This window comes from Tachypleus tridentatus, chromosome 2, assembly GCF_004210375.1.
Source record: "Tachypleus tridentatus isolate NWPU-2018 chromosome 2, ASM421037v1, whole genome shotgun sequence".
NCBI classification, from domain to species: domain Eukaryota; kingdom Metazoa; phylum Arthropoda; class Merostomata; order Xiphosura; family Limulidae; genus Tachypleus; species Tachypleus tridentatus.
In genome coordinates, this window is record NC_134826.1 from 52,727,286 (window position 1) to 52,850,868 (window position 123,583).

Here is a 123,583-nt window from a genome sequence, read left to right on the forward strand (position 1 = left end):
TCTCTTTAGAGCCAGCAACACCCAAGACCTTAATATCATCTGTAAATGTAGGTAACTTATTGACCATTCTTCGTCATGTCATTGATGTGAATCAAAAAAGAGCAAAAGTCCTAAGACTGAGCCCTGAGGTGCCACACCTATAGAGATAATGTTTTTAATGTTTTTTGAGCCTTTTATGTGGCACTTTGTCAAATACTTTTGAAAACCCATATACAACAAATCTATACCTTTGCCCTCATCTACATAAGCAGTAACATTTTCAAAGAATGTCAAAATATTTGAAAGGTAAGACTTTCTTTTTATAGTGTTCTAGAGCACTGGGGGGTTATCACATGGTTATAACCCTGTAAGAGATGAGCCAAAAGATAGATGGCACCGACCCACTTTCATCCAATGTCGTTAATTAAAAGAAACCCTTTGCATCATTGAGTATGCTCAAACGTTTTTGATTTAACCCTCAAATTACCGAATTATTAACATACTGTTTATTACGTGTAAACTCTATATATGGTACCGCATAATATTACTAAAATAATTTTCCAGTTTTGCTTATTAAAACGCCCCCAGTGACTCAGCGGTATGTCTGCAGACTTACACGCTCAAATCCGGGTTTCGATACCCGTGGTGGGCAGAGTACAGATAGCCCATTGTGTATCTTTGTGCTTAATTCAAAAACAACAAAACAAAAACAGCCTATTAAAAACTCAATGTAACAAATGGTCAATACATATAATTTAATGCAATTGGTTATGAGGAACATAAGGAACCTTAACCAATAATAGATAAGGTTGATTGAAATTTTAATGCTATTTCTCTAAACATTTATGTATTTCATTCAGAGTTCTGTAACTAAGCAGTTTGGGTCACAAATAGCCCAGAACAATTGGTTTAAAATGCCCTATGGATAACTGCGAATTTCAATTTTTAAATTATGATTATAAACACAAAATTTCGGTTTTGACAAATTCAAACAGTGCACCTGATAATAACTGACGTAAAGTAAAAGGCATGTTGTACAGCTTTGATCTAAAGAAGGGACATTGTCTGAAACTGATTCTTCCATTATTTTATATAGCAATGGTTTTTGATCTAAAGGAGGGACATTGTCTGAAACTGATTCCTCCATTATTTTATATAAGAATGGTTTTTGATCTAAAGGAGGGACATTGTCTGAAACTGATTCTTCCATTATTTTATATAGGAATGGTTTTTGATCTAAAGGAGGGACATTGTCTGAAACTGATTCCTCCATTAGTTTATATAGCAATGGTTTTTGATCTAAAGGAGGGACATTGTCTGAAACTGATTCCTCCATTATTTTATATAAGAATGGTTTTTGATCTAAAGGAGGGACATTGTCTGAAACTGATTCCTCCATTATTTTATATAAGAATGGTTTTTGATCTAAAGGAGGGACATTGTCTGAAAGTGATTCTTCCATTATTTTATATAGGAATGGTTTTTCAAGTTCTAGTCATAGAAAGACCGTGGTTTTAATTTTTCGGTAACAAACTTACAATTTTCAGTATTTTAGGTCTAGATGTCAATATCCTCCTTCTGTCTCCATCTGTTCCCGATTTTTGACCGTTTTTACAAAACCCCAATATGTTACTGTTGTAACGAAAGAAGTTATCTTTACCAGAAATTTGATCTTTGACTTTCATTCGTGAAAAAGTTAAAATGAGATTAGTCCGTGGTGGATACTGAACGTTTGTACCGAATTTTATAACAATAATATGAAATATTTTTCAATTATACGTTTTACACACAGACACACATGCAGAACTGAAAACAACACACTATATTCTCCAGTAGCACAACTGTATGTCTATACTTGAACAATAAACGACTTTCCATTTCCTAATTTTATCATTCTCTCTGAAGATATACACTAAGAAGTGGGAACATTCTGAGTTTGCTGTAATATTACACTTCTATTAAAATCTCACTTTGAACATATAAAAATGCTCCCCCAGTGGCACAGCGGAATGTCTGTGGACTCACACTACCAGAAACCGAGTTTAGATAGCCGTGGTGGACAAAGCACAAATAGCTCATTGTGTAGCTTTGTGCTTAATTTCAAACAAGCAAAATAACCTCAAAAACATTGGTTAATTAATTCTAGGTATTGACCAAAGATTCAGTTACTATATCGGTGGACGCTGTCGTCTACTATCGAGTCCAGAATGCCTCCGTATCCGTGGCCAATGTGGAGAATGCTCACCACAGCACTCGCTTGCTTGCTCAGACTACGCTCAGAAACATTCTTGGAACCCATAATCTGCACGAGATACTAGCGGAACGAGAACACATCTCCAACTCCATGCAGGTAACGCAACTGGAAAGGGGAACATTTACAAATTTAACTCAGAATCAAACATTTTATTTCGAAGTGTCTTTTTTAAATTTAATGCCACATCTTGATCTTTTACGATTTTATTACATATTTCACAGTTAGTTACTTTAATGCATTTCTATCTCGTAATCTAGTTTCATAAACCTTTGAGTTGTATTATAGTCCAATCTTACAGTGTAATATAACCTTAATGTTGCCCAGTAGTTCTATCTTGCAGTGTATTTCAGCTGTTTATTATTGTGATGTAATTCAAATTTTCGGCTGTAGTTTCATAATATTTTACAGTAGCTCTATTTTGTAGTGGGATTCCCTAACTTTAGTAATGGTTAATCAGTATATAGAGAGGTGTTAAATACATTACATAAAAAGAAATACTAAGCTTCACCACGTCATTAAAATGTATGTCGTCAGGTCAGGTTGGGCCATGCTCTATCTAACAGCCAAAATGTTCCATTTCTCATTGTATCATTCCTTCGGCTCATCTAATGTAAGAGAAAGGTGGTTTCCCAATAGTCTAATCGCAAAGAAGTACATGCATCTGACAAACTAACTGGTATTTCTTGATATAAAATAGCGTGAATGCCCTTTTCATTATACAGTTGCTTCAGGTATGTGACAGTTGAACGAATACGTCGTGAAAATATCTTGTATACATGTGAATTGTATGGTTCTTGATTATGCTACACTGACCTTTATATTCATGTATTTTCACATTTTGCAAGACGCTGTACTTAGCTAACCAAAGCTGAAGTATGACTTGTTGTAGGTCCCTTTCTGGATGGTTTAGACACCCCGTGTTGATACATATTCTTTTGTAATGTATATTAATAATTACAAAATATATCCCCTCTTACACATTCTAAATCTCTAATTTAAAGACATCTTTAAAAGTAGAAATATTTTGCGTGGGGAAGGGAAGAGAGTTGTTACATACCCTTCCATCTCCTTCCCAGAAAAGAAGATGAATTTTTAGTGGCCTTTCATTGCTTACAAAACGTCAATCAATATAAAAATGTAGTTTTGATACACACTATGCCATATCGGGTGTGTTTGTCACGTGACTTGCTCATTTGTATATTCAGAATAATTTTAATAGAACGTAATAAACCATCTAAAACAAAGTATTGTTGATACGTTGCTTGTTTTGTTTCTTTCAGAGTGTTCTCGATGAATGTACTGACGCATGGGGAATAAAGGTAGAAAGAGTGGAGATGTAAGTACCAATATATTTGTTGAATAAACATATCTAGCGTATTGTATACGTTGTGAAAACAACAAAACATTAACGGAAATACGTACTTTAAGAGAAGTAGAGACAAATATTTACGGATGTACTTACTTTATTGGAAGTAAGGACATACATTAACGGAAGTGCTTACTTTCAGAAAGTAAAGACAAACATGTACGGAAGTACTTACTTTGAAAAGTAAAGACAAACATTTAGGGATGTACTTACTTTAAGGGAAGTGAGGACACACATTAAAGGAAGTACTTACTTTAAGGGAAGTAAGGACAAATATAAACAGAAGTACTTATTTTAAGGAAGTAAAGACAAACATTTACGGAAGTACTTACTTTAAGGGAAGGACAAACATTAACGGAAGTGCTTACTTTAAAAAAAGTTCAACTGCTTACTTTATTTGATACTTTCAGTTAATAAATCTGAAACGTAAGTAACATTCTATTTAAAAAAACAGTTTTTTCATACCCTTTCCTACTTTCTTCGTTTTTCTTTACTAGCACATAATAAGCAAGAGAGTTTGTTTATTTGTTATTAAGCACAAAGCTACACAATGCGTTATCTGTTCTTTGCTCACCACAGGTATCAAAACCCGATTTTTAGCGTTGTAAGTCCGCAGACATTCCGCTGTGCCACTAAGGAGCGAGCAGGCGATATTATCCTAGGTTTTAAAAACATCTCAAATTTTACTTTCGTTTACTTGAACAAAAAACGACCTTTCATTTACTAGTCTTGTCATTGTCTCTGAAGATATACAGATTTCTAATAAGTGGGAAAATGTTGAGCTTGCTGTAAAATTATACGTTTGTTAAAATATCATGTTAAGCATATGAAATATCTCTCAGTAGCACAGATACATCTGCGGATTTATATTGCTGAAAAGTGTATTTCGATAGCTTTGTGCTTAATGACAAACAACAAGAGTGTATAAAGATAATACGTTGTGTAGAGAGGACAAACAGAAATGTTTAAGATTCCTGTACTATACTCTAAGAGAAGCCCGGTTAAGTCAAGAATTTTGAAATAAGTTTTGTTGAGCTATGGTGTCAGTTGGAGGTTTGAACATATCAACCAATCATAGCTTTATATAAAGTTAAATCTCTACCAGTCAAGAACTCACAAAAATCTGCGATTTAATAGAACACGCATCTCCTAAACACTGTTTCTTATACTTGTACGTTAAAATAACTTAGCATTTCCTATTTACACAACAGGTTTACCATAACCAGTTATTTGCACTACTGTCTTACTAAAACAAGATATTTACACTACTGTCTTACTAAAACAAGATATCTACACTACTGTCTTACCATTACAAAGATATTTAACTATACTATAACAAAGTTTGTAAGATAGATTAGAAAGCTTACGTACCAAGTATAATCATATTAACAAATATACATAATAAAAACAACAGTTTTACTTGATTTGAGTGATGGTTTCAACACTAGCCAATAAACTTATGCCTAATTATTCTGAAAGAAATATTACTGGAAATGAATTTAATTACTGTAATTTGTCAGAACCATACAACACAGAACTAGAGGACGCTACGATCATTAGAGTGTGTGTGTGTTTTCTTATAGCAAAGCCACTTTGGGCAATCTGCTGAGTCAAGTTTATTAGATACAGCTTATAATTATATCCATGACTTTTTATCACACAAAAATAATTTTGTTACGTACAAATGAGAGTCATATTGAGAATTTATTACATAAAAAGTTAAAGTTACTCACAGTTCAAATCACTGACATTAAAACTCGAAGACGGACAAAGTTATTCAAAACGCCACTTCCTGGCATATTTAACCCATCACAAGAATATTTTATTGTAATAAGAACACTGTTATGTAGTTAAAGAAAAACTGATTGTCGTAAAACAAAATCATTAAACGATAAATTTGAAATCAAAACTGAACCTCTCTGTTGGTGACACAAGACATAGCCTGCTAAAATATTCCAGTCGTTTATCTTGTCCACAAACAACATAAATGAACTATTTAGTATTAGTCTCGTGCATGGAAGAATGTCACCGCTGAGAAACCCTAAAACTGTATACACTTTCGGCCAACCATACTCAACATAAACAATGACAATTCACATATTTTTACGGAATATATAATAAGTTGTAAAAGGCTCTCATTTGCATATAAATTAATTTATGTATACCATGTTTTATCAGCTGCTAAAATTGAAAATGTTTGTATTTGGTCCCTGTAGTCAACTTTGTGTTACAAAGGTGTTTATCCCTGGCGGGAGATTAGTGCTCTAATATTATGCTAGACTTGGCAGAAATATACTATCCAATCGATAGATGGCGATACTTTACAGTTACACTCGCGACATTTCATTGGACACAAACAGTTTTTTTAATTACAAATCAGAACCAGAGTAACGATATTTTTTATATACAATTCTGCGGTCATATCCACGATATCTTTTTGTATAAACTCCGAGTCATATGTGCGAATTTATTACCCAAAGGGTTAAAAGTTACTTACAGTTTTAAAGACCGAAAACTGGTTGTAAGTTATATGAGCTGACGGAAAACGCTATCCCGAAACGTAATCCTTTTAAATAAACTTTTTTTAAAAGCATGGCTATTCTTTAATTTCGATTCACTATATATATATTTATTGTTCTAAAAGAAACACAAGTTCATTTCACAACAAGCTTTAATTTCCTAAATGTACGTAATTTTTGTTATTTCTTTTCAACTGTTATTCATTTACACGAATCTTACAGCAAGGACGTAAGATTGCCAGTTCAGCTGCAACGTGCCATGGCAGCTGAAGCAGAAGCTACGAGAGAAGCTCGTGCGAAAGTGAGTTTTGTTTTTGTATCATTAATTTGTTTGCTTTATGAATTTCGCGCAAAGCTACACGAGGACTGTCTGTATTTGGTATCACTTGAAGTTGTATTCAAACTGACACCATGGAAAGAAAACAACGTTTATAACTTAATTCTGCCAGTTTCTATACACTGCTATCTCTTCCATGTCTTGTCTTATCTGACTAGTTGTTTTTAACTAATTCCAAAACTAAATTTTCTTTGTCTCAACTCAGACATGTGTGATTTTTAGGATAATCCCAAAGACATCAAGTAACACTTAACCCGATTATTTAAACATTTTAGTAAAAAAAAAACAACCATTCAATGGTTCTAATCCCTTTAATGAGTATTGTAACTAACATATAGATAGAGTCGAAAAATGTATGAGAAAATGTTATTTGTTTTCAGTGGAAGACGTCACTTTAAACGGATATTATAACCAAGGCATAACATTCTCAATAAGTTTTTAATTTTAAACAGTCTGTTTATTACAGCTTCATACTATTAATATAATATTATTATATTATAATATTAATATAATTCTCATTTTTTAATATAATATTCTTATTTCAGTCACCGATTAAATCGCTTTCTTTGTGTCTCACAACCACAAAAGATACGATCTCCAAACATTCACGAAATGAAACATAAACAAATACACAGAAAATAATTTTGCTGCCTCGTGAAATGTTATTTTACAAATAATAATATTTAATCAATTATTTGTTAAAACGGAAAGCACTCAGCACCACTGACCAAAGTCAAAATTGGATCAAACATACGTGATTCGTGATGACGAGAAACCCACTTGAAGAAAAAATGTATCTCAAGACGGCTGGTATGGGTATTAAAACATTTATTAAAATAAAGTAGATAAAAACGTTTTGACCTTCTTAGATCATCCTCGGGTTAACAAAGAGGAAATTGGATCGAACGTAACAATGTACTTTTGCCGGAGACTGGCACCTTATGAATAAAAGCACCTCACTAAACACTTCTGCTAAATTTAGAACACATACTGTGACTACAGTAAGTATGTTATAATATTGAGAAGAAGATAGATTAGACACTAATTCTGTGGGTTGATACTGGTCTTCCTTTGGATCTCTTGTCACTCAGGTCATCGCAGCTGAAGGTGAACAAAAGGCATCCAGGGCTCTGAAAGAAGCTGCTGACGTCATCGCCGAGTCCCCTGCCGCTCTGCAGCTGCGATACTTACAAACCCTCAACTCCATCTCTGCAGAAAAGAACTCAACTATCATATTTCCTCTTCCAGTGGACATCATTGGAGGCTTGTTGAAGAAGGAAGAATGAGTCAAACTCAGATGAGAGGAATATTTAATGTGTTGTTTGTCTAACGTGTAAGCTCAACTAGTGACATCTGTTATCAGCATTTGATGAACATTTAACCTACAAAGTTAATTCTGTTAGTATTCAGTACACTGTTTTATGAAGAAGCGATCACATGATATAACATCAGAAATGCTCCATCGTACAGTTCTTCAGGCATAGCTTAAAACTAAGCATAACAGTAATTTTTAACCTACTATCAGTTTTATTCAAAGAAACAAAAGAACTCCGTAAGTGTTTATTTAATCTGTTGTTCATAACGTATTAGGAAACTATGATATTTAAAAATTCTATACATAAGACTCTGATTGGCTCTTGTATGTTTAACACTGTAAGAAGAGCCATTGGCTATAGGGTAATGTTTTAGTTAGAAAAGTGTCACCAATAAACCAAACACCATGATACAAGAAACGATAACACTATGTAACACAAATTTTATTCCTGGATAGTATGCGTTATTTCTTAATTGTTTATGTTGTAAAAGTACAGAAAATGGTCATTATTCCCTTCAAACTTTGCTTTTGTGACCTTGATAATGAAATTTAGAAATTAATCTATTTTCTATGTAAAAATTGGCAAATTTGCACATTTTCATTTACATAAGGTCTGAATAAAACAACATACGAATCAAGATTTACATGTGTTTATACTAAAGTTTTAAACATTTTTGTATAACTGAATAGTTTTTCGAGATTTGCGACTGTAATGTATATCACTTTCACGTATCAGCCCCCAAATATAGTCTCCCCATGCTTTCGTTATACACTCCTTGGTAGCGGCGTTCAAAGTACGGTATATCTTGGTGGAAGCGCTCGCCTTGCTCCTCTGAGTGTGCTACCACTTTTTCCTTGAATTTATCAAGATGAGCGTCAAGGATATGGACTTTCAGGGACATACTGCAGCCCATTTTGCTGTAGATCTTCACCAGAAGTCCCGAACCACTGCGACAAAGCTTCCCCAAGCTTTTTTTTCCTTCCTACTGAGCTTCTTGGGGAATTCTGTGCACTCCAGGATCTTCTTTATTTGTGGTCCAACGAAGACACCAGCTTTGACCTTTGCCTCAGACAACTTAGGGAAGAAGTCTCGAAGGTGCTTGAAGGCTGCAGACTCCTTATCAAGAGCTGTGACAATTGTTTCATAAAAACCAAATTTTATGTGCATTGATGGGAACAACACCTTCTGGAGGTTCACTTGTGGCTCACATTTCACATTTTGCCTGCCCACAGAGACCTAGGTCCGTTGTAGCCAGTGCTTCCTTGTAGCTTCACACATTTTATCAGATGTTGTCACAGAGCTCGTCTCCGTTCTTGTCTTGATAAATTGACCACGCACATAGCAAACTGTGTCTGGAGAATGCTTGCAGCTTCTTGAAGCCATCTCTGATAAAATCAGATAGATCTATGTGTCACCTAGGTAGCTAGAACTAAACTGAAGCTGTGAGTGGTCAGCCCCTGTATATAAAGTACCATGGAAAGTTCTAAAAAATTCTAAAAAGTTCGTGACAATTATCGTAAGTTCTACAACATTCTGGAAAGTTCTTGAATTCTTGTAAGTTTGAGAAAATTCTCTATCAGCTACTCAACATTGAATCTACCTGGAATGTTCTGGAAAATGGGTAAATTTGAAAATTTCATTATCCAGGTTACAAAAGCAATGTTTGCAGAGAAAAATAGGTCTTTTCCATTTACTTTCGACATAAGAAATTAGGATATAACACTTTCTGCCCAGGAACAAGAAAAAGTAAATATTTTGTTACATAATGTTATTCAAACCTGGTGGTGCTTTGAGTATATTACATACAAACATTAATATTTTTATTTGTTTAATTACATACAAAAGCGACGTATAACGTCGCTAGACTCTCTGTTCAACCAACTCCACGTATAACGTTGCTAGGCTCTCTACTGAACCAATGCTCCGTATCACATTGCTAGGCTCTCGGGTCAACCAATGCCACGAGTCAAGTTGCTAAGCTTTAGGATCAACTAACGCTACGTATCACACTGCTTGGCTCCCGGGCCAACCAATGCCACTTATCACATTGCTAGACTTTCAGTTCAACCAACGCCACGTATAACGTTGCTTGGTTCTCGGTTAAACCAACGCCACATATCACGTTGCTAGGCTTTCGGTTCAACCAACGCCATGTATTTTTCCGCTAGGATCTCGGATCCACCAAAAGTCACGTACAACGTTGTTAGGTTCTCGATTCAACCAAACGCCACGTATCATTTCACTGTTTTCATGATACATTAACTCTCAAGAAATATTAAATTACTTCATTAGATTGCGTATTATCTGCCAGTTAACTCTTTCCATAATGAAACGACTTCTCTTCTGTTACACAACCAAAACAAATTTAAAAACACAAAGAGAAAAAAAAACGTGTATTCTTGCAAGAAATTAGATCTTTTGCCAGTTTTATCTTGCATCTCTTCTGGGTTCTTTATTTAGTATTCTCTGGTTAGAACTGCTAACTTGAAACGTTTCCAGGTAACTTGTTTCCTAACCTTTGTGCTTTAAGCTTTTTTAGTATTTGTTATATAGTTGTGGAAAGCTTCGCTCTTAAGAAGGAAAAAATCGCTCTTTTGAACACAAATAGAAAGCTAATGTCCTTTAGTCAAAACAGATAGATTCATGTGATTTAGATTGCTTTATCACAACATCTGTGCGAACAGTTGAGAAACATAGATAAACAAATAAACAATAAAATATAAAACAAAGATCTCTTTAAGTATAACCAAACAATAAACAAAGGACATTAACAAAGTTATCTGTAATTAGGATATAATCAAATAAGAGATGATAAAATTTGGTGAAACAACCGAAACGCTTTTGTAAAATGCTTTAATAGAAACGATCAGAAATACGGTACGTGTAAAAAACAAATCTTTTAAATCAACAACATTTTTCAAGACAATCGTGTCATTAAAGAAGGTTGTCCTGGATACATTCTTTAAAAATTAGTCCAAGGTCGTTTTTATAATAAACGCCAAGAACAAACTAGAAGATGAAATAAAATATAATTATTTTGGTAAGATATATTACATTTATAACAAAGTTACTTCAGCAGAGACGTTTCGTAAATTTATAGTCAAACATAATAAACAAACAGCATTAAATTGGTTTATTCACTTATGGAGTTTTGGAAAAGTGTTTGTATAGCTTCGAACGAGTCACGGGTTTCGATTCGTGCGATGACGTAATTCGAAATATATGTACATTGTTTTATTTAAAAAAAAATTGATTTCGAAAAGAGTGAAAAGTGGACCTTCCACAGAAACTTTCATTGGAATTTGTTGTCCTAGTCTATAAATAATTGAAGTTACTTACCACTTTCGTTTTCTTTCTGTGTGTATATATAGCGTTGTCCAGTTAACAAGATGTATTAGAGATATGAATACTTTTGTAACTTATACAAAAGAACGTTCTTAGTAAACATGTAGATTATTGCGTGGTCAATTGCGCATGCTCAGTCGGAATAAAATTCATGTACCTTTTATCGCATTTTATGTGGATCGAATGTTTTAATTTGTCATATATATATACACACACACATACATACATAACCACCAGATACCAGCTAATTTTATTTCTATCTATTCATACCTGTAAACATACTCACCTTTCTATATGTGTTATTCCTTCGTTTCAATATTTACATACATAACAACTTAATTTTTGTTCGTGTGTTTTGTTTGGAATTTTGCGAAAAGCTACACGAGAGCTATTTGCGTTAGCTATCTCTATTTTAGCTGTGTAAGACAAGAGGGAAGGCAGCTGGACATCACCACCCACCAACACCTCTTGGGCTACTCTTTTACCAACGAATAATGGTATTCACAGTCATATTATAACACCTTCACGGCTGAAAGGGCGAGCATGTTTGGTGTGAGGGGGATTCAAACCCGCGACCCTCAAATTATAACACCCCCACGTCTGAAAGGGCGAGCATGTTTGGTATGAGGGAAATTCGAATCCACAACCCTCAAATTACGAGTTCAACGCCTTGACCATCTGGCCATGTCGGACCTACGTAACCTTTCAAGTGTCTTGACCTTGTGTTATGGAAGACATTTACCTGACGAAAAAACAAATTATAGCAAAGGAACTTATAAATTCAGGTTTCAATGGATGTTTCACATTAAGATTCGTTAGAGGTATGTTACAGAAAGTTCTAATTTTTCCTTTCTTTAAATTGCTTTGATTTAATTTGACTGTAACTATTAAAGGTACAGAAAAAACAAATACTACATTTTAATAAAACGTGTCACACTGTAATTTAAGTAACCTTTTGTTCTGGGATCGGTACAGCAGTTAAGTCCCCAGTGCTACGTATGCGGAATTACAACGCTAGAAACCGGGTTTCGATACTCGTGGTGAATACAGCAGAGATAACCCATTGTGCAGCTTTGTGCTTATCTACAAAGAAATAAACCTCAATGATATTTCGGTTAAATCTTTATTGTCTGATGTGTATGTGTGTGTGTACTAATTTCTTTGTTTTATTCGGAACAACTGTTTTTCATTTATAATTTTATCGATTTTTATTTATAGTATAAATATCTAGTATCATATATCATAAACAATTTGTTCTCTTTAGTATTTCGCTCTTTATTTGTTGAACTATTTGTTACTTAGTATTGTGTGAAAAATAACTCATATTTTTAATTGAATCAATACGTGTATTAATTATTGCTGAAAGGGTTGAATTAAACAATACACAGCAGGCATATTTAAATATCTCTGAAAGGCTTGAATTAAACAATACACAGCAGGCATACTTAAATATCTCTGAAAGGCTTGAATTAAACAATACACAGCAGGTATATTTAAATATATCTGAAAGGCTTGAATTAAACAATACACAGCAGGCATATTTAAATATCTCTGAAAGGTTTGAATTAAACAATACACAGCAGGCATATTTAAATATCTCTGAAAGGTTTGAATTAAACAATACACAGCAGGTATATTTAAATATCTCTGAAAGGCTTGAATTAAACAATACACAGCAGGTATATTTAAATATCTCTGAAAGGCTTGAATTAAACAATACACAGCAGGCATATTTAAATATCTCTGAAAGGTTTGAATTAAACAATACACAGCAGGCATATTTAAATATCTCTGAAAGGTTTGAATTAAACAATACACAGCAGGTATATTTAAATATCTCTGAAAGGTTTGAATTAAACAATACACAGCAAGTATATTTAAATATCTCTGCTGATAGACAAGTGGATTCTTACTTTAATCTTTACACTGACCAGAGGTTATTATTATCATTATATGCTAAGAATTGCGACCGTTATCTAGAAAATAACATATATGAATAACAATTTGTCGTCACATAAAGAGGTTTTATACCGTATTAGCTGGAAGTGTGATTGGATAACAAGATTGGAGATACTTTGTACTGATCGGATCACACGGGGATGGAGATACTTTACACTGATCGGATCACACGGGGATGGAGATGTTTTACACTGATCGGATCACACGGGGATGGAGATGCTTTACACTGATCAGATCACACGGGGATGGAGATACTTTATACTCATCGGATCACACGGGGATGGAGATACTTTATACTGATCGGATCACACGGGGATGGAGATACTTTACACTGATCGAATCACACGGGGATGGAGATACTTTACACTGATCGAATCACACGGGGATGGAGATACTTTATACTGATCAAATTACACGGGGATGGAGATACTTTATACTGATCGAATCACACGGGGATGGAGATACTTTATACTGATTGAGATAATCTATGATTTTAATTACAATCTTAATTACTTAATTCTATATATAAATATGAAATAATTGTATCTTTAAATTATTAAACCAACTTAAATTCATGAAACATTATTGTTAGATTACGCTACCAATAGAAATTCATCACACATTATCTTGCACCAATAGGAATTCACTACACCCTATTGTCATGTCTTTCTGCCAATGGGAATTCATCAAACGTTAGTGCTAAATTCTGCTACCAATAGGAGTTCTCAAATCTTTGTTGGAAAATAAAATATCACTGTTATATAGAATAACACTGTCAAATCACATTGAAAGTAAGTTTTAACTAATATTGAAATAAATATCAGATTTTAAGTTTTGAGCCCCCCAAAAAACGCCAAGTTTTTTATTAGAATTAGAAACACAGTGGTATCACTGACCAATTAAAACTGTATGTAAATATCAGAAAATACCTAAAGAATGCAAGTCGTTTAATATATTTGCTTTTAAAGATCCTATTTCTATATTTACTGCTGCGATTTGTCGCTACAAATTGTCATTTCTTACTTCATTTATGTGGAGCACATGTCATGTGAAGGTATTCTAACCTAGGACCAAGAGAAAGATTCCAAAGTATCTTATTTGCCAAAACTGCACAAGGACTACAATATGTTCTATAGGTTATATCATGGTGACCTCTCATGAAGTTACAGATAATCTCGTGCAACAAATGCTATACTTCAGTTATTAAAGTCAAGAGTTTGGTATTTTATGTAATGAGACTCCAACCAAATATGCCAAGTCAAAGGGAAAGATTCATTTACCCCTGGGCCAGGTGGTTAAAGCACTCTATTCGTAATCTGAGGGTCGCAGGTTCGAATTTCCGTCAGACCAAACATGCTCGCCCTTTCAGCCGTGGTGACGTGATAATGTGACGGTCAATCCCTACTCTTCGTTGGTAAAAGAGTAGCCCAAGAGTTGGCGGTGGGTGGTGATGACTAGCTCTCTTCCCTCTGGTCATACCCTGCTAAATTAGGGACGGCTAGTGCAGATAGCCCTCGTGTAGCTTTGCGCGAAATTCAGAAACATACAATCATTTATCCCCATCGGCGCCATTCTTTCTTGGCACCCTGAAGAACACAAATTAACAAAGTTTCAGGAAAAATTAATAATAAGTTCTGAAACAGGACACCTTGTGAATATTTAGTGCTAATTTACTAAACGTATTGAGAAGTGTTAAAAGCAGAATACGTTATTTCACTGATACAGTGAAGGTAATTTCGTTACCATACTGAAAAACTCCCTTATAATAAAGGCAGTGGTCATTGTCAGCGTGAAAGTTGGGTTTAACAACAAAGGTCAAAGTTAAAGGCAGTTACTTCAATATCGAGAACATGCCATTCGTGATAATGAAAACAAAAATATACTCACGTGTTAGAGAACACTCGTAAACATTACAAATTACCGGAAATGAATTTTTATTAACCACTGTTGGGCTTAACATATTGAACTACCAGCTGGAGTATTCGTTTCCTGTGCGGAAGTTATATCAATTAATGATTAATAAAAAGTTATCTTAGGTCATGAAAAGCTGATTCCTTTATATGTAATGGTAAAAAAAAGCACAAAAACGTCTATAAAAACTACAAAACATAAAATTTGAAACTTCAGCTTTGCCTGTGTCTCTGCATGGACCGAACACAACTTCATGACACATTTGACAAAGATCCATCTGTAGTGCTAAATAAAAGCTAAAACATTCTCCCCCAACTGCAATATTTAAAATTTGTACATACCTTTTAATGAACATAATGTACCTTCATATCACATTTGATAAATATCAACCCACAGGAGGTGAGATAGTGGTAAAAAAACGTACATAAGAACCACAAAAAAGCGAAAACAAAAATGTCTATGTATCTCCTCAACGACATAATGAACCATTATACCAATTTTAGTAAAGATACATCTAAACCCCGAAAAGTAGTTACATGGAAATATAACAGACAGTGGTGTTACATTTATATAAGTTACTTCATAAAAGAACGCGTATTCATCTAAACGAATTACGTTTCATACCGTACTAAGCAATTACACATAACTTATTAATAAAGGAATGGGGTTATTACAATGGATTGGTCTTCGGGAAGAGCAGTGGAACTGTAAAAGGGGGAAGTGATGATTAATTTGTGTTGAGATGAACAGTAAAGATCTCCGAACAATTGTTATTGTGTTGTTTTTGAATTTCGCGCAAAGCTACACGAGGGCTATCTGCGCTAGCCGTTCCTAATTTAGCAGTGTAAGACTAGAGGGAAGGCAGCTAGTCATCACCAACCACCGCCAATGCTTGGGCTACTACTTTACCAACAAATAGTGGGATTGACCGTCACATTATAACGCCCCCACGGCTGAAAGGGCGAGCATGTATGGTATGACAGGGATTCAAACCTGCGACCCTCGGATTACGAGTCGAACGCCTTAACCCACCTGGCCATGCCGGGCCTTCTCAGAACAAGACTTTGGTATAACAACCACACTTCAACCAGTATGTCAGGTACAAGATGATAACTTAGAAATTATTTGTTTTAAATCAGAATTTAACACAGCGAAACTATAAACGACTTCCAACTTTATATATATATATATATGCCCTTCATTTATATGTATCAACTGACGCTTTGCTCTACACAAAATTATCTTCCCGAGCATAAGTGATAAAAAATTAACATTTCGAGGTCTTCACTAATTCACAGACTTTCAAATCACACAATAAGCATTCAGAATATCATGAAGACATATTAATGTCGTAAGAAGTAATCTGCCAGAGGGCACCACTTATGCGCTCGTTACAACTGAGGCCTTAAAAGAAAACTATTAAATTTCCACCTATAACCAAATTGGAAATGATGCAATAACGATGAAAACACTACCAGTCCAAAAAAGTAGCCACTATTGTCCAATGACTTATGTGGTTTTTTTGTGGCAGGCCATCCTTCCTATGATTAAAAATATATCATTTTAGAAAGTTCACGGATCAATCATCATGAATGCCTTGCGCATTGACTCATGAATAATTTTTACCTTGTGTATTTTGTAATGAAGTCCAGACTGCTTATATCTTTTGACGTTTTGTTAATTTCAGCACAAAACCTCACTCTAGGTTTGCAGACAACTTTCATCCATTTTGTACTGGAGCATGCTCATTTTTGCACAAACATAATTAATTTTATGTTCCTTTTGTATAATTTATAAAAAGTAATCAGTTGTTATTGTATGAAATTCATCTATTTTTATTTTCAAGTTATAAAAAGACTTTATAAAATAAATATAGAAAATGTACGCATCGTACCAATACAATAACTCAGAATGTTCTGAAACACAGCTGAACATTTCAGATGTGAGGTCGGTGAGAAGGATTCTTAAACGGGGAGACTAAGCAGAAAATGAAATTCCTTAATTGAAATACTAGTTTTGTAACATAAAAATAAGCATAACTCGGCCACCATGAAGAACATGTAGTTTAAATAAGGAAGATCGAGTATAACATATAATAGCAGTCACTGAGATGGTAAATAATATAAATATTTTATACACGACCAGGTCCAGCAAAACCATAGCAACATATGGAATTAATGACATGCGTAAACAAATTCATATGGTAAGATGTGGATCAGAAACCACAAAAACTCAATTTCATTGTAGTTTACAGTACTGGAACTCAACGCAGGAGACAAATTTAGTTTATAAAAATGTATTTTCAATACGGCTGGTATGGGTATTAGAACTTTAATTAAAATAAGGAACAACGTGTCGACGTTCTTAGGTCATCTTCAAGTTAACAAAAAGATGATCAAAGAAGACCACACCAGCCGTATTGAGAATACATTTTTACTTCAGGTGGGTTTCTCGTCATAACGAATTAGTTTATAAAAAATCATATATGAAGCTTAAATAGTAATTAGAGCGACCCCCACCAAAAAAAACACACTAAAAATAAGTGTGATTCACTATTCGTCACTAAGTTATACTGGTTTTAAGAATTCCAACTCTCACCAGTAACTCTGGACAAGAGCAAATCGTAAAACAAAAAAAATGTTTTGTTTTATAATTTAAAAATATATATAATTTTCAAACACTGCATAAATATAGCTTCAGTGAAGAGATCATAACTCAAAAATATCATATATATATGTGTGTGTGAACTAACCCTTGTTGAGTAAGATGTATTATCATATAATTGCAGTCGAAATGGTAATTTCTAGAGTAACGGACGCACCCATTACAGTGAATATTGTATAGAGTTTCAATGTACTGTGAAGTACGCAAACCTAAGCCAGAAAAAAAACACAACTAAATCAATACGCGATAAAGCTTAAATCACGTGGCCTGCTGTAAATTGGTTACGTCCAATGAAGTTCAACTGTGGAAGTGGGGACGTAGCTTTAACCATCCTACATTCTCTCGATCATAAGAGCCATAATTTGAAAAGTTATAAAGCTACAGTACTAATGAGCACTGGCTAGAATTACATCATCAAGGCGAGATGCCCTCATCTTTTGGTTACTGTATCACATTTTATTGAATAACAGACAAACCTTGTCACTGATCTCACTTGATCTCTACACTTCATCTGTTTAGTTTTACACTTTTCCCATTAGGTTGATCGATAAAGAAGGATCGTCATATCTCGGTATGCTATCCGAATGTAACATTGTTTAGAATGTGTCACACAGCTGCCCCAGTTGCGTCCCACAATGCAGTGCCACGTGCGGCTGTAGAGGGAATCGAAATCCTGCTTGATGCTTTCGGCTGTACGTTTATCTGTGGTGTAGACTTTGATAGCTTGAGCGGCACTTGCCAAAGCCTTGCGCTGCATGTCACCAGGCATGTCTGCTGCCCGGATCTTCAACTCGTTCATTATGTCTTCCTCCTCTGTAAATGGTGTTACTGTGATGGTTGAAAAGCGCCCTCTACTCTGGCGACTTGTTTTAGTATCTTGAGGTTTCGCGCGAAGTGGTTCACTCAGATGATTGGAACTACTTCTGGAAAACAGAATAAGTTAGGGGCACAGAATAGAACATCAAGACAGTGTTTCAAAATCTGTAAAAGAGTAAAAAAATTCAATCCACACAAGTAATTGTTAATTCACTGCTTTTGAATGTTTATGAAGTTATTATAAACATTAATTTATAAGGTATAAAACATTATATTTAACAGAGTAGTTATTGTTTTAGTACAAAGCTATAATAATGGCTATTTCAACAATGTCCACCGTGAGAAACTGAAACCCGGGTTGTAGCACTGTAACCCGTAAACTTGTAGATGAACCACCAGGGAATGGCAAAGACGCACTTTATCAGTTGCGATACATTTTAATAAATAGTGTCATTAAAGTTGAATATCTTTTAACACGTATTCACATAATCTTATGATCCATAGCCAGAATACATGCACATACTTAGTTCACCTACAGATCCTGAAAACATTGGTCTGTTTTCAGTTCAGATTTTTTTATTGTAACAAAGAACAAATACATAATACATTTATTGTAACACTGAACTAATACATAATATATTTATTGTAACACGGAAAAAATAAACCTGAAGATGACCTGAGAAGGTCGAAACGTCGTTCTGTACTTTATTTTAATTAAAGTTTTAATATCCATACCAACCGTCTTGAGAATACATCTAAACGTCGCTGTGACGGTCACTAGTTGGATGAATTATTAATAATAATTGGGAACACTTAGAACAATATTTCGTAAGAAGATTTATCGATAAGAAAAGTATAGACGTGTTCATTCACGTAGAAAAGATACATGTCGGTCAACCATTATGCTTGTTTGTCTGTTTGTGAATTTGGCGCAAAGCTACAGGAAGACTATCTGCGCTAGCCGTCCCTAACTTAGCAATTTAAGACAAGAGGGAAGACAGCTAGTCATCGCCAACCACCGCCAACTCTTGGGCTACTCTATTACCAACAAATAGTGGTATTGACCATCACATTATAACGCCTCCAAGGCTGAAAGGGAGATCATGTTTGGTAGGACAGGGATTCAAACCCGTGACCCTCGGATTACGAGTCGAGGGCCTTAACCACCTGGCCATGCCGGGCCAAGTATTATGCCTCATATATTCATTCAAATGTTGTAAGATATTCTAGTATAAAACCATAAACCCATGTAAACTGCGACACAGATAGAATCTCACCGGTTTCCGATGTAATGTCTAGGCACGAACTCATAAATATCACCCCGCGGTTCTGTCTGGCGGAGTTTTCCATCTTCTTAAGCCTCTCTAGTCTGACCATTTTCTCAGAAATATTCTCCGAATCATCTGACGAACCTGACAAAAATATGAACAGAAACAAATTTTTAAATTAATTAGTTATTCCTAACAGTATGTGATTAATACTTATTTTAAAGTTGACTTATTGTTTAGAATTAACCACAAAGCTACACAACGGGCTATTTGTGCTCTGCCCACCACGGGTAACGAAACCCGGTTTTTAGCAGAATGAGTGAACAGACATGCCGCTGTGCCACTTGAGGGGCTTTACTGAAAATATACTTATCACTGGACTGTAATACAGTAATGATGTAGTAATGAATTAGTGGTACCGTTCAGCAATATTGCAATACTGCTTTAGCACCACAATGTTTATAATGTTACAGCACAGTGTATGTTTGTTTGTTTGTTTTTGAGTTTCGCAAAGTTACATGAGGGCTATCTGCGCTAGCCGTCCCTAATTTAGCAGTGTAAGACTAGAGGGAAAGCAGCTAGTCATCACCATCCATCGCCAACTCTTGAGCTACTTTTTTACCAACGAATAGTGGGATTGACCGTCACATTATAACGCCCTCACTGCTGAAAGGCGGAGCATGTTTGATGTGACGGAGATTCGAACCCGTGATCCTCTGATTACGAGTTGAGTGCATTAACAACTTACCTTATCATGCCGGGCATAAATACAGTGCAACAGTGGTTTAAAGTTCCTTAAGTTTCCAAAGATATACGCACAAACTTATATAATGCGCGCGCGTGTGTATTATGTACAAACATGTCACCCAACAGTTTCTTAAAAAGAGAATTAAACACAACACAGTTCAATGAAAACTACGAATTTCTCAAAACAGTTAAATATAACTGGTGTATAGGTGGCGCAAATGTAGTTCAATATTATAAGTTAAATGGATCTCATGAGACCAGTACTGGGCTAATTATTTTTTAATGAAATGTCTTTAATACTGAACAATTATCGAAGACCATTAGACAGTTATCTATGGTTTATCCTTCTCTAACAGTAGGAACAACTGATATGCGATGAAAACATTGATTCTTTATCCTGTATACTTAGCAATAACGATCGAACAACACTTACAGTAGATAAAAAGAGTAAACAGGTGAAAACTCATTGATTAGAAGCAACTTACTTGTTAATCTTACATAATTAATCTTGGGCCTCTCAGATTGCGAATATGCGTTCTTTCTTAGCAACATATTAAAAACAACATCACATTAAGCCAGGACATGTTCAACTATGCTTGACTTAATACGGAAGTTAAACTTAGCACATATTCTCTCGCATTAACAGGTTTCTCTCAGTGAATCCAGGCCGGGCATGGCCCGGTGGTTAATGCAATGGACTCCTAATCCGAGGGTCGCGGGGTTCGAATCCTCGTCACACCAAAAATGCTCGCCCTTTCAGCCGTGGGGGCGTTATAATGTTACGGTCAATCTCACTATTCGTTGGTAAAAGAGTAGCCCAAAAGTTGGCGGTGGTGATGATGACCAGCTGCCTTCCCTCTTGTCTTACGCTACTAAATCAGGGATGGCTAGCGCAGATAACCCTCGTGTAGCTTTGCGCGAAATTCAAAACACATCAAACCCCAGTGAACCCAGTACAGTTATGCTAACAACGGAAACAAGTTAATTAATATTATAAATTCGTCGGTTTTATGGCGGGAATATGTTCCTTAAAAGAAAAAAAAAACAAAAAAACGAAACGACAATTACAATTATAACATGTACCATAGCTACGTGTGTAGATACACTCATATAATAACAATTTACAACTTATTTTTAATAATTAAAGAATGTTTATTGAGTGATATAAACTGGTACAGGAAAATGTGTCACCTACAATAGTTGAGTGGTATAAACTGGTACAGGAAAATGTGTCACCTACAATAGTTGAGTGGTATAAACTGGTACAGGAAAATGTGTCACCTACGATAGTTGAGTGGTATAACTGGTACAGGTAAATGTGTCACCTACGATAGTTGAGTGGTATAAACTGGTACAGGAAAATGTGTCACCTACAATAGTTGAGTGATATAAACTGGTACAGGTAAATGTGTCACCTACGAACTGGTACAGGTAAATGTGTCACCTACGATAGTTGAGTGGTATAAACTGGTACAGGAAAATGTGTCACCTACAATAGTTGAGTGATATAAACTGGTACAGGTAAATGTGTCACCTACAATAGTTGAGTGGTATAAACTGGTACAGGTAAATGTGTCACCTACAATAGTTGAGTGGTATAAACTGGTACAGGTAAATGTGTCACCTACAATAGTTGAGTGGTATAAACTGGTACAGGTAAATGTGTCACCTACAATAGTTGAGTGGTATAAACTGGTACAGGAAAATGTGTACAATAGTTGAGTGATATAAACTGGTACAGGTAAATGTGTCACCTACAATAGTTGAGTGGTATAAACTGGTACAGGTAAATGTGTCACCTACGATAGTTGAGTGGTATAAACTGGTACAGGTAAATGTGTCACCTACAATAGTTGAGTGGTATAAACTGGTACAGGTAAATGTGTCACCTACGATAGTTGAGTGGTATAAACTGGTACAGGTAAATGTGTCACCTACAATAGTTGAGTGGTATAAACTGGTACAGGTAAATGTGTCACGTACAATAGTTGAGTGGTATAAACTGGTACAGGTAAATGTGTCACCTACAATAGTTGAGTGGTATAAACTGGTACAGGTAAATGTGTCACCTACAATAGTTGAGTGGTATAAACTGGTACAGGAAAATGTGTCACCTACAATAGTTGAGTGGTATAAACTGGTACAGGTAAATGTGTCACCTACAATAGTTGAGTGGTATAAACTGGTACAGGTAAATGTGTCACCTACGATAGTTGAGTGGTATAAACTGGTACAGGTAAATGCATACAGATAAAAGAACTCAATTTAACGGTACAATATAACCAGCTTTTCCGTTAATGGTTGTTTACTTTTGTTTGTTCTTTGTCCTGCGAATGTTTTGTTTTCTTAATTTATTGTTTGTTCTGTAGCTGTTAAAATATGTTATTTGTTCTATTAATGTTTTTGTTTGTTTTATTAAAGTTTGTTTACAAAACAAATAGTAGTTCTCAACCAGAAGGAACAAACTAAACGTTTCTTTACTCACTTTTCTGAACAGAATCCATAATTCCCTTCTTTGCCTTCTTGTAATATGAATAAACACATGCCACACTGTATATCTGTTAAAAACACACACAAATAACTAGTTTTCATGAAAGATAACTAACGTAGAATATTGAATTATATAGATGAGTGTGAGGAAAGGAAATATACAGAGAACTGAAAAAAAAACGTGTTTTGCGAAACTGTATTCTTTAAAATATTCTCATGATTGAAAGTAATGACAAATTACACCAGGTGGCGTAACACTATTTCTTTGATCTTTTGAAAAGCAATGAGTTTTCTTGTCATCACTTGTAAACGTGGACAAAACAACTTATATTATTTAGCATTCTCAACCGCAATTAAAAGCTTGACACAAAATTTAGAAACATATTTATATATTTTATTAAGTTCACTACAAAGGAGACAAGGGCAACTTTTCCTCAACTTTAAATTTGGGTGTGTTTTTTATAAAAGATACAGAGAAACTAAGTATATATTGACAACGACAAAGAAGGAACAATGATCAAAACAAAACATTTGAATGGGTGTATAATTATTTTCTTAAGAACAGAACAGACAAATAATATACAACACAATATTAGATATCAGGTAAAGACAGTATAAAACCTATAGCTAAACATGATACAAAGACAGAACAAAACCTACTATTGACCAACAATACCAAACTGTTGCTGGACAAGACCTAAAGATAATAAACACATAAATGTGTATTAATAAACGTCAATATGTGTGTGTGTGTTCCTTATACATTTTCATATTTCTTCAGCAATCAGCACCAAATTTGTCACATATTACAGGATGACATGAGGAAGGTCATGGGGTAGATGCTCCACCCCCATCCAATTTGATACTGATAAAATTCTTGAAAACAGCATGTCTTTCTTTTAAGTATTGGTACCTTTGTGTATTTTATTCAGCTTTTAATGTTTATTACGTAAAAAAAAAGAAGTACGATTCTCTATCATTTGTTACAAGTTTTAATTTCGCTGTCAAATGGGTCGATTACGCCAGTTAGTATATTATAGAACTTTATTTTCTACTTTGTATATTTATACATTAATTATAGCTAAACAGTATTCCAGAAAATATATAAATCTTAATTTCATAATAAATAAATAATGTCTTAAAGATGTTTTAAGTGTTAGTTCCTTTTCAATGGGAAGTGTTGTTGCTTGTTTTGATTGCAAATTCGTTTAATATTTGGAGTGATGCTGGACAGCTGGATTATCGTATTAGACGAAACATTCAGTATGCTCTTGTATTCTGTTTTTGTTGCAATGAAGCACAAAAATTCAGTTTCACTCAAGCAACTTGTAGTGAAGGAAAGAAGTTCATAAACTTCACGTTTCGTTACATGTGGTTAATAGTGAATTAGACTATTCCCAAAATTAACAAACGAACAAAGAGCTTTTAAAAGCTGTACTTCACGCGAACTACAATACACAAAATTTTCTCGCGGTACCATTGGATATATCACATGCAATCCCAGTGTTTCGTGGAACATATGTTAGGAAACATTAATGTACTTTCACTTGTAACGTTTCGGTACAGGTACTGTGCAAAAGGTCTAAAGTACATGTTCTATGTAGCATGGTTCTGGCTTATAGTAACTATGCAACAAGGCCTAATGGATATGAATGATGTAGTAAGGCCTAACGGACAGTAAATATGCTACACGACCTAACGTACAGGAACTATATAGCAATTTCTAAAGTACAGGAAGTATGTAACGAGGCCTAACATACAGGAACTATATAACTAGTTCTAAAGTACAGGAAATATGTAACGAGATATCAGTGTAGTGTACAAGCAATTTAAACATGTGTAGAACTCACCCTCAGTCCTGTGAGAAAGCCCACGACGATCGCTACCATAATGTCGTTGGTAGCGCAACTGGACTGTATCATAAAAAAAACAACAAATTATTGCGCTAGAAAAGATGCTAAATAATAAATAATTTTTATATGTAATATATATTTTTAAAATAATTCCTGGCAAACTCCAGATTCTTCTTGTCAAATTAGTAAAAACAGTTATTGAAGTTCTAGATAATGTTACTTAAAAGATATTTATTATCGTTTTTATGTTTGTTTTTTCCCTTTTCTCTAAAGCTAGAAATATTCAAGTCTCTTGAACGAAAGTGGTTTCTCTGACAAATGGTTAGTGATGAGCGTTACATAATCGTTCTAATATCTCGTTTCTTTCGTAACAGGAACATTATCTACATCTTAACCTCAACCCGCGTTTATTTTGGTCCGAAACAAATCTAAAATAAGAATAAAGTGTTTTACAACAGATGGCAGTAGTGTATATATATACGGCTAGTTCGAGATTATAATTGACAAAAAGTTTCCAAAGTAGTGGATGTAAGTTAATAATCATAACTGGATCACAAATAGATACATTATCCCTTAACTTTGTCCACAGATGCTATTTGCATTGCTTTGGATTCCAATCCTAACAGATGGATTCATTCACAGCAGGCGCAGATAGTCTAGTTGCTTTGCACTATAAAACACTAAACCAACCAACGATTCACAGAAAACTATATGCAGGATAAATCACCTGGCCCTCCGATTTCCTTGTTTTGTAAGGAAATTAAATTAACTGCCAAAGGGATTTTTTTTTTTTTTTTTTTTGCTGTCTAAATATTCCTCCGTTATCATGCTATGACTGGAGTAATTATTCGAATATTAACGGGAAATTTGAAATATATTTTATGTAGAGAGATTGTACGTAATAGAATTTAAGTTAGTTTTAATTTATTAAGTAATATGTATAGATTTAAAGAAATATAGGCCTCTTAATCTCTGATTCCAAGCGTATAAAATATGGAATTAGGGCTGTTGATCTTGGATTACAGGTATATTATCTGCAAGATTAAGCCACTTGTATCCAGGATTACAAACACATAAACTATGAAGTGAAAGGTAAATAAGTTATTCGTTTTCATAGGGTAGTACAGACCAAGAAAGTTCGGAAGCAACGGAGTAGGGTGTTAGGAACATAACACAACAACACAAACTGCTTCAGTGACTTTTGTTTCTAACAGTTTTGTTATTTTCATGTACTCACAGTTATATTTATATTTTTGACACAACAAAATAAAGCTGCCTTTATGTTATTATTAGTTTTGCATGGTGTCCAACCTCCAAACATTGTCAGTACACTGTGTTTGAGCTATATAGGTATTTGACGTGTATCCAAGGGAGGCAACCTGGTATTCCGCTTGCCTGTATAATTGATATAGAGTTCGATGACATCACGTAAACTGCAGACTTTAAGCCTCGCCGTACCTGTATAGTGAGTAAGTGAAGAACGGCATGGCCTGCGATGGAATCGGTCTCAGCAACGGCCGAAGGGGCACGCATGTTCCACGGATAGAAACGGTCCCTCATCACGTACTGGAAAGGGAAACAAAATTGGCTATCAAAAATAAAAGAAGCAATTATATTTTAAACTAGTTGTATCCTGCTACCGCTAGGTAATCCTCACCATATATATATATATCTCATATTAATCTCGGATTAAAACTTAATACGCCTGTGATGAATATGTTACCTTCTGATCAGAACAAAGATTATACTTAAAACTAAACGCTAATTTGTAATAAGCATAGTTAATTAAATGTACTTCTCTCGTATTATTACTTATAATGATAATAATGTACTTTGCATTATTTACGTACTCTTGTTGTTAGCGGCGTTATCGACCATAAACCCAATAATATCACAAGAAATGTGACCAGCTAACTCCAAGCTAACAATGAAATACAATTTATTTAATAAAAGTACGATATTTAGAGAACACAAATGACAAAACTGGATTAATTAAACATTCTAACCAATTTTTAAATATCCCTAAATAAGTAATAATGCAGTTTGGAAACAAAATTATTACGATAACTATTATTAATTGTAATCATGTTTCGTCAGGTTAAAAATGATTTGAAACTATAACAGTATTTTTGTAATAATCCCAACAATATCACAAGAGATAGAACCAGCATAGAATAATTATATTCATTCTAAATTCATAAACTACTCTAACATTAAAAAAAAGGTATATCTAGTCGACAAGGAACCATTAGCCCTTACCACACACACTTTAGGACCCGGCGTGACCAGATGGTTAAGGCACTCGACTCGTAATCTGAGGGTTGCGGGTTCAAATCCCCGTCACACCAACATGCTCGACCTTTCAGCCTGGGGTGCGTTATAATGTGACTGTTAATCCCACTATTCGTTGGTAAAAGAGTAGCTCAAGAGTTGGCGGTAGGTGGTGATGACTAGCTGCCTCCCCTCTTACATTGCTAAATTAGGGAAGGCTAGTGCAGATAGCCCTCGAGTAGCTTTGCGCAAAATTCAAAACAAAACAAAACCAAACAAACGCTTTCTTCCTTGTATAACGGGATATAAAATGTTTCAATTTTAGTTCAGTTTATAAATCACAACAATTTGGAATAAATCTCAGAAAGTTACTATCTAGAAATGATAATATATTTAACGTATAAATATCATGTAATGTTACTGTTATTTTATGTGGAAATCAGATGACACAAAACTTTCATTTAGTGGCGTGTATCATACAGATAACTATTAACAAATAGTTTTATTAAGAATGACAAAGATATTAAAATATAGTTCGTGTGGGTGGGGTTGAATGTTTACTCACCATAATGACACGTAGCAACACGAAGCCAGAACTAGCAGCAATGTCTATGGCAGCAAATACAGCAAGTAACAGCACAGTTTTCAGTGATACGCCACCCTGTAGCGGGAAAAGTATTGACTGCTCAAGAATTGAAAAAAACAACAACAAAACACAGTTGATAAATTGTGCTACTACTAGATCAGTAACATCCTGGTAACTGGTGTTATCATGTTTATAAAACACAACAATTTATGTGTTTAGAACATAAAATGAGATTTGCCGAAACGTCACTTTTTATTCCTTCTCCTCGAGGAGCGTTTCATTTGGTCTTTTTTTTTTCTTGATAACATTAGAGGTAACACTAATCTTTTGTGACGATGCGATACGAACTATTCACAGCTACAAAGATCGAAATATAGTCCAAACCGTTAAGGAAAGGTTTTCTTATAGTGATCCTCAAGCCCTTTATCGCTAAGCCAGGCGTGACCTCCTAGTGGGCAGACTCTTACTATGAACATGAATGTTTGTGGATTGTGAGACAGAGAGGGCATACTGTTGGATCAGACAAGGTTTGCTTTGAATTTCGCGCAAAGCTACACGAGGGCGAGCAGACAAGAGCCCCAGGGTTTGCAGCGAGTGTTTTTTGGCTTACTGCCTTCTTTTTAGTCTATCATTTCGAAATTATGGACAACCATGTAGCTTTGCGCGAAAATTTCGAGACAGACAACAACTTACTGCTATCTAGAAAGAAGCAGTTGAGACTTAGCGTAACATCTGTATGCTTAACTCATTAACTATTTCTTAAGAAGGAAAAAAAACCAAGAAATACACAGTTTGCATCTAAGACGTTTTTACTTTTGTTCCCCAAGCCTGTAACAATTTCAAAATGGTTCATAAAAAAGGAATACCCTGAAATCTGCTACGCGGTTTCTTCGCTAAAAACGTTAACAGTGAAAAGTGACTAGCAATTCAATTAACTCAGATTTATCGCCAAAGAGAAAATGGGAAAACGATAATTATTTCACTGGACACAAGGGGCAGCAGCAAATAAAAAAATTGGCGTAATTAGGGGTTAAAAGGCTACTAAATAAATTTATTTTAAAAATATTTTAGAACAATGAGCCCTTTGTTAAATTTCGCGCGAAGGAAGGAAAGGCTATTTGCATTCACCTTCCCAAATTTAGAAGCGAAAAACTGGTTTGGTTTTTAATTTCGCGCAAAGCTACGCGAGAGTTATCTGCACTAGCCATCCCTAATTTAGCAGTGTAGGACAAGAGGGAAGGTGGCTAGTCATCACCACTCATCGCCAACTGTCAGGCTACTCTTTTACCAACTAATTCACATGGGACTGATCGTAACATTATAACGCCTCCATGGCTGAAAGGGCCAACATGTTTGGTGTGATGGGGATTCGAACCCGCGATCCTAGGATTACGAGACGAGCGCCCTGCGAAAGACTGGAAAGAGACAGCTAATCAACGCCAGTCGCTGCCAACCTTTTGGCCTTTAAAACAAACAAACTAAAAGAGGAATTGAACGTAACATTATAATGCTTCTACAGTCGAAAGGACGAGTACGTTCGTGACGGAGATTCCAACTCACTACCTGCAGATTGCGAGTCGAGTGCCCTAACCATTAAGCTCCACGAGACCTTAGACTGATAACAGAATGCTATTCTGCGCTTTGGCAATACATTAAGAAATGACGCGCGTACTTAAAGTGTTACTGTTACATAAACAGTTCATAACTTACATAACAAGAAGTTAGAAAAATTACGGACATCTTCTCCGGTTTCACTTTCTAAACGGAATTTAGAAAGCACATTAAAAAGGACAAAAAATATTTGTAAACGTAATATAACACAAGAAACAGTAAAAGTAGCCTTTAACCCTGTTTTAGGTCTGGCATGGCCAAGCGTGTTAAGGCGTGCGACTCGTCATTTGAGGGTCGTGTGTTCGCATACCCGTCGCGCCAAACATGCTCGCCCTTTCAGCCGTGGGGGCGTTATAATGTTATGGTCAATCCCACTACTCGTTGGTAAAAAGAGTAGCCCAAGAGTTGGCGGTGGGTGGTGATGACTAGCTGCCTTCCCTCCAGTCTTACACTACTAAATTAGGGACGGCTAGCGCAGATAGCCCTCGAGTAGTTTTGTGTGAAATTTAAAAAAACAACAAAAAATTAACCCTGCTTCAGTGTTCCTGGGTCTTTAATGCCCCCAAAATTGTTTCTAAACATTTAAGCCGACAGATGAAAGCACGTATGTATTTGTTGTTCAAAAAAAAACAACATTCAATATTCATTTATTTATTAATAAGGAAATTATTTTCAGTATTAGAGGGTTTTTGTTTGCTTGTTTCCAAAACAATAGTTTATTATTAGTTACATATTTTTATATTAAGAGTTACTATAGAAAATCTGTATAGAAAACGTACGCAGGGTTAAGACAAAATAATATAACAACCCTAGAAAACAATAACAAATCGGTACGCGTAATACCGAATGACATTAAAAGCTAATATTATCTACAATTACTAATTTATTATAGAGAACCAAAATATTAATTTCCTGAATATATAGTGTGTTAAGAGATGTTTTTCACTCACTCGAGTGAACCTATATAGAAATTTCAATAATAGGTAGGAATTATTGCGAATTATTCAGCCAGACAAGCTGTTTAAAAATTTTAAACAAATATTAAATTGAACCATTAATTATGGTTCACAAACGTTTACTTTTAATATCAATTTGTGTCTGAAGTAAAAATAAAAGTTTGGTTTTAACGCGTGTACCATGTTTGACTTGCTTATTGTTTCATATTTATACTCGCGGTTTTAGATGGTAAAAGGTAAGTGAATTTGGGAATTTTTTGCTTAATCAGATAAAACTACCTGTAGACTTTTATCAAAAACTAAAACATTGTTATCGTTTTATTTAACTTTTTATTTTTATAGCTTATTTCACATCTTAGCTTTGGGTAATAAGGAAAACAAGGGTTGTATTTGAGGGTCAGTTAAAATGATACTTACGCCCTCTCTGGCTTGGTTGATTGAGAAGGCCATCCACCACCAACTTAAGATGTACACCAACACGAATACTATGCTCAAGATTAACGTGACCCGAGCTGACGACAATTCCACTGTCAGAAATCGAAACCAAAACATTATTCTCGCAGTGAAATACATGAAAACTATTTCGTCGCGTGATCGTTTTCGTACGTGCGCTAAGTTTCATACTATTATTACACTTTCCAATGACACATATCTGGATTAGGCTCCTAATTAATCCATATGAACCTTCTACTTCAAGAGATTTCTTACACATACCAATCATTAATAAGCCTTTATTTTTTTTAAAAAAAAAAAAAGAGGTTGCAGGGTTTAACCAGGTGGTGGTGGGGGTATAATTAGTACCAAAGGAAGATATTCAATCTGATGGTGTAATCTATTATTATAAGTTGAAGTTTGATGGCTTATTTAGTTATAGATCATTACAGTCTGTCAGTATATCGAATTGTTTTTATTAACGTACTTGATATTTTCAATTTTTAAATATTATTTATACGTCCCCCAGTGGCTCGGCGGAAAGCATGAAAAATTTCAACGCAAAAACTGGGTTTCTACACTTGTTTTTTTTTTTTTTTGGGGGGGGTATGTACAGATGACCCATTGTATAACTTTGTGCTATAAGACAAACACACGTATATAGTAAAGGTTTACTTTTGATCAAACGTTATTAATAATCGAACAAGAATTAAAAGATAGAATATCCAAAACACTCTACATGATTTAAAGAAGTATCGATTTATTTAATTTACAAAACTTATAACAAAAAAGGCCTTTATAATAAGAAGTGCAATAGCGACTTATGATTTACTGGTATACGTATGACTTACTTGTTCCTAGCCAGTAAATATCTGGCATTTTGTAAATTTGTAGTCCCATTTTGGAACAAATAGAAGTGTGCATGCCAGAATAACTGGTTAAGTTCCTAACACTGCCCCTCGGTGGGCTGAGCAGATAGCCCTTTGTGGCTTTGCTATAAGAAAAACATACACACTCCTAACACTGCACTTCCGCTTCACGAATATTTATCAAAACCTGATCTTCCTGTTACGAGTTATTTCAAACAGTGTTTCGTACACTTCCTTATAGGTAAATATAGTCGTATGTAGATGTCGCTCAATGACGGTAAGACGTAGTAGCCGGATGTATAAAGGACCATTCTGTTATGCAAATTGTTATTAAAGAGCCGGATCTTCACAAAATTAATTAAACAAGTATTGGTATGGTTTAATCTAACATAGAGGTCGTGGACGAGATCCATGAAATCTTTACGGTCACACAACTCGTTTTTAGTTCCTTGGTATATTGTTCTTTACACCTAAATAATAGGCCTAAGATTTGTTCGTTCTTAACAAGTAGATAATAGGCCTAAGATTTGTTCATTCTTAACAACTAGATAATAGGCCTAAGTTTGTATGTTTGTTCTTTAAATTTAGATAATAGGCTTAAGAAGCGAGAATCCAGTACTTGTTTTTTAATCATTTGGGCATTTCACTTATTAAACAACGACATGGTTCAGAAAACTACTTGTACCCACTTTCATTTCACAGAAACATGAATACATCAACTAATGTTGGATATCACGTACAGTGTCAGATACTTAACCCGACTATTATTGTTTCTGTTCAATACTGTACAGCTACTTACTGTCTATTTCTAATACTTACATATAATGTATTCAGTAGAGTTTCCAATAGTTATATATGTATTCAGTACAGTTTCTAGTACTTACGTACAATATGTTCAATGTCTGACTTCAAGTTACTAAGAATTTCTAGTTTGGTTATGAAAACTGAAGTTTCTTCACTTGTGTGGTTACTAATCTGGACACTAGATGTCTCCTCCGGAGCATCAGGTTGGATCGCTTCATTACTATCGTCATTTGGTGGGCTCGGAGAGAACAACGTGTCAGGGAGCCACACAGACGCTATAGTATTAAACAGACTGACTTGTCGATCTACGTTGTACAGTCTTCCTACTAGTAGAATCAGAGCCAGGAATGACAAGCCCTGGAAACAAGAATATCCAAAAAACGGTGAATAAAACCCGAATAATTAAATGTTAATAGAATGAAATGGATCAGGTGGTGGACAGACAGAGAAAATCGAGACTAACAACAGTTAGTCATGACCCAGTTGCTAAGAAGAGGAGATAATAAAAAGTCAGCTTTTAATGGCGCCGCATGGCCAGGTGGTCAAGGCACTCGACTCACAATCTGAGGGTTTCGGGTTCGAATCCCCGTCACACCAAATATGCTTACCCTTTCAGCCGTTGGGCGTTATAATGTAATGATCAATCCCACTATTCGTTGGTAAAAGAGTAGCCCAAGAGTTGACGTTGGGTGTGATGACTAGCTGCCTTCCCTCTAGTCTTACACTGCTAAATTAGAGACGGCTAGCGTAGATAGCCCTCGCGTAGCTCTGCGCGAAATTCACAACAAACCAAACTTACTTCTTATGATAAAACATTTCCATTCGAGTTTTAATAGATAGTTGTTTCTTTAAACAGGTTTCAGAGTTTTTATGTAAAACCAATTTATATACCATAAATATCTTCATTTATTAAACTTAGTTAACATAGCAATCTCTAGCTGTTGAAATTAACCTTAAAGTTTACTTAAATACTTTTATAATTAGGAAATTATGCGTTTTGCATTAAATTATATTTATTTTGATTCAAGCTAATAAATATAGTTTCATCAAGAATCAACTGAACATTTTTGTTATTAGAATAATAAACGAAATAAAATATGATAAAATTGAACAGGGAATTAATAAAGATTATATAACGTAGCGTTTTGATAAACTGGAGATAAAATACTGGTACAAATTTCTTGTTTAAACACCTACTGACGTTAAACCAAACTGTTCAACACTAAATAAATAAAACCTGGTTCACGGAAAATGCCGAAACAAGATTTAAACTGTCTTAATTACTTTTAATGTTGGAATTAATACAGCAAATAACTTGTAGTATTACCATAATGAACTTGAAGATTTTGATAATATAGTGTTTCAGTAAACAGGAAACGCGTATAAAACTATTTTTATTAATTATCCATTTTTTGTCATGGCGAGTTCCGAAAGTATTTTTTAACTTACCATAGCATAATGGCAGACGACAATGCTACCTAACTTGAGGTCTTGAAAGCCACTACAGCTCCTCATACCGATAAGTTTACCCATGATCCTCTACGAATAATAAAGTGCCTCAAAACTAGCCAAAACGGTTATTTACCGAATATAAAAATTCTCCCTAAAATAGCAATGGTTCTGAATACGTGGAGAAATTGTTTTATTTCCCAACGACTTGGTACTTCAAGGTACGCACTGCACGTCATGATAGCGCTATATGTGACTGAACTATTCCATGTGGTTGGTAGGAAAAAGACAAACGGTTTCCTGTGATTTCCATCTGTATTCACCGTGTCGCAGCTTACACAGCGCGTTGCGTATGTGACCCGGGATGGCGATGAAACGTTTTCCTACCTTCCCTTCCAGTGACTTCTTCCCTCTTTCCCTTTTGTTTCTTTCGTCCAACCGTTCATAATTAGATTTACCAGTTATACCAGTCCGGCCTTGAAAGAACACCAACAACCAAGATAGGTGGCGTTGGCACACGAGTCTCAAGTCCCGCATCCTTTACACACCGAGCAACGCCTGTGGATGGCGCATAATCATATAAGGAGGAAAATTAATTTATCATAGCGCACCTGTCAGTTTTAAACAGGAGCAAAATATCTTAAAATTAACATAATTTATTAACGTTTAAAGAGGCCTAAAATACGTATCTAGTTCACATGACCATTATCTCAACTCAGATTTTTTTAACTAAACAATTACAGAAAACGAGCTATAAGACCAGCTATATAACTTTTACCAGGATTTGATGATCAGCCGAATGTTTCCTCCCCTTCTCTCCTGAGATAGTGATTAATAATAGAGGGGGTCCTCGACAAGACAGGAAAGATTTACTAAGCTGTCAGATAACAATATATAATATGACGTTTAAATTGTGATTACTTGGTCTGAGATGCAAAATAAAGTAAACTGACTCTCCTGGATGACCTGGAGTACTGACATGGAAGCTAGAAGTGGTTTGACTCTTCTGGATGACCTGGAGTACTGACATGGAAGCTAGAAGTGGTTTGACTCTTCTGGATGATCTGAAGTACTGATATGGAAGCTAGAAGTGGTTTGACTCTTTTGGATGACCTGTAGTATTGTTATGAAAGATAGAAGTAGCTTTATTAAGTAGTAAGTGCTTAATAAAGGCTTAATTAGTGTTAGGTCTAAGACAAGTGGACTTAACAGATTTCAATGTCTGCAATTAGAATTCCTATGTATTATTCTGAAAATCCTGTTTTTAAAGAAGTGCTGTTACAATAAAAATATTCAGTTGTCGTAAGTGTTTTGTGGGTCTTATTTAAAATTTAACATCTTGATTAAATTAAAAGATTTTCTTTATGTTTTATAAAATATTTTTTACGATTTCGATTTCCGGTGAGACAGTAGTAAGTTTACAGACTTATAACGCTAAAATACGGTGTTTGATTCCATACGGCGTACACAAAGACAGTATAATGTCACTTTGTTCTTAAAATGAACTTATGTTTTCGAAAATATTAAGCTAAAGAAATTGATACCTATTGTTTGTGTGTCGCCATCTTTTGATCATTATTATAAGTGCTTTAATTTAATTTTCGTTGAAACAATTCACGTTCTATTTGGTTGTCATATTAACTTTCTTCAAGCATGGTTTATGAATTTTATGTCTATTTTTTCCCACTGATTTCCATTCATACGTTTTCATACAAGTTTCACAGACGTAATAAACTCATCAAGTGAAGATCAGAAGGTAACTACAAACAAATACAATATCTCTAAACATTTAATCAAAGGACGTTTCAGAATATACAAAATAAGTAAAAGTACCACTTTCTCATTTGAATTGGAACATACAAAATACATGAAGATGAAAGTATGCGACTAAAGTAAGAATACTTAAACACATATACAGAAGAAAGAGTTAATAGTTTGTGCAGTATATAAAGTTCTTATTTCTTCAGTGGATAGTTCGTGGTTAAATGAACAACTGGTTGGTATTTTGAAATCATGAATAGAAATACAACAGATTGGTAGATGACCTTTGAATAATGTATGTTATTATGGGCCGCTTATGATGGAATTTTAAGATTCCAAACGGCACTGTGATGTACGTGTTTACCACTTTTGCTGTTTTGCACCCTTTTCTGAGTCCTGATATGTAGCTTTTGCAAAAACAGAGAGAACCCCAGAAATATCCATTTCTAAACGTATGTGTGTTATGAACGTAACCACTACTTATGGTTTGGGCAAGTGGTTCTATGACACTGGTAGTTCTTACTGTGCTCCAAGTAGCCTACTGACGCAAATAGCCACGGCCGAGTCCATATGAGATAATAGAACAGGTAAAATAAGACCAATAGGCGATCCGTGGGGTCTTTTGCTTCATCAAATTGAATCACAGACGTAAACGTTTGAGAACCGCTAGTTAAGGTGGCCCATAACATATCAAACTTGATGTCATGCTAGAGACAGGATATTTAGTTTTCCTCTCTATACCTCTAAGATTGACTTATTTTCTGCAATTTATATCAAAATATCTTTATTACTTTTATCTTACTCTGTGTTATAAAGTTTGTCCCTACGATAAGATATTGCACTGCTAAAAATATGGTCATGGAGAGAACGACAGTCCTACAATAGTTTAAATTTACATGTCTTTATCATGTGCTGCCATCTAGCGATAGATGTATTGAATAAACATAATAGCAGCTTGTTTTGTGGGTGAGAAAACGTTTCAACGGTTGTTCAACGTTCTGTTTAGAAGATGTGAAAATCAAAGCAATAATCTTCACACTGAAAATAACACGTGTATTAGGATTTCCAAATATTTTACACTTATTTTCATTTTCACACACAGATATATATTGGCTTCGTGGAATGGACTTATCACTGAGACTTATTTTCATTTTCACACACAGATATATATTGGCTTCGTGGAATGGACTTATCACTGATTATTCGAAACATTTTCAGTTTTGTTTCTTCTCATTTAAACATCCTTTCACAACTTACTCCGAGTTAAAAAAAACAAACAACAAGAAGTTACCCTCGTTCTGTTATAATGTATGTTGGAATAAGTCGTATTCCCGTCACCTAGAATATGAATTTAGAACCTAATTAGCTGATTGTAACATTAATTAACATTAGTTAAATCCGGTGCTTTTAGACAATGAATACAAATGCAAAGGTATATTTCAAAACGTGCGAAACTAAAGGGTTAAAGTCTGATTTGGATGAAACTTCGCACGATTTGTGAACACCACAAGAAGTTTCGTTACTTTATTACGATTTACAGTAAGATTGGTTTTTGAAACAGGTACAACGTTTCGATCGTTCTCAATTTTAAATGTTTATTTTTAAATGCTAGAACGTTATTCACAGTAAAGTTTGTTTGTTTTAAGTTTTACCCAAAGCAAAACCAATGTTATCTGCTCTCGGGATCCCAAATATGGCAGTGAAACACTAGATGGACGGCAACTACTACTTACCTTCATTAGCTGGTTCAGCCTGTTCTGGTACTATGTTGTTCGAGAGTATTTTGTGTCTCTTTCTACATGTCCCTACAGGATGTCCTCTTCCGTCAAAACGTGACTGACGTCATATAATCTCCACACTAATGATGACAATGCCTGCCTTTTCCCTTGTGCCATTTCACAATTGTACTTTAATTTTTGTGTATTTTCATTTTTAGGATTTGTAATAGTTACAGCCAACGGCTGACTCTCTTTCTCCAGTGGCTCTTCGGTAAATCTACAGGTTTTTTGTTTGTTTCTTTATAATTAAGCACAAAACTGCACAAGGGAATATTTCCCTGTATAACCACTGTCTCCATAACAGCAATGCTCTTTTGTTATTTTTTATGCAGTGCGTGACATACGTAATTCATTTGATATTATATCTTGTAGTTTAGGTTATTAAAGCCAAATGAGAGTGAAAACTGGAAATATTCAAGTTAATTTTGTTAAATGTATACCTAATCTTGTTTCACAAATATAACTCACTGAATGTCACAGTTGTTTTGTTTGTATGCTGGTTTTCTATAAGCATAAATCTACACAACTGGCTATCAGTGCTCTGCCCACCATGGGTATCGAAACCTGGTTTCTATAATTGTGAGTCCGAAGATGTGCCGTTGTGCTACTGGAGGGCAATCCGCAGGCTTACGACGCTATAAGCATGGTACTGATACCCTTGGGGGTCGAACCAAAGATAGTCAATTATTTAGCTTTGTGTTTAACAATAACAAAACCAAGATCACACTTTTTACATGTTTATCACAGAAAACGAAGTAAGCACATAATTTTTGAAACATGAATAAACAACATATTTATCAATCTCTTATTGTGTACCTTGTCATGCTGGTTAGGCTTAGCTTCGTTTTGTTAAGTCGTATTTAAACAGGGCAATAACAGTTTCTGTTGACTTTGTAAGAAACTGCCAGTGTTATTCTAACGTTTGCTTGTGCGGCACGTTCATTACCTCGTGACTCAAATCTAACAAATCACGTGGTGAGTAAACAGTAAGAGAAAGATTGTTAAGAATCCTCGCCTTTAGGTTAAAAGATTCTTTTAACACTTCGAAAACGGTCCCGTAAAACACTTCAGCTCGTGACCAGAACAAAAGACGGTTATGTACGTATACAAGAAGCCCAGGGGAAATTCTGGATTTGTATATAATATCTTATCATGTAGTGATATATATATTTTATGTACATACAGGAAAAATAATCTAACTTTTACTTTTAAATTAGTTCTGTGTATAGACATGGATTAGAAAACGATTATTAAATACGTCGTTTTATTAACTTCGTATAAATATCACTAGACACGATTGTACGGAAACTTTAGGAAGTTGATTGACAGTCTGTTGCTATGGTAACTGAAAAATAAAAGCTGTACCGAGAAATTCAACCATTGTCTCACATTGAATGCAACACATGTGTGTGGGTAATAGAAGTATGGAACTTGGATACTGGTGTTTGCCCACGTATTCTTGAACATATAAGCTTAACGTAAATATAAAGTTTAAATATGAAAACAATTTTATACGGAAAGATAAGAAAACAAAAAGCTAAAATTATTTTGTTTAGACGTAAACATGCACGTGTACCTTAACGTCATTAGTCATCAACGTAGACATAACAGAAATAATAAAGAGATGACGAGAAACCTACTTGAAGTGAAAATCAAGAACAGAGCAACATTTTAATCTTTTAAGGTCATCTTCAGGTTAACAAAGGGAGTTTTCTAATTCATTACTAGTTTTTGCCAAATGTTGGTTATTTTTCTACTAATATCGGGAATAGTAAACACCCAAATACTAAATAAAGAAACAAATATAAACAAACGCATAATTAAAGAAGCCTTACTTATACAGTAACGTAAGTAAAAAATAAACCAATACAAAGGAACACCTTTATACCTATATTAATAAATATAATCAAACATCTAAGCACGCCCTCTACATTCCTACACTCAGTTACACAACCTTCTTCAAACATGTGGTCAGCTCTCGGTCAGTTACCTCTTTCTTTCTTTGTGAACCTGACGATGACGTTGTTCGCTCCTCTACATAAAATATTTTCTCAACCCAAACCAACGAGCCGAATATATTTTATTAACTCAATATTTACTTTACAGTTTTGTTAGGATCTACGATATCTTACACGTTCAGTAATCCAGTTGTATATTTGTCTACAAAACCTCCAGTTTGGGTTTTCTCGTCATCACTGATGACATAGAAATGTTAGTGAGTAAATATTTTTAAATGATTTAACTTAACTTATTAAGTTTCTCCATATAGGTTTCTCAAATAGCGTTTCGTCGTTTTTTAATGCAGTTTATTATACAAAGAATTATCTGGAGTTTTCATGAAACGAAAGATAGCTAATAATTTTCTGATTTAATTTTTGACAGCTTCGCTTATTCTTTGTGGGTATTTGGGTATGTTCGATTTTAGATACCCAGGAGGGACAGGTGCACAAGACCTCTTCCTCCATCCCTAACGTTCATGTCGGCTACTACTATATTGTGGTTGTAGTGTTTTAGAGCTAGAGTGACCCGCAGTACTCTGGCCCTTTTCAGGGCAATGTCCATATATTGTCTTGATTTGCCCTTTTTTATTTTCTTCTTTTATATTATTTCATTATTATTATTTTAATAATTTTAATATATATTTATATATAACGAACAAAAAAGAGAGAGAGAAAGAAAAAGCTATGAATATTATACTAATTCTAAACGTCTAGTACATAGTAACCAGCTTGATTTATATTTCTTAAATATATATTTATAGGAGAGAGGCACTTAGGACTACGTTCATCATGTACGTAGTGTCTGTTAAGATCACACTTTAAGTCATTTTTATGCCAATTCTTAATAAAATACTTTAGTACATTATGAAAGAGTCTTACAGATATTAGTTCTATGTTTGTATACTTGTACGAGGTCTGTTAAAAAAATACGCGGACTGTTTCAATTGCGCGGCTCTAGTTGGTTCCAGGGGAATCCACTTGGTGTCGCTAGTTTCGCACAGATCAGCTGATTCCGACGCCATTTCCCGATTGCAGATATCTTCATTTGTGTATTAGCTACGCGGTTTTAAGTGAAGTGCGATTTTTTCGTTTGGCGGATTTCAAAATGAATGACCTGAAGGAGCAACGACTTACTGTGAAATTTTGTGTTAAACTTGGAAAATCTGCGACTGAAACTTTTGCTATGCTTAACACGGCTTACGGTGATGTTGCTATAAAGCGTACGGCATGTTTCAAGTGGCATGAACGTTTAAGGATGGTCGACAGTCCATTGAAGATGATAAGCGTCCTGGACGTCCTTCCACGTCAACTGACGACCCACACGTCGACAAAATCAACATCTTGATGCGGGCAAATCGACGTCTGACTGTCAGGAAGCTTGCTGAAGAGTGTGGGATATCAGTTGGATCTTGTTACGAGATTTTGACCGAAAAATTGAAGATGCACCGCGTTGCTGCGAAATTTGTGCCTCAGAACTCGTGAGTTTTTGGCCAAACACTCGATCACTGTTCTTCCCCACTCCTCCTACTCACCTGACCTTGCTCCTTGCGATTTTTTCTTGTTCCCAAACTCAAAAGACCCTTGAAAGGAAGAAGATTTGAGACGATTCCCGAGATTAAGGCAAATGCGACGAAGGAGCTGGAAGACATTACAAAAGAATGTAATGTACCAGGACTGTTTCAACAAGTGGAAACACCGTTGAGATAAGTGTGTGCGTTGGGAAGGAGAGTACTTTGAAGGGGTCCCAGACCTGTAACTTCTAAATAAAGTACATTTTGTTTTATGACGTCAGTCCGCGTATTTTTTGAACAGCCCTCATACATGAATGAGGATGAAGTGCTACGTGGTTCTTTATAGGCTGAAATTAAGATTGAATTGTGTATTTTTTGTGGTTTGTGTGATTGTTTTTGTGTTATGTTTATCCAGGCTGGACATGCGTATTCTATTATAGGTCCGATGTATGTTTTGTATATTTTTATTATATTATCAGGTGATGTACCTTGATTTTTACCTGATAGACTTCTTGCATAATTTGCTCTTTTCCAGATTCTAATCGGGATATTGTTAGTATGTTGTATCCACGTTAATTTGGTATCATAAGTTAATCCTAAAATTTTAGCCGAGGTAGCAGTCTGTAAAAGTGATCCACTCATGTATAAATACGGCGCCGTGGCTCAATGTTTGACAGGTAGGTGTGCGTGGTTTGAAGGGGCGAACATGTTTGGTATGATGGTGATTTGAACCAGCGACACTCGAATTACGAGTCAAGTGCCTTAACCATCTGGTAATGCAGGTATGACAGGTAGGTTTGGTGACGGACTTGCCCAAACAATCACTCATTTATGCACACATACGTGTTTACAACGTTTACTTTATCATTAAGTGGGTAAAAGTTTATCATATATTTATAACCTAATTATTATCCCTCGTTCTTCCTTAATGTTTAATTCAAAGAAAAACATAACTTAGGCCTAACAGTGAGAAGTCTGGACACAAGTAATAGTTGTTTTCCTTTAGACCAAATATTTACGCTAAAATAATCTCATTTCAGCTGTTTGGTCTCACAAATAATATAAACTGAAACGAACAATGTGGCCACAAGTAAGGATTATTAAAAGTAGTCATGTGGCCACAAGATAGGACTATTAAAAGTAGCCATGTGACCACAGGTTAGGACAATTAAAAGTAGCTATGTGGCCACAAGTCAGGACTGTTAAACTTAACAATGTGGCCACAAGTTATGATTATTAAAAGTAGTCATGTGGTCACAAGTTAAAACTATTAAAAGTAGCCATGTGGCCACAAGTTAGGACTATTAAAAGTATCCATGTGGCCACAAGTTAGGACAATTAAAATAGCCATGTGACCACAAGTTAGGACTATTAAAATTAACAATGTGGCCACAAGTTAGGATTATTAAAAGTAATCATGTGGCCATAAGTTAGGACAATTAAAAGTAGCTATGTGGCCACAAGTTAGGACAATTAAAAGTAGCTATGTGGCCACAAGTTAGGACTGTTAAAATTAACAATGTGGCCACAAGTTATGATTATTAAAAGTAGTTATGTGGCCACAAGTTAAAACTATTAAAAGTAGCCATGTGGCCACAAGTTAGGACTATTATTAAAATCATATGGAACATTGGAAGTTGACACACCCGGAGTAACTGCAAAAATACAAAATAAAACAATAATAATAATAATAGGCTGTTTGTAAGAAAATATCATTAAAAAGTTTAATTGGGAGAAATTTAAGAAATTGCGGTGAAAACTAGAGGTTTAGATCAATATAACCTCATCTTCTAATTCTATAACACGTACAAGTAATCAGTTTAATGAAATTTGCAGTCAACTCTCCAAGATATAATTATTTAAAGTGTTTATCAAAACGGTTTCTTCTGATGCATCACCTACTACGTTAAGTTGTTTGAATGAAGTAATTTTATCTTATGTTGTTCGGTTGTTTGCTTTACAATTCGACCAAATCTACTTAAGGGCTACCTCCACTAGCTGTGTCTAATTTATTAGTAATAGACTAGAAGGAAGCAGCTAGTTAACAACACTCATCGCCAACTCTTGAGCTACTTTTTATTAAGTCGGTTGAGATGTATGGTAACGGGATTCTAACCCTCGACCTACAAATTGCGAGGCCAACTTCCTAATCTTCAGGTTGTGTTACGTCCATTATCTTAGAATCCTTTAGAGTAAAATATCATAGCGGCCCCGCATGGCCAGTTGGGTTAAGGCGTGCGACTCGTAATTTGAGGGTCGGGGGTTCGCATCTCTGTCGCGCCAAACATGCTCGCCCTTTTAACCGTGGGGGCGTTATAATGTGACAGTCAATCCCCCCTATTCGTTGGTAAAAGAGTAGCCCAAGACTAACTGCCTTTCTCTACTCTTACACTGCTAAATTAGGGACGGCTAGCGCAGATAGCCCTCGAGTAGCTTTGCGCGAAATTCAAAAACAAACAAAACAATATCATAGTATGTTTTTGTAAATTTATTATCGTCCATATATATATTTTTTTTACCTGATTGATTGATTCAAATTGCGCGCGAACGGTGATCTCTGTATAGCTAACCCTAATTTTAAATAGACAGAAGGTAGCTAGCAGATCACTCTGGTGGTACACGTCATTCTTCAGGTGCGAGCGAGCCAGAAACAGCCTGTACACGGTAAGCATGAAGCTACATTTGAGTCTCTTTTGTATGAAGCATCAGGCGGAGTTCTGATATGTTTAAAAGAGAAATACGTGAAATACGTCGCAGGTGTATGAGATAAAAGAAGAATTCTGGCCAGCTGAATGCGACAATATTTTGCTTTTCAGGAAAAACGTCAGTATCGCCTGTTATAATGAAGCTAAGCCTAATGAAACTCACGGAGATTCTGATAGTGATTTCTATAATATAATTGATGTATATATCATTATACCTAGAGAAGTAGATAATTCCTTTTGTACTAGAGAGTCACTCACGTTAACCCGTGGTTAACATGTGAAACAATTATTGCACAAGCGAAAATACTCAATTAATTGCGAATATATCTTAAATAAGTCAGGGATCGATTTCAATTTGCATTCACAAATGATCGTTTAATTCATTTAATAACTAGGCTTCCTCCTTCTTATCTGGCTCAGCATGGCCAGGTGGTGAGGGCGATCCATCCGTAATCTGAGAGTCGCGAGTTCGAAATCCCGTCATACCAAACATGTTCGCCCTTTCACCCGTGGGGACGTTATAATTTTTAGTCAATCCCACTATTCATTGTTATCGGGTCATTCCTTAAGTCATGTCCAATTTTAGGTTCAGAAAAAAGAGAAAAGATTTCAAATGTTTTAATGTTATTTAATCAATAATGTATGTTCCATTACTATTAATTACTTCCTGCCAACGATTCACAAGCTTCTGAATGCCACTTCTGTAAAATTATTGGGGTTTGGAGGAAAAGAATGTAGAGAGGGTAGTTTTAATATCTTTAATGTGTTTCCAACTCTTTTCCATCTGGAAAGTTCTACAAACTTCAGAATAGATGATAATCAGATGGGACAAAGTCTGGAGAATAAGGAGGATGTGGAAGTTGTTCCCAGTCTAGCTTTTCAATCTTTGCATATGTGATCCTTGTTGTATGGGGCCGTGCATTATTCTGGTGTAACACAACAACTTTACGATTGATCAAAACAGGCATATTTTCTTTCAGTGCAACATTCAAGCGCTCTAACTGTTGACAATAGAAGTCTGATATAATTATTAGGTTGTGTGGCAGCAACTCAAAGTAGATCCCACCAACAATATCCCACCAAACGCTTAACAAGAATTTCCTAGGGTAGAGGTCCATTTTGGGGTGTGCTTTAGCCAGGTTACCTGCACTGAGGCATTGTCTGCAGCGCTTAACATTTTTATAAAATATCCATTTTTCGTCTCCATCACCTAGTTGTCTAAAAAAACGATCAATCTTCCTATTTATTGGTAAAAGATTAGTCCAAGAGTTGGCGGTGGGTGGTGATGAGTAGCTGTCTTCCTTCTAGTCTCACACTGCTAAATTAGGGACAACTAGCGCAGATAGCCCTTGTGTAGCTTTGCGCGAAATTTAAAAGCAAACAAACATTCCTTGTTATTTGGTAAATAGTTCCCCTTACCCGGCCACATCAGCATTTCACTTTCTTAGCAAAAACACGTATTATTAATATCAAACATTCCATGTTTCCTACTTATGTGTCTTTCGACGGGTAAAAGGTAGTGGAATTATGGACTATAAAATGTATCTTCCTGACAAGAAGAAGTCCAATATTACAGACATATTCCATTCGAAGCTATTTGTTCGATATCTGATGCAATCACGAGACCGATATTTCATAGACAGTATTAAATGTCAACGTGCAATCTCACTGTTGTCAGAGTCTCGTGGAAACAATTTTTGTTATTCCTGATAAAACACTTTCAGTAGATGAGTTCCTCAAACATATAAAGACACACTCGATAGATAAGTGTGGCAGTGAGGCGTGTTTCAGAAACCTAGTTTTATGTGGTTCGTAGAAAATGTTAATTTATCATTTAAAAAATATATGAACATTTTTTTAAACTGCGAAATGTTGCTAAATATTATGCGTAGTTGTGGATTTATTTAATATAAATGTAACGAATGTATCTAGGAACCAATTGCGTTATTTTTAAAAATTCGTTCGTAGTGTATAGGTATATATATCAATATACATGATAAATATAGCAATGTACAAGATACATATATATATATATCAATGTACATGATAAATATAGTACTATATATGATAAATACAGCAGTGTACAAGATATATATATATTAATATACATGATAAATCCAGCAATGAACAAGATATATATGTATCAATATAATGATGAATGTAGTAGTATACATGATAAATACAGCAACATGCAAGATATATATATATATATCAATATACATGATAAATACAGCAGTGTACAAGATATATATATATCAATATACATGATAAATACAGCAGTGTACAAGATATATATATATCAATATACATGATAAATACAGCAGTGTACAAGATATATATATATATATATCAATATACATGATAAATACAGCAGTGTACAAGATATATATATATATGTATCAATATATATGATTAATACAGCAGTGTACAAGATATATATATATATATATGTATCAATATATATGATTAATACAGCAGTGTACAAGATATATATACAATATTTATTATTATACCTGATAAATATAGTACTATACATGATAAATAAAGCATTGTACAAGATATATATATATGAATATAATGATAAATATAGTACTATACATGATATATGCAGCAATGCACAAGATATATATATATATATAAATATACATGATAAATATATCAATAATTAAATTTTACTCATATTTATTTTGTCCATCGACTTCACAGTTTCATCAACTACAAGATGTCCATATCAGCTACTTTGAGAAACCATGGTGTAAACACCATTAAATGAAAATGAGTGCGAAGGCCTTTACGGCAACGAGTTGTGAACCATACACCTTCGAATTCACTGTTAGAGGACGCTGTAATCTAGGCTAAAATAGTCGTGCACGTGTAGTATGTAGTAATAATCTTTTTACGGTTATTTTATTTTCTAAACATTTAATCAAGAGAACTTGTGGCTAGATGTCGTATTCTAACATATATTTCCATGTTTTTTAACTAGCGAGTGGCGCTGCTGTCAACTTGAATAGCTAATAATAAATGTATGAAATTTTAGTATATTTCTTTGGCGTTATCAAAACCATGTTTATTCATAGCTTTTCATGATTCTGGGTCGTATAACATGTCTTCCTTGTTGAAAATAACTGTTTTATACATCGGACTGAATGCAAATTCTCCATTGTTTGGTAATTGTTTTGTTTACAGATTTTTCATGTCATCTGTACAAAGTCTCCATTCTTCAGTAATTGATTTGTTTAAAGATATGCAGTGTTATGAGTACAAATTATTCATTGTTCGGTGCTTGTTTTGTTTAATGATACGTCATTTCATCAGTACAAATTATCCATTGTTTGGTATTAGTTTTGTTTAAGGATATGTCGTCTCATCAGTACAAATTATCCATTGTTCCGTAAATTGTTTTATCGTAATTTTTTGTACCATCAGTGTAAATTCTTCAATGTTATGTGATTGTTTTGGTTACGAATTTTCTACGCAGTAATTACAAATTCTTCCTTTTAATATCAGGAAATAATGCTGTCTCATAGCTGGATTTGTTTGTTTGTTTTCGAATTTCGCGCAAAACTACACGAGGGTTATCTGCGCTAGCCGTCCCTAATTCAGCAATGTAAGACTAAAGGGAAGGCAGCTACTCTTTGGCTACTCTCTTACTAATGAATAGTGGGATTGACTGTAACATTATAATGCCCCGACAGCTGAAAGAACGAGCATGTTTGGTGTGACGGGGATTCGAACCCGTGGCCCTCAGATTACGAGTCGAACGCTTTAACCCACCTGACCATGCCAGGCCTCAAAGTTGGATAACCTTGATGTAGCAACACGTGATTTTCTTTTGCCACTTTTGGAAACTAAAATTTATGATATTCACAAACAACTAGTGTTTGGAGATACAACGAACGTTTAAAGATAAGTCTTACTTTCAAGAACTGTTGTAACTTTGTAACGTACCACACATATTTTTACCAGGAAATAAACAATTTTTCATATGTGTTTAGGGTGCAGTATTTGGGCTGGTAAAATCACTTGTTTAAACGTCACGAGTTGCAGTGCAATCATCGTAGTTGAAGTCTCTGTTTGTTCTTGAACCTGGGCTCGGCATGGCCAAGTGTGTTCGACTCGTAATCCGAGGGTCGCGGGTTCGAATCCCGGTCGCACCAAACATGCTCACTTTTTCAGCCGTGGGGACGTTATAATGTGACGATCAATCCCACTAGTCGTTGGTAAAAGAGTAACCCAAGAGTTGGCGGTGGGTGGTGATGACTAGCTGCCTTCCTTTAGTCTTACACTGCCAAATTAGGGACGGCTAGCGCAGATAGCCCTCGAATAGCTTTACGCGAAATTCAAAACAAACAAACTTGTTCTTGAACCAAATATCTCAAGTTCTCGTGACGTACATGTATCCAAACTCTAGGGAAAAGTATCTATTCTTTACGAAATACATACATGTTATCCTTTGTGTCTGACCTAGATTTACGTTATTACGTCTGTTGTAACACATGGGCCTTTTTTATTTTTGTAACCAGTTTCCATTCCTTTGCCAAGTATGGCTATTCCTACATCGCTACCGTCAATAAAACATTATATATAAAGTAGATATACACTGAAAGGAGGAACCGCTGTTCAAAAAGTACTTTATATAAGGCTTAAGATCGGCTAATTTTGTTGTTTCTATGAAGCTCATGATAGAGGAATGCAAGCAAGATACAAAATATGTTATTAATATCAAGATATTAGTTGTTTTACCTTCTCAAAGATATTCGATCTGCGGATAAGTAATATCTTGAAAACTTGAGTTTTAGGCTTAACGCTTTCATTTTATTGTTGAAAGAGAATAGAGGGTCAAATACTTCACAACTTTTGGAGTAAAAGCTATGCCAGTGCCATCTATATAGAAAAAACTTGGTAGAGCAACATTTGATGTCAATTTATAATATGACATCCTTGCTACAGTTAATGTTTCCTGGACTGTAATTGTAAAGGAATTTCATTTTTTCGAAAACTAATCCACAAATTAATTGTGATACAAGATGGACACTATGTCCGTAGGTCTTTGTTCATTCCTTGATAGTTAACCTCACTTCTCAAATTAAATTTATTTTTTATGCAGTAGAACCCTTCTAAGGCAGAATCGCACGGGACCGAGTAAAACTTTCGGCTTAAGCAGGTTTTCAGCTTAGACAATGAATATGCATTTCCTTAATTATATATAATTTTTGAGCGGAACGTTATACTTGCTTGACTCAAGGGAAGTAAGACGTTTGTGAATAAAGGTATACTGTTTATGCTGTATATTGGAATAAGAACAAAAATAGATATTCAAAATATACATAAGTACACAAAATGTTAATCAAATTTATTTGAAGAAAGTGTCCAATTTCAATTGTTTCGTTTCTTTTAATGGGCTTTCTCATGTGGTTAAAAGAGAACTCTAATTCTACGGCCTTTTCATAAAGTTTATTTTTCCCCTTCATTTTTGCATACAATTTGATAGTGTTAATATAACTTAACACTTGCAATGAAGTAGGAATTTCTATTTCCTCACTATCTTTTCCACTTTGTTCATCTTCTGAATCTCTCACACTGTTACCATCTTGTGATTCTATTATAGATTTTAAATCAATTTCATCAGTTTCTGTTAAACATTCTTGTCAACGTTCACAAAACTTTCCACGTTCACAGAATCATCTGCATCAATCTTCTCTATCAGAGTTTGGATTTCACTAGAATCATCATAACAAACAACTTTTCCACAATCTCTGCCATTATCAAGAATAAATCCACAGTTTCAAAAGCACTTTATTACACATTCATCTTTTACACATTTGATTGAGTGGCTTAAAAATGCAATTGCATCTAACACGTCGGTTTTCATGGTCATTTCAGATAGTGATAGTTTTACGTATGCATTACTCAGGTTCTGTCATATAGAGAGTCTTTTATAAGAGAAATCTTAAGATTATGCTACAAAGTTTTGATATTTCTGACTTGTACAAGTTTCCGCCCTATGCAATTTCCGGTTAGATAGGTTTTACTGTATTATAGTCTTATTTTTACATTTATTAACTGGATGTTCTGTATCTCGTTGTACGTTAACAGGTTCATTATAAATACTGTTGTATATTTTTGATTTTTAATGTACACAATATAATCCACGTGGCCTTGTTTCACGGTCTCCATTGGTCTTTAGAACAAATATAAAATGTATAGTCTTCTGCACATTGTGATTTTAATAGTAGGCGTCGCTTCGAAAGGAATTGTGAAAACGAAACGTTAAGTGAAACAAATATGAACCTGCTCTGGAGTTTATGGTCTTTCCCCCCCCCCATCTTTATACAACTTTAAAACTTTCTAATAGCGTAACAACTTGGATAAAGAAATATATAGATATGTATTTCAGTAACATACATATTTATAGCTGCAGAGAGAGAAATATAACGTAGATTGATCTTTAAATAGGTATTTATGTGCTGTATATGTTTGCATCGTTATGTACAATACTTTAATGTATGGTTTCCGTTTCCGTTCTCTGGAGAACTCCTTTCCAAAGAAAAAAACAAGAAGCTATGAACATCTGCACAACTTTCAAAGCCAGTTCTCTCTCTGCATTTCATATTACAACAGTTAGAATTTTAAACAGCCATCCTCGCTGGTAGATGTTGTTACTCCTTACAACTGTAACTTTAACCCTTGTACGTTATTCATGCATTTGTTTCCAACGTGTAAAAGATAAACAGTCTAATAATAGGAAATTATCCTTGTTCAGAGTCCGCTTGTCTGGTTTGTTTTGTTTATCTTCATGTTATTTTACTGGTTATTTTCCAGTGAATATTTACATGAAAAAATACTTATTTATTTCCCTTGGTAGGTTAAAAACTCTGAAACTGAGGCGCTATCTACAGTTTTAAATTATAATTGTATATGTGGTATAATTTCGTACAACGAAATCTCAGGTTTAGAACAAGACTAGAACCTCGTGATTGCGAGATTTAATATTAAAATTTATCCATTATTTTTCTCTGTCCGAAAAAGAATTCTTTTCTTAGGAATTTGTAACGCATGCATAGGAATTTGCAAAACTTGGCAATATAGTTTTTGTTTTGTTTTAATTTCGCTCAAAGCTACATGAGAGCTATCTTTCCTAGCTGTCCCTAATTCAGCAATGTAAGACTACAGGGAAGGCAGCTAGTCATCACCAACCACCGCCAACTCTTGGGCTTTTATCAACGAATAGTGGGATTAACAGTAGAATTATAACGCCCCTATGGCTGAAAGGGCGAGCATGTTTGGTGCGACGGGAATTCGAACCCGTGATCCTCAGGTTACATGTCAAACGTCTTAAGGCAATATAGTTAGAAGAAGTCCACTTACGAGACATACAACTATGTCCTGAGAGTTCTCGTACTCTCCAGAAGATAATAAAAAAATACGCTGGCTGAAATAAAAAGTTTTTCTAACTTTATAAACAAAATGGTAATATGTGTAATTCATTAATATGAAGGTCAGGCACATAAACTAACACCTTAATTTCAATAATTTTCTAGATAACACATAATCTTTCCACCCCTCTAACATTAATGGGCTGTGGTGACTTGTCAGCTTTCTACTTAGTTGATTCTTACTTACGTGTGAAATATTAAGACTGGTGAGCACTACGTACATTTATCTAGGTTTAGGTAAAAAAAAATTTTTTGAGAATAAACTTCTGTTAATCTGTTCATGTATGTATATATATATATATGTAAGGGTGTGAATTTCTCGAATGTAATAAACATGTAAAAATATTCAACATCAAGAAAAGTAATATAACTCGTTACTTACAAAACACTAATTTGTATTTTGGTTTGGAAATCACCTGCTGATGTTTTGAACATATATATTATAACTGATGAATATTCCGTAAGATGGCGTTTATTTTTTTAAAGATGTATAAACGTAATGAACTAACACTCGCCTTTTTTTTTTTTTAATAATTCGTTCTCCAAACAACTCGACTAGCTACTTTGGTTCAACTATTTTTAAAAAAAATTATCAAACGAGATATATCTTCAAAATATTTTTTTAGAATTTTCGTTTACAATGTAAATGTAGGCGTAGAAAAACTGAATAAAACGTTAGAGCTTTTTATATTTAATTCAATAATTAATTCAAATTTTCAGTTGACGAAAGTTCTAGTTATTTAATTATTTTTTAACAGTTAACAATAACCATCTGCGGACTTCTTAGCCAAAAATTATTTTTAAAAACTCAGTTTTAGTATAAAGAATCAAACTTATATTTTTGTTTTGTTTATGGAACACAATCGTTCCAGGAGTAAAATTTCCAATTCATTTTTTTTCACTTTCAAGTTTTCTTTCTCAATTTACTATGTCCATACAACGCATATTGTAGATACCGGAATAGTCTGAAATTGTCTCAAACATTGACTGATTATTTATCTTCTTTTGGAATACTGTTTAAGCCACTTATGTGATGTTGATGGCATCTGATATTGTGAGTCATTGGTGTGAATATCGTGTGAAATTAGACAAACTGTCTAACAAATAAGTGAATATTTTTAAGGGTCTGCTATTTAAGTATTTCTTTAACTCTATTTTTTAACTTGTTGCTATAAACTGAGTTTTTTGTTCCCGTGTTACATGTTTTCCCAATAATGTCACAATTTACATCTTACTTGTTGTAAAGTTTAGGCTAACTTTACATTATAGAAGATTATTTTTCACTGTTAACATGTTATATGGCTGAAAGGTGAGACTGAGCATGACAAAACTTCATGAAGTAAGCTATTGGGATTATGGTCGAAAACACCACCAGTAACGAAGATACTCAACTGCTGATTCAGTTTATTCTACCCATGATAAGTTTTCGTTTAATGATTCATGTCAATAAATGATTTTAGTGAGATTTATTAGACACAAATGCAGTTTCTACTGGTTAGTTTTAAATTATTTTGTTTTTCTATCTCCCAGTCTACTTTTGACGTGGAATTCAAAGTAATGCTTCGAATATTTTATGATTTCATAATAACAAAAGTTAGCGCCCTTCAAACGTTTACTTAAAATTTTTATTTTAAACTACAGATACAATAAGATCCTTAGTATTAATGAAAGGCTTACATAAGAAATAGGCAGACTTGAATGATAGATATAATTTTTATTCTTCTAAGGATCAATAGATATTTTAGGATTCGTTATTAAATGTGGTGCTATGAATAAAATAGAACGTATTATTTTGGGATTTAAAGTTTTGTTTGATTTTATTTATTGTTAAGCATAATGCTACGCAATGACTACTTGTGTTTTGTCCACCACGCGTATCAGAACCCGAATTTGAACGTTTGTAGACCTTGCCCCTGAGGTGCAGCGATTAAAGAAGTGGGACACAAATATAGAGATATTTAAGATATATCTTTTCAAACATGGTTTTTGTATGAAATAGAGTGATATCAGTGTTATGTTGTGCACAGAAATAATCGCAACTTTTCAGCAACAGAACCCTGATTCGTTTCACGGGTCTCTAAACTGGTTTAGCATTAATATGAAGATGAATTGTATTTGAAACAATCGTTTTTGTTGTATATCCTGTTGTGGATGCGTAAACTGTGTTATTTTATGCCTTTTTATTATTATAAACACACTTATTGTTTATACACAAGTAACCAAACATAGGAGGCGCAGAAAGTGTTCGTGCGTCTACTTTAATGGTCAGTTGTGTAGCCTTTCAGGTGAATTACTTGGCGCAATCTCTCCTCCTAGCCCTCCATGATCGTTTGACAGTACTCAACTGGTATTTTCTTCCATTCTTCTTTACAGAAGGCTTCCAACTCTTGCAAGTATTTCGGATGATGATGATGAACCCTGGTCTTCAACTCATGCCAAATGTTTTCAATTAGGTTGAGATCAGGTAACTGTGATGGCTACTTCAGAATGCTTATATGGTTCCTCTGCAACCAGGATTGTACATATTTTGATGTGTGTTTAGGGTCATTGTCGTGCTGGAAGATCCAACGACGCCCAAGCCTCAAGTTCCAAGCACCATTCTTGATATAAGTGCCTAATATATCAACGTACTCTTCTTTTTTCATGATTCCGTTGACGCGGTGAAAGCTACCTACACCAGAAGAGCTAAAGGAACCCCATACCATGATTGAGTCACCTCCATGTTTAACTGTAGGGACAGTGTTCTTTGGAATATTTCGTTCCCCCTTCTTACCGAAAATATAGCGAACATCATTGTGGCCGAAAAGCTCGATTTTAGACTCGTCTGACCAAAGAATACTCTTCCAATAGGTAAATGGTTTATCTACATGCTTTCTTGCATACCTCAATCGTGCTTCTAAATGAACAGACTTTAAATATGGAGTTCTACGAGGACGGCATGCTTTGAACCCAGAAGAGCGTAACATATTCGTAACTGTAGAGGTCCTTACTTCAACCCCAGTTTCCCTTATCAGTTTCTGTATGTCATTACGTGTTAAACGAGGGTTCCTACTAACTTTTTTGAGAACCTTCCTCTTGGTTCTCTCTAGAATTTTGGTGAGGCGTCCGGAACGAGGGAGGTGAGCAGTTGATTCTGTAAGCTTAAACTTGGCAATTATGTTTTGAACAGCAGATTTTGGCATATTAAGTTGTGTTGCAATACCGGAAAGACATACACGAGACTTGTATTTTACAATAATTCGGTTTTTTAACTCACTGGACAGTTGTTTCCTGTTCGCCATGATGACCAAGCAGATAATGACGGAGACGGCGCTAAGTTGCCGGAAGTACATTTTTTGCTGCCTAAATTCCAATAATTATGAACCCAGTGTCTAGTTCTGGAATGGTATAATGTAGTTTATTCGCCAAACTAAACAAAATTTTTACGAGAATATTAGTTTTTTCACACGTTCTGAGAGGAATAAAAAATGCTATCAAAGTGGAAATCGACTGTTCATAGTTCACCTCTAGAGAAAAGCTGGTTATCAGTTCATGAGAGTGGGAATCCTTGTGTCACTTCCAAACTGGTTTTTAAGTTATGAGAATCGAACGTTCATAGTTCACTTCTAGAGAAAAGCTGGCTATCAGTTCATGAGAGTGGGGATCCTTGTGTCACTTCCAAACTGTTTTTAAGTTATGAGAATCGAATGTTCACGTGTCACTTCCAAAACAAACTGTTTTTTAAGTTATGAGAATCGAATGTTCACGTGTCACTTCCAGAACAAACTGGTTTTTTTAAGTTATGAGAGTCGAATGTTCATATGTAACTTCTACAAGAAAATCGTTTCCAAGTTATGAGAGTCTGGTGTTCATATGTCACTTCCAGAACAAATATAGACACACACAGAGATACATGCGTAGATAGATAAAACACACATAAAAAACACAGTGTATCCTATAAAAAACGAAACAAAGAAACCTCTCAGTTACAGTAAAAAAATAACAACTTAGACTTATCGGACAATTAAAAGACTTACCGGTCATATATCAAACAATAGCTATCTTTTCAGTTTTGTTCCATTATGAAGCCGTGCAGTTCAAAAAATACAAATTTATTCTACATTCTTTAAAGTTAAATTCCACACATGTTGATGAGTAGTCTGTAATGAGATATTTGTGAGTCCAAGTAAACTAAAAAAATTAAATTGTTTCTTTTTATTGACAAAAATTATCTAGAATCTATTGTTCGGGATCAGTCCGTACAACAATTACCACTTGCAACATGTTACCAACAGCAAGTTACACCATTAAACAATAAAACAGTTTTATATAACATACTGAAGTTTCTTACACTTGTGTAAAGAGGTCGCTACTGAAAACATAATGTTTAAAATGATGATTTAAGTATTTTGTTGAGAAATAGGCACGAATATTCACGAATATTGGAATCTAACTAGAATCGTTCTAATGCTATTACACTGACATTTTGTAAGTTACGTTTCACGGTGCTAATCGACAACAGAATCAGCTATATTAAGGTTAAAAGTTATTAATACACCAAGTAATCTATAAACATTCAAAGAATAATGTATCTATTTGAGTGTGTCACAGTCTACGTTAGCCGTTCCTAATTTATCAGTGTAAGGCCAGAGAGAAGGCGGCTAGTCATCACCACACACCGTCAGCTCTTGCTTTACTCTTTTATGGTTATGGAGCTCGACTTGTAATCTGAGGATCCCCGGTTCGAATCCCCAATCACACCAAACACACTCGCCCTTTCAGCCTTGGGGGCGTTATAAAGTGGCGATCAATCCCACTATTCTTTGGTAAGAGTGTAGCCTAAGAGTTGGCGGTATGTGGCAATGACTAGCTGCCTTCTCTCTAGTCTTACACTGCTAAATCAAGAATTTAGCTAGCGCAGATAGCTCTTGTGTGGCTTTGCGCAAAATTAAAAAAACTAAAAAACTATAGGTGTTGTTTTATTTTATTGGTATAAGCGATACAAACAATTTAATGGGATATTTGCATTGTGCCTACGCAGAGATCGTGTTGCTATTTTATTTTTTAAAAGAAGTAAAATAAAAATTTTAATTTTAAAGCCTTTGATATCACTGCTGAACCAACAAGAACAGTGACATTATTAGACGTGTTTGTTGCTCGTAGTTATAAATTCCACTCAGACAATAATTAAACTAGAAGTTGATAGTCGTAAAGTTTTTTTTCGACCTTGTCCGAAGATCCTTTAAAGATGAATAGGAGATAAAAGTCACTTGTACTTTCTCTTTTCTTTAAGGTATAGTTTTAAAAACCGAATTTAATCTTTAACTAGTTGCAATACATGCGTGGGAAAACAAATTATTATATAACTAAAACTTTCAAAACTCTAAAGAATATTAGGTGCCAAATTACTGGAAATTGTGTCATTAAGAGTATTACTTCCAATTATTGGAATATGTTTCGTTATGAGTATTACGTCCAGTTGTTGGAATATGTCTCGTTAAGAGTATTACGTCCAGTTGTTGGAATCTGTCTCACTGCAGTTCTTCTGTCCAATTGTTGGAATCTGCCTCGTTAAGAGTAACGCGTCCAATTGTTGGAATCTGCCTCGTTAAGAGTATTACGTCCAATTGTTGAAATCTGTCTCGTTAAGATTATTGCGTCCAATTGTTGGAATCTGTCTTACTGCAGTTCTTCTGTCCAATTGTTGGAATTTGCCTCATTAAAAGTATTTTGTCCAATTGTTGAAATCTGCCTCGTTAAGAGTATTACGTCCAATTGTTGGAATCTGCCTCATTAAAAGTATTTTGTCCAATTGTTGAAATCTGCCTCGTTAAGAGTATTGCGTCCAATTGTTGGAATCTGTCTCGTTAAGAGTGTTACGTCCAATTGATGGAATCTGTCTTACTGCAGTTCTTATGTCCAATTGTTGGAATTGACATCATCAGAGTTTTACGTCATGTATGTCAACGGTTCTGTTTTTCAGACTGATTTTATCGTTGTCACTATTACCTACAAATATATATATATATAACATGTTTAATTAGTTGATCCTTTGCTAGAGGGAAGGGGGAGGCAAAGTGTATTGCAGAAAGTAACAAAGAGGAACGACCTAAAAGGTTTGAGAAACACTGTTTCTGTGTACATTTCATATTGTAACAAATGAAGGTAGGAAAATATAGTTTGATTACTGTTATTCAAAATATTTTACGTTTTATGTTTTTTTTTTTAAAGCGAGGTGTTTCTCTCGTCTACAAAAAAAAAAAAAAATAATTCGGTCTCTTATACTCTCTGTCAGTTTTAAAACTATGGAAGCTAACGTGAACTGAATATTTTTGTGAGTTAATGGAAAACAGAATTTAAAATGGAATAAATAAATATGAGTTTTCTGTGTAGAGTTCTTCAGTAAAGCAGGAAACGACTCGCCACTTCTTGAGATCATATAAAATTTACAAAATCAAAATTGATGCATTTCTGCGGCTTGAGCTAGACATGTAATTTTAAAGTTCAGAAACAGATTGTATGTTCCAAGTTCTAAGATCTGACACGTTTTCCATCTTTTTAAATGAAAGTAACTCGTCAGTGGATAAATTCGGTGTGAAACAGACACAGAAAGTCTGTCAGTCTTTTAAGTCTGAGCACGAAAACGTTTCAACCAATGTGAACCGAAATGTTTGAAATCAAAACGAAACGCACTTTCCAAGGAAGGCAGCATTCCTAATACACCATAGGCCTAGATAACGTCTGTAATTTTCACATTCAGTCTTAAAGAAGGGTGTCTCAGAAGGTTTTAAAACGACATAGGAATAAACTGGGGAATTTGTCAGGCTTTAATGGGATCAGTGAAATGTTATGGCTCAGAAGTTTGAAACGAAACGGAAACTAACTCTTAATATCGTTTTGTTGTACTGATAACATTTCTTTGACTAAGGTAGTTCGCATTGGTCACCAGGAAAGGTGAAAACAATTCTAATGATATCATAGCTTTTAGGTATGCTTGAGAGACATGAAATGATATCAAAGCTATTTAATATTATACAAGAGTTGTGCTTTTTTGTGATCGAACTATAAGTTGAGGCAATCCCAAAACCCTGCGCCAAGGGTCTCCAAAGAATTAATAGTTGTGAAAGTTTTAAAATTATAGAACTCTTCGCCTGTTTAAAATGACGATTTCTGTTAATTACCTGTTTTATTGTACAGGGAAAAAAATTAAAATAAGGATTATTATATTGAAATGAACAGACAGACACACTCGTAACCGTGTTCTGATGAGCAGACAGACTCACTTGTGATCGTGTTCTGATGAACAGACAGACACACTCGTGACCGTGTTCTGATGAACAGACAGACACACACGTGGACTTCTGATGAACAGACAGACACACTCGTGACTGTGTTCTGATGAGCAGACAGACACACTCGTGACCTTTTTTTGATGAGCAGACAGACACAATCGTGACCGTGTTCTGATGAGCAGACAGACACACTCGTGACCGTGTTCTGATGAACAGACAGACACACTCGTGACCGTAGTGAGTGAATCTCTCGAAGGAAAAACCAGCAAGAACTAGATTTTTATAGAAATTGGAGCACACTTTAATACAATTCTAACATCATATACACTTCTATTGTTTTATAAATGTACATTAGGCTTAATTTCTATATGCCTATCAATAAGGCATTGTAATTATAAAACCAACTAATTACAGATTTTATTTTGATGTTTTTATTGTCTTATAACTCCCCAAATTTTATTATGTTAAAAAAAACAAACACGACATAAATGCTCCAGAAATATGTTACGACACAATAGATCAATAGAGGGCGTTTGTTTCCAGCGTGTAGCAAGATCTTAAATCCCAACTGTCATCTGGTTCAAACCAGTCTTGGTTTATTCCTGACAAGCTTGTGAACGCTTACACAACGACAGAGTCGGTAGTCGAGGTAACATCACGACGATAACTTGATCTGTAATTTCTGCAAAAGCTGGTGGCTCTCCTGTTACGTCTTTATTTTTTTGGCTGTTTGCCATCCATGAAATTTATATACGGGCAGATATACATATATTGTGTAGTAGGCGCATAAAGACAGGTGGACTGAATCCACAATGTGCAAAGCTCGATCAATTTGGAAAGTCGTGAGAGAAAACTCGTGCTAAAACTAACATGGTGATAACAAAAGGTGAGTTATGAAACTACGATGCTTGTTTTAATGTGATAGTGACGTCGAACAACATTAATAAAAGCAAGTCTCTTCGTAATGCTTGTTTGTTTTTGAATTTCGCGCAAAGCTACACGAGGGCTGGCTATCTGCTCTAGCCGTACCTAAACTTAGCAGTGTAAGGCTAGACGGAAGACAGCTAGTCATCACCACCTATTGCCAACCTTTCAGCTATTCTTTTACCAACAAATAGTGGGATTAATCGTAACATTATAACGCCCCCACGGCAGAAAGGGCGGGTATATATGATGCGACGGGGATTCGAACCCGCGACCCTATTCGTAATGACAAACACGAACTACCCTGCTATTCTAATCAGTTTATTTTCTGTGTGCGTATGACAAGAGATATAATTTCTACTAGATAATTTGTTGAGGTTCACTTGCTTTGATTGCACTATTTATTTCCTCAGATCAGCTATACATATCTCGAGTTCAAGGTTTATAACCCTAAAACCCGTGTTTCGATACTCGTTGTAGACACAACACATGTTGCTCATTGTGCACATTTCTGTTTACAAACAAACCGTTGAATATTTATTTTTTGTTACGACCAGAGTTGCACAGGAATTTTCTAACATGTCTCACGTAACTCAGAATATTCGAGTTATTCGAGCCGTTTTGAGATTTCATCCAGTATGTTTTAGTACATAATTCACACTATCAGGGATTCGTGCTGATAGTCTAAGCGACACCTGACGTTGATACAGTCACTGTGTAAGCCACGTTACTAATTGAGAGGTATCTGATACTCTGTAATTCAGCTGGGGTCTTTAGCTGGTTATAGCCAATAAAGAATCAGTGAGACACGAACAATGAATAACATATTTGTTTCAATCTAGTCATATCTGTGCAAACGCTTCTTGATTTGTACAATTAACTGAAAAGCAGCTGTCAACTGGAAGCTTCGAGATCATGTTTTAAAGCTGGTTTAGGAGGATAAAAAAGGTATATAAAAATATTTCTTCCAACAGGTTGTCATGTAGTTCTGACACTTCGAAACGTTGTATTCAAATGTGCTCCCAAACAGATGATGTTGTTTGTGCAGGATCATGTAAGTGTCACAGATTGTTTGTGCAGAAACGGGTAAGAATCACAGAATAATAGCATTCAAGTTATTGGTGGAATCTTCTAAGGTAATGTTACAGTCTTACAAAACTAAGTGTAAAGACCTGAACCCAGAATTACTGGGTGAAATCGTTCGTTTCTAATAACAACAGCAAACACAAGAGAAGCAGTAACTAAGTTTTAATATAAACCTATCACACAGACTTAATTTTAACATAAACGTATAATACAGGATTAGTTTTAATATAGACCTATCATACAAGATTAGTTTTAACATAAACCTATCATACAGGATTAGTTTTAATATAAACCTATCATACAGGATTAGTTTTAATATAAACCTATCGTACAGAATTAGTTTTAATATAAACCTATCGCACAGTCTTAGTTTTAACATAAAGCTATCATACAAGATTAGTTTTAACATAAACCTATCACACAAGATTAGTTTTAACATAAACCTATCATACAGGATTAGTTTTAACATAAACCTATCATACAAGATTAATTTTAATATAAACCTATCATACAGGATTAGTTTCAATATAAACCTGTCATACAGAATTAGTTTTAATATAAACCTATCACACAGGATTAGTTTTAATATAAACCTATCATACAAGGTTATTTTTAACATAAACCTTCGTTTATGTCTGCGCTAATAACTGGGTTTTGATATTCATGGTGGGCAGAGTACAAATAGCAGATGTGCAGCCTTGTACTTAACTACAAACAACCAAACATAAATAACTAGTTTTAATATAAAATCATACAACATTCGTTTAACTATAAACATGGTTTATAATCCACTAAGAGACAGATGATCAATTTATTAAAGACTAGTTGTTAATTTACTAAAATCTGGTCGTCCATTTCGTAACGTTTAGTCATTAATTTGATTGTTATTCTACGAAAGACTGGTCGTTAATCTACTAAAGTTTGGCCGTTAGTCTACCAAAGTACGGTCGTTAATATGCTAAAGTCTGGTTGTTAGTTAATATGTGGTCCTTAATCTACTAAAATCTAGTGGTTAGTCTACTAAAGACCAGAATGGTCCTGGTAAAATGTTAGAAAATCACTACGTGGTCCATGCAATTGACGAGACACATTTTTACTTATATAATATATGCAAGTATTCCTAGATGATCTATCCATCTGATTCGTGTGTTTTGCCGTTTCACATTTACTGAGATCTGTGAGAGGAAGTTTGCATTACATTAACATGAGAGCTTTAAGAAAGCAGACGTATGCGCCATGAGGTATCGTCTAGTTGATTTTTCTTAGTAGTTTTCTTCACCAGGGGGAGCTACAATTCATCCAGTTACGTCTTCATGCCATATAATGCCAATTATTTGATATTTACTTTTTACATCAATACCTCACTCGTTGCTAAACAGTTTCCTTGATAATTCTCAATTATATATCAGAACATTCGGAGAAGATGGAATTGGATGAATTAATTTTAGTCGCACACCTGTAGTTACCTTTATAAGCTGAGACTAATCTGGTAAACAGTGTTTAAAAACTGTACCGGTAATATACAACCTTGTTTCTTCTCACGCATGCTCAATCCAAATTTGTGCTTAACTTCTAAATTTTGAATATTTGAGTATCCATCTCCGTGTAATGCAGAACAGCCCTAAACAGATTTGTACGTGAAATACTCTTTTCAACTATCGTTCAATTAAGCGTCAGCTACTGTGTAAACACGACCTCGGCATAGAATACCGGTTCACAAGTAAAAAGATCATCATTTTCATTTATTAATAAAGAAATTAATAAATGTGTTTGACGTCTTGAAAGGCGCGAGGAGTCTATGAAATACACACTTACGTTCCCAGCTCTTGCTTTCTATACATTCACGGGAACAATTAGAGCTCGTATCCTAGCAACAACTGGTTATAACGGAACTGGAACAGCTGGAAAAATGGCGAACAATCAGGACTCGTATCCTAGCAAGAACTAATGATAACGAAACTGGAACAGATGGAAAAACGGCAAACAATCAGGACTCGTATCCTAGCAAGAACTAATGATAACGAAACTGGAACAGATGGAAAAACGGCAAACAATCAGGACTCGTATCCTAGCAACAATTAATCATAACGAAACTAGAACAGCTGGAGGAGCGGCAAACAACCAGAGCTCGTATCCTAGCAACAACTAATGATAACAAAACTAGAACAGCTGGAGGAACGGAAAACAACCAGAGCTCGTATCCTAGCAACAACTAATGAAAAGGGAACTGGAACAGCTGGAGGAATGGCGAACAATCAGGGCTCGTATCCTAGCAACAACTAATGATAACGGTACTAGAACAGCTGGAAAAACTACGAACAATCAGGATTTGTATCCTAGCAACAACTAATGATAAGGGAACTGGAACAGCTGGAGGAACGGCGAACAATCAGCGCTCGTATCCTAGCAACAACTGATGATAACAGAACTGGAACAGCTGGAGGAACGGCGAACAACCAGAGTTCGTATCCTAACAAAAAATAATATAACAGATAATAGACTGGTAACCTAATTTATCAAAGGCAGACCACCACACATACACAGACAGTGGCTTCTTATACTTTGTGTTTTTCAAGCAAACGGTTTTGACATTTTCCTACTGATATATTCAATGCGTGTGACATATTAATGTGTTATTCAATTTCGCCGTCTTTCACCTGTGGTATTTAAACTAATATCTCACACTTTCCCTCTTTCTACCTTGTTGTTAGTTTCAGGAAATAAAAAAAAATATTAAACTGAGTCTTAACAATGAAATAATTAATTAAGATGCGTCCATTTGTAATAAGTCGTACAAATTAGTTTGTGGGTTATTGTACATTATATGGCTTCAGTCTGGTTCTACAAATTAGTTTGTGGGTTATTGTATATTATATGGCTTCAGTCTGGTCGTACAAGTTAATTTGTGGGTTATTGTACATTATATGGCTTCAGTCTGATCGTACAAGTTAATTTGCGAGTTATTGTACATTATATGGCTTCAGTCTGATCGTACAAGTTAATTTGCGAGTTATTGTACATTATATGGCTTCAGTCTGGTCGTACAAGTTAGTTTGTAAGTTATTATATATTCTATGACTTCGGTCAGGTCGTACAAATCGATTTTCTCAAGAGAGGATCGGTCACAATGTTGATGAATGTTCGCCACCCTATAAAGTAACTTATGAAAAAAAAACACATCAACATTAAACAAGTTATACTGAGCTGTCGTGAAAGGCTCGTGCAAATAATATGCAAGTGAAACGTGACGATCAAATATATACACGTGTTCTGGTAAACGTGTCTGTGTATTTGTCAAATGTCATTGAGTCATCGTGTAAAAAAAAAAAAAAACTCACAAACTCTTGTGTCCCTTCGGTAAGGACTGGAGTAAATGGGAATACAGATAAAAATAAAGTGTGCTGACTGAGTTTCGAGTTTACATTTTCAGTTAGAGGTACGTACGTGTTGGTTAGCTCACTAATGGTTCATCTTTGTTAACCTGAGAAAAGGGGAACCCAAGGTTTGTGTTCTCTAAAACAAAACTAGTTGGCATCTGCTGAAGACGTGTGGGAACCAGAGTTTTCGTTCAAATTCCTGAGACCGAATGGTTCCCTTCTCAGTGAATGTAGTATGGAGATTATATAAGGCAAAGATAGAATAACTAGAGGTTTCTGTTTTTCTCATTCACTTCTATTGATTCGTATAGTTGGGTGGGATGAGGGTGGAACTACCTCTTCATGGGCGTTTAGAAGAAAGATAAGATATTCTTCAATGAGGTGAAGAGTAGAAAACCAGCTACAGTCAGATTGTACAAGTTAAGTTAACTGTTATCTCTTCTGTGATTATGGTGACTATTATTTACTCTATGATTATAGTGGGTGTCTGTATTGTGTTAACAGATAATTCTTTCAAGTTGTTACTGAACGTCTTAGAAAAAAATAATTTCACATAAAAACTCATCTTTCGTTCCTAAATATGTCCCCGCTGGGACAACGGTAAGTCTGAGGACTTATAATGCTAGCATCAGAGGTTCGATTCCCCTCGGTGGATACACACGCACAAACACACTTCGTCCTTAAAGAACACACAGTCTTCGGTGGATTTAAATCTATTTTAACTATCTCACTTGTGACTCAGTTTTCATTTTCTCTTCTTGTATTAGTACATTCGAATTGATTGTACATATACTTGCGTTGTGATTACAAATATTGTTTGGTTATCCCAGATTAATGATTACGGAATTTTGAATATTCTGAAACGTCTAATGAATACTTCCTGTTATTATGTTTCTCTTTTGTTTATCAACGTCCACATTGTGTTTTAATTGTTTGCCCCAAACTCAGTATCATCATCCCATTCTAAAGTATTGCTCCAAACATAGACGACTCGACACTGTTTTACTTTCACGCGTATGTATGCAGTTAGATATTTATGGGCAAAACATTCCACTTTAATTGCAGTTTAAATTTGACTGTAAAATATTTGTAAGAAAAAATAATATTTGTTAATATATGAAAACTTGTCTGTCATATAATTCAGCATTATAACGGTATCTATTTTAAAGATTATTTATTACTTGTCATCCGTTGTGAAGGTTCAGTTGATTGAAATAAGGATCTCTGCTAATATTAATCTTTCACGTCATTAAATGTTGAACACTTTTATTGATGTTTATTTCTACAACTAATAAATATAATTTTCCTGATTTATTACTAGTACTTATATAAAAAAAACTTTTATGTGCGCTAAACAGTGTCTAATATTTTCGCACTTTTTTCTAATAACATCTTTCACTGATTACTGTTGAGACTAAAATGAAATGGGAAAATAATAATTTACTTTGAGTCGTGAGTTCTCGTGAGCTAATCCCAACCAATCACAGTGAATATTTTACGCACTATTTTGAAGGAAAACAAACGTATTGGTGTTTCAGCAACATCTTCCGCATGTGAGAATATGATTGGTGTATTACGTTAAAGAACATTGCACGTGTTACATTCAAAGTCTTTTACTCTATTACGTCAGACTCTAACAAGTTTATACGTTTATTTTAGTACCTACGGTTGTTTCATTAGAGTTGTTTTTTTTTGCGTGTTGCGCATGTTGTTGACTGAGTATTGAGCAAGTCCCACCTGTTCTCGAAACTTGTAGAATGTTCTTGAGCGTGAGAATCAACAATTTGTTTTACAAAAACGGGCTAGAATATTGTTGAAACGTCGAGAAACTCGCCTAATTCTTATGTAAAAACCGACGTGCTGAGACACAAAGATTATTATTAATAAGCTACAGTCAGTATGCCATTGGCCCTATAATTCTGACAAACGTCTATTAATTTGAAAACTACAGAATTTGACCAGGAACATTTGTAAATTTCGAACATTGCAAACCGTTCAACTTCAGTGAATTACTTCGGACGTTAGAATTTCTAGAAGGACATTAAATATCTTCGTCGGTAAAATCAGCGGTGTGTGGCCAATCAAGGGAGCTAGCTTACGCGAGGCGTAACAATATCAACTCAGAATTAATTCGCTCATCGTGGACCTGGATCGTCGATAAAATATTCAGTTCTAGACCAGATAGAAGACTCAATATAGTTTATAAGTTTATAAAACTATTGTATATAAACCATCATTTGTAATAATTATTAGTAATAACCCTTATTATATATTGTATTGTTTTTATGTTTGTATATTAAAATACATTTGTGTTAAAAAGGCAATTGTGTGTATCAATCTTTTTGGCAAATAATATAAATTTTATACGTATTAACATTTGATTAACTACTAAATTCAAATTTCCGGTTACTTGAGATAGTAATACATTAACATACGTATTATAATAAACGGGAGACTCGTCCAAAATAAAGTATAATACGTAACACTTGAAATTTCAAACACTATGTAACACGTAACATCGTATTGAGCTGCTGCTTGAAGTGAGCGTAATAAGTGTTACAAATGCTTCCGAATTACCGTGTATGTTTATTTATTATGAAAGTTTTTACAGTGAGCCTTTTAATATCATAACTATATTAAAATAGATTTCTGTCTCTGCGAGTTTTTACGCTAAGCTTTCTTTAATGTTATAACTATACTACAATATATGTTTATCTCCTCGTGCAGGTTTTACGTTAAGCCTGTTATAGCTATATTACAGTAGATGTTTATCTTATTGTGACCCTTTTAACGTTAAGCCTGTCATAGCTATATTACAGTAGATGTTTATTGTATGTGACACTTTTAACGTTAAGTCTGTCATAGCTATATTACAGTAGATGTTTATCTTATTGTGACACTTTTAATGTGACGCCTGTTAGAGATATATTACAGTAGATGTTTATCGTACGTGTCAGTTTTAACGTTAAGCCCGTCATAGCTATGTTACAGTAGATATTTATCTTATTGTGATAGTTATAACGTTAAGTCTACCATAGCTATATTACAGTACATGTTTATCATACGTGACACTTTTAATATTAAGCCTGTCATAGCTATATTACAGTAGATGTTTATCTTATTGTGACACTTTTAATGTTACGCCTGTCATAGCTATATTACAGTAGATGTTTATCGTATGTGACAGTTTTAACGTTAAGCCTGTCATAGCTATATTACAGCAAATGTTTATCTTATTGTGACAGTTTTAATGTTAAGCCTGTCATAGCTATATTAAAGTAGATGTTTATCTTATTGTGACAGTTTTAACGTTAAGCCTGTCTTAGCTATATTACAGTAGATGTTTAACGTATGTGATATTTTTTCAGCTTAGCCTGTCATAGCTATATTACAGTAGATGTTTATCGTATGTGACAGTTTTAACGTTAAGCCTGTCATAGCTATATTACAGCAAATGTTTATCTTATTGTGACAGTTTTAATGTTAAGCCTGTCATAGCTATATTAAAGTAGATGTTTATCTTATTGTGACAGTTTTAACGTTAAGCCTGTCTTAGCTATATTACAGTAGATGCTTATCGTATGTGACAGTTTTTCAGCTAAGCCTGTTATAGCTATATTACAGTAGATGCTTATCGTATGTGATATTTTTTCAGCTTAGCCTGTTATAGTTATATTACAGTAGATGTTTAATATATTGAGAGTGAAGTACATGATGTGTAAGCTTCGTTTGTAAAAATGCTTTGAAACAAAAACATAATAAAAACCTACCCTGTGCGATAAGTATGTGGACTAAAAATACATATATCGGCTTTGAAATCGTGTTATTAAACGAAGTGAATTAAAGGGAATCATTTTTGGTAAATTACTTACATGATCTAACCAGCTGTAATCACAAGTCGTGTCCTTCTCTCTGATGTCGAAACTGATTGGGCTTCGACATCCATTACTCGTAACTCTCTTGTCAAACTGTATATACGTGTACTCCATCCACAGTTTTTTATTTTCCTCCTTAAGTATAAGTTTCCTTGAACCTATACTGATATATATTTACTTTTCAGCATGTTGTTATTCGATAGGACCAGCTGCATACAATAGAATAGTTAGAAAGATACTATTAACGTTAATTTTTAACACTTTCTACCCTTTTATAAAATCGTTCCTTCGTTTTCTCGCAGTGTCCTTCAACGTCTATATGATAAACCTATTTCATCTCCTTCATTATTTATTCATGGGGTGGGAAAGTAGAATAATGAAAGAGTATTCTCTTAGTGTAATTAACTTTAACGTTATATTTACTCTCTTGAAATAGCAACTGTTAAACGCTTTTAGTAATTTTTCCCAGACTCTTGCAGCCTGAGGTTTCAGGTTCTCTGGGCATTTCTTAAAACTTTTACGTTTCGCAGAAGTGTTAGTTATATATATGTAGAATAAGTCAGCGTCTTAGATGTTTTCACAGATGATTCACGAAACAAGAAAAACCAACATATCTTCAACAGAACCGTCCTCTTGTGTTTTATCTTAGTTTGACGCTCGTGAATACCGTGTATATCGCTGTTTAAGCACATAACATTGTTTGTTTGTTTGTTTGTTTTTTGGAATTTCGCACAAAGCTACTCGAGGGCTATCTGTGCTAGCCGTCCCTAATTTAGCAGTGTAAGACTAGAGGGAAGGCAGCTAGTCATCACCACCCACCGCCAACTCTTGGGCTACTCTTTTACCAACGAAAAGTGGGATTGACCGTCACATTATAACGCCCCCGCGAACCCGCGATCCTCGGATTAGGAGTGGCGCGCCTTACGCGCTTGGCCATGCCGGGCCTAAGCACATAACAAAATTGAAGCTTTGACTGTAGCATGAACCATTACGTGTTTCCGTTTCCGAGTTATTTTGAAGCAATTCACACGTACCGAGTCAAAACAGTGTCAAAAATAATTCATTTTAAGCAGAACACATTATTAAAGGATATGTGGCGACAGCTTGGTTTAAATACCCTTTTAAAATGTATTTTAACGTAAACACAATGAGCTCTTTGTACTAGTATTTATCAACATGATTAAGCCTCGTCATGTAAGTGTTTTACTACATGATAGGGCTTACAAAGTTATTACAGTACGTTTACGAATGGGGCTTTTTAACTACATGCATAAATACTGATATTGTAAACTTGATAGCTTCTTACCTTATGCACAAATGAGATGAGCTGTCAGACAACCTCGAGGATTTAGGTGTAGCTGTCAATAATTATAAATACTGACTAGCTGATGGGCGGCAGGACCCATTGCCACCAGTTCTTCACCTATATACTGGAACCAAGGGCTACTGGTTAACATGCCCGTAAATTTGAAGATCTATGGTTCGCATGCCGTTGCAAAAAAATTGAGCTCCGCACTTTGGCGCCAGAAGTGTGTTATAAAAGTGACAGTCAAACCTCACGGTTTAAATGAATGGTGGTTGACTACCCGTACCCGATAAATAGAAACAGTCAAACCAAAACAATTCTTACAGTGAATAATACAATTCATTATCACTTTTATATCTATTTCATAGTATCGAAACTTAGACCTTCGGATCCGCAGACCAAAATGTTAATAACTGGACCACGCTCACCCTATACAGAAGAAAAAATAAAGTTTTAAGCTGTGCACATAAAGATCGCAAGCACAAATTACTATATTTTTACGTTTAAAGTGGGATAATAATTCACTAAAGCCATCTAGCGTCAGTGAAACAAACCTGCTATAAAGGACTTTGGGTTAAAGAGTTTACCATAAATCTGAAACCGGAATTCGATCTCTCCAGTCGGCATAGTTTGTCCAATTAGTCCGTTGTGCTTAGTGCTTAACAACAAACAAAATAAGATGTATAGTAAGATAAAACATTGAAACATTTAAGGGTCAAATATACTACATTTCTAGCTTGGTAAGACTAATTTATGACACGTTCTTTAACCCTGGCTGTAATTCCTGCCAGACTGAAGGTTCAAACGTATTGAGGTTAATATACTATTATTTATTATTACAAAATATGCAAGAGTTTTTCTCCTCAAAAGCAAAGACTTTTGAAATTTCTTAATTCACCGTATCAGTCTTTTCGTTTCATTTTACCTATGAACATAAAACGTGTTTCAATTTGCTTATAGAATTGATTATACAGCTCGTGTCATTTTCGCTACAATATGGCCTCATAACCAGAGGCCCGGCATGGTCAGGTGGGTTAAGGCGTTCGACTCGTAATCTGAGGGTCGCGGGTTCGAATCCCCGCCGCACCAAACATGCTCGCCTTTTCAGCCTTGGGAGGGTTATAATGTAACGGTCAATCACACTATTTGTTGGTAAAAGAGTAGCCCAAGAATTGGCGATGGGTGGTGATGACTAGCTGTCTTTCCTCTAGTCCAGGGGTCACCAAACTACGGCCCTCGAGATCACTTTGTCCGGCCCGCCAGCAGCTAGCCGCTTGGAAATAAAAAGTGACATTTCATCAAATGTCCGACTGTCATAACAAAATAAATCACATCGATGGTCGCTTTAGGCTGGCAAACACAAGACGTTATGATAAAAAGAAACAAGGCTGCCACGAGCATTTTTAACCAATAGGAAAATTCCTCTTTCGTCCTTGCTGCCCGTTTATTCATATCGAGGCACGTATCTATGAAAACATTAGGATTTCGAAAACAAGTACAGACGTAACTCTCGTCCTATCGACTCGTCTTGTAAATTTAGCGGCCTAGAGTTACCGCTTCGGCAAGCTCATTTCTCTTAGTAGTCAGGTTATGCGCTTTTCGTAACTCGTTCTTAGGTAAGTGTCGTGGCAAACGTACGTTTCAATATATTTTGTTTGTGTGTTCTTGGACCAGTACAATACTTTTCTCACAGCGTTCTGTGTTTTTCATTTTCAGATCCTGTTGTTTTTCACCCATCGTTATGGCTGCTTTTAAAACAAGAAAAGTGGACTCTGAGTGTCGTGCTTTCAATGAAGAATGGGGAGAAAAGTACTTCTTTATGGAAACAAAAAACCAGACAGTTACTTGTGTGATATGCACCGAAAGTGTTGCCGTTTTGAAAGAGTACAATCTTCGGCGTCACTATAAAACAAAATATTTATCAACATATTTGAAATTTTTAGGAAAGTTCCGTTCTGAGAAATTTGAATCCGTGAAACATGTTTTTGAATCTCAAAATACTCTCTTTACGAGAAAGTTTGCTGAAAATAAATCTGTCACTCGTACAAGTTACAATATAGTGCATAGGATGGCGGAGCGAGGAAAACCTTTTACTGACGGCAACTTCATCAAAGAGTGTATGATGGAAGCAGCAAATGAACTGTGTCCTGAAAAAGACAATTTCTCTGAAAGTATCAGACTTTCAGCAACTTCAGTTGTACGGAGAGCAGAAGAACTTGGAGAGAACATCGCATTACAGATACGCCAAAAAGCTAGAAACTTCCTATGGTATTCTTTGGCACTGGATGAGTCTACCGATCTCTCGAGCACGTCACAACTTCTTGTGTTCATTCGTGGAGTTAATTTGGACTTTCAGATCACGGAAGAGTTGGCATCAATTTGCAGCATGCACGAAAGAACAACTGGATAAGACATTTTCATGGAAGGGCATAAAACTTTGTAAGACTATAACCTTCAGTGGAATCAACTTAGAGTTGTAACAGTTGATGGGGGCTGATCAGGAAAAAGTTGGAAGATCTTCAACTCCCAAGCGCTCTGTTCATACACTGCATCATACGTCAGCAAGCACTCTGTGAAAACGACTCAGATATTTCTTGCGTACTGAAACCAGTAATTTCTGCAGTGAACTTCATTTGGGGTCATGCACTTAATCATCGCCAGTTCAAGGTGTTTCTTGAAGAAATTGATTCGGATTTCTGTGACTTACCTTATCACACGGCAGTGAGGTGGCTCAGCTGCGGTAAAGTCTTGTCTCGTTTTTATAAGCTGAGAAGAGAAATAGATATATTTCTTATCGAGAAATATAGAGCCGATCGATCCACTTCTGTCGGATCCAACCTGGTTGTCAAAGCTGTCATGTTTGGTTGACATCACATCCCACATGAATGAATTTAACTTGAAACTTCAGGGGAAGAATAACCTTGTCTGTGATCTCTATAGAATCATTAAAGGATTTCGGAGAAAGCTGTCATTGTTTGAAGCACATTTGGAAGGAGGAAACCTCTCTCATTTTCAGTATTTCAATGAGTTTCATGCTGGAATCACAGAAGATGTCAACCTGGAGTTTCAGAAAAAGATTATTGGTGATTTAAATAAACATTTTTAGATATTTCCGGATCTCGACAGAATCGAAAGTGACATTCTCCTTTTTCAGAATCCTTTCGATTGTGTCATCGATTTGCAAGGAAATGACTGGTTGAAAGCAAAACACAGAGAGGGGCAACTTATTGAATTTGACAGCTGCATACCTGAAGATGATTTTCCAAAGCTGAAGCAGTTTGCATCTGGCATGGCATCAATGTTCGGAACAACTTATGTCTGTAAACAAACATTTTCAAAAATGAAGTATGTGAAGTCGGTACATCGATCAAGGTTGACTGATGAACATTTGAAAGCAATTCTAATGATTGGATGCAGCAATTCAAAACCGAACATTGAAGATATTTTGAAAGCCAAACGCCAATTTCATAAATCTCACTAACTTTTTTGTGGCTCAGTGTAATTCAGATATTGACTCACTATATGCGATGTGACAATTGTTTTTGCTAATGTCACCTTCTTTGATAATCTTTTGGTAAATAAAAATGTTGGTTGTATTTCTGTTTGTTTTTTATTATATGTGTGTATTGCATGCTACTCCCACAAGGCTAATGTGGCATCCTAAACTTAGTGCTAAGTCTCTTACAAAGAGCTTTCGTTTTAGCTTATGAGTATTGAACATAATGATCATGTGGCCCATGTTTCTCATTCCCCAGGTAATCTGGTCCCCTGTGAAAAAGTTTGGTGACCCCTGCTCTAGTCTTACACTGCTAAATTAGAGACAGCTAGTGCAGATAGCCCTCCAGTAGCTTTGCGCGAAATTCAAAACAAACAAATCCTAATACTTTTTTATATAAGTACTGAATATTGTTGTGCTATAACCTATTTATACGTACTGGATATTGTTGTATTATACAGTATTATATAATAACTGGATATTGTTGTGTCATTACCTGTTATATAATAACTGGATATTGTTGTGTCATTACCTATTATATAATAACTGGATATTGTTGTCTTATAAACTATTATCTAGTGGTTGGAGTATTTGTTTCCTTGACGTAAGTTGTATAAATTCGTAATTATTATTAAAAGTTTATCTTAGAACATAGAAATCTGCTGCTGCTTTACGTAATTCTATAAAAAACACACACAAAAAAACTCATAAAAACTGCAAGACACGAAATGTGAAGCCGTAGATTTGTACTTATCTCATCATGAACCTCCATACCATATCTGGTGAAGATTTAGTCACAGGAGATGAAGTAGTGGTAAAAACACACACAAAAAGCTGTAAAACACAAAATGCAAGTATGAAAGAAATTGTATGTACACGCCACATGGACCCATTGAACCTCCACACCAATTTTGGTGAAGATCCATCGACACCCTGCAAAGTAGTTACATGGATATAATAAATCTCCACACAAATTTTGATGAATACCCATCCACACCCTGCGAAGCATTAGCATGAACCTAATGAACCTTCAGATCAATTTTGGTGGAGATCCATTCCCACCCTGCGAAGCATTAGCATGAACCTAATGAACCTTCAGATCAATTTTGGTGGAGATCCATCCACACCCTGCGAAGTAATTACATGGACATACAAGAGACAGCACTATTATATATACATATATAAGTATTAGATATTGATATTTGATAAATTGTTGTATAAGTACTGGATATTGTTGTGTTATACACCATTGTATAAGTTCTGGATATTGTTGTCTTATAAATTATTATTCATCCTTCGATTTTATCGAAATGTCATGTGCTAAACAGCAATCTTCGTTTACGTCTGTTGCCGACACTCATGTTTAATTAATTATCTTTAGATTCACGATTAATTAGTTTATAGAGAGAACAGTTTAGTTGCTGTTGAAACTTAACTTAAAACTTTCTCTTTCATTCAGTTTCATTAATCACAAACTCCAGTCTATCAACATTCATTAATAATCGAAGATGACTTGACTGGCTTTATTAAATTTTAGTACAAAGAAAGCGGCCTCTGAAACGTGAAATTTCATTTGTAGCAGAATTTTGGGTTGGAATTCTAACAGTTTTGCTCCACGTTCTTCGCACCGCCTGGTGACGGTTACTGTTTAGTTCTGTGGTACAAATTCTTAGTATATGACGAACGTTTGAGTTCAGTCTTTAAAGATGTTTCCGTAATTAAAAAATAAGAAACGAATCGAAAAAATGTTTGTTTTATACTTTATTTAAGGTAGCTCTTCTATATCGGTTTACAGCATTAATATCCGGGGTTCGATCCCACCTGGTGGACAGAGTGCAGATAGTTTGTTGTTTTGCCTTGTTCTAAAACAAGTAAGTTCTCGTATGAATTATAAGAGATATAATGGATCTTGAACCAAAGAAACTAAAGCAAGTCCTACTATACAGAGGCGGGCCCCGGCATGGCCTGGTGGCTGTGGCGCTCGACTCCCAATCTGAGACTCGCAACTTGTGGATTTGAATCGCCGTCCGAACAAATATTCTCGCCCATACAGCCATGGGGGCGTATAATGTGACAATTAATCCCACTATTCGTTGATAAAAGAGTAGCTCATGAACTGGCGGTGGGTGGTGATGACTGTCTCTCTTTCCCCTAGTCTTTCATTCCTAAATTAAGGACGGCCAGTCCTCATGTATCTTTGCACAAAATTCAAACTAAACACACTTTCTCCATATATTACTTTTCATATTTGTCACTGTATATAAATATATATATATTGTATTTTTTCTATATATCTGTATTACTTTTTATATTTCTCTCTCTATATATATATATGTTTCTCTCTCCATATACATCGTCAGATTTCAGTGCTCTCTATGTCAGAACTCAAGAGCAACATACAGTATCACTTGGGACAGTTTGGTGAGCAAGGTTGAAATATTAAGTAATGACTTTTGGTTCAGTTTGTTTCTCTTAACATTTTTAAACATTTTTGATTACTACTCTGTAATAACAGAGCAACAGTCAGTTTTGTCAATATTTCACACAAGTCTTTACATGAGAATGTATGATATCTATTTCAAAACTACCTATCGGTACAACTGTTGGCCAGACAAAGTGAAACCAGTCAATAACACACACCCTCTACTCAAAAGATTGACTGTTACTCTTATAACGCACGAACACCATAAATTGCGAGAAATCGTCTCTGGTATTGGACACTTCACCACTCACGCTAAGAGATTGACTGTTACTCTTATAACGCACGCACAGCTTAAATTGCGAGAGATATTTTGTGGTATTTCTTGGATTCGAACGTTGGTCGACAGCTCCGTAATCCAGCTCTGTAACACAGAGCCAACCCGTGCCTCAATACGGGTTAATAAAGGTCTTTAATTTTTTATTTTGCAATTCTAAATATCAACTACTTCGTTAAGCCTAATCACCCCTTCGTTTTTGTGTTGTTAACTTAACGCAAAACACAATTATTGTATTGTTCGAAATTACTTCATTTTAAATGTATACCATGAAAACTAAATTCTACTTTCCTATAACAAGTAACCGATGTATCACTGGTGTATGGAGATTAATGGTGACGCCACTATTTCAGAAGAACCAGAACTACAACAGATGTTTCTTTTCCTTAAACTATGCCCCCCAGTGTCTCAGTGGTATGTCTGTGGACTTACAATACTAAAAAACGGATTTCGATACCCGTGGTGGGCAGAGCACAGATAGCCTGTTGTGTAGCTTTGTGCTTAATTCAAAACAACAACAACAACCTTAAACTACATATAGATGTTGATAGTTGTGAAGTTACATAATGGACTGTTCTATGTACTAATAGGAATCGAAACAGGGATATTATTAACCCTACTGTTAATTTTGAATTTATTTCTTATATTATCAAATTAAACATCAACATAAGTAATGTGATTTTTATCGGGTTTTTTTATTATTATTACGTTATTAACAACATACACACACTCTTCAGTGGAGAAACAGCAAGTTTACGTAACTGAGAACTAAAGTTTAGGGTACAATTCCTCACAGTGGACAAAGCACAAAGAACAAACTGTGTGGCTTTGCGCAAACCAAAAGAAAAACTTTATCAGTTTTTATTCTGTTAACGATTAATACGTTTTAAGCACATGTGGGAATCTTAGACTTTGAAAAATGAATCTTATCAAATATCAAAAGGAAAATAAAAAAACCGACATATTCTAAATTTTTAAACGGTTAGTTTTTTAGTGTATTTCTTTTATCAGGGATTCTTCTTTTCTTTCAGTTACTCATAATTGTTTTCTTCTAGCATGATCCTATTACTGACATCCCTACCGTCCAGTCTGTATAGTTCCGATTAAGTGGTCACTACCATGATTGTGAGGTCAGAAGATGATGCTATTGAACTGAGTAACGAGGAGTCTGTGATAACAGCTGGCCGAATTATTGAGGCGGTGGTCATCTTGCTTGTATGTCTGTTGGTGATTGGATCCAACGTGATGGCTCTGGCCACTATACTGACCTCACCTGCCCAGAAAGAAGCCATGGATTACTATATTCTGTCTCTGATTACTGCCGACCTTCTCTGTGGGGTTTTGATCATCCCATTGTCCGTGTATCCGGCTATCATGAGAGAGTGGATATACGGAGATTTTTTGTGCAGGGTAACTGGCTTCGTGGAATTGACATTGTGGAGTGTGACCACCTACACTTTCATGTGGATCGCCGTGGATCGATACCTGGCCATTCGAAAACCCCTTCGCTACGACACCATCCAGACAAAGACACGATGCCAATGTTGGATGGTGTTTACTTGGCTAACATCCATCTTTCTGTGTTGTCCGCCGCTTCTAGGATTACCCAAAGGTCTCTTCTATCGCGATGGACTTGTTTGTCTACTTGAGCTCAGTAATATGTTACCATACAGCACAACGTTGGCAGTGCTTGTGCTGGTGCCTAGCATCACCACCATTGCCTACACTTACTTCTACATCTTCTCCACCATGCACAAAATGAGGCAGAGCATGAGTGAAGAAGAAAAGGAGTACGCCACGGCCATGAGCGAGAATCTCTCCAATCCAGACCATATGATGGCCTTGGTCCTGATCCTGGTGTTTGCAATTTCTTGGATTCCGTGGTTCTCTCTCCGAATCTACGAACAGGTGGCAACAGAGCCCGTGACATCCCACTATTTGCACTTCTGCCTGCTGTGGCTGGGGGTTCTTAACAGCATCTGGAAATCCATCATATATACCTTGATGAGCCCCAAGTTTCGGTGTAGTCTGAAGTTGCTATGTGCGTCCCTGTGCTGTCGCTGGAAGGCTCGACCTCAGTTGATCGTCTAAATGGTAAGATTCACTTAAATGCTATTGTTACATCTGAACCACTAGGAAGCATAATATGATTAATTTAAAAAAAGGATAGTTGATGTTATACTTTCAATAAAAAACAAACAAAAACTGGTAATAATAAATATCATTTTGATTCTACCAAAGTCTTCAAGAGCTAGTTGGCAAGTATTCAACTGTGACTGTGTTTTTAAGTGTAAAACTTGTATTTTGTGAGGACGGGGACCGCATTCAGGGTGATGGGTTAAAACTCATCTGTAAAACAGACTTTACAAGAGTTACAGCAGAACTGGTTTTGTTAACGAACAAATTTCTTGCAAGCACGATAAAGTACATATATAACGAACCCCATCGAAATAAACTCAACACGTTAAAGCAATTTGCCCAAGGCACGGATCTTAGTTCATAAATCACACTTGTGAAAATTATTGGTTTGTTTTCTTCTAAATTTCGCGCAAAGCTACCCGAGGGCTATCTGCGTAGCCGTCCCAATTTAGCAATATAAAACTAGAGGAAAGGCAGTTAGTCATCACCACCCACCGCCAATTCTTGGGCTACTCTTTTACCAACGAATAGTGGGATCGAGCGTCACATTATAACGCCCCCATGGCTGAAAGCGTGAGTATGTGAAAAGGAGATTTATTATATATATTAAATTTAAATGTTCTAATCATTATTCATTGGCCAAACTTTTAAAACAATAATAAAGTTAGATTGTGACAGACAGGTTAAAATTAGATGTCTTAAATATTGTTGACAGTTTTAGTACAGGTTAACTAATAATGTCTTAAATATTGTTGATAGTTTTAGTACAGGTTAACTAATAATGTGTTAAATATTGTTGATAGTTTTAGTACAGGTTAACTAATAATGTGTTATATATTGTTGATAGTTTTAGTGCAGGTTAACTGATAATGTCTTAAATATTGTTGAAGTAAAAACCAACATGTATATAGGTGTTGTTATCGTTCTATTTGAATGAAGATAAATATTTTATATCGACAGGAATATGTCTGTTAAGATAATAATAGTCGTCTATCCTAAGTTATGGACTTAACGAGGAAAACAAAAATTGAAATAAAATCTTTTCGAACTCCCCATGTCTCATTCATGGGGCATTGATTCGAGAAACGGGGAAAAAAATAACAACTGAGGATATGAGTCTTGGGCCTGAACATAAGGCCAATAATTTATTAGGAATAACTACTGAACACGAAGCTTGAGTTCTAACGTAATGCCAATAATTTATCGGGAGTAACGTACACTTTTATTTACAACATACTTTACATATTATTTGTGTTACAGATGTATAATGCTATTCTGTGATTTTTGTTTTATTTAATACGAGGTTACAGCATCGGTTAAAAGGTACTTCTCCAGATGCCACGAATAAGCAACACATTTCTAGACTGTCAAACTATCCTCCTAGTGGCACAGTGGTACATCTGCGATTTTCAAAAAAGGTCCTTGGAACCTGGTTTTAACAGTCATGATGCGCATAACACACATAACCCATTGTGTGGCTCAACAAACATTAAACACCATCAGATTTAGTACCCGAAACATTGGTTTCTTTCCGTTAAACTCGTACTTATAAACTGGAGTTCATGGTATTGGATTGTCTTATTTTCTGACAGGTTTCTCAATAGTAAGAACTTCGTTTATAACATAGTTAGTCAATATATATATATATATATACATATTACAGTTGTCATGGAGATAAAGATTTATCGTTCTATTAAACCCGTTAGAGGGCGGTATATAAAATAAGGAAATTATTTTGATGATACTTCATTAATCAGTAATATTAGTTATGACGTGACTCAGCGCATAGTTATTCAAGCCCAAAGTTTGAATCCGTTATTGTAGCCCAAGTTGTCTAAGACGTTATTTCGGTTTCTCGGGTTACAAATGATGAAAAGTGGCTAGCGTTAAAGTGACGTTCAAAGGAATTTCAGAAAACAAAAAAACGTTTCTATCGGGACGAAGGATTAGCTCCGGGAATAAACGTTGTAATCTGAGCCCTCACGGGAATTCTGATTTCTCTGACGCAGGAGAGTTTTGAACAGCTTACGTTTTGACTGTTTGCTATAAGCCCCCTCATGGCAATCAATTTTTCAACATTGATTTATGTCAGGTATTGGATATCGCATTAAAGAGACTCCATTCACGCGAGCTGATGACTACGGCAAACTTCGGGTCTGTTTATATTTGGTGAGGCTTACTATATCATCTGATAAAACGTTATTCCTAGGGACTTTTTTTTCTCTCTACGCAGTTTTGGTTATCACTGTACCACAAATGACAAACTAAAAGATAGTACCTGTGTTAGTTAACGAAAGAATCCTATACTTCCAGAAGTTGAATCACCATAGCTCGTATGTAATTTACAAAAAAATAGAACAGATAAAAAGGAGGTAAAGGTTAGATTCTTAAAAACAGATACACTGGAAGAAATGATAGATAGGAAGAAGGTAATGGTGAGATTTTTAACAAGAAATATGCCAGAAAAGAAGACATCATATAAATGATCTGACCTAGAGAGAAGTAACAAGTCTGGAAAATCTGTCTTCAGTTGTTTGTTGGACTTACGATCTCTGGTCCTCAGTGACCTAATGTGCTTATTCACTGGGTCAGAAACTTGCCTGTACATATTTTAAAAAAATTGAAGCAAAAAGTTCTTGATAGGAATATATATATAAATATATATGTGTGTGTAGCTTTATATATATATTTCCTAAATGCCCGAGAGAAAGATAAAGTTAACCAGAAGAAAGAAAGATGTGACAATAAGAACGAATGTACGACTATGAGGTAAAATTGCCCAAAGAGGGCGCTTTAAATAAAAATCAAACTATTGGACACATAGGGTGAATATTTATAATAATGAATTTAGTATTATTATTTTGAATGATTTTTATCCCTTTAAGGAAACAAACCATTAAAGATTGTAATAGACCATTGTTAAATGTTGATCAAACAAGGATGATCCGATTCCCTTTGGATCTGTATGTTTAAATGATCCAGATCCCTTTAGAGCTGTATTCTCAGTTCTTGAGTATGCTTGTTCTGATGACAATTGTTATACACTATTGGCCAACATCAGAATTTTCTTTTTAAAAACTCATTCGAAGTTCAGTATTGTGCAACAATCTTATCTTGCAAGATTTTTTAATCCTATGTTCCAAAGCCATCGCTAGGTGCCTAAAAAAATTATGGGCGCAGAAGGTTTCAGTATAACATCAATTATGATTTTCTGTTCTGATTTCTCAAGACATCAACTAGGTATTCGAGGCCCTTTCAAACAGAACTGGGGCACGGATCTCGTGTGCCAGTGCCTAGCGAAGCCTTTATTACATTGTCCGGATGCTAATTAGAATTCAGTTTCATGCAGAGTGCATTTTATTATAGTAGAAACCAGCAAAGAACCAGAAAAAAAAAAACCAAGCGAAACACTTTATTTTAAATTCCTCTGTGCTGTATTACTAAAAGCAATGAATTTCTTGTCTCTGCCATTTAATTTTAGCCAAACATCTTCGTCGTTTCAATAAGCTTTTATCTGTCATTGGAAAGAGGTTTTCTTACAGTTTACAAAGGCAAGATCCTTATTAGCTATCTTGTGTATTACTTTACAAGGAGGGCCAGCATGGCCTGGCGGGTTAAGGCGTTCGACTCGTAATCTGAAGGTCGCGGGTTCGAATCCCCTTTGCACCAAACATGCTCGCTTTTCAGCCGTGGAGGCGTTATAATGTGACGTTCAATCCCACTGTTCGTTGGTAAAAGAGCAGCCCAAGAGTTGGGGTGGGTGGCGATGACTAGTTGCCTTCCCTCTAGTCTTACACTGCTAAATTAGGGACGGTTAGCGCAGATAGCCCTTGTGCAGCTTTGCGCGAAATTCAAAAACAAAACAAACAAACTCTACAAGGGCGACATCTTTCTTAATTATCTTGTGCATATTTGATTGGTTCTAGAAGATCAGCCTGTGCACTTCTTCAATGGTAGTGGCATTGGTGCTTGACACTGGGATCTTGTGAGATGGTTTCAGTGGATTTCATATCTTTATATGAGGGTCCTGATTTTCCTTTGTAGATGTTGTTCATTATTATGTAGATAGATTTCTTTTGAGCCTGGTGCACCCTAGGCTTTGAACCACATCTACTTGTTTTTTGTGCACGATGGGCTATCTTTACTGCGTCAACCACGAGTATCGAAACGTGATTTTTAGAGTTATAAGTCCACAGACGTATTGCTGAGCTACTTGTGGGCACTGGTATTTACATCGTGATTACCTATGCTGGTATACATAGATCATATTGATAACATTCTGTAGAGATAATTTAGAAGTTACTTTACTACTTTTATTGTAGACCGTAAAGGACGGATCTGATATTCATTTTGTTCCTTTTTTTGCTTTTATAATTTGGCAACAAGAGTAATCTGGAAAATCACGTTGTGAGGGAATCTTAATGGCTGTAGGGCTTGGTAGAGCCTAATCATTATGGTATTCGACTCAGGGATCTTAATGGCATAGGGCAAGGTATAATCTTATAATTATGGTACTTTACTGTTTAACCTAATAGTTAAGGTACTCGACTCGAGGGATCTTAATAGCTGAAGGATCTGGTTCAGCCTAATGGTCGTAGTACTCTATTTGCACTCTGGTTGTCGCGAGTTCGAATGTCGTTACCATTTTGTTTTGGGACATTATTATCTTACTTGTTCATTGCCGCTTGATTGATTTTTAAAATAACAGAGTAATGTCTATTAATTTAGTGTTTACTGACAATATAATGAAATATGGTTCTGTTTTTACTGATTTTGTATAAAATTAGCTACAGCTACGTTTATTTGTTAGATATCCTGAATGTAAAATCACTATATTGGAACTTTTGCTTATATGATACTTGAAAAACTTTTTTATTAAGCAATGTGCAGTCCCCAAACTTACGAATCTTTTATCTCATGTGCATGTAGATTTGCAATAGAGGTCACGATTTTCTAATTTCCCATCACAGAAAGCTTTAGTTTTCTTCATTCTCAGAGTGCAAATATAACGTCATAAATATGTCACACGCGGATCTAATGGAATGACGCTATCTGCATAAATATAATAGTACTGTCTTTCGTATGATTATGTAAATATTTTGCAGGGTGTAGATGGATCTTCACCAAAACTGGTATGGCAGCTCATTAGGTCCATGGAAAATACACACAAATTTTCAATTTTGCATTCTATGGTTTTATGAGTGTTTTTGAGAATTTTTTTAATCACTACTTTGCTCCTACGATTTCACATTTTGTGTTTTGCTGTTTTCATGGGCGCTTTTTTTTAAATTGTATATATAAAGGAAGCAACTTTTCATGTCCTAAGGTAACCTTTCATTAATCATGAATTTATATAATTTCTGTCTAGGGTACGGATACCACAGCTAGTATGGTTAATCAAATACTGCTCCATTTCTAAAAGTGATAACTTACCGTATAATAGCATAGTATTTTCTTATTTTCACACAGGCGTAAAAAGGCTTCAAAAGAGGACAGCAAAGACAACAAAGCTTTGAAACATTTCTCAATAACAGTTCACAGTGACCGCCATTTTCCTTAATATAGCAATCGATCACCTTAATAGAGCCCCACGCTAATACAACAGTAACTATACGGATTTACAACGATAAAATCAGAGGTTCGATTTCCCTCAGTGGACTCAGCAGATAGCCTAATGTGGCTTTGCTATAAGAAAAACAAACACACACACACACCTTAGAGCAGTGTTTGCTGCAATGCTTATAGATAATTTAAGCAAATAATAAGACGTTCAGTGTTAACACAGCAAGAAGATTTTAAAACTAAATATCTGAACAAATCTGACAGCAAGAAGCAGCACACACATACACTACTGTTGAATATTTTTAACAACAGTAAAATGAAGACACACCAATTTAAGCCGAGAACGAACAATGCCAGCTCGTACTTATTTTAGTCATTATAACTTGTTTGTTGGATTTTGAATTTCGCGTAAAGCTACACGAGGGCTATCTGTACTAGCCATCCCCAATTTTGCAGTGAGGGAAGGCAGCTAGTCATCATTACCCACCACCAACTCGTAGGCTACTCCTTTACCACCAAATAGTGGGATTGCCCGACACATTATAACGCCCCCAAAGCTGAAAATGAGTATGTTTGGTGTGACGGGATTCGAACTCACGACCCTCAGATAACGAGTCGAGCGCCCTAGGCACCTGGCGATGTCACGCCAATAACATGGCTCTAAAAATAACAAGTAAAATGTTATTGTTGTGTTTGGGAATCTGATAGTCTAAACCTTAAAATTTTGAAGAAAAGTATCAGTTATTTGTATTATTACACGTTATGTATATTGAGGGGTAGAAACAAGTTATACAAAACAATAGAATTATTTCCGATACAACAATATATATATATATATATATTTATCAAAAACAGAGAAAAGGATTTGATAACTCCATGAATAATGCTATGGCAAAGGGAAGGAAGGTGTGTGTGCACGAGCAAAACCCATACCCTCTTCACTTTATGAAAATTTTGTATCCATTGTACAAAGACGCATTGAATATCAGCAGATTTTGAATTGGTCCGACATGGTCAGGTGGTTAAGGCACTCGACTCGTAATCCTAGGGTCACGGTTTCGAATCCCCGTCACACCAAAAATGCTTGCACTTTCAGCCGTGAGGGCGTTATAAAGTGACGGTCAATCCCTCTATTCGTTGGTAAAAGAGTAGCCCCAGAGTTGGCGGTGAGTGGTGATGACTAGCTGCCTTCCCTCTAGTCTTATACTTCTAAATTAGGGACGGCTAGCGCAGATAGCCCACGTGTAGCTTTGCGCGAAATTCAAAACAAATAAACAAACCAAACAAGATTTTGAAGAATTGTGGGAGCTTAAATATGAAAGACTTTTTGAAACGGAGGGGTGGCAAAATGGTACTTAAGTATGAAAGACTTTTTGAAACGGAGGGGTGGCAATATGATACTTAAGTATGAAAGACTTTTTGAAACTGAGGGGTGGCAATATGATACTTAAGTATGAAAGACTTTTTGAAACGGAGGGGTGGCAATATGATACTTAAGGGTAATTTCACTACAGCATTCGATTTCTAAAATAACACTGCAAATTTATGTGTTATATATAACACACAAAATATAGCACATTATCTGTAACAGAAACATTACACATCAAACATGTACCGTCAGAATGCGTTCGGAATGGTACACTTCCTAAGCACGTAAAATTCCAGGAAGTACACATTAATGTGTTCTGAAAAACGTACTATTAGTGCACATTAAAATGTGTCGGGATCTGTAACAAAACTCTTACACATTAATATGTGATATCCGAGAAAGTACACATTACGCACACGTTATTTGTGTGGCCTGAAAAAAGTGATATATTATCTATCCAAGATTTACAACTGGAAATGAGCAGTGATAAGCTCGTTTATTAACTAAATAAACGGAATAAATTCAATAAATTCGCTCTATAAAAATTACGCCTTGCATTCTATAAACAGGTATGTATGGCAATATAGGATCGCAACTAGGATGCAACAATCGTTTCGAAATGGAATCCAGCTTGCAAACAATACTATAGAATCCAATAATTTCTTTTTAGTTACCACAACAATATAATTCTGGGTCAACCCCCCCCTAATAATATCATTATACACGGAAAGTAAACACTTACCTATTGTAACTCACAGTTTCATCATGAATTTTTATAAAGTCACGTGAAAAATCAACACATTGTACACTGGCATTACATATGGATTTTCTCATAAGGAAATGCGATTACAGTCAGCATCATAAGTGTATGACATGGAAGAAGTCTTATCACAAATTTCGTGGTGTGCCGTACTGGCATTTTCCCAGGCTTTAAACATATACTTATAGCCTTGTATGGTGAGCGGGGTGTACTGCTCTCCCCAGACAGTACTCTGCAAAAAGGCGAGGACCATGCAGTAACCATTTGGGTATGCCAAGTCAAGTATATAGTATACTGCCATCAGCTGGACCAGTACATTATCTAGGTTGGAAGTGTCAAAGATGATTGTTTCATCATTCCCCACAACAAAGCACCCTGTTACCATGGCATTGTGGGTAAAGCATGCAACCTTCGTTGAAGATGAGGGTAGCGTCACAAACTTTGAGCGAAGTTTCGAGTCAGATAATCTTGAAAATATGCTGTTAAAAATGAAATATAAAGCAGTTAAATATAATTCCATATTTAACATAATTCTATCACAGAGATGAGGCCTCACTTCTTTACCTATATTTTTCATTCTACAGCACTTAAAGTATATTTCATAATTATCAAAAAATATTGTTCATGAGAAAGAAGTTTCCCCAAACATTCAGGTTACCCTATCTATAGAGACTGACAACAAATAGGCCAGGGTTCAATCCCGGTACTGCTCTGTGGCATATTTCATCCATCTTTCACCTCATTAGCCAATGTGTTCTTTCGGTCTGTATTCTAATCCATGTATGGTTGCCTTCTTTGTTGCATAAGACCTTGGTATTTTCATTAACAGGCGAGTGAATTTTTTCCCGCAAAAAAGCAGGGTATTTTGTGGCAAAAAATATTTCAATTTCATTTGATATCATATCTCCTTCAAACAAGTACCGTGAGGACATTTTTCTTCTACAGCTGATTGTTTTAATCACATGTGTAGTTGGTGGAAGGTTGACAGGGACAAAGGAAGATTTTTGAAATTGTTGTATTTCTTCCGCTTAAAAAACCCATGCGTCCCTTCGAATATCATGCACCAATGATGCCTTGTTGGCCCATATATATTTTCATTTGTTCAGGAATATGGAGAGTATAGTGAATTTTTGGCTTAGCTGAAACCCTAGGATACAGACTAGCAAATTCCTCATGATGGCTAGTGATAAGGATCTGTAGTAGGTCAGGTGTGTTTTTATAGCAATAATAACTGGTGACAAGATAAACTATTTGGAAGAGTCTCATCAGGTTTTGCCAGTGAAGGTCATCGAGTGAAGGGCAGTGTTTGGCAAAGGGTTAAAATTGCTGCAGCAGTCTGTTCCAGTTGACCAGTTCCATTTATGTGATTTCTTTCAAAGGATTCTGGTTTGCTACCTTAGTGAATGTAAGAATAGTTAAACACACTGATCAATGTGTTCCAGGTGTTGAAGTTAAGGTATCTTTTGGAGAATATTAAGTGAAACAAACAAAGCTCTAACTCATACTTCAAATTCACGATACCTTCCAGAAATGTGTGCATAGGATCTTGTACAAGTGCCTGTGTCAGTGGAAAGTTATCTATGGATAACAGGCAACTTGTGTTATTTATTTCCCAAAATGAAATGGTGTCTTTCCTGATTGCTCAGATCTTCCTCAAGGGCTCTACATCTATCCTTATGAACCTGTAAGTCTCTAACCAGAGACCTGTCAGCATCGAATATCATTTTCATTTCTTCACCATTTGCATCACAAATCCGACATCCTTTGAATGCAAGACTAACTCCCTCCTTAAATTGACCTAGCCAATTTGCTGCTGGGGTATCACAGGGAGCAGTCACTAATGTACCTTCAACAAGTACCACCTGCCCAGAGTTTAAAGTTAGTGTGATTCCCTCAGTAGTAACTGCATTCACAGTAACAATGAAATGAGCTAGAAGCCTGGCTAATTTGTCATTTACATTGGTCCTGAGATGAGCAGTGTTCGCAATAGAAGATAACCGGGAATGATGCTGTGGAGGTATGTTTCCTAATGTGAAGTAAAAAATTAAAATTTTATGCTTTTCACGCGTGAACCAAGAGTAGTAACAATTTCTAGATCATCTGTATATAGCACTATTTGCAGTGCCTGTGGAGTTCTTCTGAATAAAGGTTTTTTCTTATATATTCACCATCACACTGGTCATACATGTATTTACCCTCACTATAATGGGGCTCTGATATAAACTGCTGTTCCTCAGGTAGAGACAGCAATTTCTCAAGTTATTTGCTTAATGGTATTATGAACCCATCCTTCACCTTCATTCTTTATGTAACCCTTTGATGTAACTAATTTCTTTATCAAAGGTGCTGCCACTGGTTTAACGTAGAATAGGTGCTGTTCATCGTAAGATTTTATATTACTATCAGTCCAGAATTGTGATAACATATTTGCACATCAACAATTCTAGGATCAATGCCTCTCTCTGACATTTTAACTTTCAATTTTTTTACAAATTATCCAAGGTGCCTTTTAACTAAAGTAACTATTGAAGCTAAAATTTTGTCTATGCTAGCCCTTGTCACATTGTGCTCTGCTTCCAATGATAGTGTGTACTGAGCATTAAAGAAGCGTTTATCTGCTTCCGGATTAGGACCTTTATCATATTCTGGGTCTAAATTCAAAACCAAACTACACGAACCAAGATCACCAACATCACCTGAATTACCACCCTGAAGACCTTGTGCATATTCATTGCCACATTCCTTATGATTACGATGGACATGTACTCTAAAATTACTCCATTTATTTGTGGTGTACTCACATGATCCGAAAGAACAGGACACAATATTACTGTAACTTTTGTGCAGCCTCACATAATGTTGTTTAAATATTTGGAAATCACTGGTTCAAAAATTACATATATTACATGGATAGTCCTCCATAACTTCTAAAGTCTTCAGCTTAATTCAATGAATTCAACATAATTCAAGAAACAACCAACAGCAAACAATATAAAAAAAGAAAATTTATAGAATAGTGCTCCTCATAAAAATTCCAAAGTGCAACTTGATAATCATCCTGTTGACCTAATTTTGAACCTTTGAGCCCACTAATGACAACCAAAAAAATGTGCAAGTCTTATTTCTGGCTTGCACAGTTATATCAGTGGGATATGAAACTCAATTTAGGCAGTGTTAGTTGACAATACAACACTAAATCATTGAAATTCAGATTCCTAAAAATTTGCTTTTGTACGTTTTTTAGATTTGGTGAAAAAGTTATTTTTACTATATCGAAATTATCTAAATCAAAGACATAATACTACACTATACTGTATTTGTTATAGACTAAACACCAAAGTGTTATTTTGAATACAGCATTCCACTCTGCAATCACATTAGTCTAGATCTATTTGAAAGCAAACCAGACTATATTTGTTGAATTGACAATGAACAGGGTAAAAGTATTTTTTTCTTCACAAAATACAAATAGGCCCATCAACTTACTTACTGTTATATCTATGGAAAATTAAAAAAAAAAAAAAGGAGGCTCCTGAGAGTGGATACTTACGTACTTGTCTAAATGGTCTCACTCTCAGGTTAAAAACCTCAGAAAAGCATATGATAGCTATACTCAGTTAGCAACTTAAAGCCATGTGCTTGCATGAAATGGAAGGTAAAACAAAAAAATTCAGTCATAAGCTAACAGACAAAGCAAATTTCAGGTATAGACCTCAAACTTTAATAATGGCGGCCACGTTGTCCTTGGCCCGTAAACGAGGTCACACCATTTTGCAAATCAAGTGGAGCAGTAATATTAGTCATTTTACTACATCACGAAATTAGCTGAGTTTCACTTTAAACACAAAACACAATGGGGAATAATAAACCATCCATTATCACCTAAATATTTTAAGAATTATTCAGAAAATACCGTCAAATATAAGCTGACACAGTGCTAGCTTTTTTGCTGTAGGCCTACGCAGAAGCAAAAACGCCAAATTTCGCGCGACACGCGGAGCGCATGCGTACCCCTCCCCAACAGTGGTAGTGTCCTCGCGCGAACGACATACAAACGAAGCACATATAATTTGAGCCTTGCAAAACACTAGTGTTTCTATTAGAACACAAAATATTTTGGATGAACAATTATATCAAGTGTGATTTGTATTGTTCCAAATCATTATTTTACCATTTTAGAACCCAACTACAGACCTTTCTGAAACAAATTCTCTCGAGTTTCTCAGCTGATTCGCAATTATTATTACCCTGCAACAATGACTTTATTCAACTTGTCACAAAGATATAAGGCCTTTCGATAAACCAAAATGATGGGCCCCCAAATATCAAAAGGTACCGCTGTAGGCAAAACTGTTCTTTTTATTTCCTTTAGAAATGCTTTGTAGCAAGGAGAATTGCAAACATACCATTTGGTACACATAATGGTTGGGAAAATGTGTACCTGCAAGTGCACATTAAATGTATTACTAACTATAGCTTCTCGAATGTGCACTCACAGGCACACATGGGTTTATTTTGGTACACATAATTAAGTGTACTATCCTTATGGATTTTACAATGAAGCACCTAACGTCGCTGACCAAGACAATGTTGTGTATTATTTCAATTATTCAAAGCAATTAACTTATTCGTCATTTCATAAAAAGTACCAAACAAAAGTTGTAGTCCTACGCCACTGATGAGGAAATATAGTTACTCAAAGTATATTGGAAAACAGTAGAATTTTATTTGCAAGAAACAGGTTTTGTGTGGTTTGTTTTGAATTTAGGCGCAAAACTACACTAGGGTATCTGCGCTATCCGTCCCTAATTTAGCAGTGTAAGACTAGAGAGAGGACAGCTAGTCATCACCACCCACCGCCAACTCTTGGGCTGCTTTGTGTGTATCACAGCAAACAATCAAATACCATATCTATCATTATTTATTACATCACGTGCTTTATATGAAACTGATTAATGGCGCTCCCCAGTGGAACAGTGGTATGTTTATGGACTTATCCCGCTAGAAATCGGGTCTCGATACCCGTGGTTAGCAGAGCAAGGATAGCCCATTGCGTAGCTTTTTGCTTAGCTACAACAAACAAACAGATTAGTAGTCATTACAGCGTACTAGATGTTACAGAAGTACAGCATTACATTTGTGGTCAATAAACTAACACAGTGTTTACAACACAGAGAAAGTTTTATTTATCATTGAACAACCTGATTTTAAATACTTTATATTTTCATTATAGATGTTTGAAGATGACTTTAACGCTCTTAGTTTTCTACTGTAATTTCAATAGCTCGTGACTGAAAACAGAAAGAATTGTAAAGCATATGCCAGTCACACTGTATATGATATATTCAATGCCGACGAGACCTTTCGGTAAATACCATGGCTTACCATGATCAGATGATTAAGGCACTCGACTCGTAATACGAGAGTCACGGGTCCGAATCCCCGTCGCACCAAATATGTTCGCCCTTTCAGCCGTGGAGTGTTATAAAGTTATGGTCAATCCCACGTTTCGTTTGTAAAATAGCTCAAGAGTTGGTGGTGGGTGGTGATGACTAGCTGCCTTCCCTTCAGTCTTTCACTGCAAAATTAGATACAGCTAGCGCAGACAGCCCTCGTGTAGCTTTGCGCGAAATTCAAAAAACAAACAAATCGGCAAACACCATTTCTCACTGGGGCCGCTGGAATACGTAAGGCACAATAGTAGCTGAAATATTATGAAACTCCATGGACAACTATTGTTATTGTATGAAGCAGAATCAGTTGGCGGAGTGTCGTTTTTATCAGTTTTATTTAAGTCGTTTACAATTAGAATTAGGGTATGGACCAATATCATATTGGGTATTCGAATAAACGAATACATTGCATTCGTTTTGTATGTTTGTAGTTGAATGTTTTGTTTTCAGCACAAAACTACACAATAAGCTATATGCAATCTACCCATCACGGGAATTGAACTCTGGATTTAACGTTGTAAGCCGCTAAACTGTTAACTAATCCACTGGTGGAACGTGCGAGTCACTCTGATGTGAAATGCATGTGTATGCCAGTGAAAGAAGTGACATCTAGTGAGAAATCATATAATTAATAAATTCAGTAACAACAAGTTATATATAATTTTCATGAATTTATTCAGAGTTCCCCTGGTGTATAAGTTGCTCTTCTCCTTCTTTTGACTGAATTTAAAATTATCAACAACTGATGTTTTTTGTAATTTCATATTTTCATATTTTCCAGTCGAAACAATGGAGTAACCGCGGCGTAAAGCTGTTCCGGGATATCAGATACCGGACACCGGCTGCTGTTCGTTTCTTCATAAGGACCCTTTGAATCGAAGGATACAGAATTGTAGACTGAAATAAAAAACTGTTATATACTTACCGTGTTGGGGCACTGAACACATTCTACTACTAGCTAGATTTTGGTGTTAAAAGTTGGCAAACAACGAAATGAAACTTATTTGTGTTACATTCTGAAAATATCAAAACAAGGAGTGTTCTGAGTGAATTTTCAATTTATTATCCTGCAGATTTTGCGCGTGCTCTGATATGAACATCAAAATTACATCACCATCCACATAAATAAATTACCAATTTAAGCAGTGTTTATCAGTGTTTGAACCTGTTAAAAAGACATGCAAATAAAGTCTTAAGATTTGATGCATTTCGAAGCCAGATTCTAATTTTTATGTATTGTACTGCCGTACTATTTAAAAGATACGCTGTATAAGATATGTATATTCACCAGTGCATTGTTACTGTATGATTTCAGCATATTGTATCGTTATTGTGGTTTCCACGTTAACATCACGAAGACAGTCGTGGTATCTCGATTCACCAATTCATTCTATACTAACCAGAATGAAGTGGCTAATTTACGGATTTCTGTTATGTATTAATACACATTAAAAGTAAACATCAGTATGAAACTCTAGAATGTTATTTGTGTAAAAAGTTTCAAATAATTTTATATGTAACTTAGGGTGCAAATTCACTGTGTGTGTGAATAATAAAGTAATGTTGTAATGTTTGTATCATGATACATTACGTATTGTTCTACGAGTGTATTGACACAGAGTTTTGACGAAGGAATGATAATATAATTTTAATGTTGTAATGTTTCTATGTTATGTAACAATATAATTGTTGTAAGTGTTTCTGGACGCAAAAATGTCAGGTGTGAATAATAAATTCATGCTGTAATGTTTACATGTTATGTAAAAATATATTGGTGAAAGAGTGTATTGGCACAGAAATATCATAAACTAATACACTGTTGTAATTTTTACATGTTATAATAAAGTATGTTGTACGAATGCTTCCGTACAGATACATCATGTATCGAAACCCGAATTCTAGCGTTTTTGAGTTGGGGGCGCTAGAAGAATAAATAATTACTGTTGATTAGTACTACTGATCTATAAACAACGATTTAAATATGAGTGCTACTATGGTGACGGAAAACAACTCACGCAGTCAGTGTGGTCATTTACTTACAGTTAGGGTTAGCTCAGAAATGCAATCATATTAATTAAAGGTGATATAAATCACACTATAATCAAACAACTGAAGAACAAGTTGTTTATTTTTACTTTAACAACAGAACAGCAGCAGCCTGAAAGGAGCGCCATCTACATGGGACAGAAGAAGAGCCATTGCCCTCCCCCGTGTTATTATTATTTTTTATTTTGGGAACAATACATGTATATAACAATTAATCTGTGAGTTGTGCTGTTTCAGTAGTTATTAACAACATGGGTTCAACCAGAACAAGTACTCCCTAAGATGACCCACTTTTATGTTTTAACCTTTACCAAAATCCAGCATTGTCTAGCCGACTTCTGGACCACCCATAAAAGCTAACCGCTTTATTGCAATCTGTAATGGTGCTCCGACTAATTGATCTGAGAATATATTGAAATATTTCCTTATATAATCACTATCTCCGTAACAACAATGCTATTTTCTTATTTTTATGCAGTACGTGACACACGTAATTAATTTCGCTCTGATAACCTAAACTACGAGATGTAACATCAAATAAACAGACACAGTTGAAGCTCATGAGAGTGAAAACTGGAAATATTCCGAGTTTAATCGTGTTAAATTCCTACCCAGTGTTGTTTCACAAACGTAACTCACTGAAAGTCACGGTTTTGTTATTAGATTACACAGTTCTGTATTTCAAAACATATAGATCGAAAGGACCACTTTCGTGGATTCTTTGTTCCGGCTACCTTCAAAGGTTTAATAAAATTTCTTTATTATTTCTTTGACTCTTATTATCAAGCCTGATGCCTTAAAGTTTGTTTAATATGAGATATTCAATCTAATCACAGCGAGTTCACCGAACTGCTTTCAACCGTTAAAATCCGAATATTGATGTATCTATTGCTTATATTACAATTTATTTCATAATGAAGCGAACGAATAACCCTGAAAAAGGGCTGTATTTAAGACGATACAGTCACTGTTGTAGATTTAATGGAAGCGATATTTTGTTGAAAGTTGGTTTTCAGCCATCAACTGTTCTTGTGAGAGTTCACTGAGAACAAACTGCTTTTCATAAAAACCCGTAAACCAGTTGTTTCCAAAACCCATACAAACGTAAGAAACGTTAGTTTTGCAGATGGCCTACAAGTGTAATATTGTCTTTGTCTCTTTAAATTTCGCACAAATTTACACGAGGGCTATTTGCGCTAGCCGTTCATAATTTAGTAGTGTAAGACTAGATGAAAGGCAACTAGTCATCACCATCCACTACAGTTTAAACCATCATCTGATAAACATCACGACAATAAGTTACTATAACATCATCAGATAAATATTACAACAATCAGTTACTATGCGTTAAACCGTCATCAGATAAATATTACAACAGTCAGTTACTATAACTTAAACCCTCATCAGATAAACATCACGAGTCAGTTACTATAACATCATCAGATAAATATTACAACAGTCAGTTACTATAACTTAAACCCTCATCAGATAAACATCACGAGTCAGTTACTATAACATCATCAGATAAATATTACAACAGTCAGTTACTATAACTTAAACCGTCATCAGATAAACATCACGAGTCAGATACTATAACTTAAACCATCATCAGATAAACATCACGACAGTCAATCTAATGAATTTATGCTATAGAACAATGGATAAGTTTAGAAGTTATAAAAAACAGTTTACGTTAAGATGGACACTTCCAGTTCAATAAAACCAAGTTCTGTAGTAAACTTAATGTTAATACTTGTGGCGCCAGTAACACATATAGCAGGATATTGTAAGGTTACACAATAATTCCCGTTTTAACGATATGATTATCCTAATGTTTGTTTCTTGCTAGGGTTCGTCCCACAAGTTCACAACGTCATTTTATTTGGGACACTTTTATCTAAGCGTGGTTGTCTGAAAAGTTTTATATATATATAAGTGTGTGTTTATTTATTCTCAATAACTCTTATTTTGTCGCATGATTTTAATATAATAATAATATTTTTCATAAGTAATTTAACTGAATTTCAAAGTTCTACGACTTTTATGAAAGTGTCACAACAATTGTTGAGATTATTTTAAACACATCCAAAAATAAATTATTAGTTGTTTTCTAAAACTTGGCATTATGACTATTTAAAGAAACCGAATAAATGAATTACTAAAATGAATTTTGACGGAAACCGGTACACTTCAAATCAAACAATAATTAATTTGGTTTCAATTGTATTCATAAAGTTTTATTTTAGTACCAACGGTGTTGAATTTTCGACCTTCCCTGTATATTGTAAATGTGGTATCAATGTTATATATTATTATCAAGAAAAGCGGAAACCATGAAAAAACGTTGTTACAAGCAATGTATAGAACTGACGATTGAACTGTGGGGTCACTCTGTTAGAAACCCTTGCATCGTATATATGAGCTGGTATTTCTTTGTGTCCAGAAATCATATGATGTCTGAACTGTGGGGTCACTCTGTTAGAAACTGTTGTAACGTATACATGAGATTGTATTTCTTTGTGTCTAGAAATCGTATCGTAATTGATTTAGGGTACAAAAATAGTATGTTTATTTTGGAAAATTCTGTACTAATGTATATTTAAATGATGAAATCTGAACTTATTTATCGTTTATACATAATGAGTTAATACATAGGGTATAAATTATTGTTGTCCTATTAGTTAATGTCGTTCAGAAAATCACATGAAAACAATAATGAAAGGAGGGGTCGAACGTTGAATGCGACAGATGTAAAATCGAAACGTTTAATTATATCTCAGGTTGTAGATTCATCATGATTTGGTGTCTGGAAGATACTTGGTTATAAAGCATATTTTATTCGAGATATAGGTGTGGAACTTTGTCATTTGATTTATTCTGATCATTGACTTATTCCGGTTTCATTGAATTCTACAATTCACCACCAAGTCTGGAGAAAATCAAACTTCAAAAACAACAACAATGGGCTAAGCCTATTATAGTGGTTTACCAACAATGGTCTAAGCCTATTATAGTGGTGTACCAACAATGGGCTAAGCCTATTACAGTAGTGTACCATTATGCTTGTGGCGTTTTTTTCTCTCAGTTTGTCATTAAATATACATTTGGCATTGCAAATGCTTTGGGACACACACTTTATGAAACCAAATTATAAATTCGGTTTCAGCTTTGACGTATAGTACCAGGTTTCTTCCTGTTTGTTTCAACTAACTCACATTTCTATTGAAGTAAACTAAGTTGTTTCCGCCTACGTCTGAATTCTCCGATTGTATCATATTAGCAGCTGCATTATTTAACTTGGAAAACGTGAATCTTGTGTTTGCTTCGACAAGCAATATCGATTCATTCTTAGCAAGCCTCTTACACTGAGCAAGCGCAACCTGCCCTGCGATAGTAATTCAATTTGCAATAAAGTTCGAAATTAGGAATAATAATGACACGAGAGGTCTGATTTGAAAGGTCCAGATCCAAGTAAATGATACGGGAATTTGATTTAAACAGATAATAAAAAAAAAGAAAGCGTTGCGAGTTTCTTAAGATTCTAAAGACATATAATTTATTATTTTTGTGTTCTTCATATTTGTAGACGTGTTTAGAATAGTAACTCCAAGTGTTAAACTTAAATTTCATAAAAAAGTGTATTTCGACCGCTACCGGCTACAGAATACTGGGTTACAAACTAGATGATGAAGTTTGGACAAAAATGTTTTAACCAGAAAATATTCTGAAAAGCTGGAAATAAATAACTTACGTAAGTAGACAATAGTGTTATTTCAGACAATACTGTTATTTCAGACAATAGTGTTATTTCAGACAATAGCGTTATTACAGACAATAGTGTTATTTCAGACAATAGTGTTATTTCAGAGAATACTGTTATTTCAGACAATAGTGTTATTTCAGAGAATACTGTTATTTCAGACAATAGTGTTATTTCAGGCAATAGTGTTATTTCAGATAATACTGTTATTTCAGACAATAGTGTTATTTCAGAGAATACTGTTATTTCAGACAATAGTGTTATTTCAGACAATACTGTTATTTCAGACAATAGTGTTATTTCAGATAATACTGTTATTTCAGAGAATACTGTTATTTCAGACAATAGTGTTATTTCAGACAATAGTGTTATTTCAGACAATACTGTTATTTCAGACAATAGTGTTATTTCAGAGAATACTGTTATTTCAGACAATAGTGTTATTTCAGATAATACTGTTATTTCAGACAATACTGTTATTTCAGACAATAGTGTTATTTCAGATAATACTGTTATTTCAGAGAATACTGTTATTTTAGACAATAGTGTTATTTCAGACAATAGTGTTATTTCAGATAATACTGTTATTTCAGACAATACTGTTATTTCAGTTTGCTGGCCTAGTGGTTAGCTTGTCAGATTACATCCATGTAGATTTATGGTTCGAGTCCCTTAACACACACACACACACACACACACACACATCCTCCTACTTTGGGGTCATGCCTAAATTATCAACTTTTTCCCCCTCAGTCTACAACTTCTATATTACGGACGACTAGCACAGATAACATTCCGCAAAAAAATATAAATCTACTTTTTGTATCTAATTATCATGGTAAACTGTCCAAACTTTTCAGATGTTTGTAATTCTTTGAAAAATACAATAAGCTTAAGTAAATAGAACCAGCATCACATGAAATAACAAACATGGATTCACAAATATCATACACGCAAACAGACAAAATGCCTGTATACAGAGATAGAGTACGGTACATTACAATAGTTTTGGAGTCTCACCACATCGTCACAGTCCATGTCGCCACATTTGTACCTGTTTAATTTTGCAACTGCGACTCTTGACAACGCTCTCTAGTGGCACAAGGTATGTTTACGGACTAATACTACTAGAACCAGGTTTCGATACCCGTGGTGGGCAAAGCACAGATAAACCATTAGTTAGTTTTGCGCTTAACAACAAACAAAGAACAGCACCTTGACAACAGCTTTGAGTGTAATTTCCATTATAAAAGGTTCTGTCGTGAAACTATAATCTAGGAAACAAACCTCTTTCAACTGTCCGATCACAAAGAATTCCATAAACGCTGGAACCGGCGTTGTGACCAATATATCTTCTTACGGAATAGCATGAAAATCCTTTTCATTCTCTGGCTGCTTGAAGCGTGCATCGGTTTAATAGATGTGTCGTGGAAGCAAGTTGTATACACGTAACTTATGTCTCTTTTCCAGATAGACGTTTTTCTTGATTATGTTGCGCAGTATTGCTGGGACACGTGCACAACTTTTCTTGTTTTTCCACCGACTTTTGTGGTCCTGGATTCTCATCTGCTACAAGATACGCAATTTGTTTGTAACATCTGGAGTGTGACATCTTGTACGTTTCTTTCTGAGTGGTTCTGGTTTCCCATGCTTATCTATATTTTTGTTTTCTGATCAGATTAAGTACATGATATATTCCAGTCTGGTAAATGTTAACTCTCCAGAATGTGCACTTTTCTGGACGTATAAATATTTTTTCTTTGGAAAGGGCCGTTGCACACCATTTCCAACAGTGAGTGTTTTAACAGTATCACACTGTCTATGAAATGCCAAGCAACATAATAATATAGTTAAGATACATAACGTACAACATTAGTCTTTATATCGGTTGTAGTTACTACCTGACTTGTTTATTTACATATTAAAAACCCCTTTCGAAATAAGGTACTCAACTCTCTGGAAATTTTAAAAGTCTTTATAAACTAGGTAAACTAGGGCTTAAGATCGAGTGAAGAACTGGGTTCAGGAAAACAGTTTCAACCTGAATTACAAATTATAAAATCGCCAAAAAAGAATTAAATACTGTTTGAAAAGTTAGATCTTGATTTCAACTTCGTCGTTTTCGTTTTAAGTGAATAGAAATTTTGAACCAACAATCTGCTTAGGTGGTCACTTTGACAACTTCTTTTCCCGTCTACTGAGTATACATAAATGATTGGATTGATTGTGGGCATAGAATGGGATTTCTGATGAATGACATCAGAGAAAGCTATTCCTCTCTGTTTGCATCAAATATTGAAGTAAAAGAAATTGCAGATAATGAAAATATTAATAAAGTTCTAAAACTGTCACAGAAGATGTATCCTCCTCTAGTAGTAGGAATACATACAAAGAAGACGCGTCCTCCTCTAGTAGAAGGAATACATACAAAGAAGACGTGTCCTCCTGTAGTAGAAGGAATACATACAAAGAAGACGTGTCCTCCTTTGGCAGAAGGAATACATACAAAGAAGACGTGTCCTCCTCTAGTAGAAGGAATACATACAAAGAAGACGTGTCCTACTCTGGCAGAAGGAATACAGACAAAGTAATTCAACGAAACACTATTTATGCTCCAATGAGACAATGACATATTATTTATGCTCCAAAGAAATAATGAAACATTAATTGTGTTCTAAGGAAATAACGAAACACTGATTATACTCTAAGGAGAGAATGAAACATCAGTTGTGTTCCAAGAAGAAACTGAACATTAATTATTCTCCAAAGTGTCAACGAAAGATTTCTCATAGTTCTAGGAAATAACGAAACAATGATTATGCTCCATGGAGAAAATGAAGTATTAGATGTGTTCAAAGAAGATAATAAACTATTAGTTGTGTTCCAAGAAATTACTGTTTCAAGTTTTAAAAGGTTGTCATTGAGTCCTGAAAGAAAATGTTCAAATGTATGAAACTGTAACAAACGAATGTTATGTAACTTTCTCATTCAGGTCGAAAGCCTAACTGCAGAAGGTAGCGTTCTCTAGTGATTTTTGATAAACTTAAAGCAATAATTTGTTTATTTTCAGATATTCGCTACTAAGATGTTATCTAAATTATCTATCCCTAACTTTGAACTAGAAGGAAGTCAACTAGTCAACAGAAACAGCTTCCAGCTGCTATTTTCTGAGAAAAATACTGGAACTTGATTGTCATTCTTATAATGCACCCAAGCCCACAAAGTACGAAACACGACTTACTTTTCAGTAACGAGACAAAGACGCTGGACCTGCAAAGCAAAAGACCTCTGGGCCACTCCACCCTCCAAAGCAATAGGCACTCTCAGTTTTAGTTCTTCCATATATAAAATATCATAAACAGAATAAAACTACAGTTGTGTTTGTGTGGCGTACACGGCTCAAGTATCGTCTTATTCTAACAAAGATCTTGATGTGTTGGGATAAACAGTGATAGAGCTAATTGCAACCAAAGATTTCGCTAACTGAGGATGATATAATGTTTCACACTAATCTGAGGAGAGCAAGATGTTTCACACGCTAATCTGATGTGGATGTGATGTTTCACATTGATCTGAGCAGGATACGATGTTTCACATTAATCTGAGCAGGATACGATGTTTCACACTAATTTACAATTCTACGCCCTATCCACAAGACAAATGTGAAGTAAAGTTAAATCAGGTTATATTTATCATAAACTCGAAATATCTAAAATGATATTTCATTAGCAAGTAAAGTTTAGCAATTATCAAAAGGAACTATTTGGATAACAGACACCCATGATCAATAGATCTATATTTTAAACCATTTTTTAGTAAAGAAACACGATTTTCTCTTCTGCTACGAATATTTATTTTATCCAAAGTTACAAGTTAGTATCAGAGAGCTATATCAACCACTAACTGAGTTATAAACCTTGCATACTGTTTTACCAACAACTCTAGAACGTATCACGTGACACAACAAGCATACTCGACAACACTAAGTGGTAACGCAAAAACGTGCCAAATCGATAGATTAGTGGTGTTAAACTGTGTGCGAGGTGCTAAGGTTCAGGGGATTGTGTTAATCCGAGAAACGGAGGATCACAGGTTGCTGTAAAAATCTATATATCAAATATCGCAATCTTTAAAATCTTTCGACCCTTTGTGACCTGTTTTAGCCTAATGATTAGGGTTTGGTTTGTTTGTTTTGAGCTTTGCACAAAGTTACACGAAGGCTATCTGCACTAGTCGTCCCTAGTTTACTAGTGAAAAACTAGAGGGAAAACAGCTAGTCATCATTACCCACCGGTACTCTTTTACCAACGAATAGTGGGATTAATCGTCACATTATAAAACTTTCCACGGCTGTAAGGACGAGCATATGTGGTAGTTAGGGCACTGAGTTCGCAACCTACAGGTAATAGTTTCGAATCCCCGTCACCGAACATACTCGCTCTTTCAACCATGGGGACGTTATAATTTTAAGGTCAATCCTACTGTTAGTTGGTAAAAGAGTAGCCCAAGAGGTGATGGTGGGTGCTGTTGACTAGCTGCTTCATTGTAGTTAAGCACTACTAAATTAGTTACGGTTAGCGAAAATATGCTTCGAGTAGCTTCATCCAAAATTTAAAAAAAAACTCGATCTATGACATTCAAGACAAATCAACAGAATCTGGTATATTACAGTATAACATAGTTTGATTGTAAGTATTGTTGGAACGTGATAGATCTTCACTTTTTAGAATTATAACAGTTCTCGAAATCATCTTTACAGAAAACTCTTGTCTCTTAACTCTGTAAATTTTTCAGAAGACACGAAGTCTCTACAGCGTTGAGATATGAGTGTATTAAAATTAGGACCACTTTAAGCACATAAACAAGTTTGTTCAGTAACATTTGGAAGAACTGCTCTTTCTAGGCTTAGTATGCAAATGTAATTAATGGAAATTATAGGCTTAAGTATTATCTTTCTCGTGTGAAATTACATTGGCGACCAGAAATAAATAGTATAATAATTAACAATGTAAAAAATAATTATATGTACGTATATATGGAAGTGAAACAGTATAGTTCACGTTAAACAATACACTATAGATATAATAGAAAATAATATAAAACAAGCCAAATATAGACTTTTATAAATGTATTTAAGAAGTTCAAACTGTCAAACACCTAAATAGAATTATTTTGTTAATTATTTACCGCCTTTAACTCGTGTTAGGAAGTACAAGTCACTACATCTGGGTTCTGAAAGGTCAAGGATTTGGTGTTTGATCCGTTGAAGATGTCTGTAGAACTGATTCACTAGTCTGTATGAAGTTTCGCCAAAGTATCGTTTACTACATCTGGAGTTGATTCTACAGTAAATGAGGCGTGTTGAGATGCGCGTGAGTGCTGTTGTTTGTATGGAAAATGTTCACCTAGGTCCTGATACATGAGGTTATTGAATCAATGAAATCACCAGTTACGCAGACAGATCGATTACACGTTTATTGCACTTAGGTTTTGTATTTTGGTTTGTCTCTAAATTTCATAAAATTTATATATATTTGAGGTTTTTTTTTCACATCTGAAACAGGCTACAGGAATATTAGACAAAGTAATGGATATCATAGTGTCATGAAAAAAAATATTAAAGTGTTGGACGTGATAGTGTCATGAGGAGAATGTTAAAGTGTTGAATGTGATAAGGACGTGAGAAGAATATTAAAATATTGGATGTAATAGAGTCATGATGTGAGGAGAATGTTGAAGTGTTGAATGTGATAGTGTCATGAGGAGAATGTTTAAGTTTTGCTTGTTATAGTGTTATGAGAAGAATGTTAAAATGTTGTATGTGATAGTGTCATGAGAATAATGTTAAAGTATTGGATGTGATAGTGTGATGAAAAAAATGTTAAATTGTTTGTAAAGTGTTGAATGTGATAATGTCATGAGGAGAATGTTAAAGTGTTAGATGTGATAATGCCACGAAGAGAATGTTGAAGTGTTGAATGTGATAATGTCATGAGGAGAATGTTAAAGTGACAGATGTGATAATGTCACGAGGAGAATGTTGAAGTGTTGCATGTGATAGTGTCATGAGAAGAATGTTAAAATGTTAGGTGTGATAGTGTGGTGAGGAGAATGTTAAAGTGACAGATGTGATAATGTCACGAGGAGAATGTTAAAGTGTTGCGTGTGATAGTGTCACGAGAAGAATACTAAAGTGTTAGGTGTGATAGTGTCATGAGAAGAATGTTAAAGTGTTGGATGTGATAGTGTCATGAAAGTGTGATGGTTGAACTTTTTACCGTGATCCTAAACGTGAATACTTTTCCCAGTAATTTGAGCTTAAGAGTTAAACAAGATTGTAAGGTTGTATATTATATCTTGAAATTTCATATTGCAAATCTTGCAGTAATTGCTACGTGTGAGAAGAAATATAGTCCTGGAAAGTATCTCAAGACGGCTGGTATGAGTATTAAAACTGTTGTTAAAACAAAGTATACAACAACATTTTGGCTTTATTTTAATAACAGTTTTAATACCCAACTAACAGTCTTGAGATACATTGTTACTTCAAGTGGATTTCTCGCCATCAAGAGTTATAGAATAATTATTGAGTTGGGAATATGTGTGTGTTTTATTGAAAAGCCACATCAGACTTTCTGTTTTGTCCGTCAGGGAGACCGAACTCTTGATTCTAATGTTTCAAATCTATAGACCTACTTGGGAAATGTTGGGATTGTTAAGGAACATTGTGAAAATCAAGACATCAAAATTAGAAGCTGTAGCCAGCTAGATTTAATTAGCTTATAATTGTTAAATGTAAAACATTTAGTAATTTAGTTTATTTTAAACACTATACGAGCACCAATATATATATATATATATATATATACTTATCGGAAATATAATAATAAAATATCCATGAGAAACTATTCCCATAGTTCATCACAAAGTCACAAGCGACATCTGTCGGAGCCTAGTTGGAATAGTGTGCTGCAGAATAGCAACAATTATTCAGGGTAAAAAAAATAAACCAAACTGAATTATTATACGAATGCATGAGACAGTTTTGTAAAATATAATCAACGAAGGTTAAACTTAGAAAAAATGAACTTGTGAAAATTGATAGGAACATCATTCTTCCTCCTCAATAAGGTATAGAAATTGTATTTTAATTGGTTAGAATATAATTTATTGTTTTTAGTCAGATATTAAAATTACATGTATTTTAATCAAAGAAAAAAAATCACGATAAACTTGTTTTTCGGATTGTTTCTAAATTCTTCTTCTAAATCTTAACTTTTTTATAAACCAAAGAAGCCATAAAGTATGTGTTTTCATTACCATTTTCTGTTCGATGAGAAAACGTCAATTCAGTTTTTTATTTATTTTTTAGTTCACGTTCAACAAAAGAGATAGCAAAGTCCATTAGATTAGTTCCACTCTAGAAAATACGAATTCGAAGATTTTTTTTTCTCCGTCGTGTTTCGTTTTAAAACATGTGAAAAGTAAAATAAAAGTTTTAATCGATAATTTCGTTTTATATAAATATAGAGTTTTTAAATTATTAATTCGCGCATCAAAATCAGAGAATAATATACTTTTGAAATATTTCAATCAGAAAATCATAACTGAATTTTTTTTGCTTTTTTGGTTCAGACACTGTAATATGTGAATGTTATGTAGCTTTGATGCAGTTTTAGACACTGTAATATGTGAATGTTATATAACTATTAATGCAAGTTTAGACACTGTAATATGTGAATGTTATGTAACTATTAATGCAGTTTTAGACACTGTAATATGTGAATGTTATGTAACTATTGATGCAGTTTTAGACACTGTAATATGTGAATGTTATGTAACTATTAATGCAGTTTTAGACACTGTAATATGTGAATGTTATATAACTATTAATGCAAGTTTAGACACTGTAATGTGTGAATGTTATGTAACTATTAATGCAGTTTTACACACTGTAATATGTAAATGTTATGTAACTATTAATGCAGTTTTACACACTGTGATATGTGAATGTTATGTAACTATTAATGCAGTTTTAGACACTGTAATATGTGAATGTTATGTAACTATTAATGCAGTTTTAGACACTGTAATATGTGAATGTTATGTAACTATTAATGCAGTTTTAGACACTGTTTTACACACTGTGATATGTGAATGTTATGTAACTATTAATGCAGTTTTAGACACTGAATATATGTTATGTAACTATTAATGCAGTTTTAGACACTGTAATAATGTGAATGTTATGTAACTATTATGCAGTTTTGCTGTTTTAGAGTTTAGACACTGTAATATGTGAATGTTATGTACTGTAATATGTGAATGTTATATAACTATTAATGCAAGTTTAGACACTGTAATGTGTGAATGTTATGTAACTATTAATGCAGTTTTACACACACTGTAATATGTAAATGTTATGTAACTATTAATGCAGGTTTAGACACTGTAATATGTGAATGTTATGTAACTATTAATGCAGTTTTAGACACTGTAATATGTGGATGTTATGTAACTATTAATGCAGTTTTAGACACTGTAATATGTGAATGATATGTAACTATTAATGCAGTTTTAGACACTGTAATATGTGAATGTTATGTAACTATTAATGCAGTTTTAGACACTGTAATATGTGAATGTTATGTAACTATACTCTTCAAAAAAAGAAACGCAAAAGGCAAAATATGAGACAAATTGTTAACAAGTTTATTCCGGGTTGTTCTGTATGACATGTGTGAAACTTTGCACATTCACAACTGAACATCCAAAGTCTGCAAAGGCGAAATCCACGCTCACTAGTTGAAGTTTAACGTCACTCAACGTCAATAACGAGTATGCCCCCCGTGAGCATCAATAACTGCTTGGCATCTCCTGCCCATGGAAGCGATGAGATGACGAATCACATCCTGTGGAATGGCTGTCCACTCAGCCTGCAAACCTGCTGCAAGCTGAGGTAGAGTCTGCAGTTGAGGTTGTCGCCGTCGCAGACGTCGGTCCAACTCGTCCCAAAGATGTTCGATGGGGTTTAAAACTGGTGATCTGGAGGGCCAGGGAAGAATGTTGATGTTGTGGTGTCTCAAGAAGACAGTGGTGAGTCGAACTGTGTAAGGACGGGCGTTGTCATGTTGAAAAACGTCGTTGACGTTCACCATGATGGGTTGCACATTGGGCCTAAGAATCTCATCGACGGTTGCGTACGGTCTGATCGGAAATCGTACGTAGCCCTGGTATAGTTAAGGCAGTAGACGTCGCAGTGGTGGTCCTATCTCGAAGATGACGTAACCGGATGTTGCGTTCTTTTGCGGGCCTGGTCACACGAAGTCTGCCTGATCGTGGACGGTCACGAGTTGATCCATGTTGTTGGTGACGATTCCATAGCCTTGTGATGGTGCTTGGGCGAACATTCACAGCTCTAGCAACATCTGATCGAGATTCGCCTGCTTCCAAACACCAATGGCGTTGTTGCGTTGTGCTTCAGTCAGTCTTGGTGTAACTGTATTGCGTGTCGGTGGCTTAACACTGAGATATGGAAACCGAGAACCCGTCACTTTTATAGGGATTTTGCACATGTTGCACTTGCAGAACATGCAGATCTCTCAAACAAATTTATTGGACACGCATGCGTTTTGGCGAAAAATCCGATGTTTTCCTCCGTTTTCAAAGTGCACAACTTTTATTGTCATTTTGGTCTGAAAATCAATGCCTTAACACGTGTAACATCACATACTCTGAGCTTGTAACGTTATTACATATATTTCTCTTCAAAATAACAAAAATATCCCTTTTGCGTTTCTTGTTTTGAAGACTATATTAATGCAGTTTTAGACACTGTGATATGTGAATGTTATGTAACTATTAATGCAGTTTTAGACACTGTAATATGTGAATGTTATGTAACTATTAATGCAGTTTTAGACACTGTAATATGTGAATGTTATGTAACTATTAATGCAGTTTTACACACTGTAATATGTGAATGTTATGTAACTATTAATGAGTTTTGTGTAACGTGAATGTTGTGTAACTATTAATGCAGTTTTAGACACTGTGATATGTGATTCTTATGTAACTATTAATGCAGTTTCACACACTGTAATATGTGAATGTTATGTAACTATTAATGCTGTTTTAGACACTGTAATAAGTGAATGTTATGTAGCTATTGATGCAGTTTTAGACACTGTAATAAGTGAATGTTATGTAACTATTAACGCAGTTTTAGACACTGTAATATGTGAATGTTATGTAACTATTAATGCAGTTTTAGAGACTGTAATATGTGAATGTTATGTAACTATTAATGCAGTTTTAGACACTGTAATATGTGAATGTTATGTAACTATTAATGCAGTTTTAGACACTGTAATATGTGAATGTTATGTAACTATTAATGCAGTTTTGTATGTGAATGTAACTATTAATGCATGCAGTTTTACACACTGTAATATGTGAATGTTATGTAACTATTAATGCAGTTTTAGACACTGTAATATGTGAATGTTATGTAACTATTAATGCAGTTTTAGACACTGTAATATGTGAATGTTATGTAACTATTAATGCAGTTTTAGACACTGTAATATGTGAATGTTATGTAACTATTAATGCAGTTTTAGACACTGTAATATGTGAATGTTATGTAACTATTAATGCAGTTTTAGACACTGTAATATGTGAATGTTATGTAACTATTAATGCAGTTTTAGACACTGTAATATGTGAATGTTATGTAACTATTAATGCAGTTTTAGACACTGTAATATGTGAATGTTATGTAACTATTAATGCAGTTTTAGACACTGTAATATGTGAATGTTATGTAACTATTAATGCAGTTTTAGACACCGTAATATGTGAATGTTATGTAACTATTAATGCAGTTTTAGACACTGTAATATGTGAATGTTATGTAAATATGCAGTGAACTGTTATGTAACTATTAATGCAGTTTTAGACACTGTAATATGTGAATGTTATGTAACTATTAATGCAGTTTTAGACACCGTAATATGTGAATGTTATGTAACTATTAATGCAGTTTTAGACACCGTAATATGTGAATGTTATGTAACTATTAATGCAGTTTTAGACACTGTAATATGTGAATGTTATGTAACTATTAATGCAGTTTTAGACACTGTAATATGTGAATGTTATGTAACTATTAATGCAGTTTTAGACACTGTAATATGTGAATGTTATGTAACTATTAATGCAGTTTTAGACACTGTAATATGTGAATGTTATGTAACTATTAATGCAGTTTTAGACACTGTAATATGTGAATGTTATGTAACTATTAATGCAGGTTTTAGACACTGTAATATGTGAATGTTATGTAACTATTAATGCAGTTTTAGACACTGTAATATGTGAATGTTATGTAACTATTAATGCAGTTTTAGACACTGTAATATGTGAATGTTATGTAACTATTAATGCAGTTTTAGACACTGTAATATGTGAATGTTATGTAACTATTAATGCAGTTTTAGACACTGTAATATGTGAATGTTATGTAACTATTAATGCAGTTTTAGACACTGTAATATGTGAATGTTATGTAACTATTAATGCAGTTTTAGACACTGTAATATGTGAATGTTATGTAACTATTAATGCAGTTTTAGACACTGTAATATGTGAATGTTATGTAACTGTAATATGTGAATGTTATGTAACTATTAATGCAGTTTTAGACACTGTAATATGTGAATGTTATGTAACTATTAATGCAGTTTTAGACACTGTAATATGTGAATGTTATGTAACTATTAATGCAGTTTTAGACACTGTAATATGTGAATGTTATGTAACTATTAATGCAGTTTTAGACACTGTAATATGTGAATGTTATGTAACCATTAATGCAGTTTTAGACACTGTAATATGTGAATGTTATGTAGCTATTATGCAGTTTTAGACACTGTAATGTGAATGTTATGTAACTATTAATGCAGTTTTAGACACTGTAATATGTGAATGTTATGCAGCTTTAGACACTGTAATATTGAATGTTATGTAGCTATTAATAGACACTGTAATATGTGAATGTTATGTAACTATTAATGCAGTTTTAGACACTGTAATATGTGAATGTTATGTAACTATTAATGCAGTTTTAGACACTGTAATATGTGAATGTTATGTAACCATTAATGCACTGTAATATGTGGATGTTATGTAACTATTGTTTTACACATGCAGTTTTGTAACGTAATATGTGAATGTTATGTAACTATTAATGCAGTTTTAGACACTGTAATATGTGAATGTTATGTAACTATTAATGCAGTTTTAGACACTGTAATATGTGAATGTTATGTAACTATTAATGCAGTTTTAGACACTGTAATATGTGAATGTTATGTAACTATTAATGCAGTTTTAGACACTGTAATATGTGAATGTTATGTAACTATTAATGCAGTTTTAGACACTGTAATATGTGAATGTTATGTAACTATTAATGCAGTTTTAGACACTGTAATATGTGAATGTTATGTAACTATTAATGCAGTTTTAGACACTGTAATATGTGAATGTTATGTAACTATTAATGCAGTTTTAGACACTGTAATATGTGAATGTTATGTAACTATTAATGCAGTTTTAGACACTGTAATATGTGAATGTTATGTAACTATTAATGCAGTTTTAGACACTGTAATATGTGAATGTTATGTAACTATTAATGCAGTTTTAGACACTGTAATATGTGAATGTTATGTAACTATTAATGCAGTTTTAGACACTGTAATATGTGAATGTTATGTAACTATTAATGCAGTTTTAGACACTGTAATATGTGAATGTTATGTAACTATTAATGCAGTTTTAGATGTGAATGTTATGTAACTATTAATGTAATATGTGAATGTTATGTAACTATTAATGCAGTTTTAGACACTGTAATATGTGAATGTTATGTAACTATTAATGCAGTTTTAGACACTGTAATATGTGAATGTTATGTAACTATTAATGCAGTTTTAACACTGTAATATGTGAATGTTATGTAACTATTAATGCAGTTTTAGACACTGTAATATGTGAATGTTATGTAACTATTAATGCAGTTTTAGACACTGTAATATGTGAATGTTATGTAACTATTAATGCAGTTTTAGACACTGTAATATGTGAATGTTATGTAACTATTAATGCAGTTTTAGACACTGTAATATGAAGTGAATGTTATGTAACTATTAATGCAGTTTTAGACACTGTAATATGTGAATGTTATGTAACTATTAATGCAGTTTTAGACACTGTAATATGTGAATGTTATGTAACTATTAATGCAGTTTTAGACACCTGTAATATGTGAATGTTATGTAACTATTAATGCAGTTTTAGACACTGTAATGCAGTTTTAGTGAATGTTATGTAACTATTAATGCAGTTTTAGACACTGTAATATGAATGAATGTAACTATTAATGTTTTAGACACTGTAATATGTAATGTAACTATTAATGCAGTTTTAGACACTGTAATATGTGAATGTTATGTAACTATTAATGCAGTTTTAGACACTGTAATATGTGAATGTTATGTAACTATTAATGCAGTTTTAGACACTGTAATATGTGAATGTTATGTAACTATTAATGCAGTTTTAGACACTGTAATATGTGAATGTTATGTAACTATTAATGCAGTTTTAGACACTGTAATATGTGAATGTTATGTAACTATTAATGCAGTTTTAGACACTGTAATATGTGAATGTTATGTAACTATTAATGCAGTTTTAGACACTGTAATATGTGAATGTTATGTAACTATTAATGCAGTTTTAGACACTGTAATATGTGAATGTTATGTAACTATTAATGCAGTTTTAGACACTGTAATATGTGAATGTTATGTAACTATTAATGCAGTTTTAGACACTGTAATATGTGAATGTTATGTAACTATTAATGCAGTTTTAGACACTGTAATATGTGAATGTTATGTAACTATTAATGCAGTTTTAGACACTGTAATATGTGAATGTTATGTAACTATTAATGCAGTTTTAGACACTGTAATATGTGAATGTTATGTAACTATTAATGCAGTTTTAGACACTGTAATATGTGAATGTTATGTAACTATTAATGCAGTTTTAGACACTGTAATATGTGAATGTTATGTAACTATTAATGCAGTTTTAGACACTGTAATATGTGAATGTTATGTAACTATTAATGCAGTTTTAGACACCGTAATATGTGAATGTTATGTAACTATTAATGCAGTTTTAGACATGTGAATGTTATGTAACTATTAATGCAGTTTTAGACACCGTAATATGTGAATGTTATGTAACTATTAATGCAGTTTTAGACACTGTAATAATGTTATGTAACTATTAATGCAGTTTTAGACACCGTAATATGTGAATGTTATGTAACTATTAATGCAGTTTTAGACACTGTAATATGTGAATGTTATGTAACTATTAATGCAGTTTTAGACACCGTAATATGTGAATGTTATGTAACTATTAATGCAGTTTTAGACACCGTAATATGTGAATGTTATGTAACTATTAATGCAGTTTTAGTTTAATGTTATGTAACTATTAATGCAGTTTTAGACACTGTAATATGTGAATGTAACTATTAATGCAGTTTTAGACACCGTAATATGTGAATGTTATGTAACTATTAATGCAGTTTTAGACACTGTAATATGTGAATGTTATGTAACTATTAATGCAGTTTTAGACACCGTAATATGTGAATGTTATGTAACTATTAATGCAGTTTTAGACACTGTAATATGTGAATGTTATGTAACTATTAATGCAGTTTTAGACACTGTAATATGTGAATGTTATGTAACTATTAATGCAGTTTTAGACACTGTAATATGTGAATGTTATGTAATGCAGTTTTATTAATGCAGTTTTAGACACTGTAATATATAGACACTGTAATATGTTATGTAACTATTAATGCAGTTTTAGACACTGTAATATGTGAATGTTATGTAACTATTAATGCAGTTTTAGACACTGTAATATGTGAATGTTATGTAACTATTAATGCAGTTTTAGACACTGTAATATGTGAATGTTATGTAACTATTAATGCAGTTTTAGACACTGCATGCTTTTAATATGTGAATGTTATGTAACCATTAATGCAGTTTTAGACACTGTAATATGTGAATGTTATGTAACTATTAATGCAGTTTTAGACACTGTAATATGTGAATGTTATGTAACTATTAATGCAGTTTTAGACACTGTAATATGTGTAACTATTAATGTTATGAATGTTATGTAGTTATTACACTGTAATATGTGAATGATGTAACTATTAATGCAGTTTTAGACACTGTAATATGTGAATGTTATGTAACTATTAATGCAGTTTTAGACACTGTAATATGTGAATGTTATGTAGCTATTAATGCAGTTTTAGACACTGTAATATGTAACTATTAATGCAGTTATGAACCGTAATAAGTAATGTTATGTTTTAGACACTGTAATATGTGAATGTTATGTAAGCTATTAATGCAGTTTTAGACACTGTAATATGTGAATGTTATGTAACTATTAATGCAGTTTTAGACACTGTAATATGTGAATGTTATGTAACTATTAATGCAGTTTTAGACACTGTAATATGTGAATGTTATGTAACTATTAATGTAATATGTGAATGTTATGTAACTATTAATGCAGTTTTAGACACTGTAATATGTGAATGTTATGTAACTATTAATGCAGTTTTAGACACTGTAATATGTGAATGTTATGTAACTATTAATGCAGTTTTAGACACTGTAATATGTGAATGTTATGTAACTATTAATGCAGTTTTAGACACTGTAATATGTGAATGTTATGTAACTATTAATGCAGTTTTAGACACTGTAATATGTGAATGTTATGTAACTATTAATGCAGTTTTAGACACTGTAATATGTGAATGTTATGTAACTATTAATGCAGTTTTAGACACTGTAATATGTGAATGTTATGTAACTATTAATGCAGTTTTAGACACTGTAATATGTGAATGTTATGTAACTATTAATGCAGTTTTAGACACTGTAATATGTGAATGTTATGTAACTATTGATGCAGTTTTAGACACCGTAATATGTGAATGTTATGTAACTATTAATGCAGTTTTAGACACTGTAATATGTGAATGTTATGTAACTATTAATGCAGTTTTAGACACTGTAATATGTGAATGTTATGTAACTATTAATGCAGTTTTAGACACTGTAATATGTGAATGTTATGTAACTATTAATGCAGTTTTAGACACTGTAATATGTGAATGTTATGTAACTATTAATGCAGTTTTAGACACTGTAATATGTGAATGTTATGTAACTATTAATGCAGTTTTAGACACTGTAATATGTGAATGTTATGTAACTATTAATGCAGTTTTAGACACTGTAATATGTGAATGTTATGTAACTATTAATGCAGTTTTAGACACTGTAATATGTGAATGTTATGTAACTATTAATGCAGTTTTAGACACTGTAATATGTGAATGTTATGTAACTATTAATGCAGTTTTAGACACTGTAATATGTGAATGTTATGTAACTATTAATGCAGTTTTAGACACTGTAATATGTGAATGTTATGTAACTATTAATGCAGTTTTAGACACTGTAATATGTGAATGTTATGTAACTATTAATGCAGTTTTAGACACTGTAATATGTGAATGTTATGTAACTATTAATGCAGTTTTAGACACTGTAATATGTGAATGTTATGTAACTATTAATGCAGTTTTAGACACTGTAATATGTGAATGTTATGTAACTATTAATGCAGTTTTAGACACTGTAATATGTGAATGTTATGTAACTATTAATGCAGTTTTAGACACTGTAATATGTGAATGTTATGTAACTATTAATGCAGTTTTAGACACTGTAATATGTGAATGTTATGTAACTATTAATGCAGTTTTAGACACTGTAATATGTGAATGTTATGTAACTATTAATGCAGTTTTAGACACTGTAATATGTGAATGTTATGTAACTATTAATGCAGTTTTAGACACTGTAATATGTGAATGTTATGTAACTATTAATGCAGTTTTAGACACTGTAATATGTGAATGTTATGTAACTATTAATGCAGTTTTAGACACTGTAATATGTGAATGTTATGTAACTATTAATGCAGTTTTAGACACTGTAATATGTGAATGTTATGTAACTATTAATGCAGTTTTAGACACTGTAATATGTGAATGTTATGTAACTATTAATGCAGTTTTAGACACTGTAATATGTGAATATGTAATGTTAATGCAGTTTTAGACACTGTAATATGTGAATGTTATGTAACTATTAATGCAGTTTTAGAATGTTATGTAATATTAATGACACTGTAATGTGAATGTATGTAACTATTAATGCAGTTTTAGACACTGTAATATGTGAATGTTATGTAACTATTAATGCAGTTTTAGACACTGTAATATGTGAATGTTATGTAACTATTAATGCAGTTTTAGACACTGTAATATGTGAATGTTATGTAACTATTAATGCAGTTTTAGACACTGTAATATGTGAATGTTATGTAACTATTAATGCAGTTTTAGACACTGTAATATGTGAATGTTATGTAACTATTAATGCAGTTTTAGACACTGTAATATGTGAATGTTATGTAACTATTAATGCAGTTTTAGACACCGTAATATGTGAATGTTATGTAACTATTAATGCAGTTTTAGACACTGTAATATGTGAATGTTATGTAACTATTAATGCAGTTTTAGACACTGTAATATGTGAATGTTATGTAATAATGTGAATGTTATGTAACTATTAATGCAGTTTTAGACACTGTAATAGTTATGTAACTATTAATGCAGTTTTAGACACCGTAATATGTGAATGTTATGTAACTATTAATATTTAGACATGCAGTAACTATTAATTTTAGACACTGTAATATGTGAATGTTATGTAACTATTAATGCAGTTTTAGACACTGTAATATGTGAATGTTATGTAACTATTAATGCAGTTTTAGACACTGTAATATGTGAATGTTATGTAACTATTAATGCAGTTTTAGACACTGTAATATGTGAATGTTATGTAACTATTAATGCACTGTAATAAGTTTATGACATGCAGTTTTAGACATAATAAGTGAATGTTATGTAACTATTAATGCAGTTTTAGACACTGTAATATGTGAATGTTATGTAACTATTAATGCAGTTTTAGACACTGTAATATGTGAATGTTATGTAACTATTAATGCAGTTTTAGACACTGTAATATGTGAATGTTATGTAACTATTAATGCAGTTTTAGACACTGTAATAATGCATGTTATTAGACAGTTTTGTAATATGTGAATGTTATGTAACTATTAATGCAGTTTTAGACACTGTAATATGTGAATGTTATGTAACTATTAATGCAGTTTTAGACACTGTAATATGTGAATGTTATGTAACTATTAATGCAGTTTTAGACACTGTAATATGTGAATGTTATGTAACTATTAATGCAGTTTTAGACACTGTAATATGTGAATGTTATGTAACTATTAATGCAGTTTTAGACACTGTAATATGTGAATGTTATGTAACTATTAATGCAGTTTTAGACACTGTAATATGTGAATGTTATGTAACTATTAATGCAGTTTTAGACACTGTAATATGTGAATGTTATGTAACTATTAATGCAGTTTTAGACACTGTAATATGTGAATGTTATGTAACTGTAATGCATGTAGACATGTAATATGTGAATGTTATTAACTGCAGTTTTAGACACTGTAATATGTGAATGTTATGTAACTATTAATGCAGTTTTAGACACTGTAATATGTGAATGTTATGTAACTATTAATGCAGTTTTAGACACTGTAATATGTGAATGTTATGTAACTATTAATGCAGTTTTAGACACTGTAATATGTGAATGTTATGTAACTATTAATGCAGTTTTAGACACTGTAATATGTGAATGTTATGTAACTATTAATGCAGTTTTAGACACTGTAATATGTGAATGTTATGTAACTATTAATGCAGTTTTAGACACTGTAATATGTGAATGTTATGTAACTATTAATGCAGTTTTAGACACTGTAATATGTGAATGTTATGTAACTATTAATGCAGTTTTAGACACTGTAATATGTGAATGTTATGTAACTATTAATGCAGTTTTAGACACTGTAATATGTGAATGTTATGTAACTATTAATGCAGTTTTAGACACTGTAATATGTGAATGTTATGTAACTATTAATGCAGTTTTAGACACTGTAATATGTGAATGTTATGTAACTATTAATGCAGTTTTAGACACTGTAATATGTGAATGTAACTATTATGTAACTATTAATGCAGTATTAATGCAGACACTGTAATATGTGAATGAATGTTATGTAACTATTATAAAGTTTTAACTATGTAATGCAGTTTTAGACACTGTAATATGTGAATGTTATGTAACTATTAATGCAGTTTTAGACACTGTAATATGTGAATGTTATGTAACTATTAATGCAGTTTTAGACACTGTAATATGTGAATGTTATGTAACTATTAATGCAGTTTTAGACACTGTAATATGTGAATGTTATGTAACTATTAATGCAGTTTTAGACACTGTAATATGTGAATGTTATGTAACTATTAATGCAGTTTTAGACACTGTAATATGTGAATGTTATGTAACTATTAATGCAGTTTTAGACACTGTAATATGTGAATGTTATGTAACTATTAATGCAGTTTTAGACACTGTAATATGTGAATGTTATGTAACTATTAATGCAGTTTTAGACACTGTAATATGTGAATGTTATGTAACTATTAATGCAGTTTTAGACACTGTAATATGTGAATGTTATGTAACTATTAATGCAGTTTTAGACACTGTAATATGTGAATGTTATGTAACTATTAATGCAGTTTTAGACACTGTAATATGTGAATGTTATGTAACTATTATGCATGCTGTAATATGCGAATGTTATGTTTTAGACACTGTAATATGTGAATGTTATGTAACTATTAATGCAGTTTTAGACACTGTAATATGTGAATGTTATGTAACTATTAATGCAGTTTTAGACACTGTAATAAGTGAATGTTATGTAACTATTAATGCAGTTTTAGACACTGTAATATGTGAATGTTATGTATTAATGCAGTTTTAGACACTGTAATATGAATGTTATGTAACTATTAATGCAGTTTTAGACACTGTAATATGTGAATGTTATGTAACTATTAATGCAGTTTTAGACACTGTAATATGTGAATGTTATGTAACTATTAATGCAGTTTTAGACACTGTAATATGCAGTTTTGACATGTTATGTATGCTATTAATGCAGTTTTAGACACTGTAATATGTGAATGTTATGTAACTATTAATGCAGTTTTAGACACTGTAATATGTGAATGTTATGTAACCATTAATGCAGTTTTAGACACTGTAATATGTGAATGTTATGTAGCTATTAATGCACTTTTAGACACTGTAATATGTGAATGTTATGTAAGTATTAATGCAGTTTTAGACACTGTAATATGTGGATGTTATGTAGCTATTGATGCACTTTTTTAGACACTGTAATATGTGGATGTTATGTAACTATTAATGCAGTTTTAGACACTGTAATATGTGAATGTTATGTAGCTATTAATGCAGTTTTAGACACTGTAATATGTGAATGTTATGTAACCATTGATGCAGTTTTAGACACTGTAATATGTGAATGTTATGTAACTATTAATGCAGTTTCACACACTGTAATATGTGAATGTTATGTAACTATTAATGCAGTTTTACACACTGTAATATGTGAATGTTATGTAACTATTAATGCAGTTTTAGACACTGTAATATGTGAATGTTATGTAACTATTAATGCAGTTTTAGACACTGTAATAAGTGAATATTATGTAACTATTAATGCAGTTTTAGACACTGTAATAAGTGAATGCTATGTAACTATTAATGCTGTTTTGGACACTGTAATAAGTGAATGTTATGTAGCTATTAATGCAGTTTTAGACACTGTAATATGTGAATGTTATGTAACTATTAATGCAGTTTTAGACACTGTAATATGTGAATGTTATGTAACTATTAATGCAGTTTTAGACACTGTAATATGCGAATGTTATGTAACTATTAATGCAGTTTTAGACACTGTAATATGTGAATGTTATGTAACTATTAATGCAGTTTTAGACACTGTAATAAGTGAATGTTATGTAGCTATTAATGCACTTTTAGACACTGTAATATGTGAATGTTATATAACTATTAATGCAAGTTTAGACACTGTAATATGTAAATGTTATGTAACTATTAATGCAGTTTTACACACTGTAATATGTAAATGTTATGTAACTATTAATGCAGTTTTACACACTGTAATATGTAAATGTTATGTAACTATTAATGCAGTTTTACACACTGTGATATGTGAATGTTATGTAACTATTAATGCAGTGTTAGACACTGTAATATGTGAATGTTATGTAACTATTAATGCAGTTTTACACACTGTAATATGTGAATGTTATGTAACTATTGATGCAGTTTTAGACACTGTGATATGTGAATGTTATGTAACTATTGATGCAGTTTTAGACACTGTGATATGTGAATGTTATTTAACTATTAATGCAGTTTTAGACACTGGATTATGTGAATGTTATGTAACTATTAATGCAGTTGTAGACACTGTGATATGTGAATTTTATGTAACTATTAATGCAGTTTTAGAGACTGTAATATGTGAATGTTATGTAAGTATTAATGCAGTTTTAGACACTGTAATATGTGAATGTTATGTAACTATTAACGCAGTTTTAGACACTGTAATATGTGAATGTTATGTAACTATTAATGCAGTTTTAGAGACTGTAATATGTGAATTTTATGTAACTATTAATGCAGTTTTAGAGACTGTAATATGTGAATGTTATGTAACTATTAATGCAGTTTTAGACACTGTAATGTGTGAATGTTATGTAGCTATTAATGCAGTTTTAGACAGTGTAATATGTGAATGTTATATAATATTAATGCAGTTTTAGACACTGTAATATGTGAATATTATATAATATTAATGCAGTTTTAGACACTGTAATATGTGAATGTTATGTAACTATTAATGCAGTTTTAGAGACTGTAATATGTGAATGTTATGTAACTATTAATGCAGTTTTAGACACTGTAATATGTGAATGTTATGTAACTATTAATGCTTCGCGCCAAACATGCTCGCCCTTCCAGCCGTGGGGGCTTTATAATGTGACGGTCAATCGCACTATTCGTCAAAACCTACCACGAGTAACTAGTTTACGAACTATTCGTGCAGGGTCATGTTTTGAATTGTTGGTCTCTTTCATTTATAAGTTATTCTCGTCTTTATAAACAGAATATCAGTAAAAAAAATTAAAAACATGGTGTTAAGGCCTGATGTGTCGCGTGTTCTGCTACAGCTGACGAGTTTCGTCGAATTCATGGTTCATCAGAAACTGGTTATTTCAGAATCTTGAGAAACATGAATGTATTTTATGGTGTACAAACTGAGACGGAAACATAACCGCCATGGGACATCATAAAAACTGAACATGTGACATTCTTTAAATAAAGAGCTTAGTACACCTTATATTGAAAACCACGTGTCAATTATTCCCTGTTATTTAAGAAATACTACTAAAACAAATTTATTGGCGGCGTTAAACGGCATGTGAAAGACAGCGTACACGTCACGTGATTCGTTATGTGTAATGTCATATAAGAGCCATCGTACAAAATTATATCCAGTCCGTTTTGAATAGGTCATTACAATGTCCATCGGTTTTCTGAACACAGTCGTTTGAAAAGCGGAATGAACTTTTAAACATCAAGTTTAATTCAGTCACATTAACAGCCGTTATTGTGTGTATACCTTTTACAAACCAGTGAAGAATAATTACAATCACATTTGTCATAAGATATCAGTGTTAGGCCTGTTACATTTGTAAACACTGTTCTTAATCTAGTCGCTTAGGGATTTTTAAAAATTAGAATTGGGTATTATAAAAGTAGTATTTCAACCACACTATATTTTTCATATCCATTGCCGACGACGCATTTCGCCCAATCCAGGGCTCATCAGGCCTGCTAGGATACAATGAACAAGTCCTTACTCACAGAAATGACTGTGAACGTTATTGTGGTTGTAATTTTCAAATTCTGTTCAGGTTTCAAAACTATAAATTAAGGAGATGCAATCGAAAAGAAAAGAATATTTTGTTGTTAAGCGAAAATCTATAAAAGAGATTATCTGTGCTGTTCCCACCATGTGTGTTGAAACCCAGTTACTATTGTTGTAAATCTCCGCAGAAATTCCGCTGTGCCACTGGATGGGGAGATAAATGGGAGAATCATAAATTGATGAAAACACTCAAAACCGTCACAATAGCAGATCTTGGAACTCTGTACCAGATTCAGATTATATTGAAACTTTTAGGTCGAATAAATACCTGGATCAAATTACCAAACATCACTGTAAATGACACGAGATCTATTTAAATAGATAAGATACATCTGATGTAAAAAACCCGATCTTATATCTCAGGAATCTTCATAAGATCTTGACACGTGGTAGGTTTAAAAGTTCGTTTTTAACACGTAATTTTTAACGTTTAGCTTCAGGGTCTTGACACGTGGTAGGTTTCAAACTTCTTTTTTAACACGTAATTTCTAACGTTCAACTTTAGGGTCTTAGCACACGGTAGGTATAAAAATTAGTTGTTAACACGTGGTTTCTAACGTTTAAGTTCAGGGTAAACAGGCAGAATCAGATGAAGAAAAACCAAATAGACAAAATTATTTATTGTTCCTATAGCCACGCAAAGTTACTCAAGTGCTAGACGTCTCTGATTTTCAACTAATAAGCTAGATGGAGAAACAACAGTCCCTACCGTCAACCCTAGTATTACTCTAGTCTGAAGGAATAGTTGAATCTGGCTGTCACCCTTATAATGCAACAAAGAAGAGATACACAGCTAGGCGTCCTTAATTTTGAAGTAATAGACTAGAGGGAGAATTATCAATACGTACCGCCAACCCTTGTACTTTTTTTGTTTGGATTTGACTGTCACATTTGTTATGCATCAACAGAGAGCAGATACACAGCTAGGCATGCTTATTGCTAGGCCACGCTCGACCCTTTGCTACTTATAAAATAATGGCACATTTGCAAAACAGTATTTGTTTTGCATACTGAGTAAAAAAAAAGAATATATGAAAGCTTGATGTATAAAATGAAAGAAAATATTCTCAGATTCTATCACTTGCTTGTTTGTTTGGAATTAAGCACAAAGCTACACAATGGGCTATCTGTGTTCTGCCCATCACGGGTATCGAAACCCCGTCCCTAGTGTTGTAAGTCCGCAAACTGGGGGCGAATCTATCCCATTAAGGCTGATATTAATTTACGTCACACCAATCTTTACAAGCCCATTACAGTTTCACAACATACGAAGTCTTAGTTGAAAGATATTTATAAGAGAGAGAGAGCCTTGTTGTTGTGATCTGTCACACAAGTGTGTCTATTCATCACACGCAGATTTCTTGTTTAACAAAACTTTTTAAATTTCAATTTTTTCCCATCCATCTTGCACTTGTTTTTTTTCATTTAAACTTATCGATTTTTCGGTATTTTTTATCACTGATACACTTCAAACATTGAGTATACTCCAAAACCTTGTTCGTCGAACACTACAACCTCAGACTCTTCTCCATCTCAGTGATGCATTATCTCAGATCATGCCGAGTATGTTTCCCCGAGGCACACTGGGGACGAGAGCATATCGACCAGGCTACGTCAGCTCGGATACGTTAAGCTCTTTAGGAATGTAATCAAGGAACATTCGACATTTGTTCTCCTTTAGTAATATCGATTTCTCCGAAGCATCGTTACCAGTTGCATTGTTGACTTTCAACACGTGTCATCCAGTCAGACTTCTTTGTCGCTAATAAGGGTACAACATTCTGCACAGAAAAACTATCACGTTTAGTCATAAATAATTGAGTGTGGCCTTAGAAATGTTAACGCCCGAACAAACTACTTTAAGTAATTATTAAATGTTTCAATGTTTCGGAAACTATTAATTCTGGTAATAATATTATATATATATATATTTCTAACTTAGTACTAACTTGTAACAATGATATGTTTATCATATAAATTATGGAATTGTAGCGCTAAAGTTTGGTCTTCGACCACTGCGGTTGGCACAGCGCAGGCAAATATCTCATTGTACAGTTTTGCAATTAAGCAAACAACAATTTTTGCTATTTTATAAATTAAATATTTATCTTCTAAGTATATTTCGTGATAATTAAAGCGTCAATACTTTACAGTAAGATGATAGCTACCAAACAAAACCTCCATATCTAGAGATATGACCAAATGATTAGGGCGTTTGACTCGTAATCTGAGAGTCGCGGGCTGGAATACACGTCACACCAAACATGCTCGCTTCGTCAACCGAGGAGGCGTTATATTGATACGATTAATGGTGATGACCAGTTGCCTTCCCTGTAGTTATACACTGCTAAACTAGAGACTGCTGGTGCAGATACTCCGCGTGTAACTTTGCGCGAAATTCAAAACAAACAAACAGTCTAGAGATGTAGCCAAATAGTTATCGACCGATCAGCTTGACCAGCTGTGTTGGCAAAATTCTTGAACGGATAATAAGTAATGAGCTCTCTACATTTTTGGAGATAACTTCATAATTACCTGAGTAAACAAAATGGATTTAGAAAATTTAGACAAACGACAGATCATTTAATTAGGCTAAGTGAAACAACAACAAATAACTTTAATAAAAAAAGAATGCACTGTCGCCTGCTTCCTCGATATTGAGAAAGCATTCGACACTGTATGGCACAATGGTTTTCGGTTCCATATGTATGAAATGGGACTACCGCGTGAAATTATTCGCTGGTTATCAAACTTTTTGGAAAGTAGAAAATGCAGAGTAAACATAGAGGGAACTTTCTCGGAGTTCTTCACTCCAGAAGCTGGAGTCCCTCAAGGAGGGGTGGTTAGTCCTATTCTCTTCATCACGTATGTGAATAACATGCCACTTAAAGATCCAAATCATGGATACTCATCACAGTTCGCTGATGATGTAGCAATCTGGAAAAGTGCCCCAACACCAGCAATAACAGCCACAAACATACAACCACAACTAAATAGAATATGTGAATACTGCCAAAGATATAGAATCAAAATAAACACAGCAAAAACCCAGCTAATGATATTTACAAAGTCAACGAAACATCAAAAAGCACAACCACGGATTTACATGAATGGCGCACTTCAGGTAAATTACTGGTTATAGAACAAAGCACGTAGTGGTAAAATACCAGACATATGAACGTAACATAGTTGGCCCGTCTGAGAATAACGGGTTCGAATCCCCGACACACCAAACATGTTCTTCCTTTCAACCTTGAAGGCGTTATAATGTGACGGTCAATCCCACTATTCGTTGGTAAAAGAGTAGCCCAAGAGTTGGCGGTGGGTGGTGATGACTAGCTGCCTTCCCTCTAGTCTTACACTACTAAATTATGGATGGCTAGCACAGATAGCCCTCGAGTAGCTTTGTGCGAAATTCAAAACAAACAAACAAACAAACACAGAAACGTAATGTGTAATCCCGCAGGCCACTTGCTTAGGCCTAAAAAATTTCCTGTAAACGAGATTATCTCGCGACGAGGGTAAAAATTTTATAATAGTTTCAGATTAGGAGAAATAAACATTTAAAAAAATGCAAACTTGTCCTTTTTCTTGATGAAGAGGCAACTCATGCAGTAACCAAAGAAGGAAGAGCGTGAAAGAGAAACCATCTTTCAGATGCCAATCTGAACTAAGACTAGACAACTGTATATATATATATATATGTATGTAGTTATATTTTTATAGACATTTATGGATAATTTTAGTGCTAAGTTGTTCTTTTTAATTACTAGGTTCGGGTCTCAGAACATATAGAAAATCAGGAATGAGATATGGCTGAGCTGAATCTATAGTAATAGCTCCCCTAACGAGTAGAGTTTTAATCCCTCTCTTGGTGGGGGGGGGGGGACAATTTTATTTAATGTCAAATCCAAAAGTTTGATATCTGATCAAAACGTATTAGATTAAAAACAAGACAGTTAATAGAAGAGTCTTAAAGACACGATACAAAATAAATAATTAAGTTATATAAATGAGAAAACGTGCACTCGTTTTAACTGCAACTGCAACACACGGTAGTAAAGCTACGTGGAATTGAACACCTATTTTATCGTTCTAAGTCCGTCAACGTGCCACTATTCCACCGCTAAACACAACAACATGAG

At 34.3% G+C, this 123,583-nt stretch overlaps 3 protein-coding genes across 5 annotated transcripts; 2 read left to right on the forward strand and 1 right to left on the reverse strand.

Annotated features, from left to right (window-relative positions):
• Window positions 1-2,069: 2,069 nt before the first annotated feature.
• Window positions 2,070-7,742, forward strand: LOC143243820 (band 7 protein AGAP004871-like). Its single transcript, XM_076487497.1, has 4 exons — window positions 2,070-2,329; window positions 3,514-3,569; window positions 6,341-6,419; window positions 7,547-7,742. The coding sequence occupies exons 1-4, from the start codon at window positions 2,324-2,326 to the stop codon at window positions 7,739-7,741; spliced, it is 336 nt and encodes a 111-aa protein (XP_076343612.1). The 5' UTR covers window positions 2,070-2,323; the 3' UTR covers window position 7,742.
• Window positions 7,743-14,575: 6,833 nt separating this feature from the next.
• LOC143243821 (uncharacterized) lies at window positions 14,576-34,231 on the reverse strand. 3 transcript variants are annotated; one of them, XM_076487500.1, is made up of 9 exons: window positions 33,803-34,231; window positions 32,434-32,710; window positions 30,666-30,775; window positions 27,661-27,756; window positions 26,283-26,390; window positions 24,822-24,884; window positions 22,967-23,039; window positions 19,744-19,878; window positions 14,576-18,570 (listed from the first exon to the last, which is right to left on the reverse strand). In XM_076487500.1, the coding sequence occupies exons 1-9, from the start codon at window positions 33,884-33,886 to the stop codon at window positions 18,554-18,556; spliced, it is 963 nt and encodes a 320-aa protein (XP_076343615.1). In that variant the 5' UTR covers window positions 33,887-34,231; the 3' UTR covers window positions 14,576-18,553. The 3 variants fall into 3 exon arrangements, with proteins under 3 accessions (XP_076343615.1, XP_076343613.1, XP_076343616.1); XM_076487498.1 differs by having other exon boundaries at window positions 14,576-18,573; window positions 33,803-34,229; XM_076487501.1 differs by lacking the exon at window positions 27,661-27,756 and having other exon boundaries at window positions 14,576-18,573.
• Window positions 34,232-58,871: 24,640 nt separating this feature from the next.
• On the forward strand, window positions 58,872-92,266 carry LOC143243822 (melatonin receptor pdcr-1-like). Its single transcript, XM_076487502.1, has 3 exons — window positions 58,872-59,153; window positions 76,143-77,181; window positions 91,152-92,266. Exon 2 carries the CDS (start codon window positions 76,207-76,209, stop codon window positions 77,176-77,178), a length of 972 nt encoding a protein of 323 aa, XP_076343617.1. The 5' UTR covers window positions 58,872-59,153; window positions 76,143-76,206; the 3' UTR covers window positions 77,179-77,181; window positions 91,152-92,266.
• Window positions 92,267-123,583: the final 31,317 nt, after the last annotated feature.

What these genes read in the sequence shown, in the direction of transcription:
- LOC143243820 (XM_076487497.1), top strand. An exon ending in AAGGTAGAAAGAGTGGAGAT is followed by an intron (nt 3,570 to 6,340) that starts GTAAGTACCAAT and finishes CGAATCTTACAG; the next exon opens with CAAGGACGTAAGATTGCCAG. An exon ending in CGAGAGAAGCTCGTGCGAAA is followed by an intron (nt 6,420 to 7,546) that starts GTGAGTTTTGTT and finishes CTTGTCACTCAG; the next exon opens with GTCATCGCAGCTGAAGGTGA.
- LOC143243821 (XM_076487498.1), bottom strand. Translation starts at nt 33,886, where the DNA reads ATGGGTAAACTTATCGGTATGAGGAGCTGTAGTGGCTTTCAAGACCTC. An exon ending in TCAACCAAGCCAGAGAGGGC is followed by an intron (nt 27,757 to 30,665) that starts GTAAGTATCATT and finishes TTCCCGCTACAG; the next exon opens with GGTGGCGTATCACTGAAAAC. An exon ending in TTCACTTACTCACTATACAG is followed by an intron (nt 24,885 to 26,282) that starts GTACGGCGAGGC and finishes TTTATGATACAG; the next exon opens with TCCAGTTGCGCTACCAACGA.
- LOC143243822 (XM_076487502.1), top strand. Translation starts at nt 76,207, where the DNA reads ATGATTGTGAGGTCAGAAGATGATGCTATTGAACTGAGTAACGAGGAG.